General features: G+C 37.6%; 7 protein-coding genes across 11 annotated transcripts; 4 read left to right on the top strand and 3 right to left on the bottom strand.

The window, feature by feature from the left end:
* Positions 1-11,584: 11,584 nt before the first annotated feature.
* Positions 11,585-12,000, bottom strand: LOC128858903 (metallothionein-2). The gene is made up of 2 exons (XM_054095472.1): positions 11,891-12,000; positions 11,585-11,812 (listed from the first exon to the last, which is right to left on the bottom strand). Exons 1-2 carry the CDS (start codon positions 11,913-11,915, stop codon positions 11,658-11,660), a joined length of 180 nt encoding a protein of 59 aa, XP_053951447.1. The 5' UTR covers positions 11,916-12,000; the 3' UTR covers positions 11,585-11,657.
* Positions 12,001-20,857: 8,857 nt separating this feature from the next.
* Positions 20,858-61,360, bottom strand: LOC128855008 (ubiquitin carboxyl-terminal hydrolase puf). Its single transcript, XM_054089550.1, has 26 exons — positions 60,798-61,360; positions 59,357-60,577; positions 58,540-59,214; positions 58,427-58,487; positions 57,333-58,341; positions 56,823-57,250; positions 41,272-41,733; positions 40,941-41,210; positions 40,715-40,877; positions 38,705-40,636; positions 36,778-37,819; positions 36,611-36,707; positions 36,336-36,519; positions 33,804-34,357; positions 33,615-33,738; positions 33,360-33,547; positions 33,013-33,283; positions 32,731-32,913; positions 28,470-28,869; positions 28,303-28,399; positions 28,075-28,246; positions 27,818-28,008; positions 27,403-27,755; positions 25,191-25,971; positions 24,992-25,115; positions 20,858-23,620 (listed from the first exon to the last, which is right to left on the bottom strand). Exons 1-26 carry the CDS (start codon positions 60,838-60,840, stop codon positions 22,313-22,315), a joined length of 12,333 nt encoding a protein of 4,110 aa, XP_053945525.1. The 5' UTR covers positions 60,841-61,360; the 3' UTR covers positions 20,858-22,312.
* A 3,878-nt stretch (positions 61,361-65,238) lies between these two features.
* LOC128855003 (yemanuclein) lies at positions 65,239-70,375 on the top strand. 3 transcript variants are annotated; one of them, XM_054089542.1, is made up of 9 exons: positions 65,239-65,401; positions 65,863-66,209; positions 66,270-66,479; positions 66,554-67,289; positions 67,351-67,495; positions 67,579-67,815; positions 67,892-67,963; positions 68,029-69,181; positions 69,246-70,375. In XM_054089542.1, exons 2-9 carry the CDS (start codon positions 65,898-65,900, stop codon positions 69,318-69,320), a joined length of 2,940 nt encoding a protein of 979 aa, XP_053945517.1. In that variant the 5' UTR covers positions 65,239-65,401; positions 65,863-65,897; the 3' UTR covers positions 69,321-70,375. The 3 variants fall into 3 exon arrangements, with proteins under 3 accessions (XP_053945517.1, XP_053945516.1, XP_053945518.1); XM_054089541.1 differs by having other exon boundaries at positions 65,751-66,209; XM_054089543.1 differs by having other exon boundaries at positions 65,239-66,209; positions 67,363-67,495.
* Positions 70,376-75,621: 5,246 nt separating this feature from the next.
* LOC128855005 (beclin 1-associated autophagy-related key regulator) lies at positions 75,622-78,390 on the top strand. Its single transcript, XM_054089544.1, has 4 exons — positions 75,622-76,771; positions 76,827-77,648; positions 77,707-77,975; positions 78,037-78,390. Exons 1-4 carry the CDS (start codon positions 76,518-76,520, stop codon positions 78,207-78,209), a joined length of 1,518 nt encoding a protein of 505 aa, XP_053945519.1. The 5' UTR covers positions 75,622-76,517; the 3' UTR covers positions 78,210-78,390.
* Positions 78,391-79,214: 824 nt separating this feature from the next.
* On the bottom strand, positions 79,215-85,312 carry LOC128855006 (pyruvate dehydrogenase E1 component subunit beta, mitochondrial). 3 transcript variants are annotated; one of them, XM_054089545.1, is made up of 6 exons: positions 85,227-85,312; positions 84,924-85,162; positions 84,311-84,472; positions 80,237-80,648; positions 80,038-80,157; positions 79,215-79,976 (listed from the first exon to the last, which is right to left on the bottom strand). In XM_054089545.1, the coding sequence occupies exons 2-6, from the start codon at positions 85,110-85,112 to the stop codon at positions 79,789-79,791; spliced, it is 1,071 nt and encodes a 356-aa protein (XP_053945520.1). In that variant the 5' UTR covers positions 85,113-85,162; positions 85,227-85,312; the 3' UTR covers positions 79,215-79,788. The 3 variants fall into 3 exon arrangements, with proteins under 3 accessions (XP_053945520.1, XP_053945521.1, XP_053945522.1); XM_054089546.1 differs by having other exon boundaries at positions 84,924-85,180; positions 85,227-85,276; XM_054089547.1 differs by lacking the exons at positions 79,215-79,976; positions 80,038-80,157; positions 80,237-80,648 and adding an exon at positions 80,701-81,384.
* Positions 85,313-86,292: 980 nt separating this feature from the next.
* Positions 86,293-87,791, top strand: LOC128855007 (uridine diphosphate glucose pyrophosphatase NUDT14-like). Its single transcript, XM_054089549.1, has 4 exons — positions 86,293-86,441; positions 86,559-86,844; positions 86,929-87,139; positions 87,201-87,791. The coding sequence occupies exons 2-4, from the start codon at positions 86,652-86,654 to the stop codon at positions 87,427-87,429; spliced, it is 633 nt and encodes a 210-aa protein (XP_053945524.1). The 5' UTR covers positions 86,293-86,441; positions 86,559-86,651; the 3' UTR covers positions 87,430-87,791.
* Positions 87,792-89,333: 1,542 nt separating this feature from the next.
* Positions 89,334-91,047, top strand: LOC128855002 (uridine diphosphate glucose pyrophosphatase NUDT14-like). The gene is made up of 3 exons (XM_054089540.1): positions 89,334-90,047; positions 90,132-90,342; positions 90,404-91,047. Exons 1-3 carry the CDS (start codon positions 89,855-89,857, stop codon positions 90,633-90,635), a joined length of 636 nt encoding a protein of 211 aa, XP_053945515.1. The 5' UTR covers positions 89,334-89,854; the 3' UTR covers positions 90,636-91,047.
* Positions 91,048-117,939: the final 26,892 nt, after the last annotated feature.

Here is a 117,939-nt window from a genome sequence, read left to right as displayed (position 1 = left end):
CCGGAAGGTATTCTGGAGGTTGTTTGAAGCCGTGGGCAGATAACCATTTCGGTGGCAGACCATGGACGTTTCATCAGAACTCGGCACCGTCTCACAAATTTAGAGTGAATAAAGAATGGCTAAAAAAAGAACGTTTCGAACTTCAGAACGTCCACACAATAGCTGTCAAATTCACCAGACGCGAATCCATTGGATTATTTCCTTTGGGCCATTTTGGAGGGCTAGGTCCGAATTACAAGATTCACCAGTCTTGAGGCGCTGAAAAAAGCCATTGGCCGGGAGTGGGCCAAAATACCTGCAAGTCGAGGGCTGCTGGCGTCAAGGCAAAAGATGGTCATATCGAGTAAGTAAAAGTAAATTGATTCTTAATTTTGTATTATTTTCACACATATTTCACTTTGAATTGAATAAAAATATTTTTCCAATCTAAATTTATGGCCTTTTTTAATTAGTTACACTTCCAGTGCCGGACCCTGTAAATTACTTGTCAAATAAAATACACCGTGAGACCATCAAAGATACCGGAGAAAAGATGTTATTTTGTGGAACAACATCAAGACACACGCCATACATAGGAAGAGGAGCTCGGCCAAACACCCAAAAAGGTTATACGCGCCAATTATTTATAATATTTTTTTTTTATGGTTGAGACAACTAATTGATGTTTAAGAAAATGTAAGAAAATGAGCTGTTTAAAGGCTGCAACACCTTCTTAAGGCGTTGAAAAACGTTAAGTTCGAATTTTATTTTTGATGTTCGGACAGTAAAAGAGATCACTAGGATCACTAGATCACGATCTTCTGAGTGCCCAAAAACTCGCTTATGGGGTTGTGTGCCAATACGTGAGAATTCGCATTGTCTTGGTGAAAGATGGTTCGTTTTCGGCGGTTGGTTCTCCTTAATTTTCCACAGAACTCTGGCAAGCAAATAGTTGTGTACCCCTCAGAATTGACTGTTTTAAGTTTCTCTAGTGGAACAGTTGCGACATGACCAGCTTTTCTAGTTAATGCGAAAAAACCGGCGACCATTTGCTTTGAGGTGCTTTGTTGCGCGAAGAATTTTTGATGGGTTAAGCTCGTATTGGAACACTGTCGCTGTCGATTGCTGTTTCATTTCTGGCTCGTATGCATGGATCCGAAATTCTTCACCGGTTACGATGTCATAGACGTGCTGAATTTCTTCAACATTTCTGTACACCAATCGACAAGAGTCCTTTTTTGGACAATTGTCAAATTAAGCGATATCCAACGAGAACTAATGTGAATTTTTCAACTCACTGAAAAAAAGAACAAATAAAACTCTTATAAATATTACCCATAATTTCACTTTTGTATGATTTTTGCATACAAAAATTATTTTCGGAATATAACGGAACTATTTATATTTTTTTTCATATATTGTGCATTTAACAAGTATGTAATTTTAATCGCGGATAGAACCCGTGTTGTTAAAAAATAAAATGGAATCTTCGAACTCGTATAAAAGGCATATTTTGTATTTTTTTATAAAAGTGGTAAAAATGCAACAACTGCTGCTGCAGAAATAAACACTGTTCACGGAGAGGATACCGTGAGTGTAAGGACTGCGCAAAAGTGGTGTTCAAAATTCCGAAGTGGTAACTGCGACGTGTAGGATGCCCCGCGCGCTGGTTGTCCTGAAGTCTTTAACTCCGACGCCTTGCTCGAACTCGTGGAAGCTGAGCCAAATTTGACAGTCGATATGTTTATTGTGAACTTCTGGAACCAAACCTGACGATAACTGATGATTATTATTCCCATCAGCTATCAAACCTGAATGAGGCACTTAACAAAAATCGACCGTCTTTAGTGAATAGACGCAAAGTTTTGTTTCACCACGACAACGCAAGACCTCATACCGCAAGGCAAACATTAGGCAAGCTGAACGAACTCGGATGGGGGCTAATGCCGCATCCACAATACTCTCCGCATACTGCATCTTGCAATTATCACCTTTTCCGTGGACTTCAATCCCATATGAGTAACAAGAACTACTCCTCAAAAGAAGCTATAAAAAGGGATATCGAAGCGTATTTTGGCTCCAAGGACAAACAATTTTTTGAGCAGGGAATTAAAAATTTGCCTAAACGTTGGGAAGACATTGTAAATAATGAGAGAAAATATTTTATATATATATAAATATATATTTAAAACCACCTTTTAAAAACGCACGAGCTTATGGACTGACCTGATACCAAACTTTTCGGTAAGAAATAAAAAAATAAATACAGTTTTTCACACATAATGTTGCAAGGCGCAAATTATAAAAAGCAAATCTAGCACTTTCGCCAAAGTTTCCAGAATTTCACATCGAACGTGACACTTTAAAAAATCGTGCAACACAGCGATTGAACAAGTTTGAGCTAGACTTAGACCCTCCTCATTGTCAACATAGTAACATTGCAGGGAACTGCAATCCTTGAAATTATCTTATCCAAGCCTGGTAAACCACTAGATTGTTACTTCTTATAGACCGATTAGTTTTCTCCCAGTCTTACCAAAGGTTTTTCTAAAAATACCCCTTAAGCCAATACTAATAGAATAGCAATTACTACCCAAAAATCAGTTTGGCTTCCGCCAAGAGCCTGCAACAACGGAACCATACGCAAAGCTTTAAAAAAAATAACAATTTTGTACTGCGGCTTTCCTTGACGTTTTACAGGCATTCGATAAAGTTTATCCTCCGGTTTACTGTATAAAAATGAAAAAAAAAGTTACTATGAGGTGTTACGCTCCTATCTCAATGACAGGTATTTCAAAATCAAACTGGGAGACGAAGTCACAGGTTTATCCCCGATCTCTGCAGGTATTCCACAAGGAATGTTCTTGGTCCCGTATTATACATAATATTTACTGCAGACCTACCACTCTCAAGAATGGTTGAGACTGCAACTTGCGCTGACGATATCGTCATTATGTCTACTAGTCACAACAGTATTTTGGTGACACATTTTCTACAAGAAAACATTAAAGATATAGAGAAATGGCTCAATAGTTGGTATGCAGATAACCCCAACAAAGTCCACACAATTCGCACTGAAACGAGAAACATGTGGTGCCGCCACCTTATTCGATCAGCATATTCAGTAAGTTATTTCTATCAAAAGCATACTCGTATAGTAAACAAATTCATTAGGTGATCTTGAATTTCACCTATTTCATGCTCTTCAAGATCGCCCCACTAGTCTAAGTTATATTATATAAATTGCTTAATGTTTTAGTTTAAAACAGATTGCAATAAAAAGCAAAAAAAGGGGTATACTGCATGCTTCTTGGTATGTTGGTTTGGAAAGGTACCCTTGAAGTGGATTTACGAGCAAAGAGTGTGGGAGTTCCATTGACTACACGTGGCGAGCTTTTAGACAGATAACCCTAAAATCAGTTCGGTGAATGTTAGGTGAGTACTTTGACTGTAAAGTGGCAAGCTCTTATTGGTTATTGGCAACCTATGTGTTGGGCGGCCAAGAGAACTCTCTAAAGCTAGCCAAGTCGAAAAAACCAATATTGCAGTGGGTTCTTAACAGGGCACTATATAGTCTCCACTGGATATTTGTGGGTATTATACCCCATTCCAAACTTAAAAGCACTACATATTGATAAAGTTGACTAATTATTTATATATTTTTAATTTCAAGTATTTCTTTTACGAAGAAATTTTATTAATTCTATAACAAGAAACATATTAATCCATGTCTAAAATTTTATACAAGAATTATAAAAACCCCAAATTTTTCATTAAAATTTCAAAATTTTTAATAAGATTTAAAAAAAAAATTTGGTACACAGTTTTATAGCACATAATAAATTTTATATGATACAGTGGGTTTGTTATATAGAGAAAATGCGCAAAGGGAGACGCTCCAATCTTGCCCTTTACTTTACTACAAAAATTTATTAAGATATAAAAAAGCATACCAAAAATATTTCTGTAAATTCTAATTAAAAGTCGTGAATTTGTTGAAAAGTGAAATTTTTCTAATATTTGTATATTATTTTAAAATTGGATGTGTTAAGTTTTTCTTAGACAATAAGTCTAACTTTTGTAAAGAAGTAATTGAAATTAAGAAATAAATAAATAAATATGCAACAGCGGTCAATATGTGGTCATTTTATTATCTTTACGACTAAGACGATCACAAGAGGCAGGTGATGCTACGCCCCTGTAACCCAATTGGAATAATTCGCGTACTGGTCTAAATATCACTGGTTGTTTAGGTATAAATACAGAGACTAATTGGTGAGTGATGGACACTGAATTTATTGGCTGTGAGAGTGAACAAAATGATATCGAGAACCATGATTCAATTATTAAAGGTTTGCGCACTAGTGACATTTGATTTTTGACACTCCCTTACAAAAGGTGGTATTTAAGAAGGTGAATAAAGGGGAACCAATTAAATCCTTTTTGGTAAAAATGGTAGCAAAAAAGAATTTCTTTACTTAAATGGAAGAAAACTACGAACGGTTTAAAAAATAAATTTTAATTAATATTTGAATTTATATAATGGTACAAATAGAAGTTATTAGCGGAAATTGCCAAGTCTGATATTAGAACAAGAAATTATTTCACTTAATCCAAGATTTAATTTTGTGAATTAATTTTTAAATTTAAAACCGGTCGCGAAGTTGCGAAGTTTTGCCAATATGTAACTATTTTGTTAAAAATTAATAAATAATTGACACGTACAATTCTGCTAGTTGTTCCACAAATGGAAGAACCTACAGTTTTAAGCCGATTCCGGCAGTTATGAGAAGCTTTTTCATGCTGCTTTGCTAAGCCTCCTCTGGACTCTTCATCCATCCATGGGAAGGTGGGCTCATTGAAAACAAGTTCCGTCAATCCCAACTTTTTTATAATGAGGTATGTAATGTTATGGATCGCGTTAGGACTATCCAATTATTCTCCCTGTCGTAACTCTTTGGGAAATGCTAGTTCTTTGCAAAACATGAATTCCGTCTAAATCACCACATCATAAGAAATAAAGCTTTGTAAATTCACCACTCATCGAACTCGGATTGCATCAATTACTCCATTATGTCCTGACTTAAGCGGTATTTATTTCATGTCATACTACCATAGTCCTGAACATACCGATGAAAACTCTTCAACGATTTGTTGCTCGGAAGCAGGCCATTCTAAAAATTTTACTTTTCCTCCACTTTTACTCAAAATTTCTAGAGCTAGCAACCCAGTGTCTTGATAAGGAAGCCAATTTGTGAAGAGAGAACGAGAAAGCTGCTTGTTGTTGTTGTTGTTGTTGAGGTGGTTGAACATTCCTCAGCTGAAATGCTCCTAATTAGTGACCAGCACCGTTTTACTACCACTATCTCGTGTGATGATGATGATAAATTTAGTGAGGTCCAAGTATAGCAGCAAATCCTTTATCTCGATGTCTGAGATCTCCTTAATTTGCTGTAGGAAAGGCTTACCGAAGGATCGGAGTCGTGCCCTGGCTAGTCCCGGACATTCACATAAATAGTGGAACAGACTTTCCTTCGCCCCTTCCGCTTGACAGCTTCTACAGATAGGGTTGAAGGGTAGATTGAGTCTAGCTGCATGATCCCCTACTTTCCAATGTCCTGTAAAGGTTGCAGTGATACGTGAAATTTTTGGCCGAGAACATCCTAGCCGGTCATTCGTCCTTTGTAATACATGTAGGTATTTGCTTCCATCTTCTTTCGGCTAAAGCATGATAGTGTGAAGCAATGGATGCTTTTAGTGTGTTCAGTGGGGTGGAGACTGCCACCGCCTCTGCTATGTCTAGTGTCGAGCCCTTTCTTGCTAGCTCATCCGCTATCTCATTGCCCCATATGTTCCTATGACCGGGAACCCATATCAGGGTAATTTCAAGCCACTGGCTGAGCAGTTTCAGCTCCTCTCTATACTGTAGGACCAGTTTGGATGAAATGTAGTTGGAGTCTAAGGCCTTAATAGCTGCTTGACTGTCTGAGGAGATAGCTACTCTTGCACCAACTACCTTGTAGAGGTCTAGGGATTTGCATGCTTCTCTGATCGCTAAGAGTTCTGCCTGGAACACGGTGGCATAATCAGGAAGACGAATTGATTGAGATAGGTTGAGTGGCTCCGAGTGGAAGCCAGCTCCCACACCACAGTTCATCTTAGAACCATCGGTACAAATTTCGATATCGTGTCTTCCAATCACCTCTCCTTTGCTCCACTCGGCTCTCGGTGGAAAACGTACCGTAAAGCCTTTCTTGAAGTTGAGGTCGGGGACTGTGTAGTCTGATCCGTTTTTGGGCAGCGGGGGTCTCTGTAGGACGATCTTGCTGTGACCGTACGACCTTGTTGTCCAGCTTCCTATGTCTCTGAGTCTCCCCGCGCTGCTAGTACCTATTATTTTAATGTGTAAATCTAATGGCAATAGATGTGTTAGTACATTGAGCGCTTCAGTAGGACTGGTGCTAAGCGCTCCTGTAGTTAAGATACACGCTGTTGTTTGTATCTTGTTCAGTTTAGTTTTGTTGTATTTCCTTTCTGTTGCAGGCCACCAAACTAGTGCCGCATATGTTAGTATAAAAAAATTCCGCACATAAAATGCCTCATATCTTTTAATCAGGCTGCTTTTGCAATTAACTTCCCCTTGAATTTCAATCAAATTCACTGTGAATCTGACATTCCCTGTTTCACTTTCACTCTTTCATTTCCGTAAGAGATGAATCTCATGAACAGGAATTTGAATATTGTGAGAAACGGGTTTACTGGAAAACTGTGGGTAGAAATCACTACGACTTAAATTTGTTAACTCGAAGTCTTCGCACCAAATTGTGATTTTAATCGATGCAAAGATATGTGCAAATTTAAAATTATCGGGCATGTGCTACAATTCGTTTTAACATGAAATTGAATTTGAATTTGTGTTGAATTTCACTGCTCTGTTTTCGTTTTTGAACATCAAATCGCAATGATCTGGCAGGTGCCAGAAATCGAAATCGCCATATTGGAATGGCGAAGAGGCGGTTACGCTAAATTAAAAAAAGTCTTAGAAAAAACTAGAAATGTAATCGTTCCTGATGTTTGGTTCGCTGCAATTTAAAAAGATCGCTCAAAACTAAAGTGAAACTAGAAGAATTCTTATCCTTTTTTTATCTTAATTTATAAGATGTAATATTGTTTCTTGTGTATAATAATTTAAATTTTGTTTGTATTTTATTCGAATAAATGTTTTTGGTCAAACCTTTACTGGAGAGATAAATAAAATGACTTGGTATAGTTACAGTGGAGGCCCTATAGAGAAAAAACACTTTTATTGCTTAAAGAGGCGCTTCAAGATGGCTCAAGATGATAGCATAGCATGAATGTTATTTTAGCTGTCAAAGTAAAAAAAAATCTATTTTTCAAATTACTTCCGTTAGACTCCATTCAAACCAAAACTTCGAATAAAAATGAGATATATTTAATTTTAAAAATATTAAGCACTGTATTACAAACTAAGCTAAATTTAAACTACAATATATATTATCCTGAATTGTAATTTAGTAACGCTTTCACTATCAATCTCGGCCTTGTTTTCAAATTCGGTCACTGCATCATCGTTCCCCTTCGATCTCCATCACATCATTGTCATCCTTACCTATATCACTATCATTTTGTTGTTCGGTTGATTTTTTCTCAGTTCCCGCTAACACTTCACATGGTTTTTTACGCTCTTTTGCAGCATTTAGTAAAACTCGCATGCAGTATTTGTTGAAATCGCATCATTGCCAGCTCTGAGAAGTAGTATTGGGAGCAGTCTTGTTGCATGGAGCTGTTCTAATGACGATAGACGAGGGGTGAGGTACGGTGTACTAGGCAGGGTTACTTTACTGCGACGGCAACCCTTAGTCAAAACCCTGGTCATTCTGGTTACAGAGAACCGGATGCCATGGGAATGTTCCTACAACGATAGTGATGCCTGTTCCTGCAGCAAGTCACTTTTATTGCCATGTGTAGATAATAAACTGCCACATCGATTGAAGTAGAATTTGTTTCAGCAATTTTTTCTAAAATGCTTGCCACCATTCAATCGCTGTTATGACTTCTTTCTCTCTCTCCCTAATTAAGCCAAATATTTTCAATCAAATTTCTTTGCAGAGTTTAAAAAAAAAAGATTTTGCCAAAATTTTAATTATGTTGTAAAAAAATTGAGTACTAGAATAAATCTGTCCCCTTTATAGTAATTGTAAATTAAAATCTATTTAATCTCGACAAGTCTTAATTTTTGGTCCCTTTGATCAAGGCCACAGAAGAAAATGTTATGATAAAAAGACGTTTTGGTAGTAAACTGCATTCTGCACAATTCTTCAAAAATACGATTTGGTATAGAGTTATAAAGCTATTTAAGGTATTTAAAAAAATCTTGGACCAAGCTGCTTTAATCGCACTATCTTCCATTCTCACATACTTTTTCTTTCACTCTCACAAGTTATTATGGGAAAAGTTTACCAGAATAGTTAACAAATTATACATGAAGACTAAATTAGTCATCCAATTGTTTTTGAATGACTTTTTTACTAAATATATATCTAAGTGACAAATATGATCGGCATACAGGGTTTGATTGAAAAGTAATGAGCCTGCCCGCGCGGCGCGTCTACCAAGCGATCAACCGAATCGGCTGGTGGGGGAAAATGATCGTTGGACCTTCCCCTTCCACTAGAAACCGGTCCCAGTTCGCTGGCAACAGCGGTGCAGTCAACATCGCTCCGCGCGTGAAAGCTGTTTTAAAAGTGTGTTAGTATTTTGCAGCGGCGAAAATGCAGCGATCGTTGAAGCAACGTTACTCGATCAAATTTTGCATAAAGCTAAACAAAACGAGTACCGAAACCATTGGGCTACTCAAGGAGGCTTACGGGGACCAATCTCTGTCCATTGCCCAGGTAAAACGGTGGCACAAGTCGTTCAAGGAAGGCCGGGAGGACGTCGAAGACGAACAGCGATCTGGAAGACCTTCGACGACGCAAACAGACGAAGATGTGAACCGGGTTCGTGAATTTTTGAACATTGACTTATTATAATGTGCGAGAAATCGTGACCGGAAAACTTGAAATGCGCAAATTGTGTGCCAAATTGGTTCCAATTTTTGACTGATGAACAAAACAATTGCGTGTGGAAAAGAGTCGTGAAGTATTGGAAAGTAACGAACAGGATAATACAATACTTTAGACAATTGTATCACAGGAGATGAAAAGAAAGCTGAAGAGGAGGCGTTTCGACTCCATCGAGGCGATCCAAAAAACTGTGACAGCCGAATTAAACGCGATTCCGGCGGATGAGTTTAAAAAATGTTTCCTGCAGTGGAAGGACCGCTACCAGCGGTGTATTGACGTTCAAGGGTCCTATTTTGAGGAATATTAGTTGTATAAGCCAAACGATTTAATAAATAATGCTTAAAAAAAATAAGGTTCATTATTTTTCAATCAAACCCTGTACGATGCCATTTGCAAAAATTATAACATCTTCCGTTAGGGCAGAGTATTTGTTGGGCATAGTTCAACGACTTTGAGAACTGCTTTTGGCCTTTCCTCGTGCTTCATGCTTGTGCTTGCAAATTATTTCATTATTATTATTATGTACGAAGATTTAATTCCATCAAAACCTCCTCCTAAGTCATCACTATCAAAAATATGAAATTTTTTAAAATTAAGTATTGAGGTAGAAGAAGAGTTTAAAAACCAAGGAGTATTTATTAGTAGTATTTATTATTTATTATTAGTATTTATGTTTTAAAAATCTATTTTTAATAAAAGAGTTTACGGATGTTATTTACGATAGTTAGTCTTTCAAAAATTGTAAGCTTGTTTTTTATAAAACCATTAATTTTAGCTTGCTTCTCGGCAACATTATACAATACAATTTTTTAAATTCAACTTCGGCATTATTTCTTGGACTACGAAGCATTACATCATGCTCACACATTGTTTTCGTTGATGATGGTGGCCGCCGTAAGCGAATGGGTTGGTGCGTGACTACCATTCGGAAGTGCGTAGGTTCGAATCTCCGTGCATGAAACACCAAATCATAGAAAGGATTTTTTCTAACAGTGGCCGCCTCTCGGCAGACAATGGCAAACCTCGGAGTGAATTTCGGCAATGAAAAAGCTCTTAAAAAAATATCTGTGCTTCCGAGTCGGCTTAAAAACTGTGGCATGCACATATAATATAAAATATAATACATGACATTTTATATAAAGCGTCATTCAAATAAAGCATGTGCAAATTTAGATTCTCTCAGCTTTCACTATTTTTATTCAAAATATATGTGAAAAATTACATAATTTAAATATAGGTAAAATCTGCCCAACAGTCGATTCATGAATGCCAATTTCTTGAGAATGTCGAGATATCGATGTTGAAGGCTGTACAGCAAAACTCTTCGCAACAGAACGTTCAGTTCTTGATCAGCCAGTCCGTTTTCTATTCTCGACCGAACCAGTTTATTGCAATTTGTTCAACAACCTTTGAACTGCCAACTCATCCGGATGATTATTTCACAAAATAATCACGAATTTTGCGATATGTTGTATTTAAAGATCGACCATTTTAATAATAAGTTTCAATAATTATAAAGCTTTGTTCTATAGTGTAAAATTATACCTTCGTCAAAGATGACATAAAACAGGTACCGTCTAACTGCGAGTTTTCCAAAATAGCACAAATAGATAATAGATAGATCTATGGCCGAATTTGGTAATCTATTATTCTTGGGTTAAACCTGCGATGAAAAAATGGGCTTTAATTGCAGGCTGAGTTTACTTATGGATCACTATGTGAGCGAGTTCGTAAGCTATTAAGGAAGATTTAATGTAATAAATTATAATTTGATTTTCAATTCTTCTTCTTCTTCTTGATTCGAAAGATAATCACTTAAACGACTTTGACCGAGTTTAACAAAGCACGCCCATCTCTTTTTCCTCGTGTTAACCGGCGTCTATTGGACACCCCAAGTGAAACCAAGCCGCTCACTACTTGACCCTTCCAGCGCAAAAGAACACTTTCTCTTCCTCTGCTACCACCAGCAGATCAGAGCGGAAGCGTTTATATCTATTCGCTACTTTATGCCTAAGTGGCAGTAAACCTTATACAGCTCGTTGTTCCATTGTCTGCCAACGCGCCAAGATCCATACATCTTCTGTAGAATATTTCTCTCGAACACTCCAAGGGCCACTTCATCGGATGTTATCATCGTCCAAACTCCTGCGCCACACATTAGGAGGGGGATAATGAGAAAGTTATAGAGTGCGATTTTTTTTGCTTCCAGAGGGGGCAATCGGCTACTTAGTCCAAGGCAGCATTTGTTGGCAAGAGGAAACTTCGTTGGGTTTCGAAGGTGACACTATTATCGACTCGACTTCGGTGTCGGGATGCAAGTGCGCTGCCTGCTTATTTGATGACAAGAGGTTCTGCGTCTTGTTCTCGTTCAATTAATATTCAAATTCCAAGAATTGTTCATAGCTAAAATAGTTTTTTGGTATGTATATCAAATTTTATCGCAAGCCATATGTACGCACCCATACGGAGTAAAAGGAATTAAAATATATCTACAAGTATGAATAAATGCATCTTAAAAATACGTAATATTTAAAGATTTATTGGAAAATGTGCTTTCATTTTGAAATCTGTGCCACAATTATTTTATTTGGTTTAATTCCCACACTTCTTTTCACCCCCACCTGCACTGCAACAAGACTTGGCAGCGGCTCCTTCAGTCTTTTCTACATTGCCCCCATGGCAATTACATTTATTGCCCTTTGCACATTTGCATTGCTCATCGCATTTTTCTGGTGTGCATTTGCATTCTGCAATTACGGTAAAATATAATTAAAGTATTTGTTACACTATTTTGAATTGAAAAAATAAAGCTAAGTATGCATTACCTTTTTCACATCCTTTGCACGGCATCTTAATCTGAAATAGTACTAGTAAATGGCCTCATAACTTTTTCATATTTGTCATCCTTTTTGTGCAGTGTCTTCTACGCATGACGATAGCTTTGTGGGTGCATAAGTTATTGAAGTATTTTTGATTAATCGGTTAACGAATGACTTAGTCGGTTTAAGACCTAGGGAGATGATGAATTTTATTTGAAAAATATTAGTTATTGTTTTTAAAATACGCAAAAAGGGATTCTAGAATTTCTAAGCTAAGTTTTTGTCTTAAATATATCCATGCACAAAGCATTATAAAACCCTACACAGGTCGGTGGTCAAGTGTTGCCAAAGTCATCTAACAATAAGCCCTGGAAACGTGGACTTCAACGGGTTGTGCCAACAAAAGACGGCCGGCTGAAGAGATGTTGAAACTATGAGGACTATTTTTGTTCCTTTGTCCTTTGATATGAAAAAAAAATAATTACAACAAAATGAGTCTTAAAAAGTAATACTGAAAATTGCACTTACTTAAAATAAAAAAAAAATATCTTTATACATAAAAGAGTAAGTCAAGAAAACAAGAAAAAGGAAATCAATAAAGTTCCTTAAGGAATTATTGCATAATTTTATTTTTAAGGTTTTTTTTCGTGAAACTCCATGTGACAGTTTTAAAATATTTAGCCACACTTAGGCATGGCGCAATGCTAAATTCACTAAAAAACACGAAATAATTGCTCTACTGATTTCTTTATTATATTATACGGCCAATAACTTATTTCACTTCCTAGTTGCAGTACCCTTTCCGCAAATAAACTCACTAATATTCATCGAGTAATAATACAAAGTTGACCAGCCATTTTGATGAACGCACATTTGAAATTTCCTTATTTTCATTTTGGATTTGAATTCATTATATTTGTCTCTAGATCATGGCGGAATAGTAAAGATATTCATTTTTTGACATTCGGATGGCTTATATTTTACAAGAATATACGGCCAGCACTCGACGAACGTGAAACTTACCGAGTCTCTTAAAATCGAGCGAACGCGTTCTCATAGAAATACTAACGCGACACTAAACCATTGCCCAAATACCTCCCACATTCGGAGAAACAATCCGGACGGTGAGAAAACGGAACACATTAAACAGCGCCTCAGCGAAAGCTCTACACTTCGGATTTATAGGGCCACTTTTTCGAGAATCAGGACAGTCTAAGCATAGTTTCGCTGAAAGGGCTAATTAAATCAGTCCCCGAAAGTTTTGAATTACGCATTTAGTGTTATATTTTTATATATTACAGCGGTTGTTAAGGGTCTAACTAATAACTAGATGCTACCATCCTAGGAGTACTGTGACACCTCCTCTCACCTGCACATATTACCTAGCTGATCTCCTTCTAATGGTAGTTTAAAGTGATTGGGCATAGCCCGAGCGAGTTAAGGCGTGGGACCGCAGGGAGCAGAGTCTTTTTAGTAGGCTGTTTGAGTAGAGCTCTACCCAATCCATAAGAAGGATGATCCTGCAATCTGTGTCAATTATCGCGGGATTAGTCTTCTAAATATCGTTTATAAGGTTCTAGCGAGCGTATTGTGTGAAAGGCTGAGGCCCACCATCACCCAACTGATTTAACCTTATCAGTGTTGCTTTCGACCTGGAAAGTCCACCATCGGCCAGATATTCACAATACGCCAAATCTTGGAAAAAACCCATGAAAGAAGAATCAACACACACCATCTTTTCGTCGACTTCAAAGCTGCATTCGACATTCGATTCGATATGTAAAATGACGTTGCTCAATACCAGCAGCGCTGTCAGAATTGAGAAGGACCTCTCCGAGCCGTTTAATACCAAATGAGATTTCAGATAGGGTGACTCGCTGTCGTGTGACTTCTTTAGCCTGCTGTTGGGGGGGATCCGCAGAACTTAATCAGTCAGGCACTCAGGCAAAATTTTTGGCGTATGGCGATGATATTGACATTTTCGGCCTTAACAACCGCGCTATTAGTTCCGTCTTCTGGATAAAAAAGCAAAGCGAATGGTCGGCCCACTCGCGTATCGGCACCTACGTCACTTTTAACAGTTATGATTTCGAGATTGTAAAGGAGGTTGTCAGCCTTGAAATCCAACGTAGAATCTCTCTCGTCAACAAGTGATACCTTGAACTAAGTAGGCAATTGAGTAGTAAAGTCCTCTCTCGACGAACAAAACTAACGCCTTACCAGGCTCTCATTAGGCCCGTGCTATTTTATGGCGCAGAAGCTTGGACGATGACAATATCTGATGTGGCGTCCCTTGGAATGTTTGAGGGAAAGATTCTGCGCGCTTTGTTAAACTAGGTAACGTCAGCGGTTATCGCGTCAATTGAGAAAAAGAGAAGGTTGAATAGAACTGACTCTGGGTCGCTTACAGTTTACCTTCTAGTTATAATAAACTGCGTTTGCACCTGCGATGGATGGTGGGTTTAGTAAGACAGAACGCCCACTATGAAGCGTTTCAACATATTTTTTTGTGGATATTCGATGCTGGCTAGATCTAGATTTGCATTCTTTAAGAACCATGTAACACATACAGTGTGCATACGGTAGTTGAAGACATGCATATATGAGGCTGGCTGTAACCTCCCGAAACTATTGGGTATGGGAATAAGCTTCCGTCCTCGTAAAAGAGGGCTGCTGATACTATTTTTGTGTTCGCTCTAATAATATACTGGTGATTTGAAGGTATATATGTGAGATCTCGATCGTCGCAGTTGGCATTCGTTTGAAACGTAAAGATTCTGTTTTATCTGGCGTCAAAAATGTCTACGTTCGTCCCGAAAACAGCATTTGCGGGAAGTATTTCTTCATAATTACCTTTTAAAGAAAAGTGAAGCTGAAACGTGTCATATATTGATCAATATTTACGATAATCACGCTCCATCAAATACAACTTTAAAGTGGTAATTTCCAAGTGAGTGATAAATATCGAATTCGAAGATACTCAACTACAACAATTATTGGATAAAGACGCATGTCAAACCCTTGATGATATGTCTAAAGAGTTGGATGTTGACAAATCAACCGTCGGTAAACGTTTGCACGCGATGGGAATGGTCCAGAAAGCAGGTAACTTGGTTCCGCACCAGTTGAAGGAGGGGTATATCGAGAGACATTTGGTGACGTGTGAGATGGTCCTTGAACGGCAGATCACTGGCGATCAAAAATGAATATATTATGATAACCCTAATATTGGAGCCTGCCAGGTGAACCAGGTCCATCGACAGCGAAAAAAAATATTCATGCTTTAAAGGTTTTGTTGTGCATCTGGTGGGGTCTGAAGAGTATCATCTATTATGAACTCCTTAAACCATCTGAGACCATCACTGGCGATCGTTACCGACTTCAGCTAATGTGTTTGAATCGAGCTCTCAAAGAAAAGCGGCCGGAATGAGACGATAGACAGGCCACACGTTGCTGAATCCGTCCAGAAATATTTAGAGAGACTGAATTGGGAAATCTTGCCCGGCCCGCCGTATTTCCCAGGCATTGCACCTTCGAATTACCATCTGTTCGGATCAATGCGGTCAGCCCTTATTGGAAAGCGGTTCACTTCTTACGAGGGCATCGCAAACTGACTCAATGAAATGAATGATCAAGTCAAAAGAACTCGAATTTTTCGTCAGGAGAATCCGCATGCTGCCTGAAAGATGAAGTAAAGTTGTAGCTTCCAATGGCACATACTTTACATATCATGTATTATTTATTTACAATAAATAATGCATAACTTTAGCTAAGAAAAGCCAGACACTTATTCCCATTCCCAATATTATATTTCTTTTTACTCTTTTTCAGATAAGACGCGGAGCTGAAGAAATGAAGAGGCATGCAGTTATAGTCGCAAATGTGCAAATCACACCGATTTAGAAATCTCAAATATTCTTAAGTGCGCCCATTGATTCGTTCATAAGGGTCGCCGTGAATTGAAATCATCAGGCGGCGATGAAGAATCTGTTGCAGAACGCAAACAAAGCGAAGAACACTCACTATCCGATCTGCAGAATTTATTCAACAAATGCAAGCGATAATTGACGAGGACCCTTCATAATCAATGAGGGTCCTTGCGAATAAGCTTAATGTTTCTGAGGATCTTATCCGTCAAGTTGTCCATTAAGATTTCCGGTATAAATCCTGCGTTATGCGGAGAAGCCAGTTTATATCGGAGCAAATACGAGAACAGCGAGTTAGTCGATCAAAACGCCTTGTAAACAATATTAAACACTCTGAAACGCCTGAGATGTTATGGTTTTTTTTTCTGACGAAACAAATATTGACCAAGGCCAGAAGACCAGCCGTAGAAATGACAAAGGGCTATGTTCCAATCCTACAGAGGTTGCTGTTGTCATGCACACGAAGCTCTCAGCAACTCTTATGGTTTTAGGTGTTGTGAGCAACAGAGGACATGTTCTGCCACCCACTCATGTTACTCAAGGATTTCGAATGAATTTTGCTGTATGTATCGAGGTTCAGGGACAGTAGTAAAACGTTGGATTGATATTGCACGCCGTGACAGCCCACACATATTTTAGTAAGACTCTGCTCTTTCACACAACGCGATGGCAATGCGAGATTTGATGGCTGAAAATTTTCAATACCAAATAACACCGAACTTATGGCCGCCTAACTCCCCATACCTTAATTGCCTTGATTACTACGTATGAGGCGTAGTTGAGCGTGAAACCAATAAGCATCCTTCTGAAACCACTTCTTCCCTGAAGGTTGCAATCAATACCGTTATGGTCAATATGAATAAGAAGCACTTGATTCGGGCATGCAGTCGTTTCCGGCCACGGATCGAGGAGGTTATTATAGCTAATGGAAAATTTATTGAATGATTTTGTAGATATGCATATAATAAGTGAATGCTGTGTAAAAAATTCGGATTTTCTTCAAAATAAAAACTAATTAGTTTTACTCCCAAGTTGTCCTCAAATACCATAACAGAACGTCGACGACGTTTTGTTTTTTTTTTTTTGTTTCTGTGACGCTGGCTAGATCTAAATTTATATTCGTTGAAAACCATGTATAGGGTTGTTCAATAGGAGCGCTTCAACTTTTTTCCGATAGGGAGGGCGAACGACGCAATATTTTTTATTTTTCGCTTGTCATTAGTATACATTTCATCATGGAACGCTACACACTTGAGCAACGATTGCAAATCGTGCAAATTTTTTATGAAAATAATCGTTCTGTTGCTGCTACTTTAAGAGCATTACGGCCATTTTACGGTCCATTTAACAAGCCGTCCCGTTTTGGGGTTATGTGAAGTCATTGGTCTACAGTAACAAGCCGGCGACGATTTGTGAGCTCAGAGCCAATATTGAACGCGAAATTGCTGGAATTTCGGCCGATTTATGCAAAAGAGTGGTCGAAAATTGGGTTCAACGATTGGACTTCGTAAAACGTGCACGCGGTGGTTATGCAAAAGAAATCGAATTTCATACTTAAATGTATATGTTCAAACTCGATAATAAAAAAAAAAATTAGTTAAAAAAGTCCAACCGTTTGTCTTTTATTCAAAAAAGTTCAAAAGTTGAAGCGCTCTTACTGAAAAACCCTATATGCATATAGCTGATCCTTCAATATGGCCATCAAGGAATGGTAGCAAGGACTTTTAAGCATTTATTACAGATTTTTAGGTATCGAAGTTATAATAGATCTTCTCACTTCGAATTGCATTTTTGTGTTACTCTACTTCTTCACTTACCCATACCCATCTTATGTTGTGATTAAAAATACAAACCAAGCACTTTTTTAACTTTTTATATTACTTTAATAATCATTATAGTTATAAGTTTATATGAATAAACTTACACGTGTATTGTATGTACGCATTTATGTACTGTATATAATATTATGTAATTATGTATAAGTGTGTAATTTTAATTCAAGTTTTGCTGTGCCAATGAATTCATACAATTTGATTTTGAGCCGTCCATTTGCTTCTTTTTTTGTTTTTTCTTCTTTTTTTCTATGAATTAATTGTGTTTTTTAAGTTGACGGTTTTGCTTACAAATTTTCCTTTCGTACAATTATCAAATGTGAAACTTTTTTTTCGTTTTTTTCGTAATTACAATTAATTAAGATATCCTATACTACTATACGTAGCGGCGCCACTACGAAAACTTCACACAAGCTAATTTCGTTTTGCTACTACACTTTTCTCTACACTCTCATCACGATTCCATTACATATCCATTATTTCTTTTTATTTTGCAATTATAATTAAATCTTTTTCCGTTCTTCTGTTCCTTTTCTTGTTTGTCATTATATAAATTTGAAGTATTACTTGCATATGCGGTAAGTGTATGGGTGAATATGTGTGTGTACGTTAAATGAAACGGTTAATTAAAACATTCCATTAATGAGTCATTTCTTGATTATAAAAAATTATGCGGAAAAATTTACAAAGAACATTGTTTTTTCCAAGGAGAAATCATTAAAGTGGTAGCCATAATACAAAAACAAAAATAACATAGATTTTGTTTGCCGATTAGGTCTAAGGTGATATATTTGAGGAAAGAATGGTCTAGTTAGAATTGGTTTGTTTCTATTTTTGCAAAAAATTAAAAAAAATAAATAAATTAAATTCAAAATGTACTGAACTGTTATATTATTAAATTATTTTACATAATTCAAACTTCCACTTCAAAGCGAAATGTAAGCAAAGTTATTTATTTTAACAATCTTCGCACCAATGCGAAAAAAAAGCAATCAGCTGTTCTAATAACACCACCTTATATGAATTGACCATATTTTAATTTTTTTTTTTTTTTTCAAACTAAATTAATGTTACAGACATTCGGAAATAAGAAAAAGTATTATTTTTTTCGGTGCATTAAGTATAACCATTTTCAAAGAAAAACAAAAAATATACATAACTGAATATTCAATGAAGTCAAAGACAGGCTTTCCACATTTGAATTACCGATTTCAGCTATTCAAACTGATTGCTGTCGTGTTAAAATTATTTGGCGGAAATGAAAAATTGAAAACGTCACGGTAAATTCTTAAATTATGAGAACCTTTAACATACATATCTACAGTATGCATTGTATGCATGTGTGTATATACAAGGGGGCGCAAAATTAATTTCCCTATCAGATTAATAATTTTTGCAAATGCCGTCGTACGTCAATCATATTTGACACATCTGAACTAAACAGCTGCAGTATACAAACAGACAAGCAATGGAGCGCAATATTAGGATTTGCATCACTCAAAACCCTTTTTTTGTCTTTAGTAAAAAAGTTAATCAATACAAAATTTGTTGATTAGTTTTACGCCACCTTGTACATACTTTACGTCTTGCGTTGTAAGTTTCTGATGCATATTTTCTTAATCTTTTTTTTTTTGTTTTTGTATAAACATTAAACATTTTCTTTACATTCATTTGTTTTATTATTGAAGAAAAGGAATTGCATGCTGTTGTTGTTTAGACAGTTGAGCTCATCAGCTGCCTCTTTTTATTTATAGAAAGAAAAAATTTCACAAAATAAAAAAAAAATTGAAATTTTTTACAAAAATTCACCATCCATTGCACTTACTATAATTTATGGGCGGGACTAAGTTTGCTTTAACATCTGTTTGCCTGCAATGCCATTGTGTAGCACTTTCTCGTTAAGAATATTTGCATATGACAACTTGACGATATGGAGCCCTGCCAATTCATTTTGAGTGAATATTTTCCAGAAAAATTGTATTTCAACAAGACAGCAAAAATGTGGTGCTCTTAAGAAAGGACTCCTATGCAATACAGTAACAATACATCCTAATACATTCGCCTGCCTTTGAACCACGATGCCTTTTCATAATATTCTTAACCGTTATGTGAAAAAATTGTGCACTAGTGTACTCTTACAACACCAAGAATGACTGGCACAAAATGTAATTTTTAAAAGCCAAATACAAAAATTTCTCAAACTTCTTAATTCCCTCACTTATCTAAAAGCTATACTCTGCCTCAACTTTTAGTAAAACAAAATTTTTGAATTATTTATTTAATTTTTTTTACTTCACATTTCCGACTTCGTTACGCATAAATGGTATTGGCACCAAGTTCGTTGCTTAGTCAGCGGATTTACGTAGATCCTACCATTTGTTTGACAGCTGCAAGGCGCACGCCACAAAAAGAAAGAGGCACTCCGCCAAACCCAAAACAACGGGTGTAAGCGCCAATAATAATTATATAATATATATGGAGGAACTTACAGTTTCATGCCGCCTCCGAACGGCAGAGCGCTTTTCATGGCAGCAAAATACTCGGAGGTTTGCCATTGCCTGCGGAGGGACGACTACTTTTAGAAAAAAACATTTTCTATCAATTGGTGATTAGTTTCCGGGGTGACTTTGAACCTGTGCACTTCTGAATGGTAGTCACACAACAACCCATTCGGATACGCCAGTTGTACTTATAGCTACGTATTTTGTGAAGACCAACTACTGAATTGCCAAATTGGAAAGCTTGAGAATTTCTGCGGTAAAAGCAAAGTATTCCTCAGCTGTTGAGCGTTGTAAAGCCAAAGAAAACAAGACGTGGATATGAGGGTTTATAAGATGCCATTTAAGAAACCGCAGAAGCAACGAAATCGGCGTGAACGCCCCCTATACAAGTTGCTGAAAAGAATTTAAAGTATACTTTGCTACTGTAAAAATTAAATAAAGATTCAAAAAAATGTCGACCTAACTTCAATGGCATGTCTATTCATATTTAAAAAATGTTTATAGAAAAAATATAAGTGGATGAACTAACAAACAAGAGAAATGAGTGCACTTTAAATTTCACTTTTTTAATATTCCAGTGCGCAATGAAAAAAAAAAAATATTAAAGAAAAATAGATATTAAAAAAAAAAATTTTAAAATAAAAATAAAAAACGAATAGATGCTGCCGTGCTCATCAACTGGCCAAAGCATTCAGATGTGAAAAGTCTCTCGAATAATTTATCAATTTCGTATAATTATTATGTATAAAAGCCTTAACATTATTTCATGCACTTTTACATAAAACCACGCGTGTGCAACGATATGCTATACGTGTATGGGTGTGCATGTGCTTGTAAGCATTTACATTAATGTATTAAAATAACTAAATATTCATTGCCCCTGCAGGCGTAACCATCTGTTATCTGTACACATTTATATGTAAGTATGTATGTATGAATGTATATTATAATTTATATTTCTTGTCAAATATTCAATACAATTTTTAGAATACATTTTTGTGTTCTCCTTTATTCAAATTGTTTACTTAAGCATGATCGTCGTATTGGCATTATTCTCACTCCTTCGCAATCAAGCTTAACTCATTTACTTAAAACGTGCAAAATAATATCCAATTTTTAATATATGCTTTTTTTGTTTTTGTTTTTTTTCGCTGCTTATTCTCCTCGATAATTACTTACAAAATCTCCACTTTGAGACCAGTATGATAATTCAATGAAAAAGTTTGCCGATGTAAGTACCTACATTTAAATAAATATACGTACATAAAAAAATTGTGAAAAATAAATTTTAACATTAATTTGTGTTAAAAAAATATCATATAATATTTTAGGGTAAAATAATTCTAATTACTATTTCAAGTATAAGACAAACTCAAAATAAGTTTAATTAATATAGAAAATAGGAACGTTGTTTATGAAACTTAATTTTGATATTCTTAAAGTTTTTCCACGGGCTTAAGGAAAGTTAGCAGAGAATGGTTTCGTCTCTTGCTGGTCTCAAATGGGAGTTTATGCAATAAATGGTGATTTACCTGTTCTCTAATTTAAAATTTATTTTATTTTTTTATCATTTGTTTTCACACAACCAACCTTGGGTTAGCTTCAGTTTTTACTTTTAATTTTTCTTACACACATTTTTGACCTTGGGTCAGAAATTCTATTAGCATCATCTATTTTTTGTTATTATTTAATATATTTATATATATTTTGTAATACGTTGTTAATTCTGATTATACAAAAAGAAGCAAATCTGTTAAAATAATGCATTGCACTACTTTTAGAGATAAATTAAATGAAATGTATAAAAACAATATTCACTAAACAGGTGCGACAAAGGTTTTTATATTATTTCGTTTTACATATTTCAAGCGTACTTCGATTTGTTTCTTCATATAAATATTTAAGCAGGTTAGTCAACGCTTTATTACGGAAAAAAGTTCATTTAAATTAATAGTTCTAACGAAAGAAACGAACTTTCGATTTTCAAATTGTGTGTAAAAATAAAATATTTAGGTATTATAACAGTAATTATGTATTGACAAAATTTGTCCGACGTTTCAGCTAGCGCGTAAGCCTTCATTTGGTTCGCACTCAACTTTCAACTTAGTGGCGGCACTATTCCAGCATTTTACCGAAAAACAAAATATTTAGCAAATCATTAAACGATAACTAAATTTGTTGAGAATGTAGCGCCGCGGCAGTGGCAGCCGATATCGAGGGTGTGGGTGTCGTTGTTGTCGTTGGTTGGGTACCGGTTATCGGATTTGGATTTGCTGCCGAATTGTTATTATCCTTAGTTGCTGCCGTGCTGGGTTGGGCTTTAATTGGAGAACTGCGGCTATCACTTGTATCTTCCTTCGCGTCACTCCTCTCAATGCAATGCAATGCCTTTGCCTCTTTTTTGCCACCTGAAGCGCCAGAAGTTGGACCGGGTGGTGAGGCCGAGGTTGTTGCAATGGCTGATGCAATTGTGCCTTTTTTGCACATCACTTCGGGTACATCTGTACTAGTTTCGCAGTCTTCGCCGCCGCCACTGCCGCCACCGCCGCTCGCTGCTGCGGACGTTGGCGATGTGCTACTTTCGTCGCGTTGCATCAGCACGAGTATACTCTTGATGTAAGTCTCCATAGTCAGCAAGAGTTTGATACGTTTTTCGTGCTCCTCGAACAAACGCACCTCAGCAGGTTTCTTTTGTATGCTCTTGCATTGCTCCACAAGTATTGCGGCAGCAGTGGACGCCACAACAGTAGTAGTACTGCCGTGACTGTCATCCGCTACGTTCTCCTCGCCGTCCTTACTCAACATTTTTGTTGGTGTTGGTGTTGTTGTTGGCGTTTTAGTCACCATTTCTTTAGGCTCCTCATCATTTTTCTTGTCATTCTCCTTTTGCTCACCCATATCACTTTTTGCGTTCATTGCTTTGGCAGTGTTTTCTTGGTCATTTCCCAACTTAGCATCGCTATTTGCATTCTCACTACTATCACTACTGCCACTCTTGCCATTAGACGGAGATTTATCAGTTTCCATAGCCTCTACTCCTTTGTTGGCATCCTTGGCATCTTTTTTCGCATCAGTCTCGGCGTCCACCTCCATTGGTACGCCTTCAGCAGCTTCTTTCATGTCGACCAACTTAGAGGGCGACGAACTTTCCGGTTTGACCTCCGCTGGTAGATCCTTTGAATCATCTTCATCCATTATTGCAGATGTCTTCTCAGTATTAGGCGAATCAGTTACTTTGTCCACTTTCTTGTTTTGAGTAATTTCCAATTCAGCTACTTCTTGATAGCGAGAACTCTTATAAAGCAAAGCCTTCAGCGATCCTCTTAACTGTTTGCGGACGGAAGCCGGTATACCTGTGCATTGTGCTATCACGCGTATGGCAAACAAATCGCCGCAAAGATCGTCTAGATCCTCCTTCGAGTGCATGGAATAACTGATCGTGTATAGAAGGCGTGCAATGGGCAACTGGGCGGATATCTAAACAGTAGAAGAACATAAAAATATGCAATTGGTATAAGTAAATTCTTAAACCGATAAAATAAATTTATAAGAGGAAGTGAAAAGTAATTTTGTCTCCAAAAGCAGCATATGTAGCGTCGAATTTAAATTATATGAATATTAGGATTGATGTTGTCATACAAATGGCGGGTCCTACAGTTTGATATTACCTTCGAAAGGCAGATAATTGTTTATGATTAGTGTTTTAAGCCTCCCCGAGTATATTTATGTGGAACACAAATTTGGACTATAACAGTATCCCATGTAGCTATATTTCAATGTTTGTATCTAATAGGCGTCAATTAACGCGCGAAAGGAAAAAGGAGTAGGCTATAGATATATAATTCGTAGATAGAATAATTCGGTAGTGCCTGAATTTTGCCTTCAACCATCGCTGTAATATACTCGTGGGTGTTATAATTTTGACGGCGCGAAATTCATTGGCAAGAAGTTTATATTTTCGAATTATAGGGAAGGGCTTTTACGCATATCGGACATCGGTTCGGTATGCCGGATATGTTGAAGTTTAACCTCTGACACATTCAAAACGTAGTTCTACTGCCCATAGGGTAACTTCTTGCCGAGCACTATTCCTGTCAAGGAACGTAAGGACCTCACTTTGGAGGTGGATTTTGGCAATACCAATACCAGTCCTGTTCTGACTACGATGCTACGAGAGATTTACGTCCTACAAGCCGGCAGCTGCTAAATTGGTGCTGCATTCTTAGATTAATACCGGCTGCTCAATCGCGTTGTATGTTGTCAAAAAAGTATCTTGCCACAAAAGGTGGTGTCTGTTGGCGCTTTAGTATTTTAGTTACGATTGCGGTTACTTGCGATGCGAGGGAATAGATATTACGTATTTCCGCCCGGTACTGGTGTCGCATCATCTACATTTCCTAACTCCAGCTCGACCTACTTCCTAAATAAATAGCAGTACGAAAGAATACCACCTTGTCTTTGTCGTTTCCCGCGAATATATTGGGGCTACATATTTTACACAAAGAACTGTACGAGTAAAGCCAATATTTTTATTAGATTCCCAGGCTTTTAGTAGCTCGAATAATTTTGGTGACTGCTGTACGATATTTTACTTGGAAACTTATTAATTTCGCTCAATGAATGAACCGAAACTATAATAATTTGAGATTACAGAATTGCACAGGTAGATTCGACATTGCTTGCAGAAAAGCGGTCGTGATAAAAAATGTTGAATTAAAAAAAATCTTTTGTGACACTTTTAGAACACATCGAATATAAAAACTCCGCCTCTTAAAATCGATCGCGAAATAAAATTAATTCTTAGTGGTATAATGCAACTAAAAAAATTAATACGTGATATACACTTACCTTGGGATAATAGATTTCTAAGAAGTTTCTTATGTAATGATCACTGAGCGAGACTCTTTCGTCCCTCAATATTATGTGTATGTATTCCACCAGGTACTGATTGTTGATCAGCAACTCAGCGTATCTTTAAATTAGAAAAATACAAATATTTTAACAAACTTTATTATTGAAAAACGCAAAGCGAGTTCTTTTAACATACTTATTTGTGCTTTTGTTGTTGTAAATGCCCACCCAAAATTTGGGGAACAAACTGAAATGCAAAGGTGCCGCCTCGATCGCCACCAAGCAACTTAACTTCACCAACGTATCATTTAATTGATTTGTATTCACCGCCATACGCATCATCACATCCAAGAAGTCATGGTAAGGTCGATAGAAAGCCTCAACCTGTGCGTCATACTCTATGTCGACACCTTTTTGCAATATCTCACCATGTGGTATACTCATTTGCACCATAGGGCGCGGTGGACGCGGCGTATTTTTGGACATAGTTGGCCATGGCGCTTTAGTGCCACGTCGTGGAAAATATGGTCCCAATGGGCCAATATTACTCGGCGCATTTGCCACCGATAGATGGCAATTGATGAGTATGGGCGCCAGTATACTAGTTACATCCAAACTGGGATTGCGCACCAACTCTTTAAGCACGTCTAACGATCGACGACAAATTTCTGGTGGATTGAATGTGTTGAGGAAAGTAGCCAATCGCTTGACAGCGTCAGGCAGTCGTTGTTGTTGTTGCTGCTGGTGTTGCAGTTGCTTTTTGCTAACGCTAGCTGCAACCGATGGGGCGTCCAGGCGCGTACTCACGCGTAACGTTTTCAATAGCAATACCAACTCGCTAAGTAGCTCCTGCAAATCGCCAGAAACATGACAAGCCGTTGCTTCGTGATGCATGGAATGTAACGTGTGCAACGCCTCGAAACACATCTCGATGCCGCCATTGTAGATGACGAGAAGTCGATCTTCATCGTTATCAACTAAAGGGATGCAATTTAAAAATTAGCAAACTCATAATGAAAAATATATACATAAATATCGTTACTAAAATGCAAAAATGCACAACATAAAATTTTTTTTTAAAAAGGTCTTTTTTAATTTTCTTTCCAGTTATTCAAAGCAATTTGGGGCAAAAACAAAAAAAATATCATTCTATAACTAATACAAAAATACGTTAGGTCAAGTTTTATAAAGTTTCATACATTTCCTGTAAAATTTAAAAAAATATGTATAGCCGCCTGCGACTCGCCACTTCTCTGCTCGCTTTGTTTGGGCTTCGCTCACTTCACGAAAAATGTGCTTGCGTGTGTGCAACAAAGTTATCGAGCAGTATTCGCCACTAGTGAGTATAGTTAAACCAAGGAACGTTAAACAGGTAGCAACAGTAGAGCAAAAACAACAAGTGTAATGTATTTTGCTTTTGTAATGTAATGTAATGAGTAATGCATTGCTTTATTCAAGATTGATGGTTTAAAGTAACTAAAACAATCATACTGCTGCTACCTATTTAATGTGACTTGGGTTCTACCTCATAAAACTGGTAAAACGTTCCATATTCAATGCGGCCAACTCTCTTTTCAGATATTAGGCAAGTTTCAATTTTATTAGGCATCTTCTTTTCGCCAAGCGTTAGCAAGTAGCGAATAGATGAAGCAACTGGTGTAAATGAACGCTGGGATAGAGCTGCCTTAAATTACGTGTGTTTATACGACAGTCAGTTATACCAGTTTAATGAGGTACAACTTTACTCGCTAACGGCGAATCTGACTCGATAACTTTGTTGTTGCTTTGGCATGACAATTTTTCATGTGATGACTTTGAGTGTAGAAAATCTTAAGTTTGACCTTTACGAGCCCCATTGCAACGTCTGATTCACAAGTGTCAAATATGACTGACGTACGATGCCATTTACAAAAATTATAAATCTTCCAATAGGGTGATTAATTTTGTGCCACCTTGTATATACATATAAATTATTGCCGCGTGCACTTCCATGAGGTGTCTAGGTTTATATCAGCAGCTTTTAAACTCAGAGGTTTGCCATTGTCTGCCGTGGGGCGCCCGCAATTAGAAAAAAAAATAATTCTATCATTTTTTATTCCATGCACCGACTTTCGAACCGGGGCCCAACCCAATGGAAGTCACACACCAATCCATTAAGCTACAGCGGCGACCTCTATATGTACATTCAGTTTATAAAATATCAAAGAATAAATAAGATTTTGAAATTTTACAGGAGTAGCAAAAAAACTAATTTATATATTAGCTATGAAGTCAATATTTCTAGTGTTAATTCTATAAATTTTTTTTCGTGGAGTAGTATTTTAGAATATTAGTAGATGTGTATTTACTTATGTTTGGTGCTTTTTTTAAATAAAAAAGTACATGATTATTTGGAAATTCGAACATACCCAAAATTCGCAGTGCATTTATGAGTGTGCCCCAAGAAACCCGCGCGTCTAGTCCAGTCAAGTACGCCGAAAGTGTTGTGCGTCGGAATGTAGTCACTTCGTGTTGTTCCTGTTCGCTTGCGTCCGGATGTCTTGCGGCAAACAAAGTCATGAGCTTGAACAGCTCATCGACTGCAGCTGCATATTGTGTCGGATGTGGTGTTATATTCTTGAAAGCCCACTGCAAATTCTGATGTGCCGCAAGTTGCCGGGTGAGTGCTCGACTCTGTTCGCAACACAAACGCAATAAACCGTAGTAAGCCGGCAGCATGGAGCGATTATAGGCGACTATCTCGGAATCATCATGGTCGGCACTATAAATAGTTGAAAATGAAGTAAATACAAAATAAAAACAAAATAAAAAGATTTTGCTTACAGAATGTAATTAAATGCAATATTTCGTGTTATTTCATGACAGTTTGCCACAATTAGCGCATTCTCAGGACAATCGACAATGGAGTGGTGCCAAAATGCGAGTAGCGCGTGTTTATTGTGATGCGCTGGTACGCTGGGCTCCGACAAACGTGGATGGAATAGATCCCATAAAGCTCTCATATACGGTCCAATCTATAAGGTTCAATTTAAATTTTAAAATAACTCAGTGCTGACTTAAATTATACTATGCAGCAATACCATTAGTTTTTCAGTCTTTGAAACCATGCAGTAGCTAAGTAAGCTGAAATAAGTTGTAAGCTTAGTAGTGCCATGTATTCCGATGTCTGCATAAGCACGAGCCGGTCGCAGAAGCCGTAATAATAGATTGACTATGTTGTGTAAAACAATTTGAGCGTCGCTATTCAAATCACTGCAAAGAATAGAAAATAATATAAAAATTATAAACAATTCCACTATCGAGCTTACCGATAAACATGCGCCGATAATTTATGTAGTGAATGTGTGCGGAAGTTCGCCCTGAAGGGTTGTGATGGCACCAACGATACAAGCAAATAAGCAGCAGCTGTTGTGTAATGACAAAAATATTAGTTGATCATTTAATACTCTAAATAGAGAAACACAAAAATACGCACCATTGCGCACACGTGAATTGTTGTGCGCCAGCAAATATTGTTCCACCCAATTATCAGCCGATTGTAGGATCCACGCATGTGCAATTTTGTTTTTGGGCGCTTGGAAAGCGAGCCAATCGAGCGCAGACTGAGGACAATACTCTGCCGCATCCCAAACACGTTGCAACACCAATTGGGAGAAACATGGCAAACCGGAGGGACCACCTTGAGTTTCGGTAAGTAACGTGAGCAGCTTGAAGAAAGGACCACAAAGTTCCGTGTGCTTAGTGACGGACGAGAATAACATGGTAATAATCTGATTCGCCAAACGATCATCCCAACGACAAAGTGCATGTATCAGATGCTTAGTCTGATGCGGATTAATGTTATCCTTGATTTGTTGGTATAAGAATGGAAAACCCTGTCGAAAATTGGATAGTTGAAAAATAAGTGAAATGGCAAACAGTAATCTTAAAAATATAAAAGAATCTTAAATCATAAAAGAATTTTAAATTATAAAAAAAATTTAAAATATTAAGTTTTTTAAACAGCAACAATATGACTATTATTATTAATGAAGATGAAAGTAGGTAAAATCAATATAATTAAAATGAATCGTTTATTTTGTAAGAGGTGTAAGTGCATTTTTTTCTATTGAGATCAAACCTACATTTTGGTATTGACAAGTTTGGACTATTTATTTATACTAAAGGCTCTTTCAAATGTGAGGCCTAGATGTCAGTAGTGAATAATTCCTAGACAGTACCTTTTTTATGTAATCTTTGACATGGAACAACGCGATAAAATTATTAAAACTTACTTTGGAAATATCCGATCTTTAAGAACTTAAAATTCATGAGTTTTTCGTGGAAATAATCGTCCGAATGAGTCGACAATTCAGAGGTTGGTGAAAAAATTTCAAGAAACTGGTTCGGTTGAGGATGGAAAAAGGTCTAGAGAATATTGCTGCTGTAGCGCAAAGTTTTGCAGAACAGCCTGCAACATCGATAACTCGCCTTCTCAACAATTACGCATTCGGCATTCATAAATCGACTGTTTGGCAGATATTACCTGTAGACGCGCTCATGGTGGACATTTAAATGATGCAATATTTCACATATCAAGAGCCGTATTTTGAATAAAAATAGTGAAAAATTAAATAAAATAAATTTCTATTATAAAACAACATCAAAGCACGTCTTTGAAAAACCCTTTAGTATCGCCAGTGTCCAAAAAAACAAGTAGTAGGCTTTATCAACATTCAATAGTGTTAAATATGTACATTTTTTTAAGCCTGGTAGCGATCCATAAAAATGGGTTTACAATTTTGAAATTTCCATTTTGACCTTTTATTTTCTCCATTTGATTTGTTCACACGATATGTGATTTAAGTTCGCATGGGAGGTGCCTCGCCCTCTTTTCCAATACCTAATACTTTTCGCCTTAATTACGACATTCGTAATTTATGTAACTGAATTAAATTTCAGTACCTTAACATAAACGGTTCTAGAGAAAAACTATTTGACAGTTTCAGTTTGTGTTTTAATGTATCAAACTTAGCTTTTGTGATTCCGGAGAAAAGCAATTTTGAAAATTCAGTTTATATTTTTCACGCCCCCTATATATCGGTATCAAACATTTTTGCACTAAACAAAGTTATGTATTCAAATCGGTGCATGTTTTTTTGAAATCGAGCAAATCGTAAACTCAAAAATGGGGTTTAAATATTTTAGTGTGGCGTAGTTATATAATAACTTTTTTTATAAGCAAAATAAATCACTCTAATTACAAAATAAACGGTTATACACATATGTATTGTATACTTCTACCTAGGCAATGACTTTGAAAAGTAAAACTTATAGAAAAATCTCTTCGGCGAAACCGAACATAAACCGAACCAGCCCAAGTCCAAGAACTATAAAATTATTCACCTTTTTCATAATATCAGTAATCTTAGAGGTGGAAGCGGTAGCTGTTCTAGTTCAATGACTAACCAAATTTTGTATAGTCTCAATCGAATACTATAATTCCGTCAAACATGTGGCTTTAGAAGTGTAATTTGAAGCAGTTTTAAGTCAACAAGAAACACACATTTAAACTTAGATACAAAAATTTAAACTTAGATTTAAACTTAGCGGATCCAATTCCGTTCTCCATTGTTTTTAAATACGTGCATTTTTTTCTTTGAGAGCATTTCTTATTTTGAAAATTCTTAACTAACGTAATATATATATTTTTTTACAATTTTGAAAATTTTAGAAATTTTCATGTGGCAAAGATACGAATTCCGTCCATTTAAATGAAGAACAAATTTCGGCCAAGTATAAAATTTGCTTCAAATTTCGCGGAGATGTCTCAATTTTGATACGAGTAATCGAATACAGGCGACCGCCGAATGGATTGATGCGTGACTACCATCTAGAATTGAGAGAGAACGTAGGTTCGGATCTTGGTGAAAGACCAAAACATAGCGACCGCACCTCGGCAGGCAATGGCAAACCTCCGAGTGTATTTTTGCCATGAAAAAGCTCCTTATAAAAAATATCTGCTGTTTGGAGTCGGCTTAAAACTGTAGGTCTTTCCAGAAGAACAACATCAAGACGCACGCCACAAATAGGATGAGGAACTCGGCCAAACACGCAAAAAGGGTGTTTGCGCCAATTATATGTACATATATAATCGAATACAGGCGACCTTCGCAGTATATTCGGTGTGCATTATTTTCTTCTAATAGGGATCGCCCCTGGCAGGCATATACAAACTTCCGTAATTACATACTTCCCGTAAAAACTATCTGAAATTCGGCAGTGCATGTGGAACGCTCTATTTATATTTATAGAAACAATATCGCAGACACATCACAAGTCGCGATAGAAGCTTTCCACGAAAATCAGTTCTACGTTACCGAAACGACTCGGATGTATATCCAGTCAAGGACAGTCACTCCAGCAGCATTCCCCGTACATATATTGGAAATGTTTGTGCTGCTACAAAGTTGGAGGAGAAGCTTATCTAAATACCTAACAAAAAATATTTGGTATGTATGTGTATGTATAGAGTTCGGAGTCGACTTGAAACTGTAGGTCCCTCCATTTGTGGAACAACATGAAGACGCATGCCACAAATAGGAGCAGGAGCTCGACCAAACACCCAAAAAGTGTGTACGCGCCAATTATATATATATATACCTTCTGCTCAAATATGAACGAGACGTTATCAATAAAAGGGTCCGCGGATGACATATGGCAAAAATAAATTTTTTGTTTTTTGGTAGGACTGTTATAAGCTTACATGGCAAATTTCAGCATGATATGTCACATAGTTTGTTTTCAGTGCTACTGTAAACAAGTGAAGCTCGAGTGTGTTCTTCGAATTCTCTTTTATGACTTCAATTGTCTCAAAATGTTTTCCACGGAACGGCAACTTGAGCTTGGGAAACTGGAAAAAGTCACATGAAGCCATATCAGGCGAATACGGTGCTTGCGGAACGATATTAACATTATTTTTGTTCAAATAATCACGAACAAGACGTGATGTGTGAGCTGGTGCATTATCGTGATGCAAGAACCATGACTTGTTGTCCCACAATTCCTTCCTTTTAAGACGAATGTTCTCGCGCAAACGCTTTAAAATGTCTAAATAATATTCAGCGTTAACCGATTTTGCGATTTGTGCGATTTTCAAGCACAATTTCCTTTACTTTTCCGATGTTTTCGTCGTTTACTGATGTTGCTGGACGACGTTCATGAGGCAAGTTTTCAACCGATGTACGGCCCTCTTTGAACGATTTGTACCACTGGAAAACACGTTCACGCGATAGAGCAGAGTTCCCATAGGTTGTCTGCAACATTTTTAAGGCGTCTGAAGCCGAAATTTTGTTGGAATAACAAAATTTCAAACAAATTCTTTGTTCAACTTGAATTACCATCGTTAAATTCGAAGAACACACTCGAGCTTGACTTGTTTACAGTAGCACAGAAAACAAACTATGTGACATATCACGCTGAAATTTGCCATGTAAGCTTATAACAGTCCTACCAAAAAACAAAAAAATTATTTTTGCCATATGTCATCCGCGGACCCTTTTATTGATAACGTCTCGTTCATATTTGAGCAGAAGGTATATATACACAGCATCCATACTTCCATAATTCTGAATATTTTGACATACATCTGTTCATATTTATTTCGGTTATACCATTAATTAATTACTCAAGTGTATTGCAACGCCTGAAGCATAAAAAATAATTCCTTATTCAATTCATTGTGCACAATTTCTTACCTTGCCACCAGCTATCGCATTGTAATCCTTTGTCGAAAGGCGCAATCGGAAATCTTGTCCCCGCGAACGTTCCACCAAATTCGCCACCAACGCAATCATTTTGTCCAAAGATGCAGGACGCGTTTTGTCCACTGATAAAGCCTCATCCGATGAATTATCATCGTTGTCGGAACCAACATCGATCTGTAAGCATGGTAAATATCATGAATAAATACTTCACATTTATACACAAATACTTTCATTTGACTTCGTTTACGTTATTCTTATGAATACAGTACTTACACAATCCTGTGTTTTATTGCCTAAGTAAAAGTCCGCAACGCTCTTAATTACATTGATACGTAACAAAAATACCGTCTCTTCATCACCCATTCGTGAGAATTCGAAGAGTAAGCCAAAAAATTCGGACAAATGTCGTAAATGCGCCTTAGCACCGTGTTCCATTAGCAATATCAGTGAACTAATGAAACGTGTTACGCATGAAGCATTGCCCATCACTTCTTTGCCATCATCATCTGTTTCTGTTTTCAAGTATAAATGAGCATGTGAAGATCTACAAAGGCAAAGTGTAACCCACCAATTAGAGTTTAAAAGCTAAATCAAGCGTAATGTGTATTGCGGTTACTTGCCTCAGCCTTTGAATGACATGTATAACAAGCCTCTGAAACATTTGGCGCACCATTTGATTTGGGCATTGTATTAGCACTTGAACTGGCCACCACGGCTCGATAGACATATGTGTGAGGAACCATTCACATGCCTCTTGGCTAGCGTTGAATTGCTTCGTTAACAACTCGATCCAAGGCACCATTGTTGGCTAAAGTGGAAAAAGTAGAAAGGTTTTTGTTTAATATATTTGAAAATGACAAAACCACATCACTCACCTTTTCCTTGGCATGTATGAAAGTTTCAATGAAGAATGAAACTGACAACTTTGCTGCCATGCAAGTGACATCAGTTTGCGCCAACAGAGTTTGTGGAATATGGCCACATATTTGCCACATGAAACTGAAAAAAAGAATAACGCATTTTAAGTTTCGCACAGAAAGCAACAGACTATTTTTTATTTTTACTTGAAATAGGTGTGCTCGAATATATTGCGGTCCTGCAAAAACTGTCTGTTATCCTGCCAAATCCAATCCTCCAATTCCTTATTCAGATGTGATATCTGCAAACGCACACATTTAGTGCCAGCTTCAACTACCATTTTGTTGCTTGCAGCCGATGCAGCAGCTGCCGCCGAAGTGGACGCTTGCGGCTCATTGCCGCCAGCACTGCAGTCACTCGCCTCCAATTTTTTGCTAACAGTCTCTGTAACTTTCGCATCCTTTTCGCTATTGAGCTCACTACCAAGCCTTTCAATATCACTCTTGTTATCTTCATCTGCTCCTTCAATATCCTTTTTGTCGGCGCTTGACTTCACCGCCATTTCAACCTCATCAATTTTAGCACTCATTTTGCCATTGTCCGGTGAGCGAGTGCTGGAGGAAGGCGATGCCAGCAACTCCGAGTGCCGCTGTTTCAAATGCTCTGGCAGCCGACGTTCGTAAAATAACATATAAGCAGAATTGGTTTTCTCGAAACTAAAATCCATGTATTTCTCGGTCACAGAGTCGTAAGTTTTGCTCTGCAAAATTGAAGAGAATGCATATTTATGAGCACTCGAGAACGAAAATTTCTATTATTATTTTATTTATTTTACAATATATTTTCTCAAAATAGTACCGAAAATTGACAAATAAAACAAAATTAAAAAATAATAAAAGTCCCTAGGAGCCAGTGTGCTAATAAAGTTAGGGTTATATTGTATATATCCCCTACAAATAGTAATAATAATAAAATAAAAATAAAAACTATTATTCCCTCAAACTTATTGTATCGCCTTCGAAGTAGACTCCTTCCCTCATGGGAGCCTGCAAACTCTAGAGGACGCGTCCACACTTGGCGGATGCCTTCTAGAAATAGGTAGTAGGGGTGAAATAAAATAGCCCCCACGGAACAAAAAGCTAGACCGCAAAAGGTCGATAAACAATTCTTCTGGACAAAATTTTAATACCCAACGTTGTATTCCCTGACGTTTTTTGGGTGTAAAATCCCACCAAACCCTTTCTAAATTTCAAAAAAGTAGACTTCTTCCGAAATAGTGCACGTATAACACGTCGACTAAAAACGGGTTTCTGAAAACAATAATTTGCATTTTGGAAAGAGAAAAAAATCAGACGGAGCCATATAAGGTGAGGTGGTTGTGGAACTACAAGTACGAGTAGTATTTTTGGAGAAATGGACACAAATTCACGCTATTTTAAGACGGTGCATAACAGCAGTGCTAGCATTTCCTACAAATATACCGTTTTTCGATGAAATTGCTCTCTCAAATGTCGCATAACATCCACATAATACACTTTTTGTTTTTGAATCCTAACAATTTCCCAAAATAGAATTTTTAAATGATCAATAACTCAGTATGTTTTTGCACCGAGCGTTTATTTTGTAAAAGGAATCAAAAAAAGTTACACCTTCAGTTGAATCGTATGTTTTTTGACTAAATTTCATGATAACGGACTGATTTAAAGCTAAAATTGGAGATGTGAAGATTTAAACCTTCCGTTGAATCGAATGATTTTTTACTAAGTTCCATTATTACCGACTGAGTGAAAGCTGAAATTGAAGATGTATACTTGGACTTAAGTATTATCCATCAAACAATCGATATTTTTCACATTAAGTTCAATTCATATTATCAAATCAACCTCCTCGTTGGTATCATTTGGCCACCTCAGAGCCCCGTTAAACTTTTTGTGGGTATCATTATAGATCGATTTTATGTAGGTAAGTCAAAAACGATCCAGACCCTAATGGCGAATAGCATATGAGTCATGCATAAGATAAAGTTTTAAACTATTAACAAGGTCATGAAAGCAGCCACCTGAATGAAATCGTACGCCATAAACGCAAGGCAAACGACCCATTCCTTTTCTACTAAAGCCAAATTTTGCCAAAATAAATTGTTTTCGTTTAATTTTACTTCATTAAAAAAAATACTTTTATATGGATCACCTCTTATATGTATACACTTACTTCAAACAGGACTACCTCAAACTTCATGGCGCATTGACTTACTAAAGTAATTCTAAAAAAACGTCACTTAAAAAAATTAAAGAACATAAAAATTTTGGTATACTAACAATTTGTGTAGAAACATAGGGGTAGGACGGCATTTTCCGTCATTAATTATTGCAACAAATACGGCAAATCTGCAACTCCCGCAGCCACAAAGGCGGGACTTCCCAGTCTGCCCTATGTTATCAAATTTGGATTCTAAATAGGACATGACGGCTATATCCCCAAATATATAATGTATATATAATGTCCAAAAGTTAATTCAACTATTGTTTTCAATCATTTTGCTGCAATCCCGAATCGATTATCTTCATTATATCTGAAGATATAGCAAATGCCCCACCGAAACGTCATACCAAAACCTATTGTCCGCGAAAGGGTTAAGCTTTTGCGCAATAAAATAAATAATAGTGTTTACCGTTGCATTTCAGTTAATAGTTTGGTTGAGGTTTAGTATAATTTTTCGCTTTGTCTCATTTACTTACTGTCATTTCACCACCAAAGCACTCAGCTGCGATTTGTGAAGGGTCAAAAGGTTTCACCTCAGCATCGTTAAACAGAAACCAGCGATCGTGTTGCAGTGCTGATTTGTTCCGCTCTTTAATGAAACTATAGTAATGGCCGCCATCTGCAGTGCCAGTGTGCACGGTTACCCCCACTAGTTCATATCTATTAACATAGCAAAAATAAAATTTATCAAAATTAAATATTTTTCCATTTTGCACATATGAGGCTACTCAGTTTCTCTTTGGTTACTTACTCTAAACATTCCTCAATATCTTCCTCCATGGCTTTATTTGCATTATCAGTGCCCGCATTCTGCTTCTCTAACTCTTGCTTGCGTTTTTCACGTTCCTCTGTGCCCAAATACCAAATAATACAGATTAAATTAAAATCCGCTAGCAGGTAGACAAATGTGTTACTTACCCTTATATTGATGTGGCATTAACGTCTTTTCCACGTAGTCAGTCATATTCAAGAGCATGGGAAATGAGAAATGTGTATTGACTTTCTCCTTCAGCATGGTGACCATATTGAAGGTGTATCGCATGGTATTAAAACATAAAATTTGTGGTAATTTCTTGAAGCAGGCACGTTTTTCCGCACGCACCTTTTTGCCGCATTGCGAGCACGTGTACATGTTGTCGCCCTCAAGCGTATCTTTAACAGTTACCTCGTCAAGTGATTCTTGTAGATTACGCATATCGGCTACCTGACAACGCACTGTGTAGAATTCCTCAGCTGTACGCGAAACGTGACCACAGTCAAGCGACACCACATTGTTGCTAAGTGTGCCGCAAAACAGACGTTTAACAAGATCTTTCAACTCGGGTGTCATCTCCTCCAGCTTGGATACGAGGTCAATGAAAAATTCCGCCATATCCTTTTGTTCGCCAGTATTTAGTGGTTGATGATCCATTTGATACACGCGGCAGAAAGAGCGCGGATTATACGCCTTGCGTTCAGACTCCAATAGGTAGGCGAACATGCGTTGTAACTCTAACAAAGTTGGTCCATGCTTTTGTGCACCCGTCGGCGGTACATTCAGTACAGCAGCGCGCGCTTGTGGCATCATGTAGAGGTGTTGAATGCAGGAGGCCATGTAACAAGTGGCACCTAAATTCGTTAAACCTACATAGCCACATTCGGAGCGACCCTCATCGCGTGGCCAATAATCCCATGGATAGGGTGCTTTGGCACCGGGCGTGTGCTGTGCCAACAGTTTCGCATGCAAAAATACATAATTCTTAGGACAGTTTTTACATAACTCCACCAAAAGATCGTAGGCAGCAGCTCGTGATGTCGCGGATTTACATTTCGGCTTGTGTCGATTCATTGGCGATGGCATATCAAAAAGAAATTCAAAAATCTTATCGATGAACTGCAATGCTGAACTGCTGAACTTAAACGTTGGATCGTATTTGACGAAATTCGACATCAGATTAATGAGTCCGACGAGACCATCGTCCTAACAAATAATAAACCATTTCAAAATATAGTTTCATTAGTATGCATACATGTATGTATATATATGTAATTGGCGTTTACACCCTTTTAGGGTGTTTGGCCGAGCTCTTCCTCCGATTTGGGGCGTGCGCCTTCACAAATTGAGGGGCCTACAGTTTTAAGCCGACTCCGAACAGCAGATACTTTTTATGAGGAGTTTTTTCATGGCAAAAATACACTCGGAAAAAACGTTTTCTATCATTTTGGTATTTCATGCACGGAAATTCGAACCCACGGACTTCCGAATGGTAATCACGTATCAAGCCATTCGGCTATGGCGGTCTAATTAGCCTATCGATTAATAATTCTCAAACGTTAAAAAATATTTGGACCAAATAATGTTTACGTCTCATTTGACATGTTAACAAGAGCAGGTGCCGAAATGAAAATAATAATTAGAGAACAAAAGTTCGCTTTCAAACCTTTCGAAAACCGAGCAATTCTTTAAAATTCCTTTGTTCCAAAATTATATAAACTTAGTTTTTATAAAAAAATTTTGAACACTGTCACCACTTTTAAAAACTGATACATTTGGAACACAAAATGCACCATGACGCTGTTTTAAATAAAACAGCCAATGAAATGAATCATCTTCTTCGTGATTGGCGGAATCACCGCTTAAGCGATTTTGGCCGAGTTTAACAAAGCGCGCCAGTCGTTTCTTTCTCGTGGTAAATGGCGCCAGTTGGAAACACCAAGTGAAGCCAAGTCCTCCATAATCAAGTATTATAATTTATAGTAAAACTTCAAGTTTCTAGCTCCAAACTTTAGTTAAAAATCGTAGATCCTAGGATTCAAGACTCCCCAAGGGTCATCACGCCATATTTATTATTATTAACATAATTACCTGATAACCGTGTCTGGTTTCGAAAAAATCTCGAGACAATATGCTTTGTGAAACGGATTGACAAAGTCGCTCAATATCGATAGCATCTCCTTCGCTTTCATTTTCCAGTGAGCACTTCACCATGTCCGGCGTCATGGTGTCCACAAGACGTGCGAGAAGCCAAAAGTAGTCGCGACACGCTGGCCCATACGGTTCCTTGCCTTCATCCGACAGCAAATACTGCGTGTGTTGCACATAAGACGTCATCTTTTCCGCTAGCGGCAGGAAGGAAATAAGTTTTCGCAGCAACGGTGCCAGCAATACCTGGTAACTTTGTGCATTGCCCAAACAAATACGATAAAGTCCAGCACATATTTCACGACGCACTGCCGGCTCCGGGTCCTCCAAAATGAATTTTTGTACCCAATTGCAATATTCTGGTTGTGTCCAAAGTAGCCGGCGTGCCTCAGCCGACGCATGAACGAAGCTCACCATTATGTTCATTGTGAATTGTACAACTTGGGCACGTCCCCAGAAGCCAGTGCGCAAATGATGATATTGATATGGATATTGGTATTGAAATTGTGTGGTCGGTATTAGTGCGGCATAATTGTGGTAGGCTTCGTCATTAAGTATGGATGCAAGTCGGCGCAGACATGGATCTACGTTCATTAGTTCTAGCATGAAAGCGTGTGGCCGTGAAACCACAACATGCATATCGTCGGCTTGAACTTCCTCGAAGCCTAAAAGCCACAGCACACGCAGCAGGCTGGCCAAGCAATCGTGCCTCCACTCGTTGAGCATTTCTCGAGGATGTGCGCTCTGCTGTAGTTGTCCCGAAATGAAAATTTCATAGAGTAAGCGCAAGCCACCACAACGAACAAACACTTCACTCCATTTCATGTCCAATGTCGCGCGTGCATTGCCACCTGGTGTAACAGTAGCACCACTACTATTGCCACTGCCTCCGCCGGCAGCACTGCTGCTAGTGTCCACAGCGCTAATCACAACTCTGCTCTCTTTCTCATCATTCAAATTGGCATTGCTGTCGCTGCGTTTGAAACGTTTATGTGGTCGACCCACTAATGGTTGATTATTTTCTTTGTCATGATTAGGCGCATCTTCGCTAGCCATTTCATTGCTGAACTCACTTTCAGCGCTGGTACTTCCCAATTCTTTTTGCACAGCTCCATCGTAGTTTTCCTTATGGGAAAACGATTCCAATGCAGTTCCTGCACTGCTACCACCTCCACTGATACTGCCACTACCACTACAACTGCTGCTGCCACCGCTGCTGTTGCCGCTGTTGTTGCGTTTGCTTTCATCTTTTACATTCGAACCTTCGTTGCTATTACGACGCCTGCTCGAGCTCCGCTTAGCACTGCCACCATTTTTACTACTACGCACATATTGATCCATAGGTATCACGTTACCGTTAACGCCACCGCCTCCAAACCCACAACACGTCGAACCATTGCCGCCGCTACCACCCTTTTGTTGCAACACGCTGTTCAAGGTGAGACTTTCGACAATATGCAAAGAGTACATAAATTTTTGCAAATTGGTTGCATCGAGTAACTCGTTGAGTTTCTGTTTGATCTCCTTGCGCTTGTTAGCCTGTTCTTCTTCACTGTTGAAACGTTCGAAAGCATTCAGATCACTGCCAAGCCCTTTGAAGGCATCCAATATCAGTGGATTAGTAGGCAATATTGCCAATATATCCCAGACGCGTCTAGAGAGCAACTGTGCTTTAGTATGCAATTGCAAATTAGAGTTTTGAGGCTTCATATCGCCCAATGTCTGCATTAAGCAAAAAAGCTTTTCGAAGTAACGCGACTGCAGCAATAATACTGTTGGTAGGCATTCTTTCGGCGGTGGCGGCTGCATGGATGGGTGATCGAGATTCGTCTCCTTGCGTCTGGCGCCGCGACCTCCCAAGGACACGTACACAATCTATAACAAATAAAGTTGATTTTCAAATTCACTCTCACAAAAAAAAAGAGTAAATAAAATAAGGAAACGTCAAGTAACCTGATTATCTTTGAACCCGGCATCACCCAAACTACGCTCATCATAGTCCGATGTCAATTCTTGACCCTGCGTTATAATGCGCAACGGACCGTCACTTAGCAAAAGACCCAAAACCGGTGCCGACACACCACCACTACTAGTGCTGCCTTGTAGATTTTCCCACCTTGAAACAGCGGAAAAGTGGAAAAATTACGCCATTATTAAATAATAAAAGCAAATGCCATACCACTTAGATATTTCAGCTTTAAGTTCAGCAATTAAGTCGCAAGCATGCATATGCAGGACGGACTTTTCCGAGAGGCCAGCCGGTTGCAAGACGATACGTATAGCCGGTCCAGAGGCTTCGTTCTTTAAGTTACTATGTGAACAGACGCCTTTGCCTTCGATGGCCCAACGACGCAAATGAAATGCATAGCGTCGACGAAACGTCTCCAAATGTGTATTCAGCAGCATAAGGCCGCGTTGCACACACATAAGTGCATTTTCATCTTCGTTGCTACAATGCAATGCAAAACACTTAAAATCTTAACTTCATCGTATTTTGGGATAGAACTAACCTTTCCAAAGCATTGGTTGCTTGCACCAAATTATCCATACATTGCGATACGAATTCCTTTTCCAAGCGCAATTGTTGCCCCATGTAGTACATATTGATATATTGAATGGCAGCCAAGGAGACCTCTGTGTTGTGCGCGCGCAGAGCGATCTTCCACAAATGATACATACCTACTATATTCGATGATGTCGATGATATTGAGTCGGTTTGTTTCTCGTAATGGGCAATAGCCATGCGAGCTAGACTGCACAATTGCTGAAAGAGGCCCAGTGCCACCATAGAGAATTCTTCAGGACGCAACTCTGGCAACTTTTTCAAGTATAAATGTTGCAATGCATCTATACCCAAGGCATGTTGGTCGCCGCCTTTAGCCTGACTCTGTAACCATGAAAAATAACAGTCGGCACACTCGCTGTCATGTGCTAGCCACTCCCACAATGCATCCACTTGTTCCAATGTTAGTCTAAAAAAAAAAAAAAAAAACGTAAATTAGTAGGAAAATGGTAAGTAAATAATATATGTAATAATAAACATAAGGGAATGAATTCGTTCGACCCAATCGGTGCGTTCATGAAGGCAACAACTGCTTTTCTTTAAGGGGTTACATCTAGTTAGAATTTTCAAAAAATCGATTTTTTTTTTTATTTCATTTTTGTAATGTACATATATTTAAGTAAACACTATGAAAATTTCAAGTCATTCCGAAGATTATTTTTGAAGTTATACGCATAAATGTAACGACGCGTCAGAGCACTTTAAATTAGCTTTTAAAACTTTAACCTTGTTTTTCTCAAAACTGTGTTTTGAAAGTCGGTGACCACGATTTCTCGGAAACGGCTAAACCGGTTAGTCTGAAATTTTTACACCGGCTTCTGAACTATATTTTCTAGTACTTAATCGAAGCTTTTTTAAAACCGATAAACATTTTTTTGTTTATACACAATTTAAGGCCAAAACTATTCCAAAAAATAGATTTTTTTTTTTTGAGAAGCCGCCATTTTGTCAATAATTTTTTTTTTGCTTATTCCTTCGATTAATTACAAGAATATACAATACTTTAATCAAATCCGTTTGGTTTTTTCATTTCAGATAATCCACTTCGGAGATATAGTGGTCACCGTAAACTGTCTTTTTTTGGAGGGGTTCCTGGAAATCTGCTGTAGCAGCTATAAAAACTGTTATTCTTGCAAATAAAATTTTTTTAAATATTATTCAAAGTTACCATAATATGTGTACAAAGGCTTAAAACAATTAATTCAGAAGTTTTCTCAGGAAAATTTTTTTAAAAACCTCATTTTTCAGGGCTTCTAACTAGATGTAACCCCTTAATTGGCGGCAACCATTGTTTTATTGATGAAATGAATATTTTTTATGTTTTCATATTTTTTTTATTATTATTATTTTTTTTAATTTTTTAATTTTCTTCATTATTATTATTTTTTTTTTTATATATTTTTTTATACTTCTTTTTTTTATTTTTTATATTTTTTTTTTTATTGTTTATATTTTTTTATTTTTTATATATTTTTTTTTTTATTTTTTATTTATTTAAATTTTTTTATTTATTGAATATTAAATGAATATTTAGTAAGGCTTAATAAAAAAACTATGGGTTTAAATTTCGCGGGCTATGTACAATCTGTCTAAAAGAAGCGTGACCAGCTTAAAGTCGTGAATACAGTAGATCCTTTTCGCAATACGCATTGTGCGATTAGTTAGTTTTGTGGGAAATTTTTACAAAATGAGTTCCGCGCATGAAAAACGATTTGAAGCAGTGCTCCAATGTATACACCCTAAAAGTCCGAAAGTGGCGCATGTATCTGCAATAAAATATTTGAAGATGTCGAAGACTTTCATAAAAAAATAAGTGCAACGGTAACCGATATTAAAAACTGTGACGACTTCCACGGAGGAGGCCAAAATAATACTTATCCAAAGTAAGATCAGAAGATCATTGACTTCCTTGCATCCAAAGACACGATTCGACTGCTCTCATTACCACACATTGAAAAAAAGACTTGCACGGGCAAAGGTAAATTAAAAACACGGGTGAATCATCTTTTCCGACGAATAGTTACATTTGCCGGAACTGGTGTTCTGCTGACAATAGACAACTTCAACGAACTGTTAAGCATCCAGTTAAGACTCATATTTGGGGCTTCTTCTTCGAAAACGGATTTGGCCGTTTATTTGAGTTTACCGCCAACTTTAATGCAGTTATTACGACTAATAGCAATGTATATGTTAAGTGAAATCCTTTAGGCGGCTATTGAGGCCGATATGACTTTGAAAATGAGTTCCACGTATGAAAAATGGCCAACATCATGACACGTCTTTGCTTGTTCGTGTCCTTTAGCCAAAAAACAACACCGTCATCATGAATCAGACACTATTTTCAACTGACTTGTCTCCCCTTGTGTCTTTTTCTGTTTTCAAAACTGAAAACGTCCAACCACCCCGCTCAGGAAGAGCTCAATTTCATACCAAAAAAAGGTTATCTAAAGTACTCCCGGGTTGGAAAAATCACTTGCATGTGTATTATATCTGAGGGGAGTTACTTTGAAGAGGTCTAAATATACATATGTACTTATACTTATATTATATATTGATGAATACTTTTCGAGAAAAATAATGTCACCTTTTTTGAACAGACTTCGTATATATTTTGTTTGGTAATCGATCAGCTTTTCTTTTGTGAAACATTTTAAAACAAAATATAACTTTTAAAAGTTTTTCCGAAATAATATCGTAAGTACATAGGCAGTTCCATAAAAAAGGAAATTGTGGATTAGTTTTTTCTTAAACTTTGTAGTTTTGTAATACTGGAGTAGTACTGGAGTACTGGTGCTAAACAATTTTACTAGATATTCCGTTTTTGCAAATTGAAAGAATTGTCTTTTTTGTAATTGTACTATATACCGAAAACTATTAGTACTACTTATAGTATAGTATAAAATTTTGGGGAAAATCTAGATACAAGTTTTTCTTTGTTTTTTTTTATTTTTCAGAAACAATGCTAGGAACATCACAGATTTTCCAAAAAAAAAGATTATTTTCTTAAAATCTAATATAAATAAATTAGCGAAAGTTTTCAAAGAGGTGTTTTTTATCATTTCTAAGAAGAAATTCTTCATACAGGGTTTGATTGAAAAGTAATGAGCCTTATTTTTTTTTAAGCAGTTTTATTAAACCTTTTGGCTTATACAACTAATATACTTCAAAATAGGACCCTTGAGCGTCAATACACCGCTGGTAGCGGTCCTTCCAAGCCCAATGGTTTCGGTACTCGTTTTGTTTAGCTTTACGCAAAATTTGATCGAGTAACGTTGCTCCAACGATCGCTGCATTTTCGCCACTGCAAAATCCTAACACACTTTCAAAACAGCTTTCACGCGCGGAGCGATGTTGACTGCACCGCTGTTGCCAGCGAACTGGGACCAGTTTCTAGTGGAAGGGGAAGGTCCAACGATCATTTTCCCCCACCAGCCGATTCGGTTGATCGCTTGGCAGACGCTCCGCGCGGGAAGGTTCATTACGTTTCAATCAAACCTTGTAGATGCAGCGGATATAGCGCATCTAAAACTAACGAAGCTTTGTTCATAAAGGTTTAAAAAGGAACCCACAGTGGAAGGAAAAATTGCAGTGGTATCACAATGAATCTTCCCCATGTTTAAGTGTTTCAAAAAATCTCATTTGCACTGATTATTTGTCGGTCCTTAAAAAGAGTCCAAAATCTAATTCATAATTCAATTACATGCAACTCAATCAGAGGTATGCTTATCGAAAACGAATAAAAGATCAAACTTCTGTAGACACCTGGAAAAATCGCTATTCAGGGCAGCAACGAGGGAGTATGTCACGCCGCAAAATCAGTGCATATAACACCTGTTACAACAAAAAACATAATAGAAAAAACGGAGTCCACCAATTAATCCTAAGACACCTTCAATATAAAAGAATACAGGATTGGCATATTTACAACCACCATTAAACAGCTAGAAATCGAGAGCTCACGATCCCTATCTAGCCAACAACAATTTCCAAAGGACACATCGACGCATTCACGAGACTCCGCCTCGGTCACATTCACTACACCCATCAACACTAATCTGCCTGCTCTGCCAAAATGTGTTAAATTTGAAACCCATCTTCTTCGTTATCGCAAAAATAAATTTATCGATATTCTCAAGAATCCCATTACAGACAACATAAAATCGATCAACAATTCAAATTCATAACTATCCAAGCAGCAACGCAGCTATTACTAAAAAAAATGTTGTATTTTTGTAGAGCTGACGGCAATTTTTTTTTGTTGTTGTTAATAATAAACCGCATTCAAACTAAAAGAAAAAATCTCGGAAAAAGCTTCTATTCAGTAAATTAATCACAAATGGAGACGGTGAAATGTCATTACTAAATCAGTTGCTATTTAGCAGGCAGTATCTGGTCGCAAAAAACAGTCGCTATTTTTTCAAATCACTAAAAGTAAAATATTGAGGAAGATATTGCTAGCTTTTATTTGATTTAGGGCGGAAATGTTTTCGTGATTCAATGTTTAGGTTAGGTTAGCCAGGTTGCTTGTCTAAGACAAGACGCTCGGTGGCCCTAAGGCCCATTGTGATACCTGCATTTAATTTCCATCCCCTAACTAAGCCACTTAGCCCTAATTAAACCACTTTAAGAAGATAACTATTCCCTCCAGTGAGACCATTTGCAAACTTCCCAGGTCAAGAAATAATCGCCAAGAAATGTGTACCATAAATGAATACGAATAAAAAGAAATTTTACTTTCAAGAGCTTTTTATATTTGCGAAACCATTGCTCTGGGACTTTACATAACAATTGAAATTGCATGATAACTACGCTCGGAAATCTAGAATTCCGTTTGAACTTGGAGTTAGTTAAATATTCATACGCAGAAATATATCGTCCCCTTAGTATAACAATAGCCTATGTGCTCATAGGCTATTATTTTTTTATTGAATTTTTGGATTCTCCATCGTCGATTTTATATGTGGTCAAAATTTTGTCAAATTCTAGTTCCACAAAGTGGATCAAAACGTCAGTCAAAAAATAATAAATATTTACAGACATAACGAGATTTGAGTGAGAGCTACTTTCGACAAAAAGTTTGAAATTCCTTTTCTCAAAACATCAAAAAATTTATAGGCTATTTTAATACTAAGGGGACGATATACGACTATTTATCAGAACAAACACATTTTCAGTTTTCATAAGAAATTTGGCTCTAAGAAAGTAATAGGCGCTTTTGATTGCACCCATGTTACCACAATTGCTCCGGCATCTTCAGCAAGAGTTTTTCCTCATGAATACATGGACGGCAAAGGACGCTATAATATTAGTTTGGTGAAAAAGCAATCAATTATTCTCTCAATAGATGGCTGTAATGATCGATATCTCGTAAAGTATCGATCAAAAAATTTAAAATTCAGCTCGTTGTCAAGGAGACATTTCACACTAAAAAAATTCGTTTGCACGTTTTTCCAAAAAAAGATATATTCGAAAAAAACATATTACAAAAAAATATTTAAAAATTTAAAAAGTTTTTCAACGAATCGATTAAGGGGGAAGTCTACTGTGAATTTTTCAAAAAATCGATTTTTTTTTTATTAGCTTAAAAAATACTTTGAACCCTCTTAAATAAGGTACAATATGTGTTACAGCTGGCTAAATTTTTCTTCGTTGAAATTTCGATCTTTTCCCGAAGCGCTCCAAAGCGCGTACCTGCTATAGTGAAACTTTAAACGCATTTTTCTCGAAACTAAGTTTTTGTATACGGTGTACACGATATCTCGAGTTCTGATAAATGAATCAGCTTAAAAATTTAATTATATATTCTCTGTAATAGTGTCTCTCGTCTGACATAGGATTTTTTTGATATTGTTATTTGTTAAATTGTTATAAACAATAGTAACATCAATTTTAGGCAAAAAAAAAGAAAAAAATTTCAAGAATTTTTTTTTCAACGCCAAAATTTTTTATCGACATAATCCTACGTCAGACGAGAGTCAATACTATGTATATGATAACAATATTTTGTTTTTTTGTTTTAGATCACTGAAACGTAAGATTTCATGTACACCGTTTAGGCACCTAAGAAAAGCGGACCTGCGCTTGCAGAAGTGCCACAGCGGCCATTTTGAATATTTTGACTTAAAATTTTTTTTTCAAAAACTTAAATATATAATAAAGATAAGAGTTTAAATAGATTTTATGTACGAGCAATATTTTGTTAGAAATAAAATCCGGAAAATAAGCCTGTTTTTCCCTTGTCACAGTAGACTTCCCCCTTAATAAATTTTCTGTCTGTTTAATTTTCACCATCAAATTCAGTAGGCTTTTTGTATGTTTGTTAACGAAACAAGTTTAAAAATCGAAAACGTGAAATTCAGAAGTTCCTACTCGCTACGTTCTTACTGGACTTCAAATAAGAAACACAAATCTAATTGATGTGTAAAAATAATCCTAGAAATTTAATTAAACACTATATGGAGCAAAATTGTGCCTTTTATACGGAAAAAGGGTTCCGGACATCTTTTCGTTTGAAATTTGTAGGTATTTTTATGGTTTGCTGTACATGAGGTATGCTGCTTCCGAGATTTATTTGATCACATGAGTTTGCCAATCTCGATTATTTGTAAAATAATATATATAGTAACAATGTTCTCAGCAATTTACGTACGGAAGTAAAAAACACTTAAGCAAACAACGACCGGATCAGCAAACGAAGAAACAGTCCAGCCAATATTATGACGATGTTCTCCAAAGCTATTGCTAATGTTTAAGTGATATCGGTTATATTTTAATTCACTGTCATTGAGTGAAGAGCAAATTGTGTTTTAAGAACGCATCGAAGGAGCCCACATTGAAATTGTGCCACCAAAAAGGAGGACAAGCGACATGACACTCAAACTGCTTTGTAATTCCATTACTTTTCAAAGCATTCCGCTACTTTAAGCAAAATATAATAAAAACAAAATAAAAAAAAGATCCCTACTTATACTTGAAAGCACTGGCCTAAGAATATCGCTTGTAAGCTAGCGGAATTCTCTAGAGAGCAGAGAGGTGGTAAATCGAAAGTGCCAAATATGATTACAAGTGTAGATAATTATAAAACCAACGAAATATTCCCGCGAGTCCCACTTTGTGTAGGAGTACCCTTATTACCACCTTGAGCGAAAACCATAACGTTTCCTTAATCTGGGTCGCGGGGCATCGGAATGTTGAAGGAAACGAAAAATCAGACGAACTTGTCAGAAGGGCATCTGCCATGGGTAACATTTTTGCAGAAAAGGTATTCATACCACTGGGTGCAATCAATAATGCAATCTCTTCAAAATACCTACGAAGCGTTCCCATGGCAGCCGGTTCTACGTTACCGGAATGACTCGGGTTTTTATTCCCGACCAAGGGCTGCCGCCCCAGTACACTAGTCCTGTCTAGTGCACCGTATTTTACCCTAAACCTTTCGTCACAGGAGCAACTCATTGCAGCCAGTTTGCTCCAAATACTTCTCTTCCGGGCTGGCGTCGAACCCAACCCCGGACCTGAAGTATTTTACTGCTGCATTTGCCACAAACGGCTCCACCCGAACTCCACCTCGGTTAGGTGTAACCAGTGCAACGGGTGGTGCCATCTTAAGACCTGTTCAGGCCTTAAGACTCACAGGGAGTGGTCCACAAGGTATGTGGCCACGTGTTGCTCCCGCCCACAGGCGGTCACCGCCTCTACGGCGACACTGCCCTCAGTGCCGGCACATCACACTGCCGCCACTAACAACACCTCAACGGCCAGGAGCCCCCTCTCCAACCCACAACCCTCCTGCTCCTACCCCAGTGCGGGGACAAACCAGCAGCTCTTGGTCCCCCGCACAGTCTGCTCCGTGTGCCAGACCGTAGTACCTCGGAACCTGACAACTGTCCAATGCAGTTCTTGCAGTGGCTGGTGTCACTTTCGGAGGTGCTCCGGCCTGCACACCACCCGTGAGTGGACACGCGACTACGTTGCCCCCTGCTGCAGAGCTCTGCACCCGCAACCGCCCACCGTGGCGCGGCCACCCGACAACATCAGGCCACTCCCCATTTTGCGGAACGCACAGCAGGACCAACGCAGACAACATCACGCATCCCTCACCCCCCGAATTACGACGACCCTCCCGCGAAGCTTCAAGCTTTTGCAACTAAACTGCAACGGACTAACGAGTAAGATTGACGAGATAGTCGACTTCATGAGTCGGTTCGGAATTAAGATAGCTGCGGTCCAAGAGACAAAACTGCACGCTAGCTCCCCCCTGATTACCAGGGACGGCTATAACGTGCACCGAAAGGACCGCGAGCGAGACAACGGTGGTGGCCTAGCGTTCATAGTACACCATTCAGTGCAGTATCGTCTTATTGATGAAGGCATCGACCGCAGGGACAGCACCTTAGAACGTCACGGTATAGCTGTCCGGTCAGGCGATGCCGAGCTCGAAATTTACAATATTTATATACCCCCTGTCACCTGCTGCCCGGCAGGATATCTCCCCGATATTGGTGCGCTCATCAGGGGAGAAAACCGATTGGTAGTAGGTGACTTTAACGCGCATCACGATCTTTGGCATTCAAGCCTGCCAAATGATCGTAGGGGACAGCTATTGGCAGAGCAGATAGACGATTCGACGTTCAGCACTGTAAACGACGACGCCCCCACTAGGGTAGTGGGCAATTGTAGCAGCTCGCCTGACATAACAATTGCTAGCGCTGGACTGATAAATAGCATAACCTGGCGACCTATGCTATCGCTTGCATCAGACCACTTGCCCATTATCATCTCGATCGAGAGACCCGCCGATTTTGTTTCCGCGGATCACCGGTCATATATCAACTTTAACAAAGCTGATTGGACCAGATTCGCGGAATTTACTGAGAACATCTTCGCAGCCCTACCCACTCCCACCGATGTGCGCGCAGGCGAACGCGCACTCCGCAAGGCGATTACAGCCGCCGCGACTCGCTTCATACCTGCTGGACGGATCCGGGAATTACGTCCCAATTTCCCAGCCGAAGCAGCCGTTATGGCAAACGAGCGTGACCGTCTACGCCAGGCCGATCCCGGGGATCCTCGTATAAAGGATCTCAATTTGGAGATCCGGCAACTGGTCACCCAACATAAGCGGACCAAATGGGTAGAGCATCTGAAGTCCTGTAATTTCACCTCTGGTGTGAGCAAGCTCTGGTCCACCGTAAGGTCCCTGTCGAACCCGACGAAGCACAACGACAAGGTGGATATCACCTTCAACGGTCGTACTTCGTCGGACCCGAAGAGATGCGCGAGCTATTTTAGCCGGCAATTTATATTGCATCCTCCGGTCGACAGATCCAAACGTTGTGCCACCAGACGGCTGCACAAACTGCCCTACAACAGTGCACCGCTTACTTTCACCAGCGACGAGGTTCAGGGGGCCATCAAACACATGAAACCATCAAAAGCCATTGGCCCCGACGGACTAAACATGCTGATGCTGAAAAAGCTGGGTCCATTGGGAGTAGAATATCTCACAAAGGTCTTCAACCTGTCTATGGCCACTCTCATCATTCCTGATAAGTGGAAATTAGGGAGAGTGGTCCCACTGCTGAAGCCTGGGAAACCCGCCAACCAAGGGGAGTCTTATCGTCCGATAACTCTCCTTTCCCCAGTAGTGAAGACACTTGAGGCCCTTCTACTCCCACTCCTCACTCAACACCTGACTCCAGCCCCACACCAGCATGGTTTCCGTAGAGTGCACAGTACCACCACGGCACTCACCGTCATAAACACCCAGGTAAACCGCGGCCTTAACCAAAACCGCCCCTGCGAGAGGACTGTCCTAGTAGCGTTGGACCTACAAAAGGCTTTCGACACAGTCAGCCACGCCACGCTACTAGATGACATTTTACAGTCGACACTCCCGCCAGGGCTGAAGAGGTGGACCGCGAACTACCTGAGTGGTCGTCACTCGTCGGTAGTATTTCGAGACCAAACCTCAAAACAGAGAAAAATAAAGCAAGGAGTACCGCAGGGTGGTGTCCTTTCACCCTTGCTTTTTAATTTCTATATTTCGAAACTCCCCCAGCCACCAGAGGGAGTCTCACTGGTCTCATATGCCGACGACTGCACGATAATGGCGTCGGGCAATGACATTGATGGCCTATGCTCAAAAGTAAATGACTACCTCGCCAGCCTTTCTCGCTTCTTCACTGCGAGAAACTTAAAACTTTCTCCCACTAAATCCACGGCGACCCTATTTACCACCTGGACAAAGGAGGTCAAGCTGCCACTTCAGGTACACGTCGACGATACCCCAATTCCGACGATAAACAACCCCAAAATTTTGGGAGTCACCTTTGACAGCTTGCTCTCCTTTTCGGCGCACACAACCGCTATTCCAACGAGAGTACAGAATCGCAACAAGGTCCTCAAGTCGCTTGCCGGCAGCACTTGGGGCAAAGACAAAGAAATGTTGCTGTCGACTTTCAAAGCAATAGGCCGACCGGTTCTGAACTATGCCGCGCCTGTCTGGTCGCCTGGAACCAGTGATACGCAGTGGACGAAGCTTCAGACCTGCCAGAATACTGCCATCAGGACCGCGACAGGATGTCTCCTGATGTCCCCTATCTACCATTTACATGACGAGGCGCACATGCTCCCGGTTAAGGAGCATAACAAAATGCTCGGCAAGCAGTTTCTGCTTGGGTGTCACCGTAGGCCTCACCCATGCAGACACCTACTCGAGCCTGAGCCACCTCCCAGGCACATCAGGAGACACTTCCTCAACTACGTGGACGAGATCCAGGACAAAACGGACAGACCTCTCCAGGATCGGACAGTATACAGACAGGCTATGAACGACATTCATCGGGAGACACTTACCACCTTCCTAAGCTCCCGACCCCCGAATGCCGTTATCGGAGTCCAACCACCACCCATCGCAGACGAAGAGCTCCAGCTTCCTCGAGAGTCCCGCGTAATCTTGGCACAACTACGTTCTGGATACTGTAGCAGGTTAAACTCCTACCTATCCAGAATCGACCCCGACATACTAAACATATGTCCTGCATGTGAAGGTACCCCGCACGACACTAACCACCTCTTCACATGCCCCATCAAACCCACTCATCTAACACCTCTCTCCCTCTGGACCCAACCCGTCGAAACTGCCAGTTTCCTGGGCCTACCGTTAGATGAGCTAGACGAAGACGACCGGTAATTTACACTACACTGACAGGGCGAAGATACTGCTACAACAACAACAACCTACGAATCGCGGATTGTGCGAATCAACATTGATAAATATGAAACGAAGGGATGCCTGCAGGCTCACGGCAGTGATAACTAACTTTTGGTCTATAGGAGAACAAGCAGCCAAAATGGCTACCCCTTACAATATACGAGGTGTGTTCAAAAAATAACTTACATTCGACTTATGATTATTATTATTTTCTTATGTTGGTACACGGTTTTAGCAATATAGCATGTTTAGTTTGTTTGAGACAGGCATAAATAAGACAAGTTGCATCAAATTTTGTGTAAAAAATGGAATTAAGCTCAAAAACTCTTGAAATGTTGACAATGGCATACGGTGAGAGTACACTGAGTCGAAAAAAAGTTGACAAGTGGTATAAGCTTTTCACGGAAGGTCGAGAAGATGTGAATGACGACGCTCGCTCTGGACGCCCCAGCACAACAACAACCGATGAAAATGTTAAGAAAGTGAGGAAAATTATTATGGAGAAACGTCCAATCACAATTAGAGAAGTTGCTGAGGATAGGTAGGTAGGTTTGGCAGCCGCATCGCACATAGAGACAACGATGCCACTTAGACCACGGAATGGGTCCGTTGTGAGCCGCGGGGGCTGGGCTACATTTCCCTTTCCATATTGAACCATCCTGAGCTTTTGACAAAGCGTAAAAGGTTGTTGATACCTAAAGTGTAAAGATTATCTATATTCGTTAAGAAGTAGGATTTTAAAAATCGGTTTCTGCTTCTGGCTAGAGCCGGGCATGTGCAAAAAAGGTGTGCAAAAAAGGTGCAACTACGACAGAAATCATGCGTGTATATGCCTAATCTCCTTGCATGATTTCCTATGAGACAATGTCCTGTGAGGGCCCCTACTAAGGTCCTGATTTGAAGTCTACTCAGTTTTATAATACTCTTGGACAGACGTAAATTTAGCCTTGGCCATGTTTGCCTAGCAATTTCGCAGGTGTTAGCGCTAATCCATCTCTGATTTGCAGAATTGATTAGTGCGTCCTTAATGAGAAGCTTACAAGTTGCGAGAGGTATCTCCATAAAATTACTTATGTCTGGCATACAGGTACCTTCTCTTGCAAGTTGGTCTGCCCTACAGTTCCCTGGTATATCTCTGTGGCCTGGGACCCAGCATAATATTATACGATATTGTTTGGCCATCTCATTTAGAGATTGGCGACAACGTAAGACACTCCTTGATGTTGTTTGGAATGCATCCAGGGCTCGTAGGGCAGCTTGGCTGTCTGATAGAATGCAGATATCCGTTGTTGATATTCTGTTTATCTTTAACCATTTTAAGGCTTCATGAATAGCGTTTATTTCCGCTTGAAAAACGCTACAGTGATCCGGTAATTTAAAGGATTCACTAATAGAAAGCTCTTCGCAAAATAACCCTGATCCTTCACCGGTGTCCATTTTGGATCCGTCCGTGTAGATCTTAACGGGTGTGTTGGGTGTTGGATCTTCTTCAAGCCATTCCAGTCTAGAAGGGATTTTCATTAGGAAATTCCTTTCGAAGCAAAGAATGGGAGGGTGATAATCACAGTCACTGGGTATATCCGTATAGGAGTCTAAAATGGTTGAATGTCCATGTGTGACAGTTCACCATTGTGAGCTCGCTTTGAGCCTTAAAGCGGCGCAGGCCGCTGAGTATTTGCAGAAGAGATCTAGGGGTGGCAGATGTAGCATGATGTCCAAAGCCATGGATGGCGTGGTTTTCATGGCGCCACATATTGCTAGTTCCGCTGATCTCTGCACCTTATTCAATAAATTAGAATCGGTTTTTTTCTGCATAGCACACCACCAGACAACATTTCCATATAGAAGAATGGGTCTGACGACAGCAGTGTAGAGCCAATGAGCCACCTTAGGTTTAATTCCCCAGGTCTTCCCTAAAGCTCTCTTACAGGCATAGAAAGCTAGGTTCGCTTTCCTGACCCTTTCTAAGGTGTTTGACTTCCAAGTCAGTTTCCTATCTATGTTTAGTCCCAAGTACTTGATTTCTTCCGAAATCACAAGAGCTTCCCCTTTGAGCGTAATTGGACTTAGCTGAGGGATTCTGTGTTTCCTAGTGAACAATATGAGTTGTGTTTTGTCTGGGTTGACTCCTAGACCACACTTTCCTGCCCACCTAGAAAGTATATCTAGAGCAGATACAAATTTACCAGAGACAGCAATAACAACATCGTCGGCGTAAGCTATCACCTTACAGCCCACCGATTCCAGTATTAACAGAAGTTTATTTACAACTGCGTTCCATAAAAACGGTGAGAGGACTCCACCTTGCGGTGTACCTCTACTTACCAATCTCCTGAGCACCGATTGCTATTTAGCATTTTGCCAATGAAGCCTACCAAGCCCGGTTCTACCCTAAGATCAGTGAGTGATGCAGTAATTGCCCCCCCTTCAACATTGTTAAAGGCCTCTTCAATATCAAGGAAAGCGGCTAAAGTAAATTCCTGTTTGTGCAGTGAACTCTCTGCCGTGTAAATAAGGTTATGTAGAGCTGTCTCTACCGATTTCCCTTTCGTGTAGGCATGAGGATATCGGCATATCGGTTGGCTCATGCCATGCCATCTTTTCGGAAATTTTGGGCATGAAGCGTGTGACAGCGAAGTTCGTTCCAAAATTTTGGCCCAAAACAACGTCGCATAAGCATCGCTCAGGAATTGTTGAATGACGTCAACGCTGATCCAGATTTGCTTAAAAGGGTCATGACGAATCATGGGTATATGATTATGGCATCGAAAGCAAAGCCCAATCGTCCCAATGGAAGATTCCAGGAGAGCCAAGAGTCGATAGCAGAAAATCGCCGAACACGCTAAAGACTTCTCTAAAGACAATTTAAAGTGTGCTGCACAACCTTTATGTATGTAATAGGACTATCAATAAGTTCGTGCGGTTTTACAACAGATGGCGTAACTTGATTATTATTCCATCGATCCACATTTCCAAACATTCATTGGAGAGCTACTGTCGTAAGGCACAAACGTCAGTATAAGTTTTTTATTTGAAGCGTAAACAACAATATTTTTACCACACTTGAAAATGTCGAACTTCGTGCCAAATAATGTGTTTTTGCGGGGAATTCTTCTTCATTATTTTAATATGAAGAAAAAAGCAGCCGAAAGTCATCGTATCTTGGTGGAAGTTTATGGTGAGCATGCTCTATCTGAGCGAACGTGCCAGAAGTGGTTTGCACGCTTTAAAAGTGGTGATTTTGGCTTGGAAGACGAAGAACGCGAGGGTGCGCCGCCAAAGTTCATGGATACCGAATTGGAGGAATTGCTCGATCAAGATCCGGCTCAAACGCAAGAAGAGGTTGCAAAAACTTTGGGAGTTGATCAATCAACCATTTCCAAACGTTTAAAAGCCATGGGAATGATCCGAAAGGTAGGCCATTGGGTGCCGTATGAATTGAAGCCAAGAGACGTTGAACGCCGTTTTATGGCATGCGAACAACTGCTTCAACGGCACAAAAGAAAGGGTTTTTTGCATCGAATTGTGACTGGCGATGAAAAGTGGGTCCATTACGACAATCCAAAACGTCGGGCAACGTATGGATACCCTGGCCATGCTTCAACATCGACGTCGGCGCAGAATATTCATGGCCTGAAGGTTATGCTGTGTATCTGGTGGGACCAGCTGGGTGTTGTGTATTATGAGCTACTGAAACCGAATGAAACGATTACGGGGGATGTCTACCGACGACAATTGATGCGTTTGAGCCGAGCACTGCGAGAAAAACGGCCGCAATACGCCGATAGACACGACAAAGTTATTTTGCAACATGACAATGCTCGGCCACATGTTGCACAAGTGGTCAAAACATACTTAGAAACGCTCAAATGGGATGTCCTACCCCACCCGCCGTATAGTCCAGACCTTGCGCCATCCGATTACTATCTCTTCCGATCGATGCAACATGGCCTGGCTGACCAGCACTTCCGTAATTACGATGAAGTCAAAAAATGGATCGATTCGTGGATTGCGGCAAAACCGACCGAATTTTTCACAAAGGGAATCCGTGAATTGCCAGAAAGATGGGAAAAAGTAGTAGTAAGCGATGGACAATATTTTGAATATTAAATTTGTAACCATTTTACGTCAATAAAGTTTCAAATTTCGAAAAAAAACCGCACGAACTTATTGATAGTCCTATTAGAAAATGCAAATTTCAAGTGATTGCAAAATTAATAGTGATTAGGGCAAGAATGCATTTAATATAATATTTAATATACATAGAAAATGCGTGAACTCACCGAAAAGTTTTTGGTGATCCCAAAGTCGAAAAAATGGAAGACAAAAAGTGTAGGCGCACCGAGACTTGAGTCTTATGGGAGTACATAACAGCGTCAGGAGGAGTTTCGCCACCCCCACTAGCCAATTTGCCTTGGAGCTCCGCATAACGTTTAGCATAAAATCTTATATTATTAAAGAAATGGTACATCATTCGATGCTGCCTCTCAGCCCACATTGTCACATGGTGCGTGTCTGCTGGTCGAAAGTGCTGAAATGATGCGAAGAGCTTAGGCAACAGTCGCAGACTCACAACCACGCTGCGGTTGTTGGCCAGATTTTGTAGACAACCTTCTATAAATTTCGTACGTAACTGGCGGTCCATGCTAAAACAAAGCAAAGTAGCTAATGCCTTTTCTGCCTCAAGTGCCAAGGATTCACCCAATTGAAACTGAAACAATGAGAACAGGAGAAGTCAGAGTAATAGTAAAAAATTAATAACCGAACTTGTTTTCAGTCTAATTGCAACTTACAATTTTGTCGTCTTGCAACAAATCCCACAATAAAGTGTTACCCGGTTGGCACACATCGTTGATCTTAAAACTTGGCTGTTGCGGTTGTGGTGGTGTCTGTTGTGGTGACAACGGTACTGACTGTCCCACACCTTGCTGCGGTTGCTGTACAGCACTTTGCAATACACGTCCTGCGAACTGCGCTTGCGGCGATATTACTTTTGCATTATTTTCCAACATATCGACATCCGCTGGATCGCCAGTGCGTCGCACCATTACTGCTGCTAATGCGGCAGCGATTGCAGCGGCATTCGCATTCGCCACTTGTTGTTGTAAGTCTGCATCTACTCGTGTGGCTGCGGCGACGGCTACTGCGGCCGCATTTGCTACGGTATCACTAACACCCGCTACGACATCCGCTACGACACCCGCCGTTACTGCCTCAACTGACTTTTGTTGTTGCTGGTGTTGTTGAATACTCGAATGTGCAGCAGCCATGGCAGCAGCCGCAAAAGCGGGCGGCACACAATTATGCGAGACCCGTAATGAATGCAATTGGCTTAACTCCTCTTCGCATGGCGAGACATCTTCGTCGTCGAAGTCTGCCATATTTTTTTCAGATTTGTTACTCATTGGTGACGAATACCCGTCGATTTCGGCACCGTTTAGGAGTTCACTAATGTGCGTTTCGTCAATAGCTCGTATATAAGGGCCCTCTCCGCGTAGATGTTTTAGCACGGCACTAGGTACAACTTGGCCCCCGTTCTCACTGCAATCGTCGCTGTCATTTAAAACTTCGCCATCAGCTTCATCGGCATCATCCGCATCGTCGCTGCTAGCATCATCGTCCTCACCACCGTCCCAGATAGCTTCAACAATTTCGTGCGCTAAACGCGTAAGTGGCAGATTGCTATTTTTTCTACGTTTTCGCGATTTTTTTAGATGCATTTGAATGTCCAATTCGGACTGTCGCAAGTCATCCTCGCTACTTGAATTGTCGATTATGTTCACTATACGGTGATTTTGCATTCTACAATAATATTAAAAATTTAATTATTTAAATACAAACATCGGTATTACCAATGAATATAGTTTTTAAGTTATATATGACTTACTTAATATCCATCTTTTGATTTATCAAATTTAAATCCTCGGCATTTGAACGACTTCCTTTTTCTGTAAATTATTGAAATTGAGTAAAACAAAAACTATTTTTGACAACACTTGCCTTCAGAATTGGCTTCGCAAACATGACGCCTATGACGAGCCTGTTTGCAAGGTGGCGGTGCTCCTGTGTCCGATCCCACATTTTCTATATCAATTGGACTCTTGCGAGTACCACTAGCTAGGCTACTATCATCGCCATTTCCGGGCTCATCATCTGAGTTGCTGCCGTCCATACTGCCACTGTCCGAGCTAGAAGCGGTCACATGAGCTGCCAGCAGATGATCCTGCATCAAGCTCATCTGATTACGAGAACTATCGCGAGACCAAATTAATTTTGTAAGTGCAGACGCAATATAAATGCTTTGCTCAGTATGTTCCTTAGGGTCCATGTGACAAAGTAACGAGTATAAATGCATAGCTGGACGAGGTGCCAGATTTTTTACCAACGCCGGCAATATATCAAAAATAGTCTTGGAGCAATGTTTAAGTTGAGTAGCTTGCCATATTAGTTTAATATGCTCTTCAGTAATTTGATTTTCCACAGCAAGGAAATTAAGAACAACATGCGCTTGTTTAATTACTTCAACGTGTAGGTTAGGCCCGAAGAGATGTTGTATAATCTGATTTTCAGTGAGCCAGTTCGCAATTTTCTGACCCACTATCTCCACCTCCCCAACAGTTTCAGTGGTGCAGATTTCGTTGAACAGGTTAATATGTGCGTTTATCTGCGCCATACCTGAAGGGATATACTCGGCAAATTTAATTTTTTTAGTACGAAAAATTAGGTATTTTAGACAAAGGAAGAGTAGAGAGGTAGGTTACAGGAAACTATTAAATTCAATTATAATTATTTTTTAATTCAATGTAATGGAAATTACCCGCTAAGCGCATTGTAAGTGTGGTTGATGTAAAGTACTTGAATGCCAGTGCCAGACCCTCGACATCAAAGCTGACCGAAGCATCCAGCGGATCACGAACAGCTGACCATACAAAATCAGCCATCGCACGTGTTGCTGCTGAACGTAAATTTTGATCTGACAATTTGCACATGTACTGAAGAACTCGACTGCGCAGCGGCACAAACAACTGCACGATGCAACCATAATTAAGCCACAGCTTTATGTTTGAGACAGTGGCAGTAATAGCCTGTGCAGTGGTTACTGGTAGATCTGGCTGCTCGAAACATAACATCATTGCAGCGAAACCGCCTGAATTACAAAACAATGTTATATTGCGCAGCAAATATACTGGTATTTCATTGTCGTGTAAGTCACAAAATATTGCTAAATGTTGCGCCTCTTCGGCGGAGATATCGTCAAGGCGCGCATGCGTACCGTGCTTGTATGCAATGTATAACGGAAAATTTAGCAAAAACACTTTAGATACCAATATGAAGAGCTTTTCTACTTCTGGTAAGATCCATGGTTCTTCAGTTATTTGCGATAAAGATGTTGATGACGATGCGTTTTTATTAGATTTATAAGAAATCGATGTTTCGGCATTCGAGGCTATATCTGTTACTGATGTATTTGTGTTCGATTGCGGTAGTCGCATTGAAGGTGCAGGTGGTGGCGGTGATGATGGAATTATTGGAGATGTTACGTTACGTGATGAAGGTGATAAGCAAGGCGGAGATGAGCTAACATCTCGCTCGACCTTTTTAGATTCCTTTAGTTCTTCTGTACCACTTTCTGCATCTCGAATATTACGGTTCGCATTGTCTTCTAATGATAAGTCTGAATCTTTCTCAGCCTTCTTATTAGATGTTGATTTTGTATTTTTGTCAGAGGTGCCAGCACCTGCTGTTTGTCCACCTGGCTGCGATTGCAGCTGAGCTGCAACCGTTGTTGTTTGCCCCAAACTACATGCTGTCAGTCGCTTGTAGTCGTCAATCAAGCGTTCAATATGCTTCAAGTGGTGCACTGCCAAACATATCATAGATTGAACTACAAGATTGAATCGTTCGAAATTTTTCGGGTCCCGATACAGACACATACACTGGCGTTGTGGCCATGCTTGAATATACCCAAAAGCTGTTTCAATTTCACTCTTCAAGAGAATTGAATGTTTTGCATCGTTACTGGTTATTCGAAGTTCATCTGTAAATCAAAACAATATAAGTTCAATATACAAAAAAACTTGCATGTAATTAGTAGAAATCAACCCAAATAGCATGAACTTCGCAGTTTTAAATTTTAGATCCATCTCTCTCCCTCTCTATGACCTACTACCAAGTAAGTATTGCTAAAAAACTCGTTGTCAACGTAACCACTTTACCGGTGCAAGTCTATTATCTTTCCAAGATTTTTTAATACTTACATGACTCCAGCAAATGCAGAAAATCTGAGCAAACGTCACACATTGTTCCACTTTATAATTACTATGAGTCGCCCCTTTGTTCTCCTCCACCTTCTTACGCAGGCCCTAGTTGCACTTTGCAATTACACTACCTCGCTGCCGATTGCGGTGGAGCTACCGCTGCCTGTGGCTCTTCTTCTATTTAGCCACAACGGTCGCTCCGACGTTGTCTTTTTCGGTGCTGTTGTGGTCGTTGCTGCTGCCGTTGTCTCTGCTTTTGTATTTGCAGTTGCTGGTCTGAATCTACAATTGCTACTTTAGCCGAGTATATTTGCTTGCTATACTGCTTCGTCGGTATTTTTACTTCTTCGACTCCCATTTACTCTAAAAGATGTGAGTAATTCCAGCTTCTTGCATTTAAGTTTTCGTCAATGCAACAATGTTTTATTTTAATTGATACTTTTTTTCAAATCCACAAATTTTCACACAAGAATTTTCCTTTCCTTTCTTCTCGCGCAGATTTCCTCACTTTTCACTTTTTGACGCTGTTCGAATCTTTTTTCTTTCTGTTACTAATTTTAAGAAAGCAGAAGTGGGAGAAGTCGATGTACGTTAATCTGCTGAGTGCTGCCAATTGTACTTTTTTCCGAACCCAACAACTTTTTATTCTCGGCCCTATTATTAACATCCTACTTTCTTAACATCACGTTGTACATAATATTCTATCATTTTTGCTCCACATCTCCGTTAACAATCAGCTATCGTGTGCAAACTGTCAATTTTATGGCATGCGGAACGATTATCGTAGCTATATTTTTTTCACATAACTTTTCATTAAAAAGAAAATTCCGTACAAAGCACTCTTTACATTTTTGAGCAAGGGAAAAAATTTCTTTAACGAAAAATAAAAAAAATATCTGTAAATCAATATATCTGCTGCCTTTATACACTAAAAATGTTAAATAGGCTAATGCGACTAGAAAAAAACTTCACTTCTCTTTTGATTTTATAATGGTACTACTACAAAGATTTCTAAAGAATAAAAATATAGCTGCCAAAACGCCAAGACTAATTGCATGCCTCATGTTGTGACCTTCAATACAAATAACAGTCAATGCTGAACATTTAAAAAAAATATCCATAACTTATTTTCTAATGCCAATTCCATAATCAATAATTTCAGTAGATTCCACCGAAAATAGTTTATTGACAAGTAAGTGTTGGTAACAGGATATGGCATTACGTTCTAGAAAAATAGGTTGTCTGTAAAGTCGGTTTACTGACGATAGTTTAACGTGACAACGTCATAAGAAAATATTGATGGAATGGTTGCAATTTTCAAAACAAAACTTTTATATTTTATTTGTTTGATAGATATTTTGTATGGATATAGAGGAGGAGGTAAATGGAATTGCAATGGAATAGGTCAAGATACATTTACACAAACGTGAAAAATGACGAAACATTTATCAAATTCATGCAAGATATCTTCAATTTCGATTGTGCATCAGACGTTAATAAATCAACAACACTAAGAGTCACCATCATCGATTTGCCTTTTTCAAGACACTTTACACTCGAAACACTCCCTTTCATTTCCTACTTTTTCTATCATCGTCCTATTCTCAACAGAGAAATGGTTCATTACCATGCACACAGGAAGAAGGCATATGCAAATACAAGTATGTGAATTTATATACAAATGCGCATATACATACATATATATGCTCACTCAAGTAGGACAGAGCCAAATGTCGAACATTACCGAACGCGGGGGCCGATTGTGCTCTTTGTCGTTCGTTCCGCGGCTCTCGCTTGCAGTTCAAGCACATTAGCTTACATTTGCTTGCGTACGGAATAGATTCGTATATTTGATATGTCCATATGATTTGTATGCATCTTTACATATAGATTTATTCTTTTTGAAAATTGCGCGAAATTGTATATGTACATATATGCATGTTTATACACATATATTAGTATACAACATATCTTATAAGGTATATGGTAAATATTACCATACATTTTTTCCTTCATATATAATAAAAAAATTAATAATAATAACTTTAAAACAACAGGTATTATTAACAAACTTGGTTTTATTTTAAATTCTTCAAGTAAATCAAATTAATAATAATCAATAAGAAGGCATATGCAAATACAAATACGTGAATTTATATATGTACATATGCGCATATACATACATATATACGCTCACTTAAATAGGAGAGAGCAAGATGTCGAACGTTGCCGTTCGTTTGCTTTGTTGGTTTCGCGCTTTCGCTTGCAGTTCATTCAAGGTAACGGCAATGAGCAAGGTAACGACAAATGAGCAAGGTAACGACAAATGCGCAAGGTAACACTAATGAGCAAGGTAACGACACATTTTTTCGTGCGTGCAGCCCGCTAAATCGAATTATAAGACGTTATCACGTCAAAAAGTGTAATGATGTTTCTGGAGAATGGAATTTCGATGACTATTCTCAGTTTCTCCTTTGGGATTTTTATGAGATGCTTAAATCACTTCTCAATATTCTCTCAAAGTAAAGACTTTCCATAATATAGACAACTTAAGTTTCGTAGTCTTATTTCTTCACCTCTAAGCTGTTCCTTGATTTTATGTTGCCCCATAAAAAGAGAGGGATCAAGTTCTCTTAGTTTCGGCCCGCCGTCTCTCCATGAGCTGAATGCGCTTGAATATTCCTAAGGTTTTTAATGCTTTACTGTCGGTCAAACTATATATCCGTTCATTTCATTTGACAAGTTAACGAAAACCACAAAAAAAATAGTTCGTTCGAATATTAAAACCGAATCAATATTCATAATGAGTGTTCTTTCAAAAACAAAATTATTTTATTTTAACGTACAATTTTTTGAATTCAAGCACTCTGTAGGAGCCATAGCATCAGTAGGAGATATTTTTTTGTGACTTTGGATAAAGCTCATACAACTGATAATGTCTAAACAAAAGAAATACTGTAAGAGAACGATTTATATGAAAATACAAGAAAGCCCATAGCTAATCGAAAGACTTCAATTTTCGCTGGTGACTTCGTGAACTAGATGGCTGCAGGTTACAAACAGACAAGAAAAAGAGCGCGCAAAGCTCTAAATAAAGATTTCTATTACTCGAAATAATTTTTTTATTTAACAAAAAAGATATTAAAAAACAAAATTGGACAATTGATTTCTAGCCTTCTTGTATACCCTTTAAATATTAATATATCTTCAATATCTTTATTATAATAAATTCCAAAGTTAAAAAACTAAGGCCAGTTTAAGTTGTTATTGCATTTAAATATGTTTGGTTACGTCTTTTTAATTGTTATATCTAATAAATGTGACTCCTAGTTAATATCTTACTTCAAGATTTTCTTAAGATTTTATTAAAATGCAATTTCGCTTCTCCTCCTGAGGAGCCGCATCCATTTTTTTATTTTCTATAGCAGTTCGCTTGATTATTGCCACCTATAAAATAAAATTTGGTTGAATATTTCTTGTTTTATATTCTATTATCACGAAATTTAATCATCTAGAAAAAACAAAGAACGAGCACATAAAATAATAGGACTTATCACATATAACTGTTGTAAACCAACGTAAAGTTTTCGTTTATTCTCGATGAAGTTTTGTAAATTATTTTGTAAAATATTCACAATGATAATCTAACTCGAAGCGAAAACGAATTGTTAATTCAAGCTACTACTTACTCTTTTAAGTTTTTGCATAAGAGCTTAATAAATTGATTTGCTTGGTGTCTTTTTTAAAATAAAATGTTAAGCCGGTGTAGATGTAGGGTAAAAATTATAAGTTATTTTAGCCGTCTTTGATTCGGTTTGCCTTAGCGAGTGACGAATTTCATTCGATACTTTGTTGTTGCCTTCACAAACAAATTTTTCGTCAGCAAGCAGAACCCAAACAAAGCGAGCAGATAAGTGACGAATCGAACACGCCTTTTGAATGCTCTAACATTGCAATTATATAATGAATTACATTGCATAACTAATAATTTTTGGATATATGCATGTATTGCATCATGAATTTGAGTGTCTATGCTGTTTCAGTTTCTGGCAACACGTTAACCACATTTGTATCAACCTATTCAGATTGTTGCATTAAGTGACATTCGCGAAATGTCATAGAAGGCGAAATTAGCATATGCACTTTGTTTTATTTTTTCTTGCAATACAGAGTTGCAAATATGCTTAAGCTTAAAAATTTGAAGTACTAGAAGAAAGTTAAAAACTAATCATTAAAAATTGTCTAATTAAAATGAAATAAATAAATATTTTTTTAATTTATTTTTTAATAGGCTGTATATTCATATACATTTATTAATTAAAATTTTTAGTAGCTCTCAATTATTTTTGGACAGAGTTGCAGCTGAATTATATTATCGTACATTTTTTGTAAGAAAATACAACCGCGGAGTGGAATTAAGAGGAATGAAGAAATAGTAAGATGCTCCAAAATAACAAAACGCTAAGCTCTTATGGATTGAAAAATTAGCAGATTTGCAAAAGGGCAACCACCTCAATTGCAGAAACTTAAAATATTCAGAAAACAGTGCGTGACGTGTTGGAGAAACCGAATTTTATAATTTTGTGGAGTGAAACATATCTTCAGTAAGTTATAAAGTGTGTGAAACTTTTGGTCACGTCGTCGGTTTAGAGTTGGGTATGAGGCATAGGTAAAAAGGCCGCAGTAGCAGAAATAAAAGCAGTGGCTGTAAGAGCAGCGCATTCTAGTGTTTTGTGTGTGATACGAGTGGAAAAGTGTTGATCGAAGGAACGAAGATAGAAAAGAGAGTGCGTTTGCGCTTGCAATAAAAAATTGGTTGAGGCAAATATAATACAACGCGCCAATGGCGCAAAGCAGAAGAAAAGAAGTGCATGCTATAGACGCGATTAAAAGGAAAAATAATTAAAAAGAAAGAAAATCTATAAACAATTATTTAAACAAAGATTTTTTTAGTTTTATTTGCAACCTTTGGAAGGTGTGTGTTGACTAATAAAAGATTTCGCGAGTAATGAATGGTCAAATTGCTTCCGCTAAAAATTGTCCCTCAATACTTTTTAATATTTAGAATTCTTCTTGGTTAAAATAAAACTGAATGTTGAAATGTCCGAAATGAAACGAGTTTCGTTTACCACCTTGAGCAGTAGCACTTCGTCTACAATCAACTTCAGTGCTGGAGGCAGCGTTACTGTCGGTGTTTCGGGGGGTATTAACAGTGGTGCTTTAACCACGAGCTCGTCACGTTTCGGCGATGATTTTCTCTCTGGCCAACAAAACTCTGATCGTGTAGGCCCTACTGGTGCGAGTGCTGATCGTAAAAGCAACAAAACAATGCGGCTTACAATAGAACTCTTCCCTACAGACTCCTGCCAGTATCCTGAATTTAATTATTCCCGACTATTGCATTTGGAAAAGGTATGTAAATACTTTTTATCTAAAATTAGTATTTATTATAAATATTTTTCACTAATGCAGAAGAAGCAGAAGAAATTGAAACAAAAGGCAAATGGTTTCACTGACCCATTCAACGACAACGACAATGATGTAGCTCGAATCGCCCACGAACTAGAAAAGAAATATGGGAGTGCGTATGGCAGTGGCCGAGGTCGCAGCAAAAAAGATGATCTTTGTGACATAGGTTTAGGCTATGATGAGTCGGATTCTTTTATAGACAATACGGAAGCAGTAAGTATAGAACTATATTCTTAACCTAAGTTCTTTGCTACATACAATGTGCAAATTTCTTGACTTTACTACAGTATGATGAAATTATCCCGGAGGAGATGGAAACAATAGAGGGCGGCTTTTACATCAACTGTGGTCCACTTGAGTTCCAAAAACTTCACACAGAATCAACGACCACAAAAACGGACGAAATTATAAAAATGCCGAATCGCCCGAGAAAGCGCGTTATATCCTCATCTTCCTCAGATAGCTCCTCTAGCAGTGAGGAAGATGCCGATGAAAATGTGGAATCGGAGGGAGAAGTATCTAGTGCTGATACCGTAAAGGGTAACAAGAATGGCAGTGCCACAATGCAACTTGTAGAGAAACGACCCCGTTCCAACTCGACCACCAACCCGTCGAAAAAACCCAAGAACAATCAGGAGGGCAATGCTAAAAAGGGGAAGTCGGTAAAAAATTCAGGAATAGGTAGTTCGTCCACATCAAATTCACCCAAACCTTCGTCCGTTGGTTCGGATTCGGATAAAGAACGCGTGCGGCAGAAAATTGTTAAGACTACCACCATAAAGGATATGCTAAAAGCAAAACGCGACAACTTTTTAAAAATGCAAGAAGGTGGTAGCGGAAGTGGACCTAGTGGAAATTCCGAGGCAATTAATGGTGAATTGAAAGGAACTGCCAGTAAATCATCCGAAGAAGATGATTCTTCTTCGAGTGGCGAATCGGATGAGTCTAGCGATGATAGCGACTCCAATGACTCTGTGCCCGTTGAAAAGAAAACGAAAAGTAGCAATGGTGAAAGTACTGAGAGTAAGTTAAAATTTAGAATTGTAAATTAAATTGAAACAAAATAATCGTGTAATACGTTTAGAGTTACGTACAGGTGACACAAAACTGCCTGACATCGAAGCTGAAATTATAGCGGATGTGCAACAATTCAAAGAAATTATAAAAATGAAAAATCTGATCGGTAAACGTTTCCAGTTTGATGAGACGCTCGTTGAAGCCTTTTTGAAGTATGTTTTAACGAAACTTGCGTATTTTCTTGTTTTTGTTTTGGTATTACATTTTTTTCTTTGTCCATACAATTTTGGTATAGAATCGACGAGGCATTGCTATGCGTTGAAAAAGCTCATAGAAACATGGTTTTCGCACACTTAGAATATCACCTTGTGCTGCCTAAATATTTTTTCTTGCGTAAAGCAAAACAGCTGCGTATTAAAGAGGAAAAAATGAAAAGCAAAAGAGCTCTTGGTAAATTGCGAAAAGCGATCATAGAAGCAATGCCAAGCGTCATTGCTAACTTCGAAGCGGATATTCGAAAGCATGCTGAACTGTAAGAAAAATATTTTTATTTCCTCATATATGCACATATATACCTATATAATGCATCTCATAAATCATATTTTTAGCGCGGTTAATATAAATGCCGAGTATCCACCAAAAATGCCAAAGAAGAGATTTCCATGGAATAATAACCTGCGGTAAGCAAAAAAAAAAATTAATTTAAAAATCCTAATTTATATAAGTAAATATTGACGTATTCCAGAAATCTTCTCTACGATGTTTATCAAGTGCGTTGGACCTCATTTCCAGTGCTGGGCACCCGGAAGGAAACCCTTGAGGATTTCATCAATGTATTTTTGCGAGATAAAGTTGTGGAGCTTTGGCCGAAAGATTGGATGCGCTTTGAGGAGCTTCAGCGCGAGATCGAAAAACGTAAGTCAGCAGCAAAAAAAGCGAAAGACAAGAAGAAAGAAAAGGAAAATGGCTGTAACTCTAACCCGGCCAATCCTACAACGGGAAGTAACAATGCTGTTTCGGGCTCCTCTGCTGCTATTACACAGACCATTACCTCTAATAACGCTTATATGAAACAGTTTGAAGAATTCGCCACGGGCAGTCGCAGTTCATACGCCAATTCCGACACTGAATCCGTAGCAAGTAGCGGCGCCTCGAACAGTCTAAAACGAAAAGCTGGCGTTAAGGGGACAAATAAAACATCAAAATTACAAGCTCAGAGCAATATGCCGGGCACCAATAGCAATCTCGATAACAACAAAAAACCGCCCACTTTTGTCCCTGCTTCAACAAATTTGGAATTCAATATGCAAAACGTGTTGACCAGCAACGCCGTTATCACCTCATCTCAAGTATCGACCTCGGCTCTTCCGCCATTGTTAACAACTACCATCGTCAGCACAGCGGCTCCCTTACCATCACAATCAAAACATTCCAGATCGGGCGAAACAAACGTACAAGTTATAGATCTAGATAACTACCGTAGCCCGAGCGATATATTATTGACATCACAACAAATGCTACGACCGGGGAGCAGTAATGCACCAATTACTGTAATACCCAATACAAAAACTGCCTTAGCGCTGAGTGCGCCAAATCGACGAGAGAGCAGCAGTGAATCGGATGGCGTGGAGATCGTCAGTATTTATCCGGCCACAGTTAAAGCGCCTGTGGGAGCACCTCCGAAACAAAAATACAAGAAAAATGCATCTTCGAACTTTGCAATGGACACGGTGAATGTGAATGCGTTTCAGTCGGGTCCGTCCACTATAACAAATAACAATAATAACACCAACGCGAATAACAATAATAGTCAAAATATCAAGAGTAAACGAATGGAGTTGTTGAGCGGCATTCCAAGTTATGACAACAAGCAAGTTGTTCGCACTTTTAAGGATCTCGTAAGGAGTTTTAATACATTTATTATTTCTTCTGTTAATCCAATAAAAATTATATTTCATTTAGGATTTGCCACAACAAAAGACTACTAATCTGCCATCACCGCAAAATGGTTCCAAAAAAGATTATTGCGCTCAATGACCCCCAGTAACCTTTGATACAAGCGATTTTAGCACCTTATCAGCAGCAGCGCTTTCGCGTTTTGCGCAAGCGCAATCCGTAGCGACTGACGCTTTCTTAACAGCAGGCACTGTAACTGGTGTAACTGTGGGAAAACCTCCATTTGGCGCTTTGCCACCACTGCCATTATTTTTACCAACACACATGGAACCTCCATCATTACCACCACCACCGCCGTCATCTGTTTTGAAGTCGAGTGTGCCAGTAACGTTGATACAGCCGCCTTTACCGATACCGGCGCAACCCCCGCCGTCATTGACATCAACACTACCGCCAACAAACCAACAATCAACAGATTCCCAACAGTCGCGAATTAGATTTTAGAATTTACATCAAACTGGATGAAAATGAAAAGAAAACAAATATCTTAAAATAAGCTCGTAATAGACGAAAACTCGTTTGCTATCTTTGTAAAAACGCATTTGTATTATACTAAGGCACGGCAGTTGAGAAAAAGATGTCCCCGGGGAAAGCGTTATTTTTAATTCAGTCCGTTATTGTTTTTAGCGACTTTAGCATAAACATTCGAACTAAATGTGCGTTGTATAACTTTCTGCAACTACAGTTCAATGTACACTTAATTTATTTATCCTCTTATTTACGGTCTTTGCAATTATAAGTCAACACGCAAACACACCCGTACTACATCTGAACATATATCTATATACCTAGCATTTAAGCGCGTTTTATGCTATTTATTTTAAGCTAAAGCTAACCTGACTTACTGATTTTTGTCATATTCAATTGCTTTACATTGTATTTGTATTAGTTTTTCAATGCAACCTTCTATCTTTGTATTCTCAAATTAAATTGTAGTTGTAATTAATAACTGGGCAGCAAATATAAATATTTTTGTTTCATCACTTGAGCGATTCGGTGGGGGAACACCTTTGTTTATGGTATGTAAGGATCTCAAGAGGTCCATCATGTTACGCGCATGACTCATTTGATTTGATTTGTATTACTGCAAAAAAAAGTTTAATCACTGAATAAAAATATATAGTATTCGGATTTAATATCAGCTGTATTTTTTAATATAATATATATGATATGAAATTGCAAGAATAAAATACAAGGATTTTCTATTCTATGTTTATCTAAGATGTGTATAAACATATACACATCCACACACACATATATTCCACTATAGTATGGTAATTTATGAACAAAGTTTACAATTTAATTTTAAAATCTCTAAAAACAACAATTTACCGATCTATTTAGACTATAAACTCATTGTGAAATTCTTACTTTTTTAAAGAAAAACTAACCAAAATATTTTCATTTGGTCTGATATTTGTATTCTAGTAATATTTTACAATCTCCGAAGACTCGGAAAAGATGTAGCGGCGGCAGCCTTTGGCCAGATAGAAATGCAGATCGTTGAGGTACCGTAAAATCGACACATGGGAAAAAAATTAAATTAAAAAGTTATGCAAATATGTTAGTTATCAATAACAATTTATGAGTATTTATTTTATTTCATGTCTAAATAAATTGAATTCCACACAATTTTGCTGTTACAATTCCTGAAATATATGCATACATATACTATGTATCTTCTATAAACGTCTATATAGTTGAAATTATGCCTTCTTTTTCACGGCTTGTGGTCTGAAAATAAAAGAAGAGTACATTTAGTCCAAAATAAACTACCCTTGCTAGAAACCACTTTACAAACTGAAGACAACAATGCATTTTTACTAAGTACGAGTATACCGATTCATTTCAAATAAAAAAACTAAAATGACTTGCAAAACGATATTTGCATACAAACACACTACTGATGAAGAATTTTGAACTATAATACGTTCACGCATAAGCAGATTGTGTACTTTTTCGTGCTTACTCCCAAACCGTAATTAAAAACCGAGATTACCCATACAAAAATTTCTTTCCCGAAATAATCCTAGATTATTATACTTTTTAAATACAACTCCCGGTTATCGATAATTATATTTACGAATGTAAGGAGAAAAGTCAAAGTAAAAACTAAACTGCCGCCAAGAAAACAGGTTTGTAAACATAATTCGAATAAAATTTGTCTTCAATTTTATTAATTATGCATTAATTTTACAAAAAAAATACTGTGCCCATAGACGCTTTGGCCTGTTATTGCTTATTATAAAATGTAATTTCGCGTGCGTTCGCTGCCATAATTTTTTGAAACCTGAGCAGACGTCGTTTACGGGATTCCTCCAACTGTCTATTACGATCAGTCAATTGTCCTTTTTTATATCGTTATTAACCCTTTGCACTCCAGCCTAGTAATGCATAGAGGCTACCAGCAACTCCAGCACTATATTAGTTCCAAGTACATACCTATGATGTAGAAGAAAAATAGAGTCGTTTCAATAAAACAAAATTTTTATTTCTTAGCTATTTTATAAACAAAACATATTCTAACTTATATTATAAAAGAAAAACATAAATTTTAGGACTTAAAATTTCTTAAAGTGTGATATCTTTCGAAACAATTGCCCATATGCATTCGCGGTTTACCGGGACAAGTATCACAGTATTCCGAAGTTTCGCGTCTTTGTCCTTTTTCCTGTCTATTAGAACAAACAATACAATCTCTTTTTTTTTGCCTTTTCGCAATATGTGCAGTTTTTTGTCCAGTCTTGTTTCAGTTGCTGAAGTGGAAGGCCTTGATCGATCTTCGCGGAATTCACCTACAAGTTGATCGACTAATCTCTTGACGAACTTCAAATGGGACAGTGGTTTTTCGTTCTTACTTTTTTTTACACACTTATATAAAATGTATGCATTTATTGCAGACATCTCCATTCCCCAAAAGAACAGCTTCCTCCACCACTTAAGAGATTTTCTTAGAAAACAATATGATGATGCGTATTGATCAGCGCGATCAACACCACCCATTGAAGCCGTGTAGTTAACAACAATTTTTGGCTTTTCCACATTTTGTTGTTCACCTCCTCTTACAAATCTGGTTTTTGTAATGAATCCAGCGCTATCACTGGTGCTTATCAGCGTAACCACCCTTTTATCTTTCCAAGACAATATCATCGTTCTTCCCTTTTTGTAAGCGATCGATTTATTTTCACCGAATTTGGGTTTCTTTATTGGATCAGGTATGCCCTTGCGATTGATTTTTATTGTACCTGTTAGATGGCATTTCATTTGTAATAATTCTTCCGCCAGGACAATGCTAGTGTAATACCTATCTGTATACATATGGTAACCTTGTGCATCTGGTACGTTCGACAATAAATTGTTATACAGGTGCAATGGAATTCTAGTACTGACAGGCAATTGAGGTTTTATAAGATTATCGGAGGTAATACTACCATAATATGGGAGAATATTGTATATTACATATACCCAGTTTCTGAGTCAGCCAAAACGTATATGCGTATGCCCCATTTTGTAGGCTTATTTGGATTGTAGGTTATAAAACTAATTTTACCTTTGAATTTTATTACCGATTCGTCGACACATATATCTTGTCCTGGTATAAAATATTCCGCAAATTTTGAATTGATATATTCCATAAAATTACTGACCCGTTGAATCCGTGTTCTGATGTCTGTTTGTTGCTGATTAACTGTTTTTAAATGTAGCATCCAAAATAATTGGTTAAATCTGCTTCTAGTGAACAAATCAGAAAAAAATGGTATTTTGGTATTTGCACTAGTAGACCAATAATCTTGAACATTTGGCAAAACCACAGTTCCCATATTCAAAATTACACCGATAAAGGCCCAAAATTCCTCCTTACTTGTGTCGCGCCATGTATGCCATATAGAATCTTTGGAAAGAGTTTTATTTTTCAATTTGTTCTTGGCGTAACTATTTGTTTCTGACACTATTTCGTCCACTAACTCTTCCGTGAAATACAGTTTAAAAAATTGTAATGGTTCCTCGATGTTGAAAACTTGTGGCCCTGGTATTTTATTTCCTGTTGAAAAATTGATTTTTTCCAAAGGAATGTCGCTTCCCGTAATATTACTCCATACATCGCCGTCTACAGATGGTGTATCTTCGTCCTCTAAATCTGATTCAATAATTGCAATTCTTCTTTTTTTTCTAACTACTATTACGTCACTATCGTCACTATCTGTCTCTAAATGATCTTCTAATTCTATATTATTTCACTTAAATCGTCGGCAAGCAACGCAAAATCGAGTTCATCTTCCACATCACTTATTTCACAACTATCGTCAAAATTTTCGCCTTCCATCTTCACTAGGGTTATAACGTTATGAGTGTAACGAAATAAACTTAAATAGAGCACTTTTTACTCTTATTACAATGTAAGCATAATAAACGTATCATAAACACTATAAGATAAGCACAGACTATTTTGCTTACCTAACTGTTAAGGGCACCAAGGCAGCAAAACAACCATGTCGCCGCTACGGCGACAGCGGATTTATTGTTAGCTTTTTAATGTCGCAAATACGGCGACAACGGAGTGCAAAGGGTTAATAATTAAACCAAAAACTCCATGATATTCCGCCAAAGCAATTTCTACGAAGACTAACTTTTTAAAACAGTATTGACGGCTGATTGTCAATTTTGCAGGTAATCTGCCATATGTGAACGGGTAGATGAATGTTGTGGATTTATTGCTAACTACTGCATATGTGAACGTTCTTTGGAGCCAGCATTAAAGTCACCTTATGTGAATTCGTCTTGATCGTATACGATTTTGCCTGGGCGAATTGAGTATCTAAGGCGATTTTGACAAGTCTGACGTCAGCTCCCTTCGCAATACAAACAAAACGAACCAAAACAAAAAAACAAGAGTAGGAGAAATTACATGTTTGTGAAAATTCAGTAAATGGCTTGGTATTTTGTGATTTTTAAACTAATTAAAACTAATGAAAACGAAGTGCCGTGTGTTAAATTGTGATAACACGAATTAATATAAAGCCTATAAATTCAGTTAGTTTGCGTTTTAATGCGGAAGAAATGGCCGTGGCAAGAAAGTTTATGTGTATACGTATTGTGTTTGCTTCTTCCCACTGCTTTTGCCTACTCTTCTTCTTCACAATCAAGTAATTCCCCTCGCTTTGCTTGTTTATTCATGGGTTCCTACCAAGGCGAATTGAGTATCTATGGTGGCGCCATTAAAACCAGTTATATTAACCTTTTCTGCTTCCTCTTCACAAACAGGTAATTCCCCTTCATTTTGCTTGTTTATTCATCCGCTCTTACTACACGGCGAATTCGGAAGGTGCAATCCTGTATTCTATCATTCTTGGGCTCTTACGATATTTGCGGATTTCATTGTGAACTGTCACGTGGAGGATTTAGATTCAATTTTTTTTAAATGCTACTAAATAATGGCATTGGTAGACGGCCGTGTTAATCCGGATTATTTGGGCAGTTAATCTGATTGAAATTGTAGTGTGACAGACGCGGACTAGTGAACAGATGAGTTGTTTATTGAATAGTTTTGTAAGTAAAATACGGACCGCAGACAACAAACACGGGTATAAGCTGCTCTGATATTAAAAATCAATAATTTATTTAAAAAAAATTGAATTTCTCAAATTGCTCCGAAATACCAAAACAACTAATTTAATTTCGAGCGTGTTAGTGCGAACTAGCACTGCATCCATTCTTTCTTATTCATTTCGGGAGTGTTGCCATCTAAAATTCCCCTCTTAAATTATGGGAATTACATATGTGTAGTAGTTGATCTGGTTGATTAAGTTGCACTTAATTCTCGAGATAATTCCGCATTAAGTTGTTAGTGCCGATTAACAACAGTGTGTGTTTAGGCTTTAAAAGTATGGTAACAATCAAGGATTATTTTATAATCTCAGGTTTCGGGAAAGAAATTCGGGAGTTAAGCACGAAAAAGTAGATAATCGACTTATATGTGAACCTATAAGAAAGGAATCGTACAAGTAAATGGACTTCGGGTAAAATTTAGCATGATTTTTGTGCAATTCTGTATGAGAAATTTTTGCACATGATACTATATTTCCGAACTAAACTTGTGTATTATGTAATAAAAATATTTCAATGGAAATTAAACACAAATTTATTTATCAATGTCATAACTTTCCAATTTTAAATGAAAATAACAATTAATTGAAACTGATAATAATATTGTGTTGGTAGACGTCAGCAAATGAAAATTCGAACAAAAATTAAGTATATCAATTCAGTGCTAACATACACATGACGTTTTAATTCATGAGTATTATTTTTTCGAAGCACAGTGGAAGCCGCCTATACAAAAAGGAGTTCTAGGCAGAAATGCTGTGGATGAATCGTGCGAATTTACAACACCCTTCTAGCAACGCCTCTGTAAAAGTCAAAGGAACCTGCACACGAAGTTCGTCCTTTTCAAGTGACTGGCAGCACTAACGTTTTGCTAAATAACACATTTTTAACAACAAATTACTTACAAACTATAAGACTTCAGAGGGTACAGTTTTCCGTTTTAGGATGAGGATGCACTATTCTAGCCGCCCCGCCCCCTTTACATTTGTTTTCCTCAAAGCGTACGTCATTATACTACGTATTCCCCCAAAAAATTACAAATATATCTCGTATTTTTATAACACAACAGTTTGACAGTTTTCGCAAACAAGTCAAAAAAAAAAAAAAGTGGACAAGTGAGAAACACAAGTTACTCTCTGAGTATGACTCTCATTTGCCGAGTATCGGCAAAGGAAACTTTTTCAGGCTGTTTTGTCATCAAATAAACATACCTAGTGTATTCACTTTGCTGTAATATCTCAGGTAAATTAAAGAGTCCTTGGGTGCGCAAGGACTTTGTTTGAATCTTTCGTATATGCTAAACACAAACAAGCGTGGAAATTTAACTTTAGTCTATCATTTATATATGCACTCTTAAAAGGCATAAATGTGTGGACAGGAGAAGACGGTAATCTGCAACCCTGATTGTCAAATAAAACATTTGTGAGAGAAGACAAACAAAATTTTGCATTTTGCTGTCATTGTAATAAATAAACTTAACAAATTTTTGTTAAATGGACACTTTGAACTTATGTTGGAACAAAAGCGATAAAACTATCAAGTGTACAGCATATTTATAATTTCCTAAAGAATCAGAAGCAAACATAATAGTGTTCGTTGTATTTAAGATAATAGCACTGTGACGCAGCGCTTAGGTGGCAGGTAGTGTTGGTTGTGGTAGTGGAAGATTATGTTATGGCATCTATGTCCTGCTCATCGTCAGATGAGAGCTTTAATGCACCAAATCTGAAATTTAACGTGTCTAGTTCAAGCGAAGATGTTTGTAGAGATCTGGTTGGTCATGCACATTCAGAGGAAACATTCTGTCTGAGATATATTTGCCCACAGTGTAAGAGAGCCCAGCCTCAGGAGAATTTCCACTGTTGCTCGTGTGTGCGTAATGGAAACGTTGTGCACAGCAGTGTTGCTGGTTGTACGCAGAAGGAAAAGTGAGTTACACATTTATTTATGGTAGGCATTTTTTTAAATATTCTTTTCTTGCAGCCTGTTCGAGAAACAGCAAAAATATATTAAAATAAAAGGAGGTATCAAAGATTTAAGCAATCGCTATGAACAGTTTATGCGTAAACAGCGGTCAAGTGAAAACCTACAATGCGAAATTAAACGAAAAAAACAGAGGATTCAGCTGCTTAATAGATTAATCGCGGAGAAGCAAACATTATTAGCAAATCTAAAAGATCAAAGAGATCAGCTATGTAAGGCAAATAATGACAAACACAAGCAATTGCCAAATTATCCAATCAAGGTGAAGGCTTTGGAAGATTACGTTTTTGATCGATTCGAAAAAATTAATAAACTACGCGAGCGGCATGATGCAATGATGGAGAAAGTACAGCAGGTAACACGCCATGATATAAACCAGCTGGTTAAGTACATATTCCCCATTTCGGAAGTTGTGCTAAGAGACGAGAAGCGCCTCAAAACCATTATTGGTGACGTACGCGGAGCAGTGCAATGTGGACCAAGTAGCGATGCTGGAAGTACCGAAGCCGATACCATAGAACAGTTGGCAGACGCTAAAAACACTTCTTATATACGTGGTAAATGGGTGTTTCACGGTAGTGGCATAAGTGAGATGCAATATCGTATAATAGCTCCTACATTGCCGGCCAATGGCGATTATACAGCCTATTTAGATTGGCTATCCGACAACAAAGATGATGTACCCAAGAATGAAGGTAATCAGGTAGCGCCAAGCCGTATTAGTGCTTTCCGCATTATTGGCGCGTTAACGTATACCACACAACTGACAGAGCTCCTAAGCTACTACCTGAACGTGCGTTTGCCGCATAAAATGGCATATGGGTAAATAAAATGAAAAATTGTGCTAGCATATGTATGTACATAAAAATATTTCTTACAGTGACTTTTGCCGAATACTCAACGAAGAGCATTTTTTGCGCAAAGTATCGCGTTTAAACTCAAACATTATGTACCTCGCCTACACACAGCAGGTACAGTTGCGGAACCATAATGAAAATCATACACTGGAAAACATATTGGCCATTTTAGACGTAGAGAAGAGCAATTTAGGTCGTCATGGTTTCCACGAGTTATCAAATGCACCATTAATGAAATCGGTTGACTCTTTGCTTAAGGGTATTGAAACGGCTACTGAATCAGAGTCGGAAGGTGAGAATAAACAATCTTATTTATGGGGCACACTCAAATAGTTAAAAAAAAATTATTGCAGATGACAATTCCTTACGCTTGGATTGGGAAGCGGTGCCAAATTTCCCAGAGGAGCCTGAGATTAACGAATCGGATTTAGTTGCGAACGTAGCTGCACAACAATCAAGTTTAACGGGTGGTCTAATCACTACAGCAGCAAATCGAATAAGCGCTATACTTCGATGGCGAAGATAGGGCTAATATGGTTTTTAGTGTTCGTTTCGTTTTTTTTTATGCTCGTAGATATTGGGTATACCTACATGTATCCATATATATATATTTTTGTCTTTGCATACAAGTACCTACACTCCTACGACACATACATATATACAATTAAAGTAAAATATAATTGAAGAACATTTATGTAGCAAAAGAATATTGTTGTTGTTGTTATTATTATTGTAGCAGCATAAAAATTCCCCATATATATACGGAGAATGCTGCTGAAGTGACAGTCCTTGGCCGGATATAAATCCGGGTCGTTTCGGTTAAGTAGAATCGACGGCCGTGGGCACGGAAAATGTAGTAATTATTTGTGACTGTGAAACCTAGAAATGATATTATTGTTGCAGTAATCATCTTAACTGTTGGAGAAAGTCAAAGACGTTAGTCCTTTTAAACGGGTTTATCCCAACGAGGATAGTTACTAAAAATAGGATATTCGCAGGTTTTGTAATTCATTTCCGTGTGAATTTCATTACAATTTTCGGGCAATTGCATTAACATTTGCTCAGAATTACAGAAACTGGTCAATGATGAGGTCGCATTCACTCAAAGAACCGTACACGCCATCAAGCAGTGCTATACCTATTTGGGGCTTTTGAATGGTATTGTTGTTGTGACATCGTTTTAACAATTCAAAAAAAAAAAAACATGTTTCCAACGGCTATGAGGAAGTAGGAGTTCAATTCATAAACTGTGAAGACTTATTCAAACAAGGGTAAATATGCAGCGCCATAGCAACGTTATTTATCCACGGATTGAAATACTTTACACTTAGCGGGATATTTGTCTGTTTGTTGGATATATAAACGTACGCTCACTCTGCACCGCGACACGAAATTCATATTTTATGTACAATATATGTATTGTATTGGTGAAGTATTTCAGAAGTTATATGAAAACCAAACATATGTACATACGTACAATCGATGTACATACGTATAACATCGATGTATATACATGTAATACAACAAATACTATATTTCCCGAACTTAGTCCTCATATAGCCTTTATTTTAACCGCTGTTCTTGTAATATTCTAAAATTGAAATTAATTTAAAAATTTTAACTAAAAGATATTTTAAATTATAATCACAATTTACGTGTGCATAGATCCACGTACCATTGTCACATTAAAAATATATTATGGCAGAAATTTAGCACAGCTGTTGTACGTTATCGTAAACATGCATAGCCGGCCGTAAGGTGAAATGCACTAAACCCTATTCCTATTTCCGATTAAGTTTGTTTCGCCGGTTAATTAAAAATATATTTTAATTCTCTGACTTATAGTCTGATTTTCGATTGTATGATTCGATTTTTTTTGTATATATGACTACTTTAGGTCTGTGGCTTCTGTCTGACAGTAAGTGTTTCAAAATAAAATAGTTTGTCGGCTTTTAATCTTAAGACTTCGTGTATGTATGTATAAGTGTGATGTTCAATCTTTTCATCATAAACAATCAAGTTCTGTGTGAAATTGCTTGCGAACAATTTTTCTGCTAAAGCAATTTAAATTTTACTAAGGTGAGATTTAGATGGTGAAAAATTCTCTACTTTTTGGGTCCAATAATTTTGGTTACAGCTTCGACAATATTTTGGGCCTGTGGCAATGCATTAGCTTCGAGGGTCTTGGTGTAAGGCATGGGAACATCGACGCCGCACACACGCCAAACAGGTGCATCCAAGTGGAAGAAGGTTTCGTCCTCCATGATACGAGCACAAATTTCAGCGCCGACACCTAGAATTGATTATTATTCATTATTTAATTGCGCGCAATTTAGCAGGTACACTTTTTATACCATGTTGTGGCCAGCCCTGTTCCACGGTTACAAGATGATGTGTCTTTTTAACGGACTTGCAAATGGTGTCCATGTCCAGTGGGCGAATCGAACGTAAATTGATAACTTCAGCTTCAATACCTACGAATAGTCACATATATATGTAGATACGTAGATATATGCTTTAAATAAAGTTCATCTCAAATTCGAACTAACTCACCCTTTTTAGCCAATTCGGCGGCAGCTAACAGCGAGGTTTCCACAGCTCTGGAGTGTGCCACTAGAGTGATGTGATTGCCGGGCTTCATTATTTTTGCCTTGCCAATGGGCAATACGAAATCCTTGTCCAACACTTTATCCTCCACTGGGAATGCAACACCATACAACATTTCATTTTCCAGACACACCACTGGATCAGGATCGCGAATAGAAGCCTTGAGCAAACCGCGTGCATCCTCACTGTCATAAGGCGATATGACCTTCAAGCCGGGGCAGTGCGCATACCAAGCTGCGAAACACTGAGAATGTTGAGCTGCAACACCAGCGGCAGCTCCATTGGGACCACGGAAAACTATCGGCACGTTGACCGCACCGGCAGACATGTAGAAAGTCTTGGCTGCTGAATTGACAACCTTTGATTTTGGGAGAAAATAGTTATGAAAATGAGAAATAAAAGCCATCAAATACAATGCGATTCGAACAGGAAAAACTAGCCTCAATCGAATTTATTTATGTAAATACAAATGAAATACCAACACGCGTTCGTTAAATACAAACTTATTAAACCTAATTATTTATGTATAACGTTTACTTAATGCCCAGCTTTTCTTTTATAATAAACGCAGGTAAGCGACGCCCTTTCCAGGTACGTGGTAATGGATTCTCATTAGCCTTTCGAAGTTGCTCCTCAACGTACTGCTCTGCATTGAAGGCTTCCCCTGCTTTCACTTGAGCGATCAACTTGGCTTGGAATGCCTTCTCTTTGCGCATCTCGCGTCGTTGACGCACCTTGGCCCATTCGAACTTCATCTTGCGACGTAGTTTCTTCAACTTATGCTTCTTCATTTTGCGACGACGTATAACAATGAGACGTGCCGCTTCCATTTTCCCATTGCTTATGGATGTTGTGGTGGGTGCTTGTATTTCGTGCGGCATTGTAGGCTCATCGACAATATCGTTGATTTCACTCAGCCATTTATTTCGAGGACTTTCGATAATTTCATGTCTGCTTGGAAAATCACCAATTGAAGTTGATGTCATTGGCTGCAGTATGGAAGCTTGTCTGATAGGATAAGAACTAGCGATGTTGTCGGATGCTTGTAAACATTTAAAAGAGCCAAGGTGTGGATGGCGTGACATTAAGTTCACCTGTGTATAATTGGATAATATGGGTTAATTAAAATTTTTCTTTAAAAAATTTTATTTTCTTTCATTAAATTTGTAGCTTGTATGCGACTTATAATAAAATTTACAAATTAACCCATATTATCCGATTATACCCATTACCGAAAGTGTTGGTATTTCCTAACCGAACTGTGTCAATATGTGCAGCATGAACAAATTTGAACGATAAACGATATCAATATGATTGAAAGGTGACAGATAGAATTCAATTAATATTTCTAAATTGATGAAACATTTTCTTATGCAGCTTAATTTACCCAATTAAATATATATGGATTTGCAGACAGATAATATGAGTTAATGTATAAATGACCGGCATAATTGTAAATTTTTGCAGAATGCAGTTATAAGACATTTTTAATTTAAAACATACATGGGCATCTCTTTGTTAATAAACAAAATAACAAAACCAACGACAATTCTTGGTCTAAAAAATTTATTGAGAAAAAATAGCAATCTACACTTACATATATGGACTTCGGCTCACTGAATACGAAAATAATATACATATCGCTCATTTGCTGCAACGTCGTCATAACTCAAAAATCGCAAAATTTTAGTTAACATCACTAATATATCGGAAATAATATGTTTGATCAACTGACAAAGTGTTATATCCGAAGTTTTAACATTTCACGCAGCATCGCGATAGATGCCTTTCGCTCTAATTACATATCCTATTGCGTCGTATTTGCAACAACGTATTATCTCAGTTGTTCGTCGGCTTTTGTGTGGTTAACATCGTGAAGTTCTCTAGAAAAGTGTCATATTTCGTTTTGTGACAATATTAATAAAAGGTAAGTTCACTTTTATATCTCTTTCTCTATCGTGTATATTGCATTATTTTAAGATATGACGTTGTGCATGTAAAAATTTGAGTGAATTCCTGTAGTGTTTTTGAGTGTTATGACGTTTTTGCAGAAAATAATAATTTTTATTTCAGTACTATTTTGTCTTGAAACACTATTACAAATAAGATGTATTAGTGAAGCAATAGTGTATTAAAGAACTATTCACTGTTATGACATTCTTGCCCTAAATATTTTTTAAGTATAAATTATTTGCTATGAATCATTTCCGTTTATGTCAGTATTGCGTAAACGAAATGAGAGTAATTGGGTAAGAAATGTTAACAAAAAGTTGAGAAATAGTGGAAAAGAATACAAAATGAGGTCTACGTGTCAAAAAGTTCGAAAAGAGAGAAAAATTGAACCCCCATGTACAGAGAAGTGTAAGCGAAAATGTTTTGAAAAATTTACAGAAGAGGAACGGATGGTAATTTTTAGATCATACTGGGATTTGGCTATGTACGAAAAACAGAGAATATTTATTCAGAATAGTATGGAGCTCATTCGGTCTAAATATCGTTTTGTGCGTGAAGGTGGTACGAGAAAGAAAAGGGAAAATAATAATGGCTTCTATTACCATCTCAATGGGCAGAAAGTTCGAGTATGCAAACTGTTTTTTAAAAATATTTTGAATATTAATGATCGCCCAATAAGAACTGTGCAGGAGAAACGAAATAAGGTGGCAAATGTTTTACTGATGAAGGATTGTCGAGGAAAACATGGAAAACAAAGAAAAATTGAAATTATTTAAAATGAATATTATTTTTTACGTGAATTTATGTTTCTTTATTTTTGTACCTGAAGTAATATGTTAATTTTTATGTTACAATAAAATATGCAATGAATGCAATAAATTTTATTTAATATCCATATTTTTTTCTCTTATAATGTTTAGTAAGGTGCAAATATAATACAGTCACAAGTCAGAATTTGCAAAAGGTTTTTAGCTATAAAACTTTTTGTTATTTGCAGTAACGTCACAATTTTAATTATGTCAGACCATAAAACCTATTTTTGCAGCAACAACGTCATAAGAAAAACTCGGAGTACTTTGGAAGCTACAGAAAAAAGTCCATTATACATTTCAACCTTTTATTTACATATACGTCTTAACCAGATGATATTTCAGCAAATTTGACCATAATCTTCTTTTCATATTCAATTTTAATATATATAAAACAATTTAAAAACTGAAAAAAGCGTCTCCTATAAAATCACAATTTTTGAGTTATGACGACGTTGCAGCAAATGAGCGATATATTCATGTATACGTTTTGGAATATAATATGTTTTCTCATGCCTATATCTCTAAATGTACAGTGCTGCTAATGCTTCAAAAATTTATGGCAAATTTACAATTTTCTAACAGAAAATATTTAGGATACGCATGTCAAGATCTATTTTGAATAGTCAGCAGTTTACCTACCAAGAATATCCCGAAAGCAAACGTGACATAAAAAAAATATCTTTATTTTCCAAAGTTTATAGCGTTCAATTCATAGTTTTGATACTTGCCATGCCCTTAGAGCAAACAAATAAGTATGATATTTTATTTTATTTGTTTTAATTCCAATTTCCTATGCTCAATGTAACGTTGGAAGAGGTAAAAGCGATGAAAGAAAAGGAAAGCTGCCCATGCTACAGAAACTACTCAAATTAATATCCGGCAAAAAGTAATTGGGATGATGTTATGCAAATTGGTTGATGATAATTTGCATTCGCGTTAATTTAAAATTGGCTTTTCATTGGAGAAGCTAAAACTTTATAATCTACTTAAATCGTGTATATTTAGGAGTGTTCTGCAATTTGAATTGGATTAATATCTTAAAATCCTATAATCATTATATCTAGGCGTACTTTTATATGCTTGCATATTACCACAATTTCGCATTCACAATCGAGTAGTTCTGGGACTCATATCCGAGTGAGTTTCGATGCAATTTCGAGAAAATTTCAATGAAATTCACTTGGAAGTTAATAGCGAAAACGGCCCGAATATTTCTACGCAACTATAAAAAAATAAGAAAATTGATTATACTTACGTGATCAATAGCTTGCATTGAGAAGTTAAATGTCATAAACTCGCAAATTGGTCGCAAACCAGCCATAGCAGCGCCGACAGCAATACCGGCGAAACCCATCTCTGTAATGGGAGTATCCACTACTCGATGATCACCATATTTTTTCCAGAGCCCACGCGATACCTGACAGGAAAATAAATATATGTAAATAATTTTCAATTCTGAAATATTCATTTGGTATTAAACATTTATGTAAACAAAACTCCAAACGATGGCCACTTATCAGCAGATCCAAAATTCATACGCGTGTAGCACATGTTGCAAAATGATAAGACTGCCAAATAATTTAAAAGCCGCGTAACACATAGTTTGACCTTCCTATGTCTATTGTTAGCGGTTTTGCTAGCTATATATTTCTAGCCTCTATTAAAACATCAGATTTTAATCTAACGGATACCTTTCACTGCGCGTGCTCTTATCGACAACTATCCACAAAATTGTCACCCGTTACACACACTATTAACTTGATGTTAATTCTAAGTTCTTTAAGTGGTCGGTGTTAATTCGTTTACGTAATCATATTCATGTTGATGATGTCGCTACAGGTACGAATGAAAACATAATTTTTGCTTACTTTATAGGCGCCATCATATTGGGCGACCTCTTCACCCATCAGAAACACACGGTCGTCGCGTGCCATTTCTTCATCCAAAGCAGAATTTAAAGCTTCTCGCACGGTCAACTGCTTCGCCGCAAGGGTCTTCGGAGAGGTAGAGAAAGTGCGCCGTGCAACATTCGAGAATATTACTTTGACGGGCTGCATTTTTGTAAAATTTTTGTACAGATATTTTATGTTCTCGACCAGTCACCGATCTGAAAGAAATTACAGATCTGTTCAATTATAGGTTGTGTAATTAACACCCAAAATATAATATACCAAATTTACAGCGCGCACCGTATAGTTAACGTAATGTGCGACAGCAGTTGAGGAAAACTTCTGACAATTGACTAATCAAGTGTAGAAAGGAAAAAATTAAAACGTCAATTCATAGCCGTGCCAGATATATTAAAATGTTTATATTTTAAATAAAAATGATAAGTTTATGAATTTGTGCTTCAAACATCAATCAATTTAGAAGTTGTAATATAATGCAAAGAATAAATTGTAGCGTTGTTAAATTTTCGGTACCTTGCTACTAAGCTATGTATTTGCCGTGGTATAAGTAAAAAACTGCACTGCTTCATTTGAAGCAAAAATCAAAAATGAGGTTCCATAAAAATTTTTGTGACGATTACAACGGTGGTAAAATATGGAAATACAATATGTAAGATATCGAATGTCAAAGGTAAATTGAACGCATTTTAAAAACGTTAGGATCTCCAAAACTACTTCACTTAATACATCGATTGAAAGATAATATTACAATTTTTGTCATAGCTACTCTTTACGGTTTAAAGTGAGTTTTTGAGAAAATGTAAATTTTATAAAAAGTATGAAAATATTTACATAGAACGATTTTTTTTCGAATATTTGCCCTATTAACAAAATAGTGTTCACACTGAGCTCGTTAAAGTTGTATGCGTTATTCGTTAAATTGGTAAATTTTTCTAACTACATACGGCATTGTGCTCTTCCTCTTGCTAAAACAAAATGTTTTACTGGACACTGCTAGCAAGCGTTTCTTGACACAACAAATTTGCAGAAAGGAACCAAAAAAAAGCTTAAAAAAGCAAAAAGTATATCCCCAACACAATCTTCACTTTTTCGCAAGCAAACCGCTATAATAACCTAGGTTACATCAGCTCATAGCTGAACCTTTCAAAATCCGCTGAGAGCCGGCTAACGGACTGATTTTGGCCACATCTTCTAAATTTTTTTCACCATAGATTCTATTCATGATTTTTGCGTTGCCACTATATGCGCACTATAGATCAAGAATGATAGAATTTTATTCACCTTGAGAGTAGATGTGTTGACAGTGGCTGTCAATTGTGCATTTTTCCCCGGCGTACAGAAACTTTTTATTATACGTGTGTTTTGCCCTAGAGTCATTTTTTTTCAGTGGCACGTTTCGATTTTTCTTGTACTCTGGTTTGAAATTACATTGCATTTTTGCACATGCAAAGATACATCATTTCGAGTGCGGAATAGGTACGAAGTAAATGCGTACATGTATACTTATGTATGCATATATTTCAATGTTTAATGATATTTGAATGTTGTGCTAATTTCTTATCAAAGTACAAACTATTTTTTTTTTCGTATCAGTATTTACATCTCTAGCGTTACGCGATCGCTCGTTTTATCTTCAATATATTTTACCGTCATATATTGCGGAAACTTAGTAAATTTTGTGATACAATGGATAATATAACAAAGATGTGGATGGGACCACTGCCAAATGATTCGCCTTACGTGAAGCCCTTTAGACTCTACTATGTACAGAATGGTGTCGAAAAAAATTGGGATTTATTAAAAGTACATGATAGCGTTGCGGTAATTCTGTACAACTCAACACGGCGCGTTCTAATCTTTGTGAGACAGTTTAGACCAGGTGCGTTGTGCCTTTGCATTGTAACGCCCTCGACCTTAGCTAAATGCTAGCTCATTCTTACTAACCTTGATTTTTGTCTTTTAGCTGTCTACCATAGTAAATATACTGCTTGCGGATATGATGCGGCAGAAATAGACTTGAAGAGAGTTCGCCCAAACATTGGTATCACTTTAGAACTGTGCGCTGGTATTGTGGATAAGGAAAAGAGTTGGCGTCAGATTGCTCGCGAAGAGGTATTAGAAGAGTGTGGCTACGATGTACCTCTCGATGGTATTGAAGAAGTTATGTCTTATAGGTAGTAGTAACATCATATGTTAAATTACATGATAACATAGTTTATTCTGAAATTTGCATAGGTCCGGTGTAGGTTCTTCTGGTGCGGCTCAGACGATGTATTACTGCGAGGTTACCGATGATGACCGAGTTACTAAAGGTGGTGGTGTAGGCGATGAAATTATTGAAGTTGTTGAGTATACAATCCCAGAAGCCGCAAAACTGTTGTCAAAAGGCGATAAAGTAAATAGTCCACCCAGTTGCCTCTTAGGAATAGCATGGTTTTTGATGAATAAGGCCCCAAAAAATTGATGTAGCAAAATAATAATGGTTCGGATAAGAATTAATGGGTTAGATTCAAATTAAAAAAAAAAAAAACGGGAAGCTAGTATTGTTAGAGATAATCAGTAATCATATAGTATATAGAATTATATATATTATATATATATACTATGATATAAAAAACGTTGATCAATAAAATCACAGGCATACAAGCGATTTAGCTGCTTCCTGAAGGCAATTGAAGGCTTTTAATAATTCGTATTAATATTTTTCCTATTACTAAATATCCTACATATGCTTACACATGTATACATAAAAACATTATCCGATAATGTATGAGAATAAAAAAACAATAAATGAAGACATAATAGTAATAGTTACTATTTGTAAATTTTAAGTGGGTTTTGTATTCGTACTGGAAGCTCACTAGTTAAATTTTGGCATACTACATATATCTAGAATAAATTCACCAAAATGAAGAAAAAGCGTTTTCTAATAAAGGTCACCCCTCGGTCACTCATCATTTGCGTAAAACTAACTGTAAATAAAAAATTAGTACACGCATTCATAGTGTTTGTTGTTGTTGTTGTTGTTGTAGCAGCATAAACATTCCTCATATTCATATACGGGGAATGCTGCTGGAGGTACAGTCCTTGGCCGGACATAAATCCGGGTCGCGTATTCGCTTTCCGTAACTTCTACGTATTGTACAAAATGTGTTCGGTTAAGTTTGTACGCAAAAAATAAGAAAATAGGCACTTGACACACAATGCCATAGCAAAAACTTTAATAGGTCGAAAAGTATGGTAACTTATGTATTAAAAATCTGCCAATGTGGTATGAAAAGCAAAACGATCATTACTATAAATTAAGAAATTTATATGAAGGAGTGTTTGCGAAAACGTTTGCTGCCATTCATAAAACAACTCAGTTCTGTTCTGGCCCGATTTAGCATCGTGTCATTATAGCCGCCTTGAAAACCACTCACCAAACTGTCCACAATTGTAACCCATTGAAAAATATTGGGCATTTGTTAAAGAAAATTGCTAAAACCAAAAAAATAAATTAAAAAAGAGCAGCAGTTTAAAATGGATAGGCAGGGAGCGGCAGATACCGTAACAAAAACTAATGCCATTCGCCGAATGAGGAGAGTGAAATCTAAATTGCGCCATTTTCTTTAGAACAAAGAGAATTGATATGAGTTTTTTGTTTAAAAATCGCGCGATTTTTATTCCAAATTTTCAGTATTTGTAAAAATATTTGTTTTTGTAATATATATGTGTATTTGAAATCAAAAAGCGCCGCAAGCGAAAATTTGGACTAAAAATCGCGCGATTTTTATTCCAAATTTTCAGTATTTGTAAAAATATTTGTTTTTGTAATATATATGTGTATTTGAAATCAAAAAGCGCCGCAAGCGAAAATTTGGACTAAAAATCGCGCGATTTTTATTCCAAATTTTCAGTATTTGTAAAAATATTTGTTTTTGTAATATATATGTGTATTTGAAATCAAAAAGCGCCGCAAGCGAAAATTTGGACTAAAAATCGCGCGATTTTTATTCCAAATTTTCAGTATTTGTAAAAATATTTGTTTTTGTAATATATATGTGTATTTGAAATCAAAAAAGCGTCGCAGGCGAAAATTTGGACTAAAAATCGCGCGGTTTTTATTCCAAATTTTCAGTATTTGTAAAAATATTTGTTTTTGTAATATATATGTGTATTTGAAATCACGCGATTTTTATTCCAAATTTTCAGTATTTGTAAAAATATTTGTTTTTGTAATATATATGTGTATTTGAAATCAAAAAAGCGCCCCTATAAATAATAAAAATAAATAATAAAAGAATTGTTCCCTTTTGGTTGACTGGGTTTTTCTTATTTCGCTTTGTTCTTCTCTCTCTCATCGTTCGTTTGACAGTTCGCTCCTCAAATTTATTCTGCACGGTATTACAAACGGTTAGAAGAACATTAGTAATAATAGAATTTTAATAGGATTTGGACTATTATTTAGTAAAAATAGCTTTAAATCGAATATTAATGTAATAAAGAATGTTTATAAGTGATTTTGTTACTTTTCTGTGTTTGTATTTAAGTGAAATGAGCGTCTGTAATAGGGCATTTTTTCAAGCTTATGCAAAAAAGATGCATTTTTAACGTTAAATAAAAGTAATATAAATCAAAAGGCTGATATAGTGACTACATTTGCGTGTTATAATTTTTAAATTTGGTCCACGCACTTAGACATTATAAGCAAATATATCGTGGTAGAAAAGGAAAGCACAGCCCAATGTTTAATGATATTTTGAATGTACGCTAATTTCTTATCAAAGTACAAACTGTTTTTTTTTTCGTATCAGTATTTACATCTCTAGCGTAACGCGACCGCTCGTTTTATCTTCAATATATTTTACCGTCCTATATTGCGGAAACTTTGTAAATTTTGTGATACAATGGATAATATAACAAAGATGTGGATGGGACCACTGCCAAATGATTCGCCTTATGTGAAGCCCTTTAGACTCTACTATGTACAGAATGGTGTCGAAAAAAATTGGGATTTATTAAAAGTACATGATAGCGTTGCGGTAATTCTGTACAACTCAACACGGCGCGTTCTAATCTTTGTGAGACAGTTTAGACCAGGTGCGTTGTGCCTTTGCATTGTAACGCCCTCGACCTTAGCTAAATGCTAGCTCATTCTTACTAACCTTGATTTTTGTCTTTTAGCTGTCTACCATAGTAAATATACTGCTTGCGGATATGATGCGGCAGAAATAGACTTGAAGAGAGTTCGCCCAAACATTGGTATCACTTTAGAACTGTGCGTTGGTATTCTGGATACGGACAAGGGTTTGCATCAGAACGCTCGCGAAGCGGTATTAGAAGAGTGTGGCTACGATGTACCTCTCGATGGTTTTGAACAAGTTATGTCTTATAGGTAGTAGTAACATCATATGTTAAGTTACATGATAACATAGTTTATTCTGAAATTTGCATAGGTCCGGTGTAGGTTCTTTTGGTGCTGCTGAGTGGATGTTTTACTCCGAGGTTACCGATGATGATCAAGTTACTAAAGGTGGTGGTGTAGGCGATGAAATTATTGAAGTTGTTGAGTATACAATCCCAGAAGCCGCAAATCTGTTGTCAAAAGGTGGTAAAGTAAATAGTCCACCCAGTTGCCTCCTAGGGATAGCATGGTTTTTGATGAATAAAGCTCCAAAGAAAAATTGATGTAGCAAAAAAAGTATTAGTAAATTAGTATGTACATGTGAATATGGTTCGGATAAGAATTAATGGGTTAAATTCAAATTAAAAAAAAAAAATACAAAAAAAAAAAAAAAAAAATGGGAAGCTAGTATTGTTAGAGATAATCAATTATTATATAGTACATATATAGAATTATATATATATTTACTATGATATAAAAAATGGTGATCAATCAAATTACAGGCATACAAACGATTTAGCTGCTTCCTGAAGGCAATTGAAGGCTTTTAATAATTCGTATTAATATTTTTCCTATTACTAAATATCCTACATATGCTTACACATGTATACATAAAAACATTATCCGATAATGTATGAGAATTAAAAAACAATAAATGAAGACATAATAGTAATAGTTACTATTTGTAAATCTTAAGTGGGTTTTGTATTCGTAGTGGAAGCTCACTAGTTCAATTTGGACATATGTATATCCATACAGATGTTTTATACATATCTACATATATTTAGAATAAGATACACCAAAATGAAGAAAAAGCGATTTCTAATAGCGATCAGCCCTGGGCAGGCAGTGGCAAACCTGTATTTCTGCCATCAAAAATCTCCTCATTCGTAGTCGGTTTAAAAACTGTAGGGCCCTCCATTTGTGGAAAATGTCAAGACGCACACCATGAATTGGAGGAGCAGCTATTTTATTTCGAATGAGTGGCACTGATACGAGACCATTAATAAAATTAAACGGACTGACTCAACTTTGTCCTGAAAGGAATGACAGTGACAGATTTGAAGGAGTAAATATCACAACGCTTATCTGAAAAAATTTCAAATACAATATAAAGAAAACTCGCTTAGAGTGAAGTGACGGTTCGCCCACTCACTTTTCTACGCACAAAACATTTACCCACATCATTTACCCATATTGACATCACTCTCTGTTCGACTACACTTTCTACTAGCTCTACCTGGAACCTTATAGATGATTTACATAGCAGCGATCATTTCCCTATAATCACAAAAATCCAACTGAACACTTCCCGCACCGTCTTCCGACCAAGAATTAAGTACGTTACAGACTCCGGTAATTGGTTAGAATTCAGAAATGCTTGCGAAATCGGTAACAGTTCACGTCCAATTTCTACTAATGTAAATCAAGAGACCTCACATATACATAAAATCATTAGATCCGCAGCCAACCTTGCCATCCCACAATCATCCAGCAAGCCTACCAAACCGGCCCCATTATGGTGCAGCGATCCCCTTTCAACTCTAAGGCAAGAAAAACAAAAAGCATGGCACGATTACAAACGCTCGCGATCATCCTTAACCTTGATCCAGTACAAAAGGGCAAATGCTATTTTTCGTTGCAAAGCAAAAATTGCTAAAGCTGATTGCTTTCGAAAATTTACAAACAGTATCAACTGTTCATCGAGTACTAAGAAAATATGGGCTGATATAAAAAGATTGACAGGGACATCCTCATCTCCCACAATTTCTGCACTTGATTCCTCCCGTGGCACTCTTCTATCTCCTCAGGATATAGCCCAAGAGTTTGCCATCCATTTCTCTTCAACTTCTTCTGACGCCAGCTTCCAGCCCGATTTCATAGCCGCTAATGAACTGCAACTAAGCTCTGGCCGTTCACTACGTTTGCCCCTTTCAAAAGCTGCCGAGTACCTAGAAGCAGACATTACGTACCTTGAATTTTCTTTCGCCCTGTCGTTAGTAAAAGGCAAAACCCCGGGTAGAGATAGAATTTCCTATCCCATGATCAAGCAACTTCCATCGTCCATGATTTCCCGTCTTCTTCAATTATATTATATAACCGCATCCTTACTGTTGGTATTTACCCCCAAGTTTGGAAAACTAGCTCTCTTACCCCCATTCTTAAAGCTGGAAAGCCTCCTCTAGATATCTGCAGTTATCGTCCAATATCACTGCTACCCTGTTTAGGGAAGTTATTAGAAAAAATTATTGCTGCTAGACTTTCCTGGTATGCCTATACAAAAGGTCTTATTCATCACAGCCAAGTCGGATTCAAAAGAGGTCATGGAACCATTGACTCTTTTCTCCATTTAGATTTCTACATTTCAAATGCATTATCAAATAAAAATCATATAACCCTCCTGTCCCTAGATTTCATGAAAGCCTTTGACCGCATAGGCATCCATATTGTTTTGAGACAACCTTATAAATGGAAAGTTGGACCGAAAATGTACAATTTTATAAAATCATTCCTATCCCATCGAAAAATCAACGTTTCAATAGCCAATTCCTATTCGTCAACCTTTCCCCTTCAAAATGGGACCCCTCAAGGATCACCTTTATCTGTGATCCTCTTCACTATAGCGTTTGATGAGCTGAGTATGATTTTATCGAAATTTAGCACTGTTGAACACTAGCTTTACGCTGACGACGTACTCATATTTTCAAAAAAGTCTAATAATACAGATATCATAAGAACGTACACAGAAATTCTACATCAAATTGATACCTGGTCCAAAACTTCAGGCGCTTCAATTTCTCCCGATAAGTGCAAATTATTACATATATGTAAAAAATTAAATTGCAATGTACCCTCACTTACTTTTTACAACATTAATATAAACTGTACAAATAGCCTTAAGTTCTTAGGTTTAATATTAGATAATAAGTACACTTTTACAGAACACTGTCATTATATAAGAAGTAAACTAAGTTCTAGATTAGATGTTATTAAGTACCTGTCTACAAAGCGCTCATTTATCGGCTCGGCATTGTTGATAAACGTCACAAAGGCTCTTATCACGTCAATTTATCAGTACGGCTTGGAGATTTACGGACATAATGCTAAAATTAAATTAAAGCTACTCTCGGCTCCCTACCATACAGCTCTGAGAAGATCTCTACGAGCATTTCCAACAACTCCTCTGAAGAATATTTTTGCGGAAACTGGACTAACTTCTATCTCAGATAACGCAGAAGACTGTATTGGTAAACTTTACGCTAAACTTATAACAACATCGAACAACGCACTTCGAAAAGATGTACAGCTTGCTACACTTCGAAAGCGTATTCCTAAGGTACCGTCAACCATCCATCTCTGTCTCAAATTTGCTAAAGATAATAACCTACCGCTGCAAAGGGTTCAAATCAGTAAACATCGAAACCCACCCCGGCTACTTAAAGAGGCGTCCTTTATTAACAATTTAGCACTAAAACGTAAAGCGAATACATCTCGTGAAGAATATAAATCCATTTTTTCTGAAATCGCAGCGAATTACAGAGCCATGGGCTGGAAGCTGATCTATACCGACGGGTCTAAGACAGAACAGACTTCATATGCTGTCGTAAAAGAGCAAAACGAAATAATAACTTATGGGCTCTTATTCCCATTCTGCTCTATCTTTACAGCAGAAGCAGTTGCAATTTTTAACGCTTTTTTGTATGCAATTCAAAACAAGGGCAAATTCATAGTGTGCACTGATAGCTTAACGTGCTTTTCGGCCATCCAGAACTACAACAACTCTAACTACATAATTGATTTTATAAGAGAGACGTAGTTAGTGTCTCTCGACAAAAAATCAAAATTATGTGGATTCCTGGCCACGCAGATATTAATGGTAATACACATGCTGACCAAATTGCAAAACAAATGAGAATCACCCCTATCATTACAACCAATATCATCTTTAAACATGACATCTACAGTCTCATAAAACACCAAAGGCAAAGTGACCTCCTACGCGAGTGGAGTAATTATAACCATCCCTACTCCTTAGTTAATCCTAAGCGTGTAAAACCAGGTTTTAGTGAGTCAATCCCAACGAATATGGTCACACCATACATACGCCTTCGACTAGGCCACACAATAATTACACACGCCCATATTCTTCAAGGCATTCCCCCCAATCTATGCCCGTTTTGCAACTCCACCCTGAGTATAAATCACATTCTGTCTTCATGCCCTAATCGGCTAAACATCATTACTTTCGCAACATTGACCCTTTTGAAATATTAAAAAACCCAACCGAAACCAACATATGTATCTATATTATATAACTATCTCAAAGATACTGATCTACTTCGTCAGATTTAATGGAGCCATAATCAACCTGCCAGCCGAAAGCCTTCGATGCTAGCGCTGCACTACTTTTAGTTTGTATAATAATTTTATTGTTATGTAAACCTTTATAAAATAAAATAAAATAAAAAAAAAAAACGAAAAAGCAGAAAAAACACTTTATTGGCTTGTGCGTAATATGTTTCAAAAGGATTTATAGCTACAAAAAATACAGCTCTACTGACATCACTTTAATTTGTTGCACTTTGCAGTAGGCACTGTTCAATTCTACAAATTAAATATGTCCCCAAAAAATTTTTGAGAGGGGAAGAACATGTCCAATGGACACTGGATGACACTCGAGCAATGAGATTCGAAATTTTGGACAAACAGGTATTGTTATTCCATTGGTATTACACTGTACTTAAAAATCAAACCTTTTCAAAAATATCACGTCTCCGGCAATTGATTCTGGTAGAGGAGACCAAGAACAGATTTACGTAAGGACTGTACAGGAAAAAAACTGTATTAATTGTATTTACTCATCATTTGCGTAAAACTAACTGTAAATAAAAAAATTTATATATATAGTGTTTGTTGTTGTTGTTGTTGTTGTAGCAGCATAAACATTCCTCATATTCATATACGGGGAATGCTGCTGGAGGTACAGTCCTTGGCCGGACATAAATCCGGGTCGTTTCGGTAACGTAGAACCGACTGTCGTGGAAACGAAGTGAAGTGTTTGTTGTCGTTATTAATTGGCGTATTCGCTTTCCGTAACTTCTACGTATTGTTCAAAATATGTTCGGTTAAGTTTGTACGCAAAAAGTAAGCAAATAGGCACTTGACACACAATGCCATAGCAAAAACTTTAATAGGTCGAAAAGTATGGTAACTTATGTATTAAAAATCTGCCAATGTGGTATGAAAAGCAAAACGATCATTACAATAAATTAAGAAATTTATATGAAGGAGTGTTTGCGAAAACGTTTGCTGCCATTCATAAAACAACTCAGTTCTGTTCTGGACCGATTTAATATCGTGTCATTATAGCCGCCTTGAAAACCACTCACCAAACTGTCCACAATTGTAACCCATTGAAAAATATTGGGCATTTGTTAAAGAAAATTGCTAAAATGAAAAAAATAAATTAAAAAAGAGCAGCAGTTTAAAATGAATAGGCAGAGAGCGGCAGATACCGTAACAAAAACTAATGCCATTCGCCGAATGGGGAGAGTGAAATCTAAATTGCGCCATTTTCTTTAGAACAAAGAGAATTGATACGAGTTTTTTGTTTACATAGAACGATTAATAAAGAGGAAAATGAAATAAAAATTGTTCTGATAACTTATACAAATTTTATGTTATAATTCGATAATTGTTATTATTCGAGTCCATTCTTTATATCGGCGATTTGAAATTTAACGTCTGAATTTCATTTTCGGAGGTGACAAGTTTTCACCTTTTTTTACATTAAAGGTGGTAAATCTGCATACGAAACTTAGTGATCCTTACATTTTAAATCTATATCTATATCTATATCTATATCTATATCTATATCTATATCTATATCTATATCTATATCTATATATACATATATAAAAAGAAGTTACATTTCCTTGGTAATCTTATAACTCAAGAACCGCCGAGCCGATTGACACAAAAATTTTAGATTTCTTTTCTATCTTTGAGGAGGTGGTTTGTGTGAAGTTTGATTGAAATCGGTGCAGCCGTTCCTGAGTTATGACATTTTATGTGAGTAATGGTTTCCTCTCATACGAAATGCCTTTTGTACTGTTGTGGTTGTAAGTGTAATATGTTAACATTAATTTTGGACGAAAATATAATAAAAACTGGAGCATTCAAGGAACTGGAAAAACATTTTTAACTTTATTTATTTTAGCATAATTTATTTAGCGTAAAAAATTGAAATGGAAATTAAAGAATCAAAGTTTAATTAAAAGTTGTTACCGGCTCTTTCACCTTACCTGTATATAAGTGACCACCAAAATAAAATTTAAAAAAAGTACAGAAAAGGCTATTGTGACATCTTTAGAAAGTATGTTGAATGAAAAAAATCAACTAATTCAACTGTTTAAACATTTTACGAGTTCTATAAAGAAAACTTAATATGAAAAATTCCTTGCGATATAAAAAAAACATTTTATGTATGGTGGTGCGAAGCCCACTGGGAAATGATGTGTTCAGCAGTTCTATGTAAAAAAAGGTGAAACATTTTTGTGGAGCATATTAACCCTCTTAACTCCTCAATAGATGGCTCCTTTTCGACTCTTTTTGCGGAAAGGTAAAAAATACAATTCTAAAAACAGGGGGATTTAATGGGTTAAAATGTACGACAAATTCTACTATAAGTCTCTTAATACTCTATATCCCAAAACTCAACTTGAATTCCTCAAGTAAGTCAAAACAGAAAACGTGTAAGGGTTAATTGCGTTAGTTTACACTAAAAACTTTGTTTTGGTAAAATTTCAACATCTGCAACAGGCATGCACCAACACGCCGTAGCCGTACGAGCAAGACTCAATACAAGCGTCTACTGAATAACAAGGCTCAAAAAATTTATCAAAGGTGTTTAGATGCACTACGCTGGTGTGCGCTAACAACCTTGGGAGCTATCAAACTCAAATAAACAAACCTGTAAGCTAGGTAATTGTGGTCGCCGTAGTCGAATGAGTTGGTGCATGATTGCCATTCGGAAAAGCGCAGATTCGAAGCCGCGCGCATCAAACACCAATTGATAGAAGAAATTTTTTAATAGCGGTCGCCCCTCGGCAGGCAATGGCGAATCTCCAAGTGAATTTCTGTCATGCAAAATCGAAATATAAAAAACCATGTGCCGTTCGGACTCGGCTTAAAAACTATAGGTTCCGTTTATTTGTGGAATAACATCAATACGCTCGCCACAAATAAGAGGAAAAGGTCGGTCAAACACCCAAAAAGGGTGTAAGCGCCAATTATATTATACTTAATCCTGCCATAAGTTCTGTTATATGTTAAGTCCGTTATAGATATGAAATTATAATAATTTTTTAATTAAGTTACAATAGTTTTATTTAATCATTTAAATAAAGGTTGTCAAAAAAGTCTTGCGGTATTTTTATTGAATTTTCAATTGTTCATAAAATTGGTTATAATAATGCGATTTAAGTCAAATATGCGCCGTTTTGTTCGATTACGAGTTCCCAACGAGATGCCAACTTCATAATGCCCCTCTTATAGAAGCTCGCTTCCCTATTGTCAAAAAACTCGGAGAGCCAATTTTCACAGGACTCTCTTGTGGACAACTTCCGACTACCAAGCTCGTTCGCCATGGACAGAAATAAGTGGTAGTCACTTGGTGCGAGATCCGAACTATACGGTGGATGCAAAAGAACCTCCCATCCGAGCTCCCGGAGCTTCTGGCGCGTCACCAAAGATGTGTGTGGCCTGGCGTTGTCCTGATGGAAGACAATTCGGCCTCTGTTGATCAAAGATGGCCTTTTCTGCATGAGTGCTGCATTCAAGCGGTCTAGTTGTTGGCAGTACAGGTCCGAATTGGCCATAGGGGAGCAGCTCAGTGGATGATTCCCTGCCAATCCCACCAAGCACACAGAAAAACCTTCCTGGCCGTCAATCCAGGCTTCGCCACCGTCTGGGCAGCTTCACCGCTTTCCGACCACGACCGTTTGCGCTTCACGTTGTCGTAAGTGACCCACTTTTCATCGCCAGTCACCATCCGCTTCAAAAACGGGTCGATTTTGTTGCGATTTAGAAGCGATTCGCATGCAACCATACGGGCAAAAATGTTTTTTTGCGTCAAGTCGTGTGGCACCCATACTTCGAGCTTCTTTTTGAATCCAAGCTTCTTCAAATGGTTTATAACGGTTTGATGACTCATGCCCAGCTCTTGGCCGATGCTACGGCTGCTACTATGCCGGTCTCTTTCGATCAATTCAGCAATTTGATCGCAATTTTTGACGACAGGCCTTCCGGACCGTGGCGCATCTTCGATCACCTCTGGACCAGAACGAAAACGTTGAAACCATCGTTGTGCGGTGGAAATGGAAACTGTATCGAGTCCATAAACTGCACAAATTTTATTGGCAGCATGAGATACATTTTTGCCTTTATCGTAGTAGTACTGTAAAATATGCCGTATTTTCTCTTTATTTTGCTCCATGTTTGCGACGCTATAACTCACGAACGACGAAAAGCAAACAACAATTAAACAAACACGTGTTAGCACGTGAAAAGAGCTTTCCAAAAGGCTCTAGCGTGAACCGATGCGACGAATACAACTAGAACTACGCGCTTGCAAAGACAAGCTTGGGGAAATACCGCAAGACTTTTTTGACAACCTATATTAAAGAATACAATTTTCAATTTTCATTCAAAATGGTCACCATTTGCTCTTACACAAGCCTTCAAACGATTAGGTCACTCAGCACGCACTGTTTCCACGGATATCCACGTCGCTGCTCGAACCAAAGATTGTTTGAGACTCTCTTTTGAGACTTGAGGTCTTTGACTCGCCATTTTCTTCAATTCTGACCACAAACTGTAGTCCAATGGATTCAGATCTGGACTTCCAGGCGGCCAATCTTCTGCGACTATGTACCCGGGAATATTGTTTTTAAGCTACTGTTGGGTGGTTTTTGCCTTGTGGGCTGGAGCGGAATCTTGCTGGAAGATCCTACGTACTCTATTAAAGTGTGTATTGCACAACTGCTTCACCACGCCTTCTAAGATATCCTCCTGGTCCACTTTTGCCCCGGTTTTAACCCCTTTTTCACTTAGTTGATTAAGGTTGGATGTTTGGCCTAGTTCCTTCGCCAATTCGTTGTCAGCGTCTTGATGTTACTACAAGTGTAAAGCTAGAACTCCGTACGAATTGTTTCAGGCGTTATGGCTGGACAGCGCTGACAAACTCATAGGATATGGAGTTCTAGCTGAATAGGAGTTCTAGCTGAAGAGGTTTGGGCTGCCTTCGATGGTGCTAATGCAAGCATGCCAGAAATGCAATCGGAAATTTGCCATTGCCTGCTGGCTATTACAAACTACTTCTTCCTACCCTTTATGATTCGTGCTTGCAGTGGGCTTCCCAAAAAAATTCAGCTTTGTTGTCCGCACATGAATGGACAAGGGCCTATTCAGCGTATGGCAGGGGGTCAGTTGAGGAAAAAGTTTTAAATCGATGATTCACGACTTTTGGTTATTATTCAGTTCTGTACAAGTACAAAGCTAATGGGTCTGTAGTTCAAGTACAAGTATATATTTAAATATTAATATTAAAAATAAGATGAAAAACCATTATATAATAATAGTAAATATTCTCGTTATTAGTAGAACACCTTTACATTCATGTGGCTGCTTAAACTCATCCGGGCAACCCAATTTTCAAAGACCCTGTGGAGAATTTCTGGCTCTATCTTACGATTGCTTAGGATGTTATTCCTTTCATTGTACCTGGATGCTGTATTTCTACACAACATCGACCTTTTAGGACATCCCTACAATATTTCACGACTATGTTCCAGCGATAGGTAATTAATTTGTTTTCACGACACTGATTGCCAGCTAATATTTTGAGCACGAAATAGCTGCCAGTGTCAAAATAGAAGTCTTAAATCATCTACACTAAAAAATCAAAAATATTAAAAACAAATATATTAGGGAATTTTTTGTGGAACCCCCTCTAACTGAAATCCTGGCTACGCTCTTGTAATCGCATTGTTTTCGCGATTGGCTGTCGATATGTCGCCTAAACCGAGTGTTGTCGGCATGTCATGGTTATTAATTGCTGCCATAAAAGACATAAACAGTGTAACGGTGTAGCAGACGTGCACAGCAGCAGGAGTAGCAGTAGACTGGTACCTAAAATGGTTGCGGCTAATTTAATTATCAAATATGTAGCAATAAATTCCATCCTTGAATATTTTCACACCTCCTGCAATGCAGTTAATTAACTGCCATAAATGACGCACCATATTGTTGGCAATAATGCTAGCGCAGCAATAGTAATGGTAAAAGCAACAGCAACGGCAGCAAAGATTTCAAGCTGTTGTTGATGGTCCGCTTCTATCGGTATTAGTTTAGCACACCAATTTTGTACGTGTGGTGATGCGTTGGGTGCCAGTAGTACTTTAGCCGCGTTTCGTAACAGCGTGGCAGCATAATTGGCATGCGAAGACGTGTTTACACGCATGCGTTCACAACGAGAATGTGTTCCTCGCTTTGAAATTTGCAGCCAGGCGTATATACCAAATTATTGACATATAAACCTACTTATCGGAGCGTAGAAGGAAATACCAGTTCTATGTAATCTAAACTGCAGTAAAAATCCTCTGGACTAGTTTTTACAAACATTTTCTCAGAAACCTTTATATGGAACATAGCGTGTTCGCTAATATCTTCGATTTACTGGAACTTTCTCATTTATATACATGTGTATTTAAGTTGGACCCACCGTTCCAGGATTGGTAATGAAGGCCCAGAGGTCAGTATTGAAGAAGACCCAAAAATGTTGATTCGGCTGCATCCAGCTGAATTGGGCATCGCTAGAGAATCAACCCAATAACGGCTTATATGGTTGGATTGTGATCTACGTATGTATAAAATTATGCTCCGCTAGAATTGAAGCCGCGCGACCATAGACAATGCCCTGAGTTCACTAATTTAGATTCTGGAATTTTTGTGCGTGGACTCGTATTTTGGTCAAAAAGCCACCTTCTCTCGTTCAGCGGCTATGCCAAAAAACGAAATCGCACAAGTGTTCAACCAAGCATCAGTGCATCCACAAAGATTGACTTTGATTTGGTGCTGTTTAGGCTATGACGGCAACATCGGACCTTATTTCTTTCGAAATGAGGAGGGAGACACAGTTATAGAGCTATGCTAACCAACTTTCTCTCACCAGAGCTTGACAACATTGATATATCTGAGTTGTTGTTCTAACAAAATGGCGCTGCATGCCAAAAAAGTTACGCAATGCTCGAAGTTGTGAAGGAGGAATTTTACGTCTGAGTCCTTTTGCGGAGATCATTCATAAATTATCCGCTGTGATCATGCGATTTGACACCTTCCCAATTGTTTTCTCCAGTCTAGTCTACACTATTAAGCCAACCACTTTATACAAGCCCGGGGCCAATATTCGAGACGCTATTGCCGGACTGAGTTATAAAAATTGGGCCGAGAGTTTGAATCACTGCTGGCAAAGATGTGGCGGCCATTTGAATCATCCGCTATTCCATAGATAATGGCATGAATATAGCTTCAAAATAAAGTCATAGTCAATTTGTTATCTCATGTCGCTGTTGTTTAATTAATGTTTTTCCCTATAGTTCTTATCTGGTCATCCCACAGTATCAATACCTACAGCATCATTTTGTCATATGGCACATTTTGTTATCAAATGTTTGCTAATTTTTAAATTAGCAGATAAATATGTATGTATGCGGCAAATAGCATGAAGAGTTTACGTGATTTCAGAATTTTCAACGTTAAAAGCGGATGACAATACCGAACAAATTTCAATCTGACCCCTTTACTGGGTTCCGGAAGGTCCAGTTTTTACTTAACATTAACACCTTCACGTTGTTGCTGAACTTTATGAAAGATGAAGAAAAAACGATCCGAATTATGGAAGGACAAGTTATGGGTTCTCCACAAAGCCAATGAATTGGCTCAATGCGCATTGTTTGTGAAGAGGTTTTTGGATGGATAAAGCATCACAGTTTCCTGTAAGAACACAGACGGCGATCTGGTGACTGATACCCAAAGCGTGGTTGAAGTATGGAGAAAACACTTCTCAAACCTCTAAATAGTGACAGCTGCGCGTGCCGCAGAGAATGTGAAGATCCCGATACCCCAATCGTTGACGACGGGAGTGTCGTTCCGCTACCGGACCATGACGAGGTGAGAATAGCGATAACGCGGCTAAAGAACAACAAAGCCGAACTGCCGGCTGAGCTATTCAAACACGGTGGAGCTGGTAAGATGCATGCATCAGCTCCTATGCAAAATATGGTCGGATGAAAGCATGGCTGCCAACAGGAATTTAAGTGTGCTCTGCCCAATCCAAAAGAAGGGTGATACTGCAATGTGTGCCAATTATCGCGAGATTATCCTGTGTGAAAGGCTGAAGCCCACCATAAATCAACTGGTTGGACCTTATCAGTGTGGTTTTATACCTGGAAAGCCCATCATCGGCCAGATATTCACAATAAGCCAAGTCTTGGAAAAGACCCATGAATGGAAAATCGTCATACACCATCTTTACGTCGACTTTAAGCTGCGAAAGGAAAACTAATACGGCTATGCAAGATGACATAGCTCAATACCAGCAGTCCCGTCAGTATTAGGAATGACCTCTCCGAGCCGTAAACATGGTTTCAGACAGGGTGACTTGCTGTCGTGGGACTTTTTTAACCTGATGTTGGAAAAGATCGTGCGAATCGCAGAACTCAATCACTCAGGCGCAATTTTTTATAAGAACGTACAATTGTTGGCGTATGCCGATGATATTGACATCATCGGCCTTAACAACCACGCTGTTAGTTCTGCCTTTTACAGACTGGATAAAGAAACAAAGCTAATGGGTTTGGTGGTGAACCAGGACAAACCGAAGTACCTCCTTTCATCAAAAAAACAGTCGGCGCACTCGCATATCGGCACCCACGTTATTCTTGACAGTTATGATTTCGAGGTTGTAAGAAGCTTCGTTTATTTAGGAACCGGCATTAACACCCATAACAATGTCACCATTGAAATCCAACGTAGAATCTCTCTTGCCAACAATTGCTACTTTGGACTAAGTAGGCAATTGAGCAGTAAAGTCTTCTCTCGACAGCTAAACTAATACTTTACAAGGCTCTCATTATGCCCGTCTTAACGTATGGCGCAGAAGCTGGGACGATGACAATATGTGATGTGTCCCTTGGAGTGTTTGAGGAAAAGATTTTGCGAGAGATTTTTGGACTTTTACACGTTGGCGACGGTGAGTATCGTAGGCGATGGAACGATGAACTGTATGAGCTTTACGACGACATAGACATAGCGCAGCGAATAAAGATCCAGCAGCTTCGTTGGCTGGGTCACGCCATCCGAACGGATAAAACGCTCCGGCTCTGAAGGTATTCGATGCGGTACCAGCTGGTGGAAGGTGGAGGAAGACCTCCTCCACAATCGAAGATTAGGTGGAGAAGAACTTGGCTTCACTTAGTGTTTCCAACTGGCACCGGTTAGCACGAGAAAGAAACGACTGGCACGCTTTGTTAAACTCGGCCAAAATCGCGTAAGTGGTTATCGCGCCAATCAAGAAGAAGAAGATGATTGAGTCACAAACATCTGAACTCACAAATCCACAAACATGCAAAACTTTTCCATTGATAATATTACATAGTATGTTAAGGTTATCCTATATCCTGGTGAAATATACAAGAAATTCTTGGTAGCGAATAGAAACAGATATAACAAATGCAAACTAGGCATAGAACAAACAAGCAAATTATTTTGTTAGATATTTATTGTCTTCGTTGTTTGCTGAATTGCTGTTTGCATATGAATTTATATATGCACATAAGGCAATACATACTAGGCAAATACATCCATTCGTATATTATCAAAAGTGGGCTAAATAGTAAATACTACAAAGATGAAATTCTTAGTACTTACATGCAGTACAAAATACGTTTGTAGATTTCTATTCACATATCTGCATAGAATTATAAAATCAAATTTGGATTTATTAAATTTTACAATAATTTAGAATGACGTGCAGATCTAATATTACTTCCGTCGGAGATCCCGACATGGCAACGTCGGAAAATTTCTATTTTCAATTACAGCGTGATCACGAAATTCTCCCGCAATTTCGAAATTCGTGAAATCGTTATTATTGATTCCGAGTGAAACAAAGCTTTGCCAGTTTTTCGGTTCAAATTTAAACAAATGCTTTACATTGTCGGGAGAAGGCATAAAATAAGTAAATATAATTAAAATGTGTTATTACATGGTTTAAAGTGAACAAAAATGAAAAAAAAAAATATTTGAAAATAAGTCATTTAGCTTCGATCATTCACACACCACGGTTAACACGAGAGGCTGATTAATATGCTGACGGAAGGGCCAGAATGAATTTATTTAAATATTCTTATACATATTAAATTGAAGAAGATAGCTGTTTAGTAGTAGTTGACACTAGTTTGTGAATTGCACAATCGTTAGTGCAAACGGCAAATACTGTAGACAAAAATAACTATTGTCGAATCGTTTAAAATTAGCGAATTGCACTACAGGTTCTGTTACGTACATTTTACTTGGCACTTTACCGCTAAATTAAAAAGCTGAAACAGTGCTAACTACCTATTCGTACATACCAGGGTTTAAATTATGTACGTACTGATATATTTATTCCTTTCAGTCTTGGCGTGTGCGCATGTGTGTGCGTTTCAAGGCAATCAAATTTTTATGAAGTCTCGTAATTAATTGCTAAATTGGAATGCAACTTCTTACACTCGCTTAAGTGCCACAGATTACTACAACAATTGCGATTTGATTAATGAATTTTATTTGAAATAGGTAACCGTTTTGAAAGTGCTAAATGGTAATTTGTAAATTGTTTGAAGTTTTCCTTTGTCCTTTGGAGTTTACAAAGTAGGTATTGTTCAAAAGGGTTTGTTAATTAACTTTGGAAGTGGTGCTTATCGGCCTTTTTGATGTAATGAAAATACAATCTATTCAAGTAGGCTTTCATATACATACGTAGGCGTCTATATATGCACATATATCGATTGATGACAGGATCTATTTGTATATGTATTAATTATGGTCATTTATAATTTTAAAAAGATTTAATTTAGCTTCCTGCTGGGCTCCTTTTAACTATACAAACTCACACATAGATATGAATGCGCTGTGCATTAAGGAACTGATGTTGGCTTTTGAAGATTCAACAACATTTGACATTTGTAAAATATGTTCAAAATAACACTTTGATCGCGTTGGATGCATAATCCATAAATTATACACTATTTTGGAAATAATTGAGACATACAAGAGTGTAATTATTTCACTTCCATTTAATCTTGTGAAAACAATACCAAAGGCTTCTCTAGTTGCAAAGGAATTTGCTGGCTTAAAAGCTTTTCTCTATAGCTCCACAAATGCTTGAATTTGAACGAAAAATTAAAACATGTTAATCCGTTCGAATTTGTGGGGTGCAGCTGGACCATTTCCTGTAAACGAAATATAAAAAAATCTCACAAGAACTGAAAAATAGTATTTATTTGAGAACACAAAAAAAGTGTTCGAGTCGGTTAAAAACATGATTTCCTGGTGCTTTTAATACATGATGGAAAAACAGGGCAGACAAATGTCAATGCGCACACTGACCGACGTATCGTAGTTCCATACCGCAGCCCGTAGATAACACAAAATTGAGTCAAACTTATCCCGTAGAGAACAACTGCGTTCTTTTATGATAGTTACATATTTACACAATATATCGGTTTGCGTGTGTTAGTGTTTGGTTGTATCTACACAATGTTGCCATTGATGTTTTTGATAAACCAAAGCTAAAAACCAACAAATGCAAATAGTTCATTTATCTATAATTAACATTATTCAACATTGTTTTTAAGTTATTTTAATAAAAATTAGGTTTTTTCTAAGTTTATTTTGCAAATGATTTCGAAATGTACTGTTTGGCAACACTCTGTGGTGAGAGAGCAATCAGCTGACACGGTTCTACGGGAATTTTAAAAAATCCTGCGACAAAATCTACGATACTACGATACGGAAGGGAAGTAATTTTTCATTTACATGGGGCTCTCATTAGTTTGACCGTAATAGCTGACAGGAGACTGCGTTTACGTCGGTGACTGTTGGCAGCATAACACTTTACAAAGCTCTCGTCATGCCCGTTCTAACGTATGGCGTCCCTTGGAGTGTTTGAGGGAAAGATTCTACGGACGATTTTTGGACTTTTGCACGTTGACGACGACGAGTATCGTAGGCGATGGAACGATGAGCTGTATGAGCTTTACGACGACATAGACATAGCGTAGCGAATAAAGATTCAGTGGCTTCGTTGGCTGGGTCGCGTCGTCCGAACGGATAGAAACGCTCCGGCTCTGAAAGTATTCGATGCGTTACCAGCTAGTGGTAGCAGAGGAAGAGAAAGACCTCCTCTGCGTTGGAAAGATCAGGTGGAGAAGAAATTCGCTCCACTTGGTGTGCCCAACTAGTGCCGGTTAGCACGAGAAAGAAATGACTGATACAGGAGTCTCAAAATATGACCGTTTTGATTTATTGTAATTCCAACATTATGAATGTAAACTGTGATTACATTCGGGATACTTCTTCCAATAGAGTTTTTTTGACAGACCACGCGTGACGACTGTTATTGTAAACTAAATACATACCTTTTTTCAGTATTCATTGACATTTCATCATGGAAAGACAACGTTTACAAGTCGTACAATTGTATTACGAAAATCGACGCTCTGTGAAAAGTTTTCATCGCGCGCTTAGACCAACTTATGATGTTCATAACCGTTCAGCGTTGGGGCGAATTTTTGGCTTAATGCCTACGTCAATAAACAAAATTGCCGTATTTGGGCTGAAGAGCAATCCGAAGCTATTCAAGAACAGCAATTACATTCATTGAAAACGACCGTTTGGTGTGGCCGGAGCAAGCATCGGCTCATATTTCTTCAAAGACGAAGCTCGTGCGAATGTAACAGTGAATGACAAACGCTATCATGCCATGATAAACGACTTTTTGATGTCGGAAGTTTAAGTCCGTGATCTTCACAACATTTGGTTCAAACAAGACGGCGCTACTTGCCATACAGCCTGTGAAACAATGGATTTACTGCGTCGTCGTTTCGGTGAGCAATTTATCTCTCGTCTCGGACCAGTGGATTTGCCACCAGGATCGTGTGATATCACACCTTGGGACTCTTATTCGTGGGGTTATGTAAAGTTAAAATGCTTTGTGAATAAGCCAGCTTCGATTAAGACATTGAAATCCAGCATTACTGATGTTATTCACGAGATACCCACCGAGGTCCTTCAGCGAGTCATTCAAAATTGGTGTTTACGGATGGGCGAATTACGGCGCTGTTGCGGCCAAAGGATTATCTTTAAAAAATAAATGCGATTAATGGTTCTACATAAAAATAATAAAGATTGCTCAATCAATTTGAATTTTCGTTGTTTTATTTCAATTAAAATTGTTTTATTTAAATTTTAAATACCTCTAAATTGACCACTCTTTATTTATTATATCCAAGTAATTAAATTCGTTTAAATAATGTTGATATTTGACAAAAACGTATGACTTTTATTAAGCTTGAACCTTTTGTAGAATTTGATTCTAAATTTTTCAGCGTTTTAGCGTGCCAAGCTAATCTCAACTAGTCGGCTACTTAGCAGTGAAAAATCTCACTGCGAGTAATTTAATTTTTTTATTTTGTATTCTATATGTATTGCTGCCGTCTATTTGCTGGTTACATTTTTTATTTCCTCTTTTATTAAAGGAATTTAAAGTCCCGTTTAATTTGGGCATTCCTTACATACCACGGAGCGTTTACCAAAGTGCCTTGGACTGGAAGCGTTGAAGAATTTCCAAATAAGAATTCGATGCTGTGCACCAAAATTTTTTTGCCTGACATTTTTCTTTAAGTAATTAAGTATAATTTTGTCATCAGGCTTCAGGCGAGAGAGTTCATAAAATTCTACTTCTAAAACTGAAGATTCAGGATGCTCATAAAAATAGTGATTGACATTTAGAGATAAGAAATTTATACTATCACTAGGAAATATGAGGTCTAAGAGTGCTTGGATTCGAAATCATAAAATATAATGCTGAACCTCGTTGCTCAAAATGGCCTTCAAAACTTGCTGGTCGGGGAATATCTCACTTCCCTTTCGACCGCATTCGAATACCTTGAGTTTAATGGTAAGGGTACCTGGTTACAGGGATATTGCAGGAAACTACTTGACTACTTTTCAGTTGCTCCTGGAAAGGTTGGCTTCGTGGTGCGCTGGGCAAGCACACTCAAGGATCGGATACACTCGATGGAACTTCTTAGTCTAACAAAGCCGCGTTGGGTATCCAAATCTAAATTTGGGCTAATCATTTTCGTTTAGTCACTCAAAATAGAAACGGAAAGATGCTTAACCACAACAGGTCCACATGCAGCATCGTATGTTATTTCGAGAAAAAAGTTCGTTGATTCGTTGATAGCATCAAAAGGCAAGTAGTGACACAAATTTCAGAAAGATGCAAAAAAATAGTTGGCCCACTCATTCACAATAGAGCATGAATTTCATTAAAAATAAGGAAATAAAAAAGTAAATTTAAATGGGTTGCAAAATTCTGCCTAAAAGCCATTGTAAAGTGCCACAAATAGTCATCGACAACCACCAACGCATTGATTCCAAACAAAAACATCTATAGCATCCGTTGCGCTACAACTCATTTAAAAGTCATTTGTACATTTCACAGCCAGTTACAGATATCGTCATCAAAAGCGTCATCACTAACCTCAAAGACCAGCAGTCAGCAGTTCGCAGTCCGCAGGCAGCATCCAGCATCCAGCATCCATAGTTGGCAAAGGCATCAAAATAGAACACTGCTGCACCCACGACTGTGGTCTCAAAACCGCATGAATAGTTTTTTTTTATTTGATTGGGCGCCAAACCATTTCCAGCACAGACTTGCCATGATTGCCACCTGCCATCAAGCAGTAAGTTATAAGCGCCGCCATCGTATCGTCACTAGCGCTAAGCGGGCTTAAATCGCAAAAGTTAGCATGGCGTTACTGGCACAGTCGACGGCTCAGCTTACCATTTGTGGTGATCGCAGCAGGCGCACTGCCTTACCAAGTTATTATCGCTCACCACAAGAGGGCCGAGCAGTTTTGCTATGTACCTATGCACTTTATTGTGTATATATGTATGGGTTTAGAAATAAGTGAGCGCTCCTCAAATGGGGAAACGGACTCACTTGTTGCTTTTTAAGCTGTTGCCGCAATTGCCGCTGTTGTTTGTATACTGGCAATTTGTGGTTGTTGTTCGCGCCAAATTGCCGCCGCAGCGAGTGTCGACTGTCGTCTGTCGTCGAGTGGCGCGTATCGCCATCAATGTGGCAGGTAACAGTACAGGAACATGACATGCCACAGATTCGCTTGCAGATAAAATTTGCTATTTTAATGAAATCATAAATTTCGCTCTTTCACCATGAAAACGACTTTGGCTAGTCGTCTGTCTCCTGGCCATCAGCCAACAAAATTAGTGAGGGCCAGTTATGGTGGTACTTATGGTTATGCTATTATTGGTTTGTGTTTGTCTATCTTTGCGACATCAAACGGGCGTTTTTTTTTCAATAAAGATTAGCTTTTACTTATATACATATATTTAAGGATAAAATTTGAGAATGAAATTGTAAAAAGCAAGAAGTTGAAAAGGGTATTATACAAGGTGGCGAAAAATTAATCATGCATTTTTTAATAACTATTTTATTTATATAAAATATAATTGGCGTTCGACGCCATTTGCAAAAATTACAAATTTTCCGATAGGGTGGATAATTTCGAGCCACCTTGTACTATTAAAATACTGTGTATGCGCAAACTCAAATTTTTTTTACTGGTTATGAACTGTTATCTTTAGCTAGCGATATTTTTGATATACAAGTACGAGGGTCCGTGCAAAAATAAGGCCTACTTAGTTGTTTGGGGTAAATCTTATTTATTTTTCGACATAGTCACCTTTTAAGCTTATAAACTTCGTCCAATGCTGTTCTTGTTTTTTGGTCGTTTCTGAATTGTAAGATTTGTTCAAGTCTGAAAAATAGCCATTCATTTTTGCAACTACCTCCTCGTTTGAATCTTTTCTCTGCCAGCCCTTTAATTAAATTGGGGAACAAATAGTAGTCCAAGGGATCCGATGGAGCAAAGTCTGGAGAATAGGAGGGGTGTGAAACGAGCTGGAACCATATTTCCATTATTTTTGCTACCAGAAGTGATAAGGTGTGAGTTGGTGCGTTGTCGTGATGGAAAAGGAAAATCACTCGACTTCCTCGATTCAAACGAATGCCAAACAGAAAGAAATATACCAATCTGGCTGAAACTTGCGGTGTGTTCTTTCCAGAGTTGCTACTAACTAAAAACATAACCTCGATAGGCGCCAGTAGTGTCATCTCTCGGACTTTTCAAACAACCCTCGTATAATCAGAGTAATTTGTAAGAATGATATAAACAAGATTGCGCCCATCAGAGAGTGCATGACGTCACGTTTGCCAAGTTGTGCAGTGTTGCCAACCATTTGCTCTTCCCAATAAATGTAGTGCTTTTTTGTACCCAAAATGAGAAAATTTTTAAGTTTGGTGTTTGTTTCTTTTTTCTATTATAATTTAAAGCTACTACGAAGCTGTAAGTAAAAAAAAAGTATTTTATTGAACAAAGGAAGTTAAAAAAGTTCACTATGAGAAGATTTTAGTGCTAATGGAAATTTTTTTGATTCTTATAGAATATGAAAACGCAAATTTAAGTTTTTGGTTATGCAAGAATATTAAATTTTCTTCTCTCAAATCTGCTTAAGATTGAAAACTTTTTACACATTTTAAAAAGCGTTTGAATTTACTGAATGCGAATTAAAACCATAGAGGTGTAATCTTTTCTTCCGGTCATCAATCCTTAGTAGGACATATGGCATTAAGAGGGTATTCATAGTAAAACCAAGCAAAAAAATACCAAAAAATACTAAAGAAACAATAATGACATTTTTACAAAAAAGAGTACCTTATCTAGTTACATAACCTCAAATATAGCAAAAAAGTCGGCCCCTCAACAAAAGAGTTTCTCTTAACAAAAAAAAAAACTCATACATTAAATTGCACATAACCACAACACATTTATTAAAAAAAAACGCACATTTTAAAGACAATTTGTCACGCATACAAAGCTCTTTAAGTAATTCAATATAAATTTGGTGATTTATTTTCTTTAAATGGGCATTTTAGTGCGTTTTTATATCAAAAGCTAGGCAACACTGCAGAAGCGAGAGAGAGATTTGGCTGCTGACAGCAGAAGAACACCAACAACAACTGCAATCGCGGGCAACACTACCAGATGTTAAAAAAAGTAAAGCTAATAAAATCGGAGTGAATTATTGAACTAATTTTTAAAAAATGTATATTTTATAAAATTATAAACATTACTTTTAATTAGAACATGCTAGAAAAATGTCATGAAGAAAGAACTAAAACTCCGAGACTGAATAACGAAAAAAAAAATGCTAAATCAAGTTACGAAAATGGTAATCTGGCCATACTGGTGCTAAAACGAGGCAACTCATTGTCAAATTCGCCGAGCGCAACGTAACGGTACAACGATAGGCGCCAAGTGAAATAAATGGAAATAAATGTATTCAATTCTTAATATTTAAATTCAATACAACATACAAGGTGAAGTCCAAAATAAACAAGACTGGCGTCAAAAACTGTTTTTGATGGCGCCATCTTTTTAATGCGTTAGTGCGTTGGAAGTTACATCCCTAGTTGACTTCCAGTGAAAGCTTGGTGACATTCGGTTCAGTGGAAGATAAGTTATTGTGTCTAAAGTCTCAGTATGTTTGTGTCATCGGTACAAAAATGAGTTTTGAACAAAGAGATAATATCAAATTTTGTTTTAAAATCAGTGAAACGTTTACCGAAACATTTGAATTGAAAAAAAGTTTATGGCGATGATTGTCTATCTCATGCCTGAGTTCATGAATGGCTTACACGTTTCAGAGATGGTTCTGAGGACATAAATGACAATGAACATACGGGCCGCCCAAAACTGATTACTGAAATCACCGAAAACTCCTTCGAAATTGTTCGTAAATTTATCAAAAATGAACCGAAATCATCTTTGAAATTCATGCAGTCGAAGTTGAATATCTCCAAAACATCGATTTATCGCATTTTAACTGATAATTTTGGCTTACGAAAAGTCTGTGCACGTTTCATTCCACACAAGATAATCGAGGACCAAAAATTGCAGAGAATTCAACTTTCAAATGACCTCATTGAAGAGGCGAGAAAAGACGAGAACTTCCTTTACAACATTGTAACTGGTGATGAAATGTGGAAACAACGTGAACCTGAAACTAAGTGTCAAAGTGCCGAATAGAAGGCCCCAGACGAGCCACCACCCAAAAAATCGCTTTTGGGGAAGTCAAAAATCGAGTCGATGCCCATTTGTTTTTACGATTCCAAGGGAATCCTTGTCCACAAGGAGTTCGTGTCAACGGGCCACGCCGTCAATGCGATTTTTATCTTGGCGTTTTGAAGCGTTTGTTGCATCACATTCGTTAAATTCGCCCTGAATACCGCGAAGGAGGAAGCTGGCACTTATTGCATGATAATGCACCATCTCACCGATCCACTTTTGTGGATCAACAAAGCTTCTGTCGTTTCTATTTTAGCTCAGTCTGGTTTATTTTGGACTTCACCTTATGTACACTTTTATTTATATTGTATATTTTCAATAAATATAATTTTTGTAAAACAAATTTTTAGCACCTTTTGTACATAGGTTTAAATACGTATTTAATTGCGGCTTGCAAAAAATTCCAAAGTTTGAAAAATGACACAGACGATCAAGGAGGCTGGCCACCCCTATTCTAAAGGGTTTTCCAATAACAGTGTTACTTTGAATAGTCCGCTATTTCGGTAGATGTCACTTTTGAAGCTGTAATTTTTTGATATTTGACAAGTAGAAACTACGCCATTAATAAAAATGGAACGATACACGCTTAAACAACGCATTGAATTTATTAAAATTCACTATAAAACTGGTGAAAATTGGGCAGAGACGGTTCGTAAAACTCGAACATTTTTGGGACATCGTGAAGCCCTTGTCGGATAGCAATACAGAAATTGGTGAACAAATTCGAACCCGTGCACGTCGCTCAAGAACAGCCGAAAATACTAAATTGCTGTTGTAGCCGAAAGTGTTGAAGAAAACCCAAGTTTGTCCATTCCTCGTCGTTCTTTGGAATTAGGCATTCCACAAACGTCATTACACTGTATTTTGCATAAAGATTTGGGTTTTAAGGCTTATTAAGTCAAGCTAACACAAGAACTCAAGTTGGCTGATCATAAACAACGTGATGTCTTTGCTGATTGGGTCGTTGAAATGCATGAAAATGATCCGGAATTCTATCGAAAAATCATCTTGAGTGATGAGACCCATTTCCACCTCGGTGGCTTCCTCAACAAGCAAAATTGTCGGATCTTGGGCTCAGAAAACCCAAGACTTATTGTTGAAAAGCCTCACTATCCTCAATGTGTGACTGTTTGGTGCGGTTTATGATCCGGCGGAGTCATTGGACCTTGCTTTTTCGAAAATGAAGGCGGAGCAACAGTTACGGTGAATGTATTGCGCTATCGAGAGGTGTTTAACGATTTTTCATGGCCGGAATTGGGTGGTATTGATCTGGACAACGTTTATTTTCAACAAGACGGGGCTACGTGCCACACAAGCAACGAAACCATTGATCTTTTACGGGAATAACACCTCTTATTGGAAAACCCTTTATATTATACCTTTTTTTATAAAAATAGTAGTCTGTGCATTGTTTTAAGAAATCGAAGCCTAATTCAGCGGTATGAAGTAAAGTACCGTTTTATAAGTGTTTTGTTAATTTGTGTCTTTTTGTTTTACTTCCATTTTTCTTATTTTCTTTTGCAGATTGTTTGCTTAATTTATAAGTAAGTGTTACTTCAACTTGCAGTAACTGTAGGTTGCCGGGCCCACCAGAAACTTTGCAGTAAACGTAAAAACCAATTAACTAATTAGCGGTTGAGTGTTACTGTTGATATTTGTTTTTGAAAACCTCTTCAAGCGTGAAAACGTTTTCAGTTATGATACTTTACTCGGATTGTTTATTCTATTTATGTTGGACTCTTTAGTCTCTAGCGAACGCCTCAGAGGTAGCATGAAGTGGCGCAAAGTGTTGAGTGAACAAAAGAAATGGAAAAGCAGAGTGGTAGAGCATCAAAAATGGCCATAGTACATTCTTTTGTTTTAAAGTCTTCAATAAAGCCCAAAACAATGATAGCTGACGGTATGAGAACATGAAACAACTTTATAATTATTTTTGTAAATAAAGAAATCGAATGGTTTTGCGGAGCATGGGAAATTTTCAAACTTGCACATGCACGTTCAGTATACTTATGTATGTGTGTACAGTTGCGAGCATTGAAATCAGGACAACCAAAAATTTATTGTTGGTAATTTTTTCAGTCCACTCTTTGAGCTTTTGTTGGTGTTATAAGGCACAAAAGACTATGTAGTCGAAATGCAAACCTCCAATAAATCTAAATCTAGAATTATAAAGGTTGTCCAAATATCAATGGTAGCTGTTCCAAGTGTTATTTTTCAGCAGCTATTAAATTTACGTACGATATCCAGCTGTCAAAAGATTAAGGGGTCCCGGTGGTCTAGAGTTCAAAAATGTAGGGTATTTTTAGGACATTTTTTTAGAATAAAAAAATGGAAAACGATATTTAAATTTTTTAGGGTTTTTATTTACCTTCTTCTACATACAAAAATGAAAAAAAAAAATGTATTATGAATAACGAATATGAAAAATTGGACCTGGACGGTGTTGTCCATTTCGACCTTTCTATTTATCTGAAACACAAAAACCAAAAAAATTATTAATCAGAATGGCTGTAGCAATGTCCCATACTAGAATATAAAAACAATTGACAAATGGCACTGAATTTGACACCCTAAAAATCGGCGATTTATTCAGTTTATGATTCGAGTACGGGCGATAGCCATTGATGTTGTGAGCAACATATTAAAATTGCAGACGATTCGGTGGAGTGGTTTTGTTTTTTTTGACAACACCAAACCGAAAGAAGTAGTTTTGAGATAAATGAGTTTACAATTTTGAGAGTGGATATTTTCCATTGATGCTTCCGCGTGACGAATTTGACTCTACCTGCTAAAACGGCTGTAGAATCGAAAACACTGGGAATATCCTTCTAAAAATTTGACAATATATTCTTAAAAGCCTATACTTTCGAAATATTAAAAAAAAACAGTAAGCCGATTTTTTGAAAATTCTAGCCCACCTGGACCCCTTAAGAAATATTATCGAAATGTCGGCAAATAATAAGCCAGATTTTGGCAAAAATAAAATAAAATAAATAAATACTTCTCGGACGAGCCTCATCTTTGATTCAGCGGCTATGTCAACAAATAATATTGCCGTTATTGGCCGGAACTCCATTCACACGTGTGCGACCAAGCATCAATACATCCACAAAGATTTACTGTTTGATGTGGTCTGCGCCATGGCGGCATTATCGGACTTTATTTCTTTCGAAACAATGGAATTGTGTCTTCTACCTTCCGTCAATGGTAAACGGTACAGAGTGATGGTAACTGACTTTAGGTGACCAGAGCTCGACAATATTGATGTATTCGAGTTGTAATGGTTAAAACGGCGCATCTTCGCATCTTGGAGAAAAAAAGATCTTTGTGGGATGGTCAGTACTGGAAATTAAAAATAAAAGCGTTAAATGATGATCTATGCGGTTTTTTGTAAGAAAAATTACATTTTCACGCTATTGGGTAAAAATATCTTAAATTGCTGACATGATAGAGCTTTTTGGAGAAAAAATTCGTTTTTAGGATATCACCTTATCAGGTAATTGTTTCAAAAAAAGTAAATTTTTTTTTCGAAAAAACTAAAATTTTTAATTGCATACTTGCCTTTACCGTTCAACTTTTTAGAACCAGCTATCCACGTCCTTCCAACATACTTTGCGCTGAAGCGCTCGTCGATTATTCTGTTCACGTACGATATTCCGCTGTTGTAGAAAATGTTATCGTTGGAGAAAACGATTTTGCGATGCGTGTCTACCATTCAGAAGTGCGTAGGATCGAAACTCTGTTCAAATGATAGAACAAGTTTTCTCTAACAGCGGTCGCTCCTTGGATGACAAGCTCCTCATAAAAAACCACATGCCATTCGAAGTCGGCTTAAAACTGAAGAAGACGTACGCCATAATAGGTTTGCCGTTTTTGACCAGTGTTTTACTGACTCTAACGATTTCAGAGCTGCCTGACTATCCGAGTAGATATAAACTTCCCTCGTAGTAGGGGTCTCTTCTTTAAGAGCAATAAGCCCTCTCTTATGGCGACAACTTCTGCCTAAAAGATACTATAGGGATTAGGCAAGCAAAAGCATGCCCTGATGCTTAGGTTTTCAGAGTAAACTCCTCCACCAACCTGTCCATCAAGCATAGATCCGTCAGTACATATACAGACTCTATTTTTAGCATCTTCCACTGTCCCTGTCCTCTTTAGAATGTTGGGGTTAAGAGTTTATTAAAATCAAGCCCTACACCGATACAAAAATCTGTAGTAGCTAGAATAGTGAACAAAATTTTTAAATATGGTCGAATGACCTTTATTGAATGTTTTTAGGAGGACAAGTTCCCTGAGCCTCAATTTAATTTGTAACGAAAAATGAGCCCATAAACTTAACTATCGCACTCTAGTTTCAAGGGATCTTATATTTGCTGCATATATTGGGTTGTTGAATAATACGATTTGTTTGCTGTTTGGCTAAGGGTAAGTATTCAAGGAAATATGAGCAATCTTTCTGCTCTACAAAACTATGTTAATTGTATTTTTGACTTATTTAATTTTTTAAGTTTTTTAAGTTATGAGGCTTAGAAATATTATGGAAAGAATACCAAAAAGAGGCAAACATCAACATTTTCGACACTTACTCTTCTTTGTTTTTCATCGAGGTCCCGAACCAGCCCGGGACATTTTCGACGTGTATGGGAAAGGTGTCATAGGCGAGTATGCAGCACAGAAATAATTTTTAAAAGCTCAAAAATGGCAACTTTGACATCGATGACACGTCCCGCAGCGGAAGGCCTCCTGAATTCGATGAAGATATCTCAAATCACTTTTGAAGGAGGACGGTTGCCAAATCAATTACCTTCAACAACAGAAAAATTGGGAGCCTGGGTGCCTCACGAGCTCAACGAAGAAAGTCGCCTTCGAATTGCTTCTCAGCATCTCGCCCGCCATTGAGCAACACACAGTCATAAACAGTGCTTTTTGTACCGAATCGTCCCGGGAGATGAGAAATGGAGCCTTTGCATCAATGTGAAGTAAAGAAAGGAGTGGGTGGCTCCAGGAGATACGCCAAGCCGAGAGTCAAGCCGGATATTCATCCAAAGAG

Source organism: Anastrepha ludens, chromosome 2 (assembly GCF_028408465.1).
Source record: "Anastrepha ludens isolate Willacy chromosome 2, idAnaLude1.1, whole genome shotgun sequence".
NCBI lineage: Eukaryota > Metazoa > Arthropoda > Insecta > Diptera > Tephritidae > Anastrepha > Anastrepha ludens.
The sequence above is the reverse complement of the archived record's forward strand: the minus strand, read 5'-3'. Positions and strand labels throughout refer to the sequence as shown.

What these genes read in the sequence shown, in the direction of transcription:
- LOC128855006 (XM_054089545.1), bottom strand. Translation starts at nt 85,112, where the DNA reads ATGCAGCCCGTCAAAGTAATATTCTCGAATGTTGCACGGCGCACTTTC. An exon ending in CGCCGAATTGGCTAAAAAGG is followed by an intron (nt 80,158 to 80,236) that starts GTGAGTTAGTTC and finishes GACTATTCGTAG; the next exon opens with GTATTGAAGCTGAAGTTATC. An exon ending in ACAGGGCTGGCCACAACATG is followed by an intron (nt 79,977 to 80,037) that starts GTATAAAAAGTG and finishes AATCAATTCTAG; the next exon opens with GTGTCGGCGCTGAAATTTGT.
- LOC128855007 (XM_054089549.1), top strand. Translation starts at nt 86,652, where the DNA reads ATGGATAATATAACAAAGATGTGGATGGGACCACTGCCAAATGATTCG. An exon ending in TGTGAGACAGTTTAGACCAG is followed by an intron (nt 86,845 to 86,928) that starts GTGCGTTGTGCC and finishes TTTGTCTTTTAG; the next exon opens with CTGTCTACCATAGTAAATAT. An exon ending in GAAGAAGTTATGTCTTATAG is followed by an intron (nt 87,140 to 87,200) that starts GTAGTAGTAACA and finishes AAATTTGCATAG; the next exon opens with GTCCGGTGTAGGTTCTTCTG.
- LOC128855002 (XM_054089540.1), top strand. Translation starts at nt 89,855, where the DNA reads ATGGATAATATAACAAAGATGTGGATGGGACCACTGCCAAATGATTCG. An exon ending in TGTGAGACAGTTTAGACCAG is followed by an intron (nt 90,048 to 90,131) that starts GTGCGTTGTGCC and finishes TTTGTCTTTTAG; the next exon opens with CTGTCTACCATAGTAAATAT. An exon ending in GAACAAGTTATGTCTTATAG is followed by an intron (nt 90,343 to 90,403) that starts GTAGTAGTAACA and finishes AAATTTGCATAG; the next exon opens with GTCCGGTGTAGGTTCTTTTG.
- LOC128855003 (XM_054089542.1), top strand. Translation starts at nt 65,898, where the DNA reads ATGTCCGAAATGAAACGAGTTTCGTTTACCACCTTGAGCAGTAGCACT. An exon ending in GACTATTGCATTTGGAAAAG is followed by an intron (nt 66,210 to 66,269) that starts GTATGTAAATAC and finishes TCACTAATGCAG; the next exon opens with AAGAAGCAGAAGAAATTGAA. An exon ending in CTCGTTGAAGCCTTTTTGAA is followed by an intron (nt 67,496 to 67,578) that starts GTATGTTTTAAC and finishes ATTTTGGTATAG; the next exon opens with AATCGACGAGGCATTGCTAT.
- LOC128855008 (XM_054089550.1), bottom strand. Translation starts at nt 60,840, where the DNA reads ATGTGTGACGTTTGCTCAGATTTTCTGCATTTGCTGGAGTCAT. An exon ending in TCATACATGCCAAGGAAAAG is followed by an intron (nt 33,548 to 33,614) that starts GTGAGTGATGTG and finishes TTTCCACTTTAG; the next exon opens with CCAACAATGGTGCCTTGGAT. An exon ending in CAATTCACGTGTGCGCAATG is followed by an intron (nt 28,400 to 28,469) that starts GTGCGTATTTTT and finishes ATTACACAACAG; the next exon opens with CTGCTGCTTATTTGCTTGTA.
- LOC128855005 (XM_054089544.1), top strand. Translation starts at nt 76,518, where the DNA reads ATGGCATCTATGTCCTGCTCATCGTCAGATGAGAGCTTTAATGCACCA. An exon ending in GGTTGTACGCAGAAGGAAAA is followed by an intron (nt 76,772 to 76,826) that starts GTGAGTTACACA and finishes CTTTTCTTGCAG; the next exon opens with CCTGTTCGAGAAACAGCAAA. An exon ending in CCGCATAAAATGGCATATGG is followed by an intron (nt 77,649 to 77,706) that starts GTAAATAAAATG and finishes TATTTCTTACAG; the next exon opens with TGACTTTTGCCGAATACTCA.
- LOC128858903 (XM_054095472.1), bottom strand. Translation starts at nt 11,915, where the DNA reads ATGCCGTGCAAAGGATGTGAAAAAG. An exon ending in GTGCAAAGGATGTGAAAAAG is followed by an intron (nt 11,813 to 11,890) that starts GTAATGCATACT and finishes CCGTAATTGCAG; the next exon opens with AATGCAAATGCACACCAGAA.